This window comes from Electrophorus electricus, chromosome 3 (genome assembly GCF_041902795.1).
Source record: "Electrophorus electricus isolate QZ-2024a chromosome 3, ASM4190279v1, whole genome shotgun sequence".
Lineage (NCBI taxonomy): Eukaryota > Metazoa > Chordata > Actinopteri > Gymnotiformes > Gymnotidae > Electrophorus > Electrophorus electricus.
Window position 1 is genome coordinate 29,445,750 of NC_137499.1, and position 134,122 is coordinate 29,579,871.

Consider the following 134,122-nt stretch of genomic DNA (forward strand, 5'->3'; position numbering starts at 1 on the left):
ATTATTTGTAATATTTCAAGTGTTATAAGGAAATCTGACAATATCTAAATATCCTGTTTCTTTTACATTCCAAGACTCAGTTCAGTGAATAATAAAACACAAAATGCCTCCTTTAACATTCATGTGTTTTTTCATGCATCAACATTTAAGTACGTTTATTACTTTATTAATAAGTTGCTTTTTTATTGTGCTGAAGTAACTGCAATGAAACAATCTGTCATTGTGATGCAACATTACAAAAATAAGTAAATTACCAAATTCTTATAAAGATAGCTCTGTGCTAATGTCAGATCTCCAAAGCTTTTGTACACTCCCACCACTCAGATGATCTTCTGTGGATTCGAGCACAGTAATGCACAGCTGTGTCTTCAGTCTCCAGATTTTGGCCTTGCAGTGTTATTATGCTACTGGAAGTATCTCGTGAAGCAGTAAATTTGTGTTTCAGTGAATCTTTATAGTATAAGCTTCCACCAGTGCTTACATATGCAACCCATTCCAGATCATTCCCTGCAGGCTGCCGAACCCAAGCTGTGCCATAGCTAGAGACTGAGTAAGAGACCTTACAGCTGATGGTCATTGACTGGCCAGGCCGGATGCTCAAAGCACTGGGCTGTGTCAGGTCAACACAGTGAACACCTGGGAAAAAAAGAAAATTAAAAAATGCATTGATGCAATGTTATCAGTCATCCTCAAGACAGTCCCATAATGTAGAATAGCATGTTATGATAATAGTCTTAAACCCAATAGACTCACAGGATATCCAGTTTAGCATCAGCAGCAGTAGTGTGACAGACAGCATGGTTTGTGCTGAAGCTGAACTGGAGGGAGCTGATGGACTGCTGTGGACAGCACTGTCACTCCAGCTCTGTAGTGAGGCTTAAGTGAGGGACCACTGATTTGCATAAAGGCTCATGAGACACCTACAAACAGAAATAAGTAATAATGTCTGTCAGCTGACTATGTGTTTATGTCATGTTTTTGCAGTTTTCCAGTAAATTGTATTCCAGCATGATAGATATGGTGAATATTATTAATATTAATTGATTTATTTATGCATTCTAATTCATTCATTATGAGACAATATATTAAAACATATGACAAATTTTTACTGACCTCCTGAAACCTGAGAGATTCTGCTCAAATGGATCATAGTTGCTTGGTAACTTAGGACAGTCGTACAAATATGAGGACACCAAGTCCACACACATATTATAATTAAAACTCCATGATGAATGACATGATAAACCTCCTTCAGTGAGGTTAATGAAATATATACTGTGTGTGGAAGACATATGTGACATATGCACATGAAGGTAATTTTGGGCAGTCCTGATGGCTGTTTATAGCACTGCAAACTAATTACTTTCCTCCCCTATAGGGTGGAGTATTTAGTTCAGCGCATGCAGTCGCTATAATTCAGATTCAGACAAGAATGTGATATTCATGTTAACATGTATATGGCTTTGTATATGTATAATACACATGAATAAATAATTTTCATGGCCATAACCCACAAAATGTACCTCCTGTGTGCTTTTTTAAAAAATGGTCATTCAGAGTTAAAATCTAAATATTTTTTTGTCTTTTTCTTATTTTATTTATCTGACACTCTTACCAGTGCAACACCCACTACACTGCCACTGCCATTTCAGTGTCACTGCCATGTTGACAATGGTCTAAAACCCAAAGAAGAGCAGTGCACTTGTGTGTGTGTGTGTGTGTGTGTGTGTGTGTGTGTGTGTGTGTGTGTGTGTGCGCGTATGTGCACATATGTGTGAGCATTTTACACTGGGGATTACTCTTGGCACTTTGTGCTATCCCAAGCACAGTAATGCACAACTGTATCCTTAGTGCCAAGGTTTTGGTCTGTAATAATACACTATTGCTGGAGGTGTCTGCAGACAAACTAATCTTGCTCTGTAGTGATTCTTTGGTTCTAGTTAGGCTACGACTGTGAAAAAAGTCAATCCATTTTATTGGTTGTCCTGTTGAGTGTCATATCCAGTTTGTGTATCCCCCTCCTGTGTCTGAGTACCCAGTAATCTTACAGTGAATGGAAAATGATTCCCCTGGTTTAACAACCATAACAGGAGACTGAATGAGATCAATACTTTTAGAACCTGTAAACAGTTAAAATGATTTAAAATAAGTGACAATCAGTTGCTGTCAAAATGCCAAATTGCACTCTTTACTAGTCTGTACTGCACTCTGTACTGTAAAAGAAAATATTTAATTAGTATAGTATAAAACTCACAAGTTACAACTGCTGACAGCAGTAGAAGAAGTGTAGAGAACATGATTTGTGCTCAAGATGACCAGTACACATTTCTTCCCTCAGCAAATATGGGGGTTAGATTTGCATAAAAATGTAACTTGTTTAATTTCACGTCAATCACAGATCAATATTTGTTTTCAGAAAAAAATGGAGCAAAGCAGTTTGCATCCACATTGAAATTTGTATTTACATTTATTGCCAACACAGTAACATTTGAAGGTGTTGTTATTAAACATTGCCTTGGAATATCTGGGACGTTACACGCTCTGTGGATATTCTGCACTCTGTTACCTTCCAGTGAATACTGAATAGTCACAGAGTGCCACCTAATGATTATTAAACAATTAACAACTCATGTGGGTGTGCCACACTAATTTGTCATGCTACTAAGTTATAAATAGCCCTAAGCCTCTTTATTCAATGTTTAGCATTCTCTCTTTTTTATTTCTCTCTCTCACTCACTTAATCTCTGTGGCAGGGTTTTTATACATTTATGTGTTTTACATCAATGGAAAGGTTGAAAATGTTTTGGCACAGACTTCAGAATCCTTTACCATACTTACAGCCCACCCTTACTCAAAACATACAGAAATGGTGCAATAGGTAATTTGCATAACAAGAGTGAATAAATTTAGCAATGCTTTCTTGTCTAAAAACGTTTGTTAAAGGTAAAACACAAATAGTCTGTGTCAACAAGACCATGCTATTTTCTAAAAATGATGGACAAATGGATGGTAAATTTCATCTTAAATGTATAAAATATATTTTTGATTGGAGTAGCATGCTGTGCTGCAATATTGCATTGTCTAGCTCTGTTATAGGCCATTGGTTTTCAACACTCCTCCCCACTGCTTTTCTGTTTCTCTCTTTCACTACTTTATTGCAGTGCTTTTTCAGCTGTCTAGAACTGTCTTTAGGTGCTGTGAACCTGCTCTGTCGGGGCTTTGTTCACTACATGCACAGCTCAGTTTGTGGGATCTACTTGGACTCATTACAACCAACAAGTACTGTTCACCTTTTCCAGCGATGGAGGTGGAGGAGTTGCCACAGGAGGATCCTCTCTCTCTTTGACACTGTAACCTCTGAGGAGGAGGAGCCTCCAGCTCCCAAGGCTCCGCCCAGGGTGAGCCACTCCGGGGCAAGTAGCCCCGGGCACCTGGCCGAGAGGCAGAGGAGGAAACTCCTCCCCCTAAGACGAGAAGCACCAGAGCACATGCGCCCACGCCCAAGCCTCAGGGAGGCAAAAAGGCAGCAGCACCAGGACCTGCTCCGCCACCAGGCAAACCGACCGGTGCGCTTCCCGACGTGCATGCGCCAGGGTTCGGGCAGCCTCCGACACCAAGAGGGCAAGAGACACTCCTCCCCAGGCTGGTTGGTCTCCGACGCAGCCGACAGTCAGAGGACTGGCTGGGGTTTCCCCACACTCTTCCCTGGACTGTTTAATTTGTGTGGTGTTGTGCCTGTTCCCGTTTTCATGTCTCTCCCTGTTACCATAAATGTGCCTGTCCCTTTGTTCTCCTCTGTGTCTGTCAGTCCCCATCAGTGTGTGCATTCCTGTGTCTGTCATTGTTAGTCCCGGTGTTCCTCCCCACGCTCCTGCTCGCGCTAGGCCGGGGCAGACTGCCCGGTCCTCTGGCCTCGCCGTTTGGCGTTGGTCTCGGGTCCGCAGCCCATTAGGCTGGCGCGTCGGAAATCGCACCCTTGGGGAGGAGTTCTGTCACGTTATGGCCCTGCCCCCTCCTCAAACGTCTTGGTGTGTGTTCGTCCGTGTTGCCACGCCCTCGTGTCGTCCACCTGTTTGGCATTATGTGTAATCGTCTTTAGTATATGTCTCCTGTGTCGTAGTGTGTTTGGTTGGTGTTTGAGGTGTGCACAGTGTACGTGCAATGATAGATGTGTTTTCTGTGCATAAAAATCGTATTTTTAATCGTGCCCCTTCGCCGCATCCTGAGTGCCTCGTCACGTCATAACTACAACACACTTTGTTTTGTGTTCTTTGTTTACCACACTTTTGTTAATAAATGTCCACACAACAGTCCTATGTCTCCTGCTGTGATTTCTGACATCAGGATGTGATCAACATAATAGCTCACCACTGCAATTCGATTCAAGACTAAGATTCATGGCATAACCATTAAAACGGTGTATAAGAAACCTGACATTTTCCATTACTCTTCTGAAAGAATAAAAGTCTAAGTAGTCTAAATATTTCTTGCCTACATGCTCTGACAGGAAACCACTGTTTGTGTTCCACATGCATACATGCAAAAACGACACAAGTTAATTAATGTTTTAGTGTAAACAATGACACATTTTGAGAAGCCTGACTTTTTTAGTGGCCTTGAGATTATATCGTTATCATTTTTAGATGTGGAGCACCTCATGGAAGTGGATTATAACTCACTCACAAACACATGGTTAACAAGCAAAAAAATCTCCACAAAGTGGCAATGTCACAATGGTGCTTCACATCTATTACACTGTGTCACTAAATCACTCATTTTAATTACTGTGTCTTGTATGTACTACAGAGAAAAGACTGTTTATGAAAAAAAAAACCTTATCTGCAAGCTAATTCATTGATATCATATCAGTGTTTGTGTGCATGTGTCAGTGGGTGTGTATGAGTATACATGTGTACAGATCCAGAAATAAAAGGAATAACAAAATTGTACATATTAATGATTGTTATTATTTCAACTTGGCAGGCAGAAAAGCAAGACATTCAAAATAATTGTAGCAATAGCCTGTTTAAAAGCTAATGACATGGTTCTCCTTAATGAGGTCAGAACTGACACAAAAGAGTTTTTCTCTTTAGTCTACTGCTGTCACTATTTCCCTCTGGTCAATGCAGTTTCCATGATTACCATGAACTTTTGTTTACATGTTTGTGTATAATCTCCAGCCTGACTAATGTGTTCCACCTGTTCAGTGTTTCCCTTGATTTAAATAGCTATTTGTACATTGTCTTCCCTAATGGTTATTACTGAACATTATTTCATTTTTGTGAGTATGAATGTGTTTTGCCCTTCATTAGGATTTCCTGTCAGAATTCAGCTAAGTGGAGTATTACTTAACTGGAGAATTACAGCTGCTTTAATAGTAATTAGAGCCAATATTATTTTATAAAAAAAGGAGAGAACAATAGAACAATATAATGGAATTCAACTCTAATGAATGAATTCATCATTTCCTTAATAATGGACAATTGTTTCTTGTTAGTGAAATCTTGAGAAAGTGAGATTTGTATGTCAAATTTTACAACAATTTTATTTCACTAGAATGTTTTACATCATAAATTGGAAAAGAGAGTGGCATATTTTACTCTGTCTGATGAGGACGGATGAGGAAGTGTTTTTGTACAGCTTTCCCTCTGTCTGCTCTCAATGTGAGTCTCTAGCACAGTAATGCACAGCAGAGTCTTCTGGCGTCAGTTGACTCGTATGCAGGTAGAAATTAGAGCTGTCCTTAGATGCTGTGAACCTGCCCTGTACTGCCTGGGCTGTGCTCTTGTAAGAATCAGAGTAATAGTAAATGATCCATTCCAGTCCTTTTCCAGGAGCCTGACGGATCCAGTGCATGTAAGCACCCCCCACACTGAATCCACTGCAGGCACAGGTCAGTTTGTGGGATCCACCTGGAAAGGCTACTACTGACTGCTCAGACTGGGTGAGGACAACCTGAGAGTGGACACCTAAACAGATAGACAAAGAAACATTGGCACAGTGGATTAAATTCCTTACCAATTTTCTCTTTTAATGTAGTTTGTCACTGAGACAGATGAAAGACTACATGTAGTAACCAGCAACAGCAGCAGTGTAGATGTGACAATCATGGTTGGTTTAGAACTGGATGTTGTTGGAGTAGAAAGCTACCTGGAGATCCTCTTCAAACTTTCTACCTGTTCCTCTAAATATAGGAAAAGGGTTCAATGAGAAATTTGCATAACAAGTCAGTGTCATGAAACAACACAGGATGGATGTTAAGTATGTTTTCAGTGAGGGGCAGAGTCTACTGGTGGTATATGACTGAACATGAGTAAAGGTGATTGATTTTACTGTTGGAGATACACTGAAAATGAATGACTCAGAAAAACTGAAGGAATCATTTTTCTGCCCTGATACTAATATTTCATAAATTGGAGCTGTCCTAATATGCTGTGTTGCATGAAGAGTATGTACAAATCAGAGTGATAATAGATGACCTATTCAACTTTCCCAGGAGACTGACATATTGAGCACATGGTAGTGCCCCACACACTGAATCCACTACAGGCACAGGTCAGTTTGTGGGATCCACCTGGTATGACTGCTACTGACTGCTCAGACTGGGTGAAGACAATCTGGCATTGGACTCCTAAAAAAACATTATTATAGAACATAAAATTAATTGCTATTGTGCTGTAAAACTGATGGTCTACAGTCCTCAATTAAAGAAAGCTAAGCCTGGTTGTCACCAGCATCAGTGTAAATGTGAGGAACATGGTTTTTGTGCAGTGGAAACTGGTCAGTTAGCTAGAACTGAAAACCTCACCAATCCTTTTACCTGTTCTATATATTAAGTTATTCTATATACAAATTAGTTTTTCATTTGACTTCAAATTTGCATAACATGGCAATCTAAGATGAGATGAATCCATAAGCATTTATTAAATGGTTGCCTTGGTAGTGCATCACAAACCAAGCTCACAAGGTTTTTGTAATGCGTAACCACTAGCTCTTCTTACTGTGAGTCTCTTGCACAGTAATACACAGCTGTGTCTTCAGTTTGCAGATTCTGTCCTTGTAATGTTATCGTGTTACTGCCAGTGTCTCTAGAGATGCTGAACTTGTTTTTTAGTTTATCACTATAAGCTGTACCCCCATCACTGGAGATACGACCAATCCACTCTAGGGCTTTTCCTGCAGGTTGTCGGATCCAAGCTGTGTACCAGCTAGTAACTGAATAAGAGACCTTGCAGTTGATGGACAGTCTCTGGCCTGGCTGCACTGTCATGGAAGCAGGCTGAGTCAGTTCTTCACCATGCACATCTGTAAATAAAAATAATATGATGTAATTAACTACAAATAAAAATATTACACTTCAGTCTTGAACTTAATAAGTCATCAAAACAGGATTGTGTTTGCAGCAAATTAAATTGTTTAATAACTCACAGGATGCAGCTGCCAGCAGGATTAGAAGAGCTGTGGAGAACATGGCTGTGTTGTTGTACTGGAGTGATCTCTACTCTCCAGAGCTTAACTGCCTCAACACCTAAATAGAGAGAAATTGAGGTGGGAAATATGTATTTGCATATCTGGATACCCATGAAAGAAAAGGGTATTTAAGACATGGATTATGGACAAGTACAATATCACTGCAAGATGCATTTTGAGAATAAACATAAAGAAACATAAGCAGCCATTATTTTAAAAAGTACAAAGAAAACAGTGGCTATACAAATACAATCTCATGATGTCTGATATTCAACTATTTATTTGTTTCTGTGTTTATTTTTGGTCTTTTCCTTTTAGGAAAGGAAGCATCTATGATCCTACAAGGTTGCAAAGGAAACATAATCTTCAACATTTTAAATCATAAACTTCATCACAATCAAGTTTGTAATATAGTTTCAGTAGATGCTGGTAACCTGCCCTGTACTGCATGAGCTGAGCTCTTGCTACACTCTTGCTACACTACAATAACAATCCACTTGAGTCTTTTCCCAGGAACCTGGCAGATTGTTGGAATCTCCAACACTGAACCCTCTGTAGGCAAAGATCAGTGTGTGGGCTCCATCAGGAGCCACTACAATGCCTGCACAGACTGTGTGAGGACAAACTGGTATGGGACACCTAAACAGGAGCCAAAATCACTGACTGTTAAAATTTGTGGTCTATTTAACGCATTTATATTTTCACTTACATGTCAACAGATCTGCTCTTTTAGTGTTTCATAAGTATAAAACAATTGTTGAAAAAAATGTTCTTATATTAGAACTTTAAAAAGTAAGCCTATGACTAACAGATAGCAGATTATCTCCACATGTTGGAAAAACAGCCCATTTCCACTAGTCCTAAAATAAATCATCTTTAAGTATGTCGTGTAAAAGGGGAGCCTGACAAATCCAGTGCACATCAGCACCCCCCACACTGAATCCACTGCAGGCACAGGTCAGTTTGTGGGATCCACCTGGAGCCACTACTACTGACTCCTCAGGCTATGTGAGGACAATCTGAGAGTGGACACCTAACAGAGACATAAAGAAAACATTATTAGAGATTTCATTTTGATAGTCCATTTAAGGATTTATTGTGGTTTCTCAGTACAAGAGTAATATCCTTGTGACACAGTGTCAGAGATCCTCTCCAGAATGTCTTTCTTATTATTTTTGTATAGAAAAGTTCAATGAAAACTTTAAATTAAGATCTCCAGAGCTTAACTGCCTCAACACCTAAATAGAGAGTGACTGATGTGGGAAGCTTGTACTTGCATATCTGGATACCCATGAAAGAAAAGGATATTTAAGACATGGATTGTAGACAAGTACAAGGTCACTGCAAGATGCTTTATGAGAGAAAAACAATCAGACATTCTTTTAAAAAGTACAAAGCAAACATAAACACAACCTCACAATTTCACACTTTCACACATTTGCTTGTTTGTTTATTTTTGGTTTCTGAATCTCTTTCTTGAAAGGAAACATTTATGATCCTAGAGGGTTGCAGGTCAACATTTGAACTTCAAAGTTGGAAACCATAAACTTCATCACAATCAGGTTTGTAATATAATTTTACTAGATGCTGTGAACCTGCCCTGTATTGCTTGGACTGAGCTCTTGATACTCTCAGAATAATAGAAAATAATCCAGTCAAGAACATTTCCAGGAGCCTGGCAGATCCAGCACATGTTGATTGTTGGAGTATCCCACACTGAACCATATATATGCAAAGATCAGTATGGGCATACCAACAGGAGCCACTACAAAGACTGTTCTCAGTCAAATTCCATGACAATGGGTTTGATGGGATCAGGTTGCTGCAGTACAGAGTCACTGGCAAAAGCAGCTTTGAGGTTTTCAAGAGCTACGTTAGTCTCCAGCTTCCACTTCAGATGGGTAGCCTGCCCGCAAAACAGGTTGGTCAGAGTTTAAATAGTGTGTTGAGTTTCTTAATGGGCCAAACCCTGGTGTGATACATTTCAAGATTTTAACATGCTAATGTTTAGGAGCAAAGAATACATCTTTAATGAGCCTATTATACATCATATAGCAGAGTATTCATAACTCAAGAAACCTTTAGGCAATGAGTGCACTCTGTATGCTTTCAATGGGAGTTTTTGTACTGGTCTCAAGGTGACCTGTGTTACTGTGCTGGTATACCAAGCACAGTAATACACAGCTGTGTCTTCAGGCTGCAGATTATCTCCTTTTAGAAACACTGTGCTGCTAGAGGTGTCTATAGAGATGCTGAATTTCATCTTCAGTGAATCCTTGTAGTCTGTGCTCCCGCTTGCATGGATCATGCCTATGAATTCAAGAGTCTTCCCCTGAGCTTGTCTCATCCATGAAGGTTCCTTGGAGCTGTCACTGGGGGAATAGCCCAAAATCTTACAGGGAATGGTCAAAGACCGCCTAGTCCTCGTGGCCATTGAACTGGGCTGGTCATGATCTGTATTGCAGTACACACCTGGAAATTAAGTTTTAGATTTAGGTTGGATTTTTATGTACTAAAATAATTTCTTATATATAGTTATACTTACAGGATAAAACTAAGGCGAACAGAGATATGTGGAACATGGCTTCTAGGAGTGACACTGCTAATCCAAACCTGGTAAGTGCTGGGCCCTTTCAGTATGTTTATATCCACACAGGGTTGGGGATTTGCAATCAGCATTGGTTCAGCGTTACCAGCTAACCACTGCTAGAGGTTAAACACCAAACCCTAACCCTAGTCAGTTACACAACCTGAACCCAACTAAGCCCGCATTCCAATCAGTGAAGAAAAGACTTGAGACAATCACTGATTGCAAAGTCCAGTATCAATTTAATTAACATTTACACATTTGGCAAATGCATTTAGCCAAAACAACTTACAAATGAGGCAAAAGTACAATTGAAACACACAGATGATTCCCTAAAAGTGTTGTAAGATCTGGTTTCCAATAAGGCACTAGATAAGGCACTAGCAAGTGCTTCACTTCAAGAGTATGGCTTGAGCTCTAATGGCGGTTAAATGCTACAAACAGCAATCAAATTAAGATGTAACAAATGCTACACTAAAAGGCAAATGTCACACAACCCTCTGGTCCTGAGGCTCTAAACAACAGTTCTAGTACTCCAGTCCCACACTCCACTTCCCAGAATTCCCAGGGGATTCAGGTTAACATCCCCATTCAGCAGTAATCCAATCGGATGTATTATCAAGATCATGATCCCCTGATTATGTCCACCTGTTCCTCATTTCACTTCCTTATAAAAACACAGTGTATGTTTTATGATGTTGTGAAGAATTGCCTGTGTTTTCTAGATCTTACTGAGCGATTTCATTGTATAATTAGTGTTTCTTTGTGTTGAGTGGTTTTTACATACATTGACTCTATTTTTGGATTTCCCCTGTTTGGATTTGTTTGCCTGGTGGATTTCTTTCTCTGGCTTTGACTCAGACTGTTTTTGGGACCTCTACTGATGCTTGGTTTTGATCTTGGCCTGCTATCAGACTTCACTTTTTAACTATCAGTCTATCAGTAAAAGCACTTTATTATCCGCAAGTGTCTGACTGATCCTGTCACATTACAACACAACCTTCAATGAATACAATTAATAGCAATAGAACAGATAGTATAGTAAGTACAGGCAAGTAATAAAGATGACATTAATAATAATTATTATTTTCATTCTTCCAAATAATTGTGTCCACCTAAAATAGAGGACAATACAAAAAAGCTGATTGCTTACGAAATATGTCATCCTGAGGTGTTTCTAGCCTGTCTGTTGTACTAGAGCACACACAGAATTAAGTGGGGCACAGACAGTGGTGAAGCACAAAATTGTGGCACCTCACAAAAGGCATTGTGTTATTAACTTTTCTTATTACATAGTTTTTACACTGTGTTATTATTTTGTGCCTTTCCCCTACAGCAATGGGCACAGACCACACCATCTCTATGGATTTGTTTATGTTTTGGACCAATGATTTGTGTGAACACTCAAGCTTTTCCTCTACACATAAATTTCTGAATTTTGTCTTTGTTTTACTGTTTCATGTTTACTAATAAAAACATGTATACTATGCTGTTTATATTATGGTTATTATGAATATGTATTTGTTTTATTCATCCAGATTCCATCTTTCATCCATTATATGGCAATATTCGACATGTTGCCTAATTTTACTCATCTGATAGATTCACCTTAAATGTGTCATTAGGTAACTTAGAATGGTTGAGCTAGCTAGAGTAAAAGTGAAACATGGGTTTCTAAAATACAAAAAAGTTCATCAGACCAGTCTACACACCCACACACCTTTCTGTCATTTGTCAAAGGCTCCTGGTTAAAAAAAATAATAATCTTGTTATTGATTTTCAGTTGTACATGGATCTTGATGGATAATTTATGCCGAATAGCAGGATGAAGAGTGATACAATATACTGAAATGTCAATTTAATTAAACATACTGTGAGTGTGAGATGCCTTGTAATAAACAAAGGAAGCATGTGTAAACGAACAGCAATTTTATTAAACATGCAGTATGACAAGCTGAAGGGTAGTCAGGCTGAACATTATCAGCCTGTAAGCTGGTTAGTCAAAAGGCAGAGTCAAATAGTAATCCAAAGTCACCAGGGCAAGCAGAAGTAACAAACAGGAATGAAACAAGGCCCAAAAACAGTCCAAGAAATTAAACAACAAACAGCCAATCTAACTTACAGATGAGTGGCTTAGAAACTCAGCAACAGCTCAAGAGAGCTGGCATACAGGTGTTCATGAATGTGGCTTTTAAAAAGTTTGGCAGGGGTGTGGCCAGTAACCATCAAGGCTGATGGACAGAGTGTGCTGGAGGGTGTAGCAGGGGGTTATGACACATGCGTGTCATATAAACATGAAGGGAACTTTCCTAGTCTTTATAGCAGTTTATGACACTGTGTATTGCGAGCACAGTAATACACAGCCATGTCCATAGTCTCAAAGTTTTGTTCCTGTAACAATACAGTGTTGCTGGACGTGTCTGCAGAGAAACTGATTTTGCTTTTTAATGAGCCTGCGGTCCCAGTATTACCAGTAGAACAAAACCAGCCAATTAATTCCATTGTTTGCCCTGATGAGTGTCGTATCCAATAAGTACAATCACTTGTGGCTGAGTGTCCAGTAATCTTACAGGGAACAGAAAATATTCCCCTGGTTTAACAACCATGGCAGCTGGCTGTACCAGTTCGATGCTTTCAATATCTGTGAACAACAACAATCATGCATTGAATTCAAATCCTAAAAGAAATAATATTTTAAATGGTTAGAAATTTCAGGGCAGTGCATTGCCACATTTACTAGATGCAGCCGATAACAGCAGCAGTAGGCATGTGGAGAACATGGCTTGAATGGAATCTGAGAGCTGCCGAGAGTTGCTGTTTGCTTCTCCTTACACAGCCTCAAAGCTACTTTTATAGAGGCTTAGACTTGAATGTAAGTGTTTGCAATATTACAAAGGTACAGTAGACCTACATTTGTTAAAGGTAACTAAGATGTATATGTGCTGATCCATATGTATAACTCATTGTATATATGGAAAGATGCATTATTTGTATGGCCTTAACCTACAAAATGAAGACGTACTACGTATGTTTGCTTCCTTAAGTAATTTAGTTGGTACGATCATGTGTACATCTGTACATTAAGTCCAGTGTGTATTGACGAGATGTGTACCTGCCTGTGCTCAATATAACATAAATAGAAATTATCACTTTGATTTAAATCAGAAGAGAAAAACATTTAGAGCTGACATTGTAGACATTATGTTAGTCCCTCCCAGCTTCCAAGTTTTCTGTCATTCCGTAGTTCCGTTTTCTCCGTGCCTCGTTTGATTTTCCACACCTGTCCCACGTTTCTAGCCTAGTTACGTTGGTTGTATTGCGGTTCATAGTATTGTTTGGGTGTATGTAAGCACGTCTTTGTTTCGAAGCCTCCGTTTACGTTAGCCTGTTTGATTCTAGCCGTTTTGTCTTTCCTTTCACGTACTAGTTTCTGTTATAGCCTGCTTCCCGTGTTTGTCTTCGTGTTTTTGTTTGTTTAATCATGTATCCTCGTATTCTCCGTGTTGGCTCTATCACCCTGGACTACTCCAACGACTACGACTCTGGATTTGCCCTAATAAATTTCGCTCTTCTCCGCACTTGCGTCCGCCTCCTCCTGTCCGCTCAACTTTATACAGTACCAGTTTTCTACTCATTTTTAGTTTGGTAGGTGAAAAATAAAGAAAGCGTGCCCCCCAGAGGGCTTAAAAATTACTGAAATTATTTGTGTTTTTAATTTCCAGATGCAAAATCTTATTTTTAATAATTCCAGATGCAAAATCTTATTAAAATCTTATTAAAATTTTATATTTTTAAGTAAAAATGAAAATATTTTTCATTTTATTTTTACATTTACATTTTACATTTATGGCATTTAGCAGATGCTCTCATCCAGAGCAACTTACAAAAGATAAAATACATTCTAGTACAGTACAGTAGGTTAGAGTCCAACATACCAATGAACTAGAATACTGTAGAAATACAGGGATCAATGCTGATACCTAGAAATGCAAAATACATAAGGTCTATCTTAAACAATGATAAATGCAATAAACAATAAGTGCTAGAGTTTGTGAAACAACATCAGTGTAATAAACAATACCCTGCAATAAGTACTAATTTAGTCAGTCAATATGGGAGCAGGGTCAGTTGTCCTTTAGACATTCTGCAAATAGATGGGTCTTCAGTCTGTGTTTGAAGAGTGCAAGGGACTCTGCTGTCTGGACAGCAAGTGGGAGTTCATTCCACCATCTTGGAGCCAGGACAGAAAATAGTCTTGATGCTTGTCTTCCATGACGCCTGAAGCAAGGTATTTCAAGCCGGGCCATACTTGAGGTTCGAAGTACTCGAAGTATGGATCGGGCTTTGACCGTTGACCTCATGTAGGAAGGGACTGGTCCATTTTTAGCTTTGTAGGCAAGAATCAAGGTTTTAAATCTGATGCGTGCAGTTACTGGAAGCCAATGAAGGGAGCACAGCAGTGGAGTAACATGTGAACTTCAGAAGATTGAAGACCACTCATGCTGCTGCATGCTGGACACGTTGTAGAGGTTTGATGACTCTTAGAGGAAGACCAGCACGTTGCAGAAGTCTAGCTTTGAGGTCACAAGAGACTGCACAAGCACCTCGGTACCTACCTGCAAGAGAAAGGGCCAAATCCTTTGTATGTTACAAAGGAGAAACCTGCAAGACTGGGTTAGATTTTAAACATGCACTGAGAACAACAACTGGTTGTCCAAAGTTATGCCTAGGCTACGGGCATACGGGATGGTGACACCAGGTAGTTCTCGAAGGAAACTGTGAGGTCATGGTAAGGGTTGGGAGTACCTGGAATCTACAGAAGCTTGGTTTTACTGGGGTTGAGCTTCAAGTGGTGGGCTGTCATCCATGACGCAGTCAAGCATGCTGAGATATGTCTGGAGACCTGTTTGTCAGAGGATGGAAATGAAAGAATTAATTGAGTGTCATCGGCATAGGAGTGGTAGGAGAAACCATGAGAAGACATTACATCACAAAGAGAACGAGTATACAAAGAGAAGGAGGCCTAATACTGAGCCTTGTGGAACACCAGTGGAGAGTCTACATGGTTTGGAAGTGGATTCTCTCGATGTCACCTGTAAGGGTTGGCACCAGACCGAGACCCCCATCGGCCACCAGAGGGAGGCCTCGAGTCAACAACACTACTAATCAGGCTTGATGCCCAACAGCTGGGCTAGATCTATAAAAGCCCAGTGACCCAGTCATTCAGTGCTGGGTCTTTGCTAAAGTTTTGAGCCAAGCTCCTAGCTAGTAACTTCAGGTATTGAGGTCTGTGAGCCCTTGTGCTACACCTCATTTCTTCCCTGCGAAGGTGTCTGTGTTTTTACACGTCCTCTCCCCTCTCCAGTTTTCCCATCTCGAGTCTGTCTCTCTCCTGAGGCTTCCATTAACCATTAAAGTTCTTCCCCGTTTTCTGGTTTTGTTTGGGAAGTTTTAGTTTGGTTTTCCCCAGTGCATCGGGGTTGCCATTCTTCCCATGGCGTCCTTTGTTCTTCCGTTTTCCAGGCTCGGTGTGGTGTTTAGTTTTTCCTTTTGTTTTAACTGATCCAAGATCTAACTGTTCTGCACACAGGCCCACCATCATTAGAGTGTGGTTGCTCTAATGTGGGGAAAGACACTGTAATGGCATGAAATTCAAAAGAGGAGATGGAAAGAGTAGAGAAGGAAAGTAGAGTGAAACGTCACTTTACTTTGATGAGAAACGTTTTTCCTTTTGTTTGCCTTTAAAAGTTACCTGCTGCCTGAATTCACGTTTCACTCCTTTGTAGTCATCTCACAGTTACAAGTGCTTTGACATATAATATTCTGCAATCCTAGCATGTCTTAAAGTCTTCTAATGCTCTTTAATCTCATTCGTTTATTTATTTAGTCTTTTTTTTTTTACATAGAATCAAGTCAGAACAGAGACATGACAAGACAGTGATTATTATTGTTACTTAAGCCTTTGTCTAATATTTATGGAGAAAATCACTCATTAGTTCTAAAAAGACTTAAACTGAATAATGCAACTCTGGTGTTTGTGCAGCTGCCCCACCAAGTTGTACAACTCCTGTACACAGTAAAGCAAAGCCATGTCCGCCTCAGTTTAGGGCCGAATTGTCTAAAAGGGAAACCCAGACTAACTAATCTCCTGAAATAGATAATACAATAGCGAAGCCTAACTTCCTAACAAGAGAAAATAAGCTCTAACAGCAATCTGATCTAAGCAATACCCTAACAAGTACAGAAGGGAGGGATGCTGTTCACCAAAAAGTAGTTATATGAAAAATGAAACTAGCACATCTATATTTTTTGTTTAGTCAGTAATGCAGTGGAGCATTACACTGGAGTATACTGTTGACCCCTCCCATATAGTCCCCTTATATACATTAGGTGAGGCTAGAACTAGTTATGACTAAAGTGGTATAAACCTCCACTTAAATAGATTACAGCTCTAGTCATCATATTTTTTTACTATCATAGCTATGTTTATTGAAGATATTATTCCATAACATGCTGTAATTGTACATTTATGAAAATAACAGGTTGTCCTGAGTTTTAAGCATTGCACTGAATATTTGACATGGTGTTTGAATATCTACTGAGGCATTCAACTGCATTTATTCACAATCATCAAATTTACCACATTTACCAACCCTCCTAACCTGCCACCCATGTGCAGGGCATTGGATTACTCATTGACTGCTAATACTTGTGTTGAACATAACAGTATGTCATAGTATCAATGTGACAGTATTTGTATTTGCATAAACATCAGACCCTAAAAGTTCAGTCAACTGATAAGTAATCATAATTTTTCTTATAGTAAAATGCCAGGCTAAAAGGGGGCAAATCCAAAGGACAAGGGACTTTAGCAGGAGGTGATCAAATCCATCATAATGCATTGTGCTGTAATGGTACCATCCCTGTCCTGAAGAACAAGGTTCCAACACAGCAATAACATTAATTATAACTGTAATATTTCCAGGAAGAATTATTGCCAGTAACTGCTGTTTCACCTGCCACTTTAAAATAATAAAAGTTTTGAAACATTAAATCATCATTTATAAAAAGAAATAATTAACAAAATGCCTGTATAGTTTTGTTTTTTTTTTACCTTTTTACTATTCTTCTTCTTTTTATGAGAACTAATTGGTCTAATTGGAATGACTCTCCACTCATTCAGCGTTGATTCAACATTGCTTATCAATACATTAAATCAATGTAATCAGTGCAAATCAGTGTTTAATTTCTGATATAATAAAGTTAGATTTGCAAAATATCATCAATATACTTTTCAGGTCATTTCATAATTTTTTTTTTAATTGTGAGCTAGTTGAGTTGAATTGTGAACTAATTTATTAACTAAACTTGATCATATTAACCAAATACATTGAAATGAGGGGGTGTTTTATTCTAAATTTGTCTTAAACTTTAATTGTTAAGATTGATGGTATAACAGAATATATGCAAATCTGTATATTTGCTTCAGTATTTTGGTTCATAGAACACAGATGTTTCCTGAAAGTCATGCATCAGCAATTGTGATTAGTATTTTTGTTAGAATGAGACTGTGGTGTTATAGTGTGTTGAAGATCTGATATGATAGATTTGAATGTCAGACTTTCTGCCGATTATTCAGTGAAGGAAGGTGGTTACATTTAGAAATAACTAGATTGTCATACTATTGTCATTAACATTGTAATGAGTGTTTTAATAAATTTAACCTCACTATATTTTATCAAAAATACATCTATTATTTCAAAGAGTATTGCATGTCTTATAAATGTAAAAGCAAAACTGCTTTTTATTTTGGGGAAAGATTTTAGACAGTAGTAGTAATAGTACAGTAGTAATATTGTATTGTGCAGCAATTGTACTGGAAAAATTAATATAATATAATCAATTTGTAGGTCTATAGTTTTTTTTATAATCTGGTACCAGCCGCAATTAGCGTTAGCGATGCTCCAACTCTTCATCAAATGACATTTTCTTGCCATGGGGACTCTGTTAGCAAACAACTCTTAACCCTGCAATGACACTGATTCATTGTTCTCAGGTATCACTCAATACCTTACACTGTCATACCAGTATGACCCCCAATACCACACCACTACTGTGTCAGTGCCCCTGCTGTACTGGGAATAGTCCCCCTCCTGAATAATATCCACTCAGCACAAATTTTATGGTAAGAAACAGACCAGTGAAAAAGGGAGCTGAGAAATGTTGCATGACAAAACAAGGGCTACAGTTTGTAACTGTACTCTTATAAAACTACCTATCAGGTAGGTGGACCTAATGAAACAGCCATTGTATTTAGGTGCAATGTAGTTATTTTTAATAAAGGGTGGGGTAATAGTAATTGTATCATTTGTGGTGGTCGTATTATTTGTGCATGCATCGGTGGGTATTTTTGTACAGACATTTTGGCAGTTTCTGATCTTCTGCTCCCTGCACACAGTAATACACAGCTGTGTCCTCAGTCTGGAAGTTTCTGCCCAGTAAAGATAATGTGTGAGAAACTGATCTTGCTTTTTACTGATTCTATTTGAATTCTACTCTATTCTATTCTATTCTATTCTATTCTATTCTATTTCCTCCAACATTGTTGGAGTTACAGAACCAGCCAATCCATTCTAGTGCTCGTCCTGATGAGTGTCATAACCAGTTAGTGCAGTAAGCTGTCATATACCCCATAAGCTTACAGAGGATGGAAAACGATTCTCCAGGTTTAACAACCATAGCTGGAGGCTGAAACAGCTCAATACTTTTAGAACCTGTGAACAACAATGAGATTTTTAAAATAGGTTTACAATGAATTACTATCTAAAATATCGCATGTGCATGTCACTGGAAAATCTTGTAATAATTACAGTGTACCACTCACAAGATACAGCTGCTACCAGAAGTAGAAGGAAGGTGGGGAATAGGAGCATATGGCTTGTGTTTGAGCTGCTTTAGTCAGAAGTTATACAGGGCTACATTTGCATAAAAAATGTTTTTCTTTTAATAGCAGGTCAAACACATATATTAACATCTATTTTGGTTCCATTACTGTAATGTGATTTTCATTAATTTCCATCTTTATATATTTGCGTAGTCATAAAAGTAGTAAAATATTCAACTGGGCAACCAAAGTGCTTCAGAGATTTTATTTTACTTAATCAATATTAGTATATTATTAGGCTATGTCTTTCACACACACACACACACACACACACACACACACACACACACACACACACACATACACATACACACACACAATTGCATGGGGCCTAGTTTAAAAGTATAGTGGTCAGTTCATTGTTATTGGTAGGGTGCTTTTCACATCACAGTCACAAAGCAGCTTTAATGAAATCTGGCTCTGCCATACAAGCCTACGGTGGCAATGGCAAATCAACATTTTCTAAGAAGACTTGAACGGAGAACACATCCTCCTGACTGACAATGCATAGTGCTACATAGATCTGCAGGAATAAGTAGCGTTGCAGGAATTAGGTTAGAATCGGCGAAAGAGCCCTGAAGAGTCTGCCGAGCCCTGAGGAGTCTGCAGAGATGACTGAATATGACACACTGTCATGGAAGGTTTCGCCCCCCACGAGTCACATGGTACAGTCCGCCGCAAGCAGGGGGACTCACATGCGTATTATTTGTAACCAGGCCCCCCTGGGATAGCATACACTTGCACAGAGTTAAGTGTTAAGTGTTTGTCTATAATAAAACCCCTGTCAGTGTGTGCTCCCTTGTTGGTCATTGTCGCTACGTGTGTGTTAATTTCGATCGTTGTAGCCATAACATTGGTTTGTGTGGTCCCGTATTAATGTATATGTGTTCTTCGTTTAATGTTAAGTGTAGAGTCACGTTTTCCGGCAGTGTTATGTGTGCGTGCCACCTGTGTCGTATATGTTTTATGTCAATAAATGTCCTTCATAGTCAAGGGAGTCTGTGCGTCCTGCCCTTCACTGAATCTGAATTGTTCTCTAATCTGGGAGTTTAAATGTTGCACTTATAATATTCCATGTGTATGCACCATGTGGTTATTTTAATATTTGTTTAAATTACTATTTTAATTGTACTGTTTTAATATTTTAATTGTACTTAAATTGTGTAAGTTACCGTTTGTAGCATTTTTAACATTTTTAATAAATTGTCAATTACAGTAGATAAAATTAATTGGGGCACCACCCTGATTAACAGGTAAAAGTTTTATTAATAATATATGTATTATTAATTGTATTAATTCATTAGCGATTAATAATTCAGTCTTAACTCGTGAAAGCCTCCAGTTCTGTAGTTGATTATTTCTCATCAACCAAACATTAGAATATCACTCTTGGCTCACAGAGGTAATATCTAAGGAATGTCTATTAATTAAGTACAGAGGGAAAAAAAACATGCATAACAATAATTGACTAGGCTTCTACTAATATCCAGGAGTATCAAGTTTACTAGCATCACTATAATAACAAGTGGTTCATATAGGATTTCTAGAAAACACAATTTTGTTATATGATAGTTTCAGGTACCTTGGTGTTCACATCTCGCAGGGCCTGTCCTGGTCCCTCCATACCAACTCCCTGGCAAAGAAGTCTCGTCAGCGTCTTTACCACCTCAGACGCCTAAGAGACTTCAGACTGCCCTCCAAAGTACTGCGGAACTTCTACACCTGCACTATTGAGAGCATCCTCACGGGGAACATCACAGTCTGGTTTGGGAATAGCACCAAGCAGGACAGACAAGCACTCCAAAGGGTAGTGCATTCAGCAGAGTGCATCACTCACACGGAACTTCCTGACCTGCAGACCATCTACTACAAGCGGTGCCAGACCAAGGCCAGGAGAATTGTAAAGGACCCCACCCATCCCAACAATAGACTCTTCACTCAGTTGAGGTCAGGGAGGCGCTTTCGCTCCCTGAAGACCAAGACAGAGAGGCTGAAGAGGAGCTTCTTCCCACAGGCCATTCGGGCCCTGAATCAGGGAAACTGATAAACTGTGGGGACCACCACCACCATGTAATATAACTGTATATCTGTATATATATATTTATATTCAATTACCTTGTTACACAACAACTGTAGATATATTATTATACGAAATGGATCTGTACATTCTGTAGATTGTGTACATATATACACAACCATATACATTGGACATTGTGTATATAATCATAATATACATATATTGTACATACATTGTTAATATATTTTGTACATACATAGAATATATATATTTATCTTGCATATATATATTTCACATATAGAGAATATCTATATTTCTCTATGCACCCGTTTTCTTTTCCTCAGTTTGGACAGAGCACTCTCCACCATTTCACTGCGAGTTATACTGTGTATGACTATGTATATGACAAATAAACCAAACTTGGACTTGAACTTGAACTTGAACTTGATGTAATAATTACATATTAAAATAACCATACTGGCTGGTCAAACTTTCATCTGGGTAATAATTTGTAGTATATCTTTACTACAGGGTCACCAACCTCAGTATGGAACTGAAAGAGGTCCCTGTTGGTGAGTTTCCATGTTAATGAGGTTTCTGATGGTAAAGGTCAACAGTTATTTAGCCACTAGCAGACAGAGGAGTACAAGGGACAAAGGAGGAACCAAAAATTGCCCAGTTCATACTATATGTTTTTACACTGGATTGACAATAGGCAACAGGTTTTGGAGATCACATAAGGCAGACAAACTACCAACTCTAAGATCTCTGGGTATCCACTTGCTGCCAGTTAGCATTAGTGTTAACTTATACAGCATGTCACTCAAGCTGGAGAAGCATGGAATGCCTTTCACAGAGCTGAACAGTGTGCGGTAGATTGTGCAAATTCAGAACATGCTATGAGACTTTGAAAAGCACTTTCAAGATTTTAGATCCCAACATTCATGTTGTTTCCATTTAGTGATGGAGCTGAAGCTGATATGCTTGCTTCAAAAACTGCAACATTGTTTTCCCCTCATGAAAGCAGTAAAGTCCAATGATCACTCAGAAGCCTGCGTGTGAACTAGTATCAGCAGCTACTATCTAGAGTGCACAAACCTGATGGACTCCATTCAGTACAAATCATGAGAATAAGGTAATTTTTCTGTTATAATGCTGATATCATTTAAACATTTGATATTTTAGAGTTTTGGCGGGGTGGCTGATTTCCATTCAATACAACTCAATTCATGTTCTCCAGTCCAAGGTCCTGTCACGGTAGGCCGGTCATCCAGCAGCACTAACGCTCAGAACTGCACCACACACCTGCCACGGTCCCAATCACCCACATATTAATCAAATCCACTTGTTCCTTATTTTCCTCTCTCACTATTTAAGCCCACAGGTTCCTGAAGTCAGCGCTGCACATTAGCAGAAGAGCCACGCTCCTTGCCAGAGCTCCACGACACTGACCCAAGCCAAACGCCTGTTTACTTTACCTTTGTTGCTGCATTGCCGCTAACCGCTTCTGATGGAAAATAAAGAGGATTTTACTCCAGTCTCACCTCTCGCTCCTTCTGTGCCACCACAGTCACAGGTACATGGTTAAAGTTTTGTTTTTCTGTTGGAATTGAAGTATACATACAATATATGGGTTTTTTTTGGGGGGGGGGGGTTTATTATTGTGTTTAAAAATCTATCAGATGTTACAGATGAATTGGATATGAATACATGTTCAAGCTTCTGTAGTATAAGTTGAATGTGTGAGGAGAATCATTATCAAACAACAATTTTACATTGTGGTAAGTTGCAAATTTTTTTCCGTACACAGAGCCTTTCAGGCTACTAATGGAAAGTAATTTGCTGAATTCAGATTCAAATCAGATTGAGTAATTGCAGAGAAGAAGTTGATCATCAGTCTTGTTCTGCAGAATAGTGATTAAAGGCTTCTTTGCTGTTAAAATACAGAAACCTTACAATTGCTATGTCACCACATGTATGAGAGAACTTTCAAAAAACAAGGTTTCACTGTGTAAATGTATGAGAAAGTGTTTTTGTATGACTGTATCATCAATCTTGTTTTGCAGACTTGTTGTTAAAGGTTTGTTTGCTGCTGGTATTTAAATTTCCAAAAAAACTTACAATTAATACATGACTATTGGTTTCACTGTGTAAATGTATGAGAAAGTGTTTTTGTATGACTGTACCACTGCCTCTCATCGCTGTGTCTCTCTAGCACAGTAATACACAGCAGTGTCTTCACTCTTCAAGCTGTTCATCTGTAAGTACAGCTGACTGCTGGAGTCGTCTCTGGAGATTGTGAACCTTCCCTGGACTGACTTGGAATAGTAGATGTGACTGCTAGATGTGTGGATAAATGCAATCCACTCTAGTCCTTTCCCAGGTGCCTGTCTGACCCAGTTCATATGATAGCTACTGAATGTAAATCCAGAAGCTTTACAGGTCAGTTTATGAGAGTCTCCAGGTCTTTTAACCACAGCGTCAGACTGAGTCAGACTCTGACAATGAAAACCTGTGAAACCAAATAATCAGAGTTATGAATTAAACTTTATTCCTGATTTTTTTCATCTACTTAATGACCTTGTTTATGTGATGACACTTACATGGTAGATTTGCCAGCATCAGTAGTAGGAGAGATGAAAGGTACATGCTGCACATTGTAGCTGAGCAGAAAGGATCTCCTCTCTACAGTCTCACTGACACACAGGTGGGTTATAGATGGAGGGAGGCTGATTTGCATAGTGGCAAAATCAGAGGCCTTAATTAAAATTGTACAAGGACACTTTTCCAAAGTGTAAATGGGAATGATTATGATTTCTACTGAGGTCTGGGTTGGATTTGTACTTTTATTAGTTTTACTCTTTGGCCTTTATCCAAGCAAATAGCAAGACTGCTGCCTTTATGGAACAATAGATTGGAGTTTATTCAGGTTCCTAACTTATATTTGGTGACAAATTTTATTACACATTAAACCATAAGAACTATGATGATTCTTCTAGATTTTGACTATTTTCCTCGATTAGGATAATGATTCTAAAATATTTATTTGTATTTAGAAAAACACTTATAGAATTGTTTTACACAGTGATTTTTACAGACATTCGGCTAATTTATCTCTCTGTGTGGTTGAGTCTGCAGAGTTTGTTAAACACTGTCACTGTCCTGCCAGAAGTGGCTGTGCAACTTTAAAACTTGTTTGACAGTTTGTCACTGTAAGTGTTACCATCACCATGGATTTCATTTAAAAATTTAAAAGCTCAGATGACACAACTGCCAGCAGCACCAGTAAGTGTGTGCAGGTTGGGGTGTGTTGAAGCTGAACAAGTGTAACGTGTCTTTAACCTCAATTGCTTCAAAATATAAAAGAGTGTGTTTGCATGGAGCAGCAGCGAATAATCTTAAATGTGTTACTTAAATGAGAAATCACAAAATCTGTGTATATACTACTGAATGATTAGTTACTACATCTAGATTTAATTTAGAGTATATTTTGAATTAAGACATCTTTTGATCAAATGCATTTTAATGAATCTAGTCTGCATCACAGGATGCAGCTGCGGGGGGAGAATGTGCTGATAACAGCTTTGCGTCATCCTGCTGATAGCAATTTTGAGTGAACATTGCCCCCTGTTGCCTTTGTGTATATAAAGAACATGTGGCCCTGGTTCCAGGGAAACAAGCACAGCTGCCTATGAACAAGTCACATCAGGAGTATGTCGGCTCACACTGGATCATTTATCTGCTGTGGATCAATGTAATGAATTCCCTTAGGAACAGGTGAGAGGCTGAATGCATGCACAGGGAAGCAGTTTATTAAGTGAGGGAAACAATCGCAGAGGGCAAAATCAACAGAGGTGAAAGGGGAAAACACAGAGGCGAGGTAACACATGAACGAGGCAATTTGACAAGGCAAGGGTGACGACAATAATACCAGGCGTAATGCTAGGAGGGCAGCCATTTCTGACAATCAAATACACCTTGTGTTTAATAAACTCACATTGCTCCTTAGAACTTATGAGAATGTTTTCATTCATGCAAACAGCTCAAAGACAAAAGATGAACAATGAACATCATGGAATCATATGAACCACAGTATGGACATAGTATACTTGTAACGTTGGCCCGAGTGCCGCAGGTCGCGGAAGAGGAGGCACAGACTCCCTCGATCTAGTGAAACATTTATTAACATGAAACACGAGTGACAACGGTGGCACTTGCACAAATAGACAACGGTTTTACACAACATGAACATTCAACAAGGGTTAACATACACTAACATTAACATTTACAATTACATTTACATTTACATTGACCAACCCCGAGACATGCACTGACGGGGGTTTAAATAGATGAACAAACACTCAACAATAAACCCCATGCGGGTGCGTGCCATCACGGGGGTGTGGCTATAGACAAGGGATAACCCCCTTGCACAGAGCAGATCGTACCACGTGACTCGTCGGGGGGGGGGGGGTCTCGTGACAGTACTGTGGCAGACAGCATGTTATTTTGATCTTGTGCTGTCCTTCAGTTCTGCCCTGTCCAGCCATTGATTGTCTTACGTCCTGCAATCACACCTCATCTGCTTCCATGATGACCATGTCCCCTATCTGTATGAGATACACTCTCATCAGTTCATTGCATATTCCATTGCATATGCAGCAAATATTGTCTGTGGTTTTATTTGCTAGAGTTTAAATGGCAGAAAGCATATTCGGACCTTATGGGTAAGAGAGGAGTCTGCTTGTGCCCTTGGATGGAAAGTGTTTTGGATGGAAGCAATAAATTGACAATAAAAAATTAGAAGGGGTGGAGGGCAAATATGAGCATACCTGAAGATGAAACCAAAAAAGTCTTGTGTGAACTATTTAAAAGGAATATATTTTAAGTCATGGCGTACATTTCTGCTTGAGGAGATATTTCATATGGAGAGTTTTTGCGCAGGCTTGTAGTTTGTTTGTTTCACTGTGGTTCACGTGCACAGTAATACAGAGCTGTGTCGTCAGTCTGCATATTTTGCCCTTTTAAGGTTACTGTGCTACTGGAAGAGTCTCTGGAAACTTGAAATCTGCTTTTCAGTTTATCACTGTAGTAGGTGTTACCACTACCACATATTTCTCCAACCCACTCCAGAGCTTTTCCTGCAGGCTGCCGTATCCAGTGTGTACAGTAGCTGCTATCAGTCACTGAATACCCAGACACTTTACAGGTGAGTGTCATTTGATTCCCAGGATTTAGAACCATTGATCCAGGCTGAGTCAGTTCAACACAGTGAACACCTGTTGAAAATGGTTCAAAATCATTATAAAAAGATGTATACTACATATACAGGATTTAAAGTCGAATCTAAAAACACTCACAGGTTCTTGCTGCCACAAGCAGCAGCAGTAGGCATGTAGAAAACATGGTGTGTTTTGAAGCTGATAAGTAAAAGCAGTTGGTCTTTAGTGCTTCAATAAATAGGAGTGGGAGGAACATTTGCATAGAGCCTCTCTTAAGGTAAATTTGATGAAATGTGTTTCATGTCAGTTTTTTTACATTCTTTCCTACTATCTCCTTGTATTTATTAATGTTACACAGAGCATATCTACTGGTTTGACTTTATATTAAACTATATATGCAATCATTTAGGTGCTTAATTACATTTTGTACTGGTACTAAATTTTAAAAAAAATGTTTAAGGGATGTCACATTTAAGCAATGTGCACTTTTACATTTATGAATTTGACATTTGGCATACATACACATACACTACATGTATATTTTCTGTGTAATGGTGTTTAAAGTCTATCATTGGGAGACTTTTTTTTCCAAAATGTTACAGATGAATTGGATCTAAATAAATTTTCAAGTTTCTACAGTAGAAATCAATTGTTAGGAGAATCTTTACCAAACAATATTACATTTTAAGAGATTTTGCACATATTTCAATGCTCAATAGATTATTTTTCAGATTTCTTTCTATCAGGCTACTAATGGATCATAATTAGCTAAATTTCGATTTTAATCAGATTATGTAACTTTGCAGAGAAGAGAAAGGTTCATCATCAATCTTGTTTTGCAGACTTGTTGGTTTGTTTGCTGTTGGTATTTAAATTTAAAAAAAACCTTACAATTAATACATGACTATTGGTTTCACTGTTTAAATGTATGAGAAAGTGTTTTTGTATGACTGTACCACTGCCTGTCATCACTGTGTCTCTCTAGCACAGTAATACATGGCAGCATCTTTACTCTTCAGGTTGTTAATCTGTACAGGACAGCTGACTGCTGGAGTCATCTCTGGAGAAACCAAATAATCAGAGTTATGAATTAAACTTTATTCCTTATTTTTTTTTAATCTACTTAATTATCTTATTATATCGTGACACTTACATGGTAGATTTGCCAGCATCAGCAGTAGGAGAGATGAAAAGTACATAGTGCACATTGTAGCTAAGCAGAAAGGATCTCCTCTCTACAGTTTCGCTGACACACAGAGGTTGGTTATAGATGAAGGAAGGCTGATTTGCAGAGGGACAAAATCAAAGGGCATAGAAAAGAAAGTGCAAAGACACTTGTAAAGTCTAGATGGGACGGATTATGTTGTCTAATCTGGTATGGGTTGGATTTCTACTTTTATTCATTCTTTGGCCTTTATCTGAGCAAATAGCAAGAATAGTTACAAAATCAGAGAGCTTAATTAAGAAAGTACAAGGACACTTGTCCAAAGTCTAGATGGGACTAATTATGAGTTCTGCTCAGGTCTGGGATGGATTTATACTTTTATTCAGATGAAATTGAAACAAACTACACAGTGAGGAAGGGCAATCTTTGGTCTTTATCTAAGTAATTAGCAAGCAGTAACTTTAGATTCCTGCCATTATGAAATAGTACATTGGAGTTTTTCAAGTTCCTAACCTAAATTTGGGGTCCATTTTTATTACTGTGTAGTAATACTATTATTATTACTTTTATTTTATTACTATGTCAATTCTTCTGCAGTTTAACTGTTTTTTATTTCCTTTATAAGGATATTGATTATGGATATACAATATTGTGGTGTCCTCGACTTAAGAACCAGACGAACATCTGCATTAGATGAGCTAATACACCTTTAAAGTAACTCGGCACTAAACAACCAGCAAGCTAACTTCCACCTTCCTCTGGCTTGTTCAGCATCACCAGGTGGAACCTCTCCACCCCTACCATAGATGTATCTCCCTCTAGAGGTTCTCTACAGACACCACAAATATATATATTCTTTATAGAAAAACATTTCTAATAAAATGATTTTCCACGGAGTGTGATTTTTTATGGCCATTCTGCTAATTTATTTCTCTGTGTGGTTGGGTCTGCAGAGTTTGCTAAAATCTAGAAATACTTTACTGCTGGAATTGTTTCTGGAAACTTCAAACTTGGTTTACAGTTCATCACTAAATAGGTGTTACCATCATCACAAATTTTTATACTCCACTCGAGATTTTTCCTGAAGACTATCATATCGTATGTGTTCAGAAGCTGCTATTAGAGAGTGAATGAAAGACACCTTACAGGTCTGTGTCACTGACTGCCCAAGATTGACACCCATAAATCCAGTCTGAGTCAGTTTATCACAGTGAACACCTGCTGAAAAAGATATCTTCAGATTGTGAATTGAAAATTTGTACAAAATAGACTTAAAACATCACATGACACAGCTGAACGCAGCACCAGTAAGCGTGTGGGGGTCGGGGTGTCTTTTGAAGCTGAAAAGGTGTAATCTGTCTTTAACCTCAAATTATTTCATATATAAAGGAGTGCTTTTGTATGGAGCAGTAGCTAATAATTTTAAATGTTCTGCTCCACTGAGAAAACGAATGCATAGTTATACATACAAAATGTGTGTATATATATATATATATATATATATATATATATATATATATATATATATATATATATATATATATATATATATAAAATTTCTTTAGAGTATAATTTGTGTTAAGGTGGTTTTGATCGAATCAAATTTTAAACTAACCAAAACTGCCTCACAGGATGCAACTGCTGGGGAGAATGTACTAGTACCAACTTTAGATCTTCCTGCTGCTTACATATTTGAGTAAATGTTGCCCCCTACTGCCTGTACATATTTAAAGAACATGATGTTGTCCTGGTTCCAGGCACATAGGCACAGCTGTCTATATCAACTCACATCAGGACTATGTTAGCTCATGCTGAAGAATTTATGGGAATATTTTCATTCATGCATACAGATCGAAGATAAAAGATGAACAATGAACAGCATAGAAGCATAGGAACCAGAATACTTCCATAGTGTACTGTGGCAGACAGTATGTTATTTATATGATAACTGTACTCATTATGTAGCTTAATACATCAACTTCTCTGAAATACTTAGGGAATTCAATAACTATGTCCCATAGGATACATATGCCTTACCTATGTTCCTGTTCTATGATCCCTGCAACTTGGTTGTGTCACTCAGTATATGTTTTCCCTGCCAGTACTATGCATCCTGCTTCGAGGTGCTGGATTGTCTCAGAACCTTCTCTACACAGTCTCATCTTGGGTCATCAGATCATCTAGTGCTTATGTTCAATCTGGTGCTGTCCTTCAGTTCTGCATGTCCAGCCATTGATTGTCTTATGTCCTGCAATCGAACCTCATCTGCTTTAATGATGACCATGTCCCCCATCTGTATGAGATACTCTCTCATCAGTTCATCCTACCATTGCATATACAGCATATATTTTCTGTGGTCTTATTTGCTTTAAATGAACATACTTGAAGATCAAACCAAAGAAGATTAATGTGAACTGTTTAAAAGGAATTAATTTTAAATCATGGCATACATTTCTGTATGAGGAGATATGTCGCATGTAGAGTTTTTGATCCGGCTTGTCATTTGTTTGTTTCATTGTGGTTCACGTGCACAGTAATACACAGCTGTGTCGTCAGTCTGCATATTTTGCCCTTTTAAGGTTACTGTGCTACTGGAAGAGTCTCTGGAAACTTGAAATCTGCTTTTCAGTTTATCACTGTAGTAGGTGTTACCACTACCACATATGCTTCCAACCCACTCCAGAGCTTTTGCAGGCTGCCGTATCCAGTCTGTACAGTAGCTGCTATCAGTCACTGAATACCCAGACACTTTACAGGTGAGTGTCAACGATTGTCCAGGATTTACAACCATGGATCCAGGCTGAGTCAGTTCAACACAGTGAACACCTGTTGAAAATGGTTCAAAATCATTATAAAAAGATGTATACTACACATACAGGATTTAAAGTCAAATCTAAAAACACTCACAGGTTCTTGCTGCCACAAGCAGCAGCAGTAGGCATGTAGAAAACATGGTTTGTTTTGAAGCTGATAAGTAAAAGCAGTTGGTCTTTATTGCGTCAGTATATAGGAGAGGGAGGAACATTTGCATAGAGCCTCTCTTAAGGTAAATTTGATTAAATGTTTTACATGTCAATTTTTTTTTTTTTACAATCAGACTTTCCTACTATTTATTAGTATCTATTAAGCTTGAAATAGTTATGTTGTCATTGCAAAATGTGGTCTATACAGAGCATATCTTCTAGTTTTACTTTATATTAAAAATCTGTATGCATACATTTATGCACTTAAATACGTTTTTGTACTGGTACTGAATTAAAAAAGAAAAAGATTTACTGGATGGCATGTCACGGTTGGCCGGTCATCCAGCAGGAGGGATGTGCACCATTTGTGATTTCCCTATGGATATTAAAGAACACTTCCTCACTACCCTGTCCCTTGCTTCCTCTGTGCCTTCAGCGTCACAGAATGGGCAGCCACCTGGAAGCGAGGCGAGTAGCCCTGACTGGGCTCACCTGCTTGCTGCACAGATGGAGGCACTGGAGCAGCAGAGGCAGGAAATTGGAGAGATTCTCTGTCTCGTTCAGAGTCTCGGGCTCTGCGTGGACCGCCTTACCACGAGCCCTGAGAATCAAAGTCCCTCTCCTGCTACTCCCCCGGTCTCAGAAGGGGTAAGGTGTTTGAACGCCATGCCAGAGACTTACGGAGTAGACCTGGAGAGCTGTGAGGGGTTGGTAGTGCAGTGCGAGCTGTTTTTTGGTTACCAACCTCATCTGCCCAATCACACGAAGGTGTCCTTTGTGATTTCCAGGCTAACCAGGAAAGCTCGTACTTGGGGAACCACTCTCATCATGAACTCTTCCCCACTGCTGAACGACTACCACACTTTTGTGCAAGAACTGAAAGCCGTGTTTTATCATCCCTGTCAGGGGAGACTCTGTGAACAGACTTTGCTTCGCGCGAAACAGGGATCACGGTCAGCAGCAAAGTTCTCCATTGAGTTCCGAACGCTCGCCACGGGGTCGTCCTTTTTCTGCCACAGACCTGGTCAACTCTGGAGCCACAGGCAAAGTAATGGACTGGGACTTCGCTAAGAAGCTGGGGATAAGAGAAATTCCCCTGCCTTCGCCTCTAAGTGTGCAAGTGCTTGATGGGGGACCTGTGGGTTCGGGCTACGGCACACGTCACTCCCCATGTATGCCTCGAAACAAATGGGGAACACGTTAAACACATCTCCTTTTACCTCCTTTCCTCTCTTTCTCACCCCCTCACTTTAGGTTTGCTATGGCTACATCAACACAACCCTCACCTGCAGTGGATCAATAATCATATCCTTGAGTGGGTGACCTCCTGCGAAGGGAGATGCCTTCCTACCCGGGCTGTGCCTCTGCAGTCAACGTCTACAGATCGCCCCGACGATGACGAAGAACTCAACACCTTCGGAGTATAGCGGCCTGGTGCTGCTGTTTGGTCCCATGAGGGCCACATAGCTACACCCCCCCCTCCCACCATAATTGGGACTGTGCAATTTCTCTTAAGGAGGGTGCTGTTCCTCCCAGATGTAGGGTTTATCCTCTATCGCAGGAGGAAGAACGAACAATGGGGCAATATATCAAAGAGGTATTACTGCAAGGAAATATTCGTCCCTCCACCTCACCGGCCTCTGCAAGTGTATTTTTTGTAAAGAAAAATGATGGAGGATTGAGGCCTTGTGTAGACTACAGAGGGCTCAATGAACTGCAATATCCGTACCCTCTACCCTTAGTTCCAGCCACGCTTGAACAGTTAAGGGGAGCCAGGTTTTTTATCAAGTTAGACTTACGCAGTGCTTATAACCTGATAAGGATTAGGGAGGGCGATGAATTGAGAACGGCCTTCAGTACGTCCTCTGGGCATTATGAGTACGTACTTCTGCCTTATGGTCTAGCCACGGCTCCCTCTATCTTTCAAGCCTACATAAATGAGGTCCTATGGGAGTTTCTGGGTAGATCCGTCGTCGCTTACATCATCAATATCTTGATCTATTCGTCCTCCTGGGATCAATATGTTTGGGACATTCGAGCTGTCCTCCGTGTCCTATTGCAGAACCACCTCTACTGTAAGCTGGGGAAATGTGAGTTCCACCGCAGGGAGGTGAGTTTTCTAGGTTACATTACGTTAACTGTGTTGCTTGAAGTGTCTCTGGAAACTTGAAACCTGCTTTTCAGTTTATCACTGTAGTAGGTGTCACCACCACTACATATTTCTCCAACCCATTCCAGAGCTTTTCCTGCAGGCTGCCGTATCCTGTGTGTACAGTAGCTGCTATCAGTCAATGAATACCCAGACACTTTACCGGTGAATGTCAATGGTTGTCCAGGATTTACAACCTGTTGCCTGTATGTATAATAAAGAATGTGGATGGTGTTCCATGGATACACAGGCACAACTGATTACGTCAAGTCACATCAGGAGTATATTGGCTTACAATGTATCATTTATCTGCTGTGGATCAATCACACCTTGTGTTTGATAAATTCACTGATCACCTTTTAGTTTTAATCTCAGAATAATATTAGGACTCATGATAATGTTTTCATTCTGGAATATAGCGCAATGATGAATAATGAAAATTCTGGAATCATATGAACCCCAATATGGCCATAGTGTACTGTGGCAAAGCATGTTATTTATATGAAAAATTAACTCATTACGTCGCCTAATATATCGGTTTCTCTGAATTGTTTACAAAATTCATTAACCATGTCATATCGGGGATTAAACACATAGTAAAATCTTGCTTAAATCCTTGGAATAAAGAAGTACAAATAAACAGCTACTCTGATTCATAATATGGACATTTTATGAACATCTGTTAGCTTATCTTCAGAGAATACTGAGTGGTAAGACTTCCTTCAGGATATTTAGTCAATTTAACTTTGCATAAATTTCAGCAATGTATAGAAATGGCTGTAACGATTATCTCTGATAAGATCCATGCAGAATCTGGGAGGCATCCTACTGAAATGGTGTATTAGACTACTGGATGGAGAAATATAACTGTGTCACACTGGATCAGGAGGGTGCCACCTCTGGCTACCAGAGGTCAGGATCACTGGAGTAGTGAACTCCCTCCTTCTTGCCTGTCACCTCACTGTTATCACATGTCCCTTGTGATCAGTGTCAGTGCAATTAAGATTGCCCAATAGCATAGTTTAATTGTGAAGATTTGCTGCTACTTGTACTCTGCATCTCTGAGTGTTATCCCTGTCTGTATTTGATCTCTGCTTTATATAATTCTCACACATTTGGATTGTCGTCTTTGTTTTGTTTTCCTGTCTGTCTATTGACCTCTGAGCCACTTCCTTGGTATATTGTTATTGGATTTGTGTTGTAGATTTTTGTGCTACCCTTTAACTCTGCAGCTGGTTCTGCTCAAGTTGTCTGGTCCCGTGAGTATTATAAGCTGAGGAGTGATGCCAGCTGTCCTGCCTATGAAAGCTGGTATTTGAAAGTAGCATAAGGGCTTCCTTCTATGAAATGTCTTCTCCAAATGACTACAGCTCCACCTTTGTCAGCTGGTTTAAGAATGTCACATCTTTTGTGTAAATCTTAAAGTGCAGACTATTCTGCATATTGACCTCTGCGCCACTTCCTTGGTATATTGTTGTTGGATTTGTGTTCTGGACTTTTGTGTTACCCTTTAACTGCAGCTGGTTCTGCTCAGGTTGTCTGGTCCCATGAGTATATAAGAAAAAATATAAGGAAAAATCCAGAAATGGTTTCTGTTCAGCCTTACTTAATCAGCAGGGACGAAGCGAAAGAGCAAGGACCACGACAGAGATAGCGAGAGCAAACTGAACAACGGCGGACCAAACCAAACTTACCACAATAACATATGAACAGAGAAAATCAAAACAAGGACTGGAATTGAGGAACAGACACGGGGTGGAAAAAACGAAACCAAAGAACGGAACAAGGAAGTATAGGAAAACAGACACGACAGGGAAACTATGGAAACAGGGCTGTCAGGAGGGTGGTCAAATGTTACAGCTTGTGGCAGTTAGAAAGACACAGAAGAACTCCAGGAACTACGCTCATCCCCGCACTACCACACCTACCTCTTATCACCAACATCTCCAATCAGGTTCGCCAGAGTACTAATCACGCACCTGAAAACTATTCTCATTACTACCCCTCTATTTAAGATCCCGTCCCTTACACTCACTTCGAGAAGTATTGCCATTCCCATGTTGCATACCAAGCATTCCAGATATGTGTTTGTCTTCCTGGTTTTCAAATCCTGCCTGTGTTTTAGACCTCGTCTCCTGCATGACCTGCATGACCCCTGGACACCTTCCGGACTCAGCCCCGATGAGTGGAACATAGCCTTCACGCAGACATTACATGGTCATTATGAGTACCTAGTCATGCCTTATGGTCTGTCTCTCTCTTTTCCAGCTATTTATGGACAAAATCATTTGTAACATGATAGGCAAGTTCATGTTACAAACTCCTTATATTTCACCAGTCTGAAGGAGAACATGTGGAAAACGTTATGGCCCTCCTGACACATTTTAGAAAACATCAACTGAAAAGCAGAGGTGTGAATTTCACAGTGACCGCGTCACCTTTCTCTGTAATGAAAAAAGTGTTTATTTCAACACAAACAAAACCTAAACAAAAAACACGATGAACAGAACAAAACACACTAAACAGCAACAACGTAGAAAACTAGCAACACCAGCCAATGCATAGTGTGTAGTGTAACATGTAATGAACATGGGGTCAAACACTGACAATAGACAACAGAACAACAGGGGTTTACAACCATTGGGATTTACAACCATTGATCCAGGTTGAGACAGTTCAGCACAGAGAACACCTGTTGAAAATGTTTCAAAATCATTATAAAAAGGAAGTATATAACTACACAATATTATTCAAAGTCAAATCTAAAAACAGTCACAGGTTCTTGCTGCCACAAGCAGCAGCAGTAAGCATGTAGAAAACATGGTTTGTGTTGAAGCTGATAAGTAAAAGCAGTTGGTCTGTAGTGCGTCAATAAATCGGAGAGGGAGGATCATTTGCATAGAGCCTCTCTTAAAGTAAATTTGATTAGATGTTTTACATGTCAGCTTTTTTTACAGTCTCTCTCTCCTACTGTCTACTAGCATTTATTAATGTGGAAATAATTATGCTGTCATTCCAGAATGTTGTCTACACAGAGCATATCTACTAGTTTTCCTTTATATTAAAAATCAGTATGCATTTATTTAGGTGCTTAAATACATTTTGTACTGGTACTGATTGAAAAAAAAAAAGAAACATGCTTAGTGGATTTCATATTTAAGCAATGTGCACTTTTACCTTTAGAATTTGTCAATGAGCACACACACACACACACACAACCAGCCGGCCATCCAGCAGGAAGGACACGGCCACTTTGGCTCAGGATCACAGCACACACCTGCCCCGCTCCCAATCACCTTCATGTTAATCTTATGCACCTGTTTCACATTCCAATCCCTCATTACTTAAACCCACAGGTCCCGGGAAGGCAGCGCTGTACATTGATGGTCTTAAGACTGATGTATACGACGGAGCTCGATGGAATACATTCTTGTTTTTTGTTCTACACTATGTGTGTACACTATGGACAATAAAGAGCACTTCCTAACACCCTTGTCTCACTCCCTCTGTGTCACCACCATCACATTATTATTATTATTATTATTATTATTATTATTATTATTATTATTATTATTTTGTGTGTGTAATGGCGATTAAAGTCTATCAGGGTGAAACTTTTTTTCCAAACTGTTACAAATCTAAATACATGGATCTATAAATGTTTGATAAAGTGTTTTTGCATGACTGTACCACTGCCTATCATCATTGTGTCTCTCTGTGTCGTTTAACGGGTTAAGGAGGATGCGGGGACGAGGCACGTTGAACAGAACATACGTTTTAATCACAAGCACAACTCAACACACACAGACACACTACATGGGTCAAACACCGACAACCTTGACGATACGACATGAGACTTATATACACTCATGACAATTACTGACCACAAGGATCAGGTGCACAACACAAGAGGGCGTGGTAATACGGACAGGCACAGACACGCACGCACAGACACGCATGCACACACAGACACATACAGACAGACACACACAGACACGCACACATTTGAGCGGGGAGGGGCCATACCGTGACACTCTCTAGCAAAGTAATACACAGCAGTGTCTTCGCTCATCAGGCTGTTCATCTATAAGTACATCTGACTACTAGAGTTATCTCTGGAGACTGTGAAACGTCCCTGGACTGACTGGGAATAGTAGATGTGACTGCTAGATGTGTGGATAAATGCAAGCCACAAGCAGCAGCAGTAGGCATGTAGAAAACATGGTGTGTTTGGAAGCTGATAAGTAAAAGCAGTTGGTCTGTAGTGCGTCAATATATAGTAGAGGGAGGAACATTTGCATAGAGCCTCTCAAGGGAAATTTGATTAAAAATTTTAAGTTAGCTTTTTTTACAGTCAGTCTCTACTAATATCTATTAGCATCTTTTAATCCTGAAATAGTTATGTTGTCATTGCAAAATGTGATCTACACAGAGCATATCTACTAGTTTTACATTATATTAAAAATCTGTATGCATACATTTTACCAAAAGGTTTTTATGGTTGTCACATATAAGCAATGTGCACTTCATTTATGAATTAAACAATGAGTATACATGCCAATACAGTAAGAATTTTTTTTGTATATATATTGCGTAATGGTCTTTAAAGTCTTAGTGGTTGATTTTCTCCAAAATGTTAAATATGAATGTTAAATATGAGAATCTTTAGCAAATAATTTTACAATGTAAGAGTTTTGCACATATTTCAGTGCTTTATAGATTCTTTTTCAGATTTTTTTCTATCGAGTTATTAATGGATCGTAATTTGCTGAATTCAGATTTAAATTTGATTGAGTAACTGTGCAGAGAAGAGAAAAGTTCATCATCAATCTTGTTCTGCAGATTTGTTGTTAAAGGCTTGTTTGCTGCTGGTATTGAAATTTCCAAAAAACTTATATCACAAAAGGTTTCACTGTGTAAATGTATGAAAAAGTGTTTTTGTATGACTGTACCACTGTCATCGCTGTGTCTCTCTAGCACAGTAATACACAGCAGTGTCTTTGCTCATCAGGCTGTTCATCTGTAAGTACATCTGACTACTAGAGTTATCTCTGGAGACTGTGAAACGTCCCTGGACTGACTGGGAATAGTAGATGTGACTGGTAGATGTGTGGATAAATGCAATCCACTCTAGTTCTTTCCCAGATGCCTGTCTGACCCAGTTCATAGCATAGCTACTGAATGTGAATCCAGAAGCTTTACAGGTCAGTTCATGAATCTCCAGATCTTTTAACCACAGCGTCAGACTGAGTCAGACTCGGACAAAGAAAACCTGTGAAACCGAATAATCAAAGTTGTAAATTAAACTTTTTCCCTGATTTTTTTTTTTTAGCTACTTAATTATCTTATTATATCGTGACACTTACATGGTAGATTTGCCAGCATCAGCAATAGGAGAGATGAAAAGTACATGGTGCACACTGTAGCTGAACAGAAAAGATCTCCTCTCTACAGTCTCACTGACACATAGATGGGTTATAGATGGAGGGAAGCTGATTTGCATAGAGACAAGTATCAGAGGCCTTAATTAAAATTGTACAAGGACACTTTTCCAAAGTGCACATGGGAATGATTATCATTTCTAGTGAGGTCTGGGTTGGATTTGTACTTTTATTAGTTTTACTCTTTGGCCTTTATCCAAGCAAATAGCAAGAAGCAATTTTAGACTCCTGCCTTTTTGGAACAATAGATTGGAGTTTTTCCAGGTTCCTAACCTATATTTGGTGAAAACTATGACGATTCTTCTAGATTTTGACTGTTTTTTTCTCTATTAGGATAATGATTCTAAAATATTTATTTCTATACAGAATAACACTTATAGAGTTGTTTTACACAGAGTAATTTTTATGGACATTCTGCTAATTTATCTCTGTGTTGTTGGGTCTGCAGTTTGTTAAAATATAGAAACACTGTCCTGCTGGAAGTAACTGTGCAACTTTAAAACTTGTTTGACAGTTTGTCACTGTAGTGAGTGTTACCATCACCATGGATTTCATTTAAAAAATTTAAAAGCTCAGATGACACAACTGCCAGCAGCACCAGTAAGTGTGTGCAGGTTGGGGTGTGTTGAAGCTGAACAAGTGTAACCTGTCTTTAACCTCAAATGCTTCAAAATATAAAAGAGTGTGTTTGCATGGAGCAGCAGCGAATAATCTTAAATGTGTTACTTAATTGAGAAATCACAAAATCTGTGTATATACTACTGAATGATTAATTACTACATCTAGATTTAATTTAGAGTATTTTTGAATTAAGACATCTTTTGATCAAATGCATTTTAATGAATCTAGTCTACATCACAGGATGCAGCTGTGGGGGAGAATGTGCAGGTAACAGCTTTGCATCCCCCTACTGATAGCATTTTTGAGTGAATGTTGCCCCGTTGCCTTTATGTATATAAAGAACATGGGAACATGGATGGGAGCAATAAACTGACAATAAAAAATGTGAAGGAGTGGAGTGCAAATATGACAATACTTGAAGATCAAACCAAAAAAATTAATGTGAACTATTTAAATGGAGTGCATTTTTAGGCATGGCATACATTTCTGTATGAGGATTTATTTCATGTGGACAGTTTTTGAGCAGGCTAGTAATTTTATTGTTTCACTGCGGTTCACTTGCATAGTAATACACAGCTGTGTCGTCAGTCTAAAGATTCTGCCCTTGTAAGGTTACTGTGTTGCTTGAAGTGTCTCTGGAAACTTGAAACCTGCTTTTCAGTTTATCACTGTAGTAGGTGCCACTGCTACCACATATTTCTTCAACCCACTCCAGAGATTTTCCTGCAGGCTGCCGTATCCAGTTTGTACAGTAGCTGCTATCAGACACTGAATACCCAGACACTTTACAGCTGAGTGTCACTGGATTGCCAGGATTTACAACTAGAGATCCAGATTGACACAGTTCAACACAGTGAACACCTGCTGAAAATGGTTCAAAATAATTATGAAATAGAAGTATAATACACAATTAGGAGTTAATACTACACCATAGTATTTAAAGTCAAATCTTAAAACACTCACAGGTTGTTGCTGCCGCAAGCAGCAGCAGTAGGCATGTAGAAAACATGGTTTGTGTTGAAGCTGATAAGTAAAAGCAGTTGCTCTTTAGTGCTTCAATAAATAGGAGAGGGAGGAACATTTGCATAGAGACTCTCAGGTAAATTTTATGAAATGTTTTACGTCAGTTGTTTTTTAGAGTCTGTCTCTCCTACTATCTAATAGTATCTTTTTTGTACTGGTACTGAATGAAAAAACAAAAAGGTTTAATGGATGTCACATATAAGCAATGTGCAATTGTCACGGGACCCCCCACCCCGAGTCATTTTTTAATGAATCTAGTCCGCATCACATGATGCAGCTGTGGGGGGCAGAATGTGCTGGTAACAGCTTTGCGTCATCCTGCTGATAGCATTTTTGAGTGAATGTTGCCCCCCATTGCCTTTGTGTATATAAAGAACACGTGGACCTGGTTACAGGCAAATTAGCAAATCTGCCTATGAACAAGTCGCATCAGGAGTATGTCGGCTCAAACTGTATCATTTATCTGCTGTGGATCAATGTAACAAATTCCCTTAGTAACAGGCGAGAGGCAGAATGCATGCATAGGGAGACAGTTTATGAAATGAGGGAAACAATCACGGAGGGCAAAATCAACAGAGGCAAAAGGGGAAAACACAGAGGCGAGGTAACTCATGAACAAGGCAATTTGACAAGGCAAGGGTGAGGACAATAATAGCAGGCGTAATACAGACACGACGGTCAGACCAGACTTACCTAAATAATCAACAAACTATAAGACAAAGCACAGGGTACAAATAACCAGGACAATTAGGCAGTAAACAGACTCAGGTGGTTGGTTATAGATGAAGGAAGGCTGATTTGCAGAGGGACAAAATCAAAGGGCATAGAAAAGAAAGTGCAAAGACACTTATAAAGTCTTGGGACGGATTATGATTTTTAATCTGGTATGGGTTGGATTTGTACTTTTATTCATTCTTTGGCCTTTATCTGAGCAAATAGCAAGAATAGTTACAAAATCAGATAGTTTAATTAAGAAAGTGCAAGGACACTTGTCCAAAGTCTAGATGGGACTAATTATGAGTTCTGCTCAGGTCTGGGATGGATTTGTACTTTTATTCAGATGAAATGGAAACAAACTACACAGTGAGGAAGGGCAATCTTTGTTTTTTTATCAAAGTAATTAGCAAGCAGTAACTTTAGATAGCTGCCTTTATGAAACAGTAAATTTGATTTTTTTCAAGTTCCTAACCTAAATTTGGGGTACATTTTTATTACTGTGTAGTAATACTATTATTATTACTTTTATTTTATTACTATGTCAATTCTTCTACAGTTTAATTGGTTTTTTTTTCCTTTATAAGGATATTGATTATGGATATACAATATTGTGGTGTCACAGACTTAAGAACCAGAAGAACATCTGCACCACAAATATTTGTTCTATAAAGAAAACATTTCTAATAGAATTATTTTCCACAGAGTGTGAATTTTTATGGCCATTCTGCTAATTTATTTCTCTGTGTGGTTGGGTCTGCAGAGTTTGCTAAAATCTAGAAATACTTTACTGCTGGAATTGTTTCTGGAAACTTCAAACTTGGTTTACAGTTCATCACTGAATCAGTAGTACAAATTTCTATACTCCACTCGAGATTTTGCCTGAAGACTGTCATATCGTATGTGCTCAGAAGCTGCTATTAGAGAGTGAATGAAAGACACCCATGAATCCAGTCTGAGTCAGTTTATCACAGTGAACGCCTGCTGAAAAAGATATCTTCAGATTATGAATTGAAAATTTGTACAAAATAGAACTAAAACATCACATGACACAGCTGAACACAGCACCAGTAAGCGTGTGGAGGTCGGGGTGTGTGTTGAAGCTGAAAAAGTAACACCTGTTTTTAACCTTTAACCTTCCATATGTAAAGGAGTGCTTTTGTATGGCGCACTAGCTAATAATTTTAAATGTTCTGCTCCACTGAGAAAACGTATGCATAGTTTTACATACAAAATGTATATATATATATATATATATATATATATATATATATATATATATATATATATATATATATATATATACTACTGAATGATTAGTTACCACATCTAATTTTTCTTTAGAGTATAATTTGTGTTAAGGTGGTTTTGATTGAATAACATTTTAAACTAACCAAAACTGCCTCACAGGATGCTGCTGCTGGGGAGAATGTACTAGTACCACCTTTACATCTTCCTGCTGCTTACATATTTGAGTAAATGTTGCCCCCTGCTGCCTGTACATATTTAAAGAACATGATGTGGTCCTGGTTCCAGGCACATAGGCACAGCTGTCTATATCAAGTCACATCAGGACTATGTCAGCTCATGCTGAAGAATTTATGGGAATGTTTTCATTCATGCATACAGATCGAAGATAAAAGATGAACAATGAACAGCATAGAAGCATATGAACCAGAGTACTTCCATAGTGTACTGTGGCAGACAGTATTTTATTTATATGATAACTGTACTCATTATGTAGCTTAATACACCAACTTCTCTGAAATACTTAGGGAATTCAATCTGCATTAGATAAGCTAATACACCTTTAAAGTAACTCAGCACTAAACAACCAGCAAGCTAACTTCTACCTTCCTCTGGCTTGTTCAGCATGACCAGGTGGAACCTCTCCACCCCTAGATGTATCTCCCTCTAGAGGTTCTCTACAGACACCACAAATATATATTCTATATAGGGAATTCAATAACTATGTCCCATAGGATACATATGCCTTACCTATGTTCCTGTTCTACGATCCCTGCAACTTGGTTGTGTCACTCAGTATATGTTTCCCTGCCAGTACTATGCATCCTGCTTCAAAGTGCTGGATTGTCTCAGAACCTTCTCTACACAGTCTCATCTTGGGTCATCAGATCATCTAGTGCTTATGTTCAATCTTGTGCTGTCCTTCAGTTCTGCATGTCCAGCCATTGATTGTCTTATGTCCTGCAATCGAACCTCATCTGCTTTAATGATGACCATGTCCCCCATCTGTATGAGATACTCTCTCATCAGTTCATCCTACCATTGCATATACAGCATATATTGTCGATGGTTTTATTTGCTAAAGTTTAAATGAACATACTTGAAGATCAAACCAAAGAAGATTAATGTGAACTGTTTAAAAGGAATGAATTTTAAGTCATGGCATACATTTCTGTATGAGGAGATATCTCGTATGCAGAGTTTTTGATCCGGCTTGTCATTTGTTTGTTTCATTGTGGTTCACGTGCACAGTAATACACAGCTGTGTCTTCAGTCTGCAGATTCTGCCCTTGTAAGGTTACTGTGCTACTGGAAGTGTCTCTGGAAACTTGAAATCTGCTTTTCAGTTTATCACTGTAGCTGGTGCCACCGCTACTACATATTCTTCCAACCCACTCCAGAGCTTTTCCTGCAGGCTGCCGTATCCAGTGTGTACAGTAGCTGCTGTCAGTCAGTGAATACCCAGACACTTTACAGGTGAGTGTCAACGATTGTCCAGGATTTACAACCATGGATCCAGATTGAGACAGTTCAATACAGTGAACACCTGTTGAAAATGGTTCAAAATCATTATAAAAAGGAAGTATATAACTACACAATATTATTCAAAGTCAAATCTTAAAACACTCACAGGTTCTTGCTGCCACAAGCAGCAACAGTAGGCATGTAGAAAACATGGTTTGTGTTGATGCTGATAAGTAAAAGCAGTTGGTCTTTTGTGCTTCAATAAATAGGAGTGGGAGGACCATTTGCATAGAGCCTCTCTTAAGGTAAATTTGATTAAATGTTTTACATGTCAGCTTTTTTTACAGTCTCTCTCTCCTACTGTCTACTAGCATTTATTAATGTGGAAATAATTATGCTGTCATTCCAGAATGTTGTCTACAGAGAGCATATCTACTAGTTTTACTTTATATTAAAAATCTGTATGCATACATTTTAGCAAAACATTTTTATGGTTGTCACATATAAGCAATGTGCACTTCATTTATGAATTAAACAATGCGTATACATACCAATACAGTAAGAATTTTTTTTTGTATATATATTGCATAATGGTCTTTAAAGTCTGTTAGTGGCTGATTTTCTCCAAAATTATATATATGAATTGGATTTAAATACATTTTCAAGCTTCTGCAGTTGAATGTGTTAGGAGAATCTTTAGCCAACAATTTTACAATTTAAGAGTTTTGCACATATTTCAGTGCTTTATAGATTCTTTTTTAGATTTTTTTCTATCGATTTTAATGGATCGTAATTTGCTGAATTCAGATTCAAATTTGATTGAGTAACTTTGCAGAGAAGAGAAAAGTTTATCATCAATCTTGTTCTGCAGATTTGTAGTTAAAGGCTTATTTTTTGCTGGTATTGAAATTTCCAAAAAACTTACAATTAATACGTCACCAAAGGTTTCTCCTATCTACAGTCTCACAGACACACAGGTGGGTTATAGATGGAGGGAGGTTGATTTGCATAGGGACAAAGGGGCAATCTTTGGTCTTTATCAAAGTAAATAGCAAACAGTAACTTTAGACTGCTGCCTTTATGAAACAGTAAATTAGAGTTTTTCAAGTTCCTAACCTAAATTTGAAGTCCATTTTTATTACTGTGTAGTAAAACTATTACTATTACTTTTATTTTATTACTATGTCAATTCTTCTACAGTTTAACTGTTTTTATTTCCTTTATAAGGATATTGATTATGGATATACAATACTGTGGTGTCCTCGACTTAAGAACCAGACGAACATCTGCATTAGATAAGCTAATACACCTTTAAAGTAACTCAGCACTAAACAACCAGCAAGCTAACTTCTACCTTCCTCTGGCTTGTTCAGCATGACCAGGTGGAACCTCTCCACCCCTAGATGTATCTCCCTCTAGAGGTTCTCTACAGATACCACAAATATATATTCTATATAGGGAATTCAATAACTATGTCCCATAGGATACATATGCCTTACCTATGTTCCTGTTCTATGATCCCTTCAACTTGGTTGTGTCACTCAGGATATGTTTTCCCTGCCAGTACTATGCATCCTGCTTCTAGGTGCTGGATTTTTCTCAGAAGCTTCTTTGCACAGTCTCATCTTGGGTCTTGTCTGGTGTGAGACACCACTTCTTAAGTCCATCTAGTGCTTATGTTCAATCTTGTGCTGTCCTTCAGATTATTTCTTAGGTACATTAAGTTGTTTTGGTGCTTTCTTTCTAATTTCTCTTTCATAGGTATTGTTACATGCTGTGTCTGCCTGTATTTTGCTACATGCTGTGTCTGCCTGTATCTTGTAGCTTGCTACAAGATTCAAGTGTATTTAGTACAACTCAACCATTGCATAAAAAAACTGTGTCCTGGCTGTATATAAGAAAACTCCAAAAATGATTTTTGTTCAGCCTCTGGCAGTTAGAAAGACATCAACTAACTGTTATGAACTCCAGGAACCATGCTCATCCCTGCACTGCCACGTCTACCTTTTCTCACTGACATCTCCGATCTGTTCGCCAGAGTACTAATGACACACCTGAAAACTATACTCATTACAACCAACCCCCACCTCCCCATTTAAGCTCCCCTCCCTCACACTGTCAAGTGTCACAGGACACTTGCCATTCCCATTTTGCATTCCAGATACATGTTTGTCTTCCTGGTTTTCAAATCCTGCCTGTGTTTTAGACCTCATCTCCTGCATGACCCCTGGACGCCTTCCAGACTTGGCCCCACATTTTTGACCACAGACCAACCTGACTACGAGTACCCACCTGACTCCTCTAACCTGCCCTGTTTCTTCAATAAAACCTCTAGCATTTGGATTATCTTCCTCATGTGCATGTGTGTACATTCATAACAAAATACCTACCCATGAATCCAGCAGAGGTTCAGGCCAGACTGGCCCAACAAGAAGCCACTTTCACTGAACTATGTGAAACAGTTCAGAGACTCTCCCACCTTGGCCTAGGTATTTCCTCACCATCCCCAGCTGCTTCTCACTGTATCCCTGCAGCCGTTCCAGAGAGGTATGATGGCTCACAGACTATTGCAAGAACCTCCTAATGCAATGTCCCATGATCCTAGTATTTCTTGGTTCACTGCTGAACTGCTGTCATGGTGTAAGCATTGTTTCCAGAACTGTGTCTTTGCTGGTTTTCTCCACTACTGTAAAATGCCCTGAATCCCTATTTCCAAAGTCTATACCTCCACCCTATCAGAACTTCTCAAATGTGTTCAGTAGGGTTAAGGCCACTTAATGTCTGCCCCATCGATCTTGGGGCTGTGCAGTGGAACTCCTTCCTGGGGCTCCCTTACCATGGAGAGCTAAGCCCTACACACTTTCCCAGCCAGAGGAAGCTGCTATGGAGGCTTATGTTGCAGAGGCACTACAACACAGCTTTATTCAACCCTCTACCTCTTCAGTAGCTGCTGGATTCTTCTTTTGGAGAAAAAAGGGAGGGGGTGGGATTAAGGCCCTGCATCTATTACCGGGCTCTCAACAAAGTGACTGTGAAGTACTCCTATCCACTTCCCTTCATTTCTTTGACCCATGAGCATCTGCTGGGAGCCACAATCTTCACTAAATTATACTTGCGTAGTGTTTACAATCTCACATGCATACATGAGGGAGATGAGTGGAACACAGCCTTCACGAGGACATTACATGGTCACTATGAGTACCTAGTCATGTCTTATGGTCTGTCCAATAGCCTCTCTGTTTTCCAGGCATTTAAGGATGAAATCTTTCATGACAAGATAGGCAAGTTCCTGATTGTTTATATTGACGACCTCCTTATATTTTCCAAGTCTGAAGGAGAACACGTGGAAAACATCATGGCTTTCCTGACATGTCTTAGAAAACATCAACTGTACACCAAAGGATAGAAGTGTGAATTTTACAGTGACTGTGTCACCTTTCTTGGTTGCACTCTGAAGCCAGGCATCCTCTCCATGGGCTCAGATAAAGTGTCTGCCATCTTGAATTGGCCACAACTCTCCACTGTTAAGGAATTGCACCGATTCTTGGGTTTTGCCAACTTTTATAGGAAGTTCATATGGGGGTTTGGTACCACCTCTGCTCCCCTTACTGATCTCATAAACCAGGGCAGTAGGAGGTTTCAGTGGACTACAGCTGCTAATCAGGCTTTCCAGACATTAAAGGAAGCCTTTACTGTGGCACCTATTCTCCACAAGCCTGACCCTTCACGTCCCATCATTATAGAGTTTGACACATCAGAAGTCGGGGTAGGGGCTGTCTTGTTACAAAGACAAGGCACTCCACCACCTTTGTACCCTTGTGCATTCTACTCCAGGAAATTGCAACTTACCAAGAGGAATTATGATGTAGGGGACCAGGAGCATCTGGCCATCAAACTAGCCCTAGAGCAATGGAGACACTGGTTGGAAGGAGCTGAGCATCCCTACTTGGTATACATGGATCGCAGATATCTAGAGTACCTCAAGTCAGCTCAGTGATTCAACAAAAGACAAGCCAGGTGGTCATTGTTCTTCACCCGGTTTCGTTTCACAGTCACTTACCTGGTTTCAAGAATCAGAAGGCTGATGTCTTATCATGTGTCCACGATAAAGGAGCGACTAACCAGGATCCAGAGTCTATCCTGCCAAACAGCTGCTTCCCAGCCCCTATACAGTGGGGTTTTCAAGAGGACTTGGAGGAGGCTCTCAAGGATGACCCTAACCAAGAGAAGTGCCCCCCAGGTTAAACATATGTTCCAGCTTCTCTTAGAGGACCACTCCTGGAATGGGCTCAGTGGAACTTGTGTAATGGGCATCCAGGCATCACTCATACTATGCACATGCTATCCTGAAAATTTTGGTGGCCTTCCCTTCCTGTCGATATGCAGGATTATATCATCATGGACCTACCTGCTTTCGAGGGTTACAATGTCATAATGGTAGTGGTGGACAGATTTTCTAAGATGGGTCACCTCATTCCTTTTCCCCACCTACATACTGCCCTGAAAACAACTGAAGCTATATTTGCCCATGTGTTTCGCATCGTTAGCCTACCTGAAAAAATAGTGTTTAATCATGGTTCCCAATTCACATCACAGGTATGGAGGCAGATTTGTAGGAAATTGGCCATAACCATTAATCTCTCCTCATGTCACCATCCTCAGTCTAATGGTGAGATTGAACAGGTCAACCAGGATGTAGGAAGGTTCCTCTGCCAGTATTGTGCCTCATAAACTGGCACAAATACCTCCCACAACTCACTCACTAGCTCTTCTACTTGGCTTATTCCTTTCCAGTGTGTCGTCGATTATCAACTGGCGCTTTTGTTATGGAATGATTTTCCCACTGACATACAGGTGTTGGATCAGTAGCACCAACAAAGGTCTCAAATGTGGGAGGTTGCCCACATCCACTTACAGAGAGCATTGCACACACGACAGGAATTCACTAATCGCCGCCAATGTCCCACTCTGTGTGTTACTCCACTGAGACATAAAAAAAAATGCATATTGTAATGTGACATGATGAGGGAGTAAGATGCCGAGGCAAGTCTCTGTAATGAAGAAAGTGTTTATTTACAACACAAACAAATGTCCTGATTAAAGATGGGCATTAGTGGGCAGTCTGTTTACAAGTTGTGTTAAATACAATGGCTCCTTATTGAGCTCATGTTCACAAGGGGTAGTTTTTACTGTATAATGTTTCATTCAGCGATTGTGGGAGTGTGATGTGAAGTAAGAAGTGTCACGGGACGCTCTCCCCCCCCACAAGTCACGTGGTACGGCCTGCCGCATGCAGGGGGGTTCACCCATGTTTGTAGCCACACCACCGTGAAGGCACGTACCTGGTTAGGTGTTAATGTGTGTTTGTCTATTTAAACCCCTGTCAGTGCGTGCCTCACCACTGGTCATTGTTTGTCTGCTGATGTATGTAAAATGCATAAGTGGTCATTTGTTAGATGTGATTGTATCCTGTGTTTAGTTAAATGTATAAGTCATGTCTGTTGTTAATGTTGTGCGTGAGTGCCACTGTTCTACATGTTTTATGTCAATAAATATTTCACATCGAGGGAGTCTGTGCGTCCTGCTCCATGCCCATCAGCACAGACATTGAGAACTTCATCTTGCATTGTTATAGTCTTGGTTAAATAACCAAGGTTAAATAACCTTGGTTTATTAATCAGGTGCTTTGTTATTTTATCGAGGAACTATGCACAAAGCAGCAGCAACCTGGCTTAATATAAGATGGTTCTGATTGAAATTTTATTTTATTTAGATGTTTACTTTCAATAGTTTGTCTAAAATTCACTTAATTCATAGGATATATTGTGTACTAGGTCAGGTTGATATTTGGTGCTTTTTGTTATTTTTGTAAATCCCAGGTTCCAGCTTCGGTGGTTTCCCTGTCTTGTGTGTTTTGGCTCCATGCCTTAGTTTCATTTTTTCTACCCCTCGTTTGATAGCTTGCACCTGTTCATTGAATGTGTTTGATGGTTGTGTATGTTTATTCTAATGGTTGTTTCTTTGTACTCCATGCATTTGTGTTATCCTAGCCTTCTTGTTCTGTATCCTCTGTGTTTCCTAGTCTCTGTTATAGCCTGCTTAACCTGTGTGCTTCCGTGCGTTTTGTTCTTGTCGCTGTTTGTGTTTAGTTATTTGTGTATCCTAGCCCTTGTCTGGTTGTCATGTATCCCCATGCTAAGATAGAAGTCAGAAGCAAAAAAAAATGGGAACCATAAGTAGCAGAAGAAAAAAGAGAAAACATTCAGTATGCACAATAGAATACCGGCAATATTTTGCAAAGAGAAAAAGCAAATAGACATGTATATATAGACTATAATAAGACACAGCTGTAGTAAATAGTCTGGTGACAAAGATCCTGTGAATCCATGCTTGGAATTCTGGGAGTTGTAGCTGCATTTGTGATCACTGGGAGTAGGAGAGACAGGCTGCGTGAGAGCAGGACATTGCCCAGTAGTCTAAATTACATCTTGTGGACTTATGAACAATACATCTCTTGGATCCTACACAAGTGTCTCTGCATTGTGGAAATGCCCATAACATATATGTCATAACATATTTGTCATGACTGTTTTAAACCACTGTGTACTGTTTATGGTCACCCAGTCAATAGCAGGGCTCCAACCAATGCATCTTGAATTTGTGTATTGACATCATTGACAACACCAGGGGGACAAAAGTTAATTGAGCAATTAATGCAACTAATTAGGCATTCTGAAGTCATAGCTGACTCCAAGGTAAATGGACAGTAAAGAAAAATTGGTAATGCCTGTACCTCAAGGACCCTGACTTGAATACCTCATTATATAATTTATTATATAAATTTAATTCCAGTGATAAAACTTCAAATTTAAGATCTGGACCTAGAGACATCTGTATGGTACATTATGCCTTATGTTTGTTTTATATAAATTCATTATTAACAGGGTTAGTTTTCCAGGCATTAAGCCTAATGTTAGAAAACAAAAGTAAAATGTAGATTGTGGTGGAAATTCAGCAAACAAGGAGTCAGATGTGGATAAGAAGATTTTATTGAGTTATTAGTTTCAAAAAATGAGCGTGCCTATTTGCTTCGCTCCCCTTTGGGTGATTTCCCTCCCCTTATATAATAGCCGTAGCGTTCAAGAGAACGAGGGAGGGTTTGCTTCTGCTGAGACCAGATAACTCCTTGGAAGGAGTGTATTTCTTCAAGGACGTTCTCTAGGGAATGTCCTGCTCTTCTAATCTTATGCTAAGCTTTCTCACGCTTTACAATGATAGAGAAAGAAAAACAACAATATTTCCTTCACAAGATCAACACTACACTCAAAGTAAGCTAGATCTGCTTTCAGACAGGATTTATCTGTGGCCAGAAATGTGACCCTAACAATTGTCTATATACTACCTTTCTCATATTATTTCATTGTGTTGTATTATCTATAATAGCTCAAAATACTTATAACACTATTATAACCCTGATAGCTTTTCTATCTATTACTTCATACAGTGTTTTCTTTACTATTTGGCTCCCTGTATTTACTACCACTGGAAATCATTAAAAACATATTGTGCTCTTTTAGCAAGAAGCTCTTCATGAGACTTTTTGCTTACACTTCCACGTGCCCTATCAGCTTAGCTAGATGAAGACAAATTCACTGGCTTGGTGCCTCTGTAATGGATTCTCTTCAGGTAGATCCTGCAGGTACCAAGAGCAGAAAAGCAACATCTGTAAATGGCAGCAGTGGTGCCAGCAGGTGATATATAATATTTTGGCTTCCTGTAATCGTTCTTGGGTTGCTATGGTTTAGGTGAGCACTCTGTTGATGCTTTTTAGCTTTTTAGTTCCATGTTTTTGCACAAGTGTATATGCTCACTGACATTTGCAGTGCTCCAGTGTGACAAAATAGGGTGGCCTCCTATTCTGTCACCCTGGGCCATGGAGTCCTGCTGGGCAGAGCAATGGGGAAATCATTTTGAATCATGGTTGTTCTCACTCCCACAACCAGCTTTCACATACGTTTGGGACATCACACCCAAGCAGCAATAAAATCAGAACATTACCACAAGGCAGGAGTGTTTCCAGGCTACCTGTTGTATTGGGGTACAAACAGAATTAAAGGAAGCACCAACAGTGGTGTGGTGCAAAATCATTAAGCACCAGCTCAAGAGGCAGAGTGGAGGCCCTTCTTAAAATGTACTATTATATGTTATTCAAATTTACAATCCCCTCTTGGGAGCCCCCGTAACTCAAGCCCTACCCTGCAGAATGTGCTGTGCGTGCCCTTTCCCATAGCAGTGGGCACAGAACAAATCCTAGTTTTTGCAATGTTATTACATCATTACATTATATGTTATTACATATTGTTATTTTGCTGTATTATTACAATATTGTTACAGTTTGTTTTTAGACAGTGTTATTACAGTGGTATTACACTGCGTCATTGCAATATGTTGTTGCAATGTTATTACATGATGTAATTACACTTTGTTATTGCAATGTTATTACAGTTTGTTATTACATTGTTATGTGCCCAAAGAATGAGGTCAGTTGACTACCTGAATATACTGAATGACCAGGTTATTCCATCAATGGATTTTTTCTTCCCTGATGGCACGGGCATATTCCAAGATGACAATGCCATGATTCATCGGGCTTAGATTATGAAAGAGTGGTTCAGGGAGCGTGAGACATCATTTTCACACATGGATTGGCCACAAAAGAGTCCAGACCTGAATCCCATTGAGAATTTTTGAGATGTGCTGGAGAACAGTGGTCCAAATCTCCCATCATCAATGCAAGATCTTGGGGAAAAATTAATACAACTCTGGACAGAAATAGATGTGACATTGCAGACACTTGTGGAAATGATGCCACAGCAAGTGTATGCTGTAAACAAAGCTAAAGGTGGTCCAACAAAATATTGAAGTGTGTGACCTTTTTTTTTTTTTTTGGCCAGGCAGTGTATTTGAAGCAATGGTATTCGGTCACTGCAAAAGATATGGACTAATTTAAGAATTAGACTGATATAACGTTAATGAACCTTTGGTACTTCACCATTGTTAGCTGTCGTATTTTCCCTATATTTAAGGGTGGTGCACCTTTTCAATAATTCATAGAAGTATGTGCTTTTTCTACAATGTATTGAAAATCACTAACACCTGGTGTAAAGTATACAGAGTTAAAGATGTGATAAAACAATTCTTTCTGCATCTGTGCCATATAAGAGCTGCTGGCACTGCTTGTAAACGGGCAGGTAAGCCTTGCACTATCGCATCTAGGGTTTTGGACAGGCATGCCCCATATGCCCCCCATGTCACTGAGCAAGCACACCACTAGCAGATAAAGATTCCGCCATCTCGGCAGTCCATGTGATAGTGTCGGAAGAGTCTGACTTCTAACACGGTATCTGGATCTTGTCATGGAACGAACAGCCCGGTATCCACGAACGATAGTAAATACACAGTGGATGGGCACATACTATTCTGGATTTGCCTGGTAATGTCATGGCTAAAGATGGATGTTAGTGGGCTGTCTGTTTTAGCATGTATGTCATTTACAATCTATAGATTGTAGCCCTCAGTAAAGCTTTATCAAAACTCTTGGGTTGTCTATAAATTATTTTTCATCTCAAAATGAAATATGAAATCTGCCATTATGAGAGCGGTGGCAAAAAAGAAATCTGCCAAAGGTGAATATTTCAGGTTCAAAATGTAAAAGATTTGCCAAGTAGCTCAAATCTGCAAGTGGAATTAATTAGTGCAGTGCAAGTTGTGGCTGTGACTGTGCGAGTTCCGCAGAGCAAGGAGAAGCACTCAAAACCTCTCCACAGAGACGGACACTTATTACACAAAACATGAACGATAAACACAACAGCACTCACAAAACAAGCAGGGTGAATACGAGCAACTGCTAACATGTCCACAACTATGATTACAACTAGAATGAATGACCGACAACGTGCAACTGCCATACAAGGGTTTAAATACACACACAAATGACAATAAACCAGGTCCAGCTGTGTGCTAATAGGGGCGTGGTTACAAAGAAGACATTTTGTGAACTCCCACTGCATGTGGCGAGCCGTATCACGTGATCAGTGGGAAGGGGCGCATTCCGTAACAGTGGAATTGCATAATTTTGAAGCGCTGCATGATTTCGGCCCCTTTAAGAAATGTTTGAGATACATTTGTTACCTATTATTTAATAAACAATGGCACCATCTGTTAACCATGGGAAAGCATTCGCTGTGTTTAATACAGCATCCATGAAAAGATTTTGCACAGCTGGATCACATGTTTCTGTCATAGTGGTTTCGTGTGCAGTAATACACAGCTGATTCGTGTGCTGTGAAATCTTTCAGCTGTAGATGCACCATGTTTTTGGAGTTGTCTCTAGTAATTTTTATTCGTCCCTTAATAGGTTTGTTATATACAGTTTTACTGGCATCATATCAGATAACCCCAATCCGGTGTGGTCCTTCTCCAGGTTTTTGTCTGATCCAGTGCATGCCATGTCTCCCAAAGTTAAGTGCAGATCCTTTACAGGAAAGACTCGGAGTTTCTCCAGGTTGCTTCACCACTGTAGTAGTAGCAGTAATAGGTTGAGAGTGATCTTCATGATGAGAGTCTTCTGCTCCACTCAGCTCAGCAGCACATAAGTACTGGATAAACGCTCAGCCCTCTGAATTTTGCATGGTGATGTTGTTACAATTGCATACACAAACAAGGAAGAGGATCCAATCACAAGAGGTTTTATTAGGGAAATAAAACAGATCAGAGGGGTCAGGCAGATATTCATAGTCAGGTTGGTTCGAGGTCGATAACACGGGGCAGAGTCCGGGGGGTGTCCAGGGGTCAGGCAGGAGACAAGGTCTGAAACACAGGCAGGAGTCGAAAACCAGGAAGACAAAACCGTAACTGAACTGTTTGGCACGCAACATAAGGTTGGCAATACTTCGCGACATGAGTATGAAGGAGGGGAGTTTAAATAAGGGAGCAGTGATGAGAGAAACAATGTGTGTGTGTGCTAGTATTCCGGTGAACCAGATCGGAAGCATGTGTGTGGAGAGGTAGGCGTGGCAGTGCAGGGTTGAGCGTGATTCCTGGTGTTCATAACAGATGTCATATAGTGTGAGATACATGTCAGTTATGGTGTTGCAGAGCAGGTCAGTGGAGAATAAAAAGGTTGAACCCCACAGAAATACTGAATTATATCACAGACTACAAATCATAGCAGTCTTATTCACTGTTACAGACTGGTAATGGAGAATAGACACTATTACCTGATATTGTTCATTTATCAAGTAATGATCATGACATAGTCTAGATTGTTTTTTAATAATGATTTTTGAAAACATTTTGGGCTGTCTTAGTTCAGAATGTTATAGTTTTAATGAAGCATCAATGAGATCTATAGTGAGTGTGTAAGTTGATATTTGCCTGACATTATGTTAATTCATGTAAAAATTAACTAAGCACTTATCTTATCTTTATATAGTATTAGGGCAGGCTTTGGTGATTTACTGATTATATGGCAGAAGTAGAAATCTATTTAAGAGCTGCAACAAAATGAGGTACTTTCACAACCATTTCAGGTAATACAGCTACATAAGCATCTCAGTGGTCTGTAATATGTTAGTTAAACCAAATTAGTTACTGTAAAGTAGCTGTAAAAGAGGCTCATGGACATGTACATGCTGGTTTATGTCTGTGTAGTTTTGGGGTTGATCTTTCATGACCCCAACTGCTGAAACCTACACTCTCCAAATCTTACTATCTAAAAGCTGCCCCATGTTTTTGTATTGTGTATCCTCATACTCTGTCATTGTGCTTCACGTGCACAGTAATATACAGCTGAGTCCTCAGCTGTCAGTCCAGACAGTTTCAGATACACCATGCTCTTGGAATTGTCTCTGGTGATTTCTATTCGCCCTTGAAAACTTTTACTATAGCTGGTTCCACTGGCATCATACCACATAGCTCCCATCCACACCAGTGGTTTCCCAGCCTGTTGCCTGATCCAGTGCATGTTGTAGCTTCCAAAAGTAAATCCAGATCCTCTGCAGGAGAGACTCAGAGTTTCTCCAGGTTTTTTCTGAACTACAGTTTGTAATGATTCAAGACTCTCACATTTCACACCTGCTGAAGAAATTTAAATGTTTGATTATAAATTATACTTTTACACCAGAATACAGGTAAATGTCAAAATAAAAAGTGTCACAGAGGAACTCACTGATGATGTGGAGTAGTAGCAGGAATAGGGAGAGAGTGATCTTCATGGTGAGTGTTGATGAGCCTCTACTGCTCCACTCAGATGAACAGCATATAAGTACTGGATGAACACACAGCACATTGGATTTGCATGGTGATGTCATGGTTAAAGTAAGCCATTATTATTGACGGTCATTACAGTTCCACTGTATTTGTAGTCATCCTGAACCTATGTTCAGTTATATACTGTGTAACATTTGTATAAACACTGAACCACAGACTTCAGATCATACCAGTCCCATTCACTACATCACAGTAGTGGTCATTTATTAAGCAGTGATCATGAAATAGTCTAGATTGTTTTGTTTTGGGGTTTTTTATAATGATCGTTTTTAATGTTTGGGTTGTTTTATTTCACAGTATTACATGTCCTAGAAATGGTTAATGAAGCCAGAATATGTATTCTACAGTTAGTGCTCTAAGTATAGAGCTCTAAGTATAAACAAAATGTTTGTCTGAGAGCATTAAATCTCCAGAGATGGCAGGTTGTGAGAATTTTTTTTTCATTTCTATTACTCTACTGCCCCCTATAGTTGCTATGTTCTTGTCCTTTAAAATCTCTCAGACATGCATTTCATACATGGTAACTACAACTGATTCTCTGTTTTCTCAACTAAGTGGAAAACAGAAAGTTACACTTAAGACATTACAGAATACATGGTGGAATCTTGAAAACAAATAACAAGTCTGTGATAGGCTGAATTGAATTAGCTGGTGATTTTTGTTTCTCACATTGAATGAATCATTTTGTGCATCGATAAACAGCCAGAGTCACAGGCACCTTTTTTTGCATTTGATAACCTTACTATTAACTTGCCTATCACTTTTTCTACACAGTACGCAGTACACAGTAGTGGTTAAAGATGGATGTTTGGGGTATGTCTATTTTAGCATGTGTGTTAATTACAATCTACAGATTGTAGCCCTCCTTAAAGTTTAATCAAACTGTTATATTATCTTTGGCAAATACTTTTACATTTCAAAATTAAATATATCTGTCATTATAAGAGTGGTGGCAAAGATATCTGGCAAAGGTGGATAGTTCAGGCTCAAAATGTAAACGCCCATTCTAGGATTTTGTTCCATTTGCTTGGATTTGTCAATTAGCTCAAACCTGCAAGTGGATCAAAATTGTGGCCTAAAAGAATTGCATGACATTTTTGGCCCCTTTAATTTAAGAAATGTTTGAGACACATTTGATAAATGTTACATTTTATTTAATAAACTATGGCACCATATGTTGGGAAAGCATCAGCTGTGTTTAAAGCATCCATGAAAGGTTTTTATACAGCTCATCACATGTTTCTGCCACTGAGGTTTCCCTCACAGTAATACACAGCTGAGTCATGTGCTGTCAAATCATTCAGCTGTAGATGCACCATGTTTTTGGAGTTGTCGCTAGTCATTTTTGTTCGTCCCTCAACACGTTTGTCATATATAGTTTTTCTGGCATCATACCAGATAGCACCAATGTGCACCAGGCCTTTTCCAGCTTGTCTGATCCAGTGTGTGCCATGTCTCCCAAAGTCAAATTCAGATCCTTTACAGTGTAATGTATGGCCCAGGTGCTGAAGGGCGTGGAGCAGGACGCACAGACTCCCTCAACTTTGTTTGACATTTAATGACATTCAACGGGGCACTCACACATAACAAAACAGTTAACTGTAAACACACATCAACGGTATTACACAAAGTGAATGTTTAACACAGACTACCTACCCATCGACCAAGACTAACTTGCATAAGCATGCTACCTCAACAATGATCAATACACTGCACACTTTGACAAGGGTTTATATACATATAGACAAGACGAGGTGCAGGTGTGTGCAGGCGTGGCCCCAAACAAAAGATCCTCCCACTGCACGTGGCAGGCCAAACCATGTGACTCGCAAGAGGTGAGCACTCTGTGACATACAGGAAAGACGCAGAGTTTCTCCAGGCTATTTCACCATTGAACCAGTGGGAATAGACTCAAGACTTTGACATTTAATACCTGCCACAAAGCAACAAATGTCATTAACACCTTATATACAGTGTGATATGATTTTTTTTAATGAGCTAGAAAACTTACTGATGATGTGGAGTAGTAGCAGTAATAGTTTGAGAGTGATCTTCATGGTGAGAGTCTTCTGCTCCACTCAGCTCAGCAGCACATAAGTACTGGATAAACGCTCAGCCCTCTGAATTTTGCATTGTGATGTTGTTACAATTGCATACACAAACAAGGAAGAGGATCCAATCACAAGAGGTTTTATTAGGGAAATAAAACAGATCAGAGGGGTCAGGCAGATATTCATAGTCAGGTTGGTTCGAGGTCGATAACACGGGGCAGAGTCCGGGGGGTGTCCAGGGGTCAGGCAGGAGACAAGGTCTGAAACACAGGCAGGAGTCGAAAACCAGGAAGACAAAACCGTAACTGAACTGTTTGGCACGCAACATAAGGTTGGCAATACTTCGCGACATGAGTATGAAGGAGGGGAGTTTAAATAAGGGAGCAGTGATGAGAGAAACAATGTGTGTGTGTGCTAGTATTCCGGTGAACCAGATCGGAAGCATGTGTGTGGAGAGGTAGGCGTGGCAGTGCAGGGTTGAGCGTGATTCCTGGTGTTCATAACAGATGTCATATAGTGTGAGATACATGTCAGTTATGGTGTTGCAGAGCAGGTCAGTGGAGAATAAAAAGGTTGAACCCCACAGAAATACTGAATTATATCACAGACTACAAATCATAGCAGTCCTATTCACTGTTACAGACTGGTAATGGAGAATAGACACTATTACCTGATATTGTTCATTTATCAAGTAATGATCATGACATAGTCTAGATTGTTTTTTAATAATGATTTTTGAAAACATTTTGGGCTGTCTTAGTTCAGAATGTTATAGTTGTAATGAAGCATCAATGAGATCTATAGTGAGTGTGTAAGTTGATATTTGCCTGACATTATGTTAATTCATGTAAAAATTAACTAAGCACTTATCTTATCTTTATATAGTATTAGGGCAGGCTTTGGTGACTTGCTGATTATATGGCCGAAGTAGAAATCTATTTAAGAGCTGCAACAAAATGAGGTACTTTCACAACCATTTCAGGTAATACAGCTAAATAAGCATCTCAGTGGTCTGTAATATGTTAGTTAAACCAAATTAGTTACTGTAAAGTAGCTGTAAAAGAGGCTCATGGACATGTACATGCTGGTTTATGTCTGTGTAGTTTTGGGGTTGATCTTTCATGACCCCAACTGCTGAAACCTACACTCTCCAAATCTTACTATCTAAAAGCTGCCCCATGTTTTTGTATTGTGTATCCTCATACTCTGTCATTGTGCTTCACGTGCACAGTAATATACAGCTGAGTCCTCAGCTGTCAGTCCAGACAGTTTCAGATACACCATGCTCTTGGAATTGTCTCTGGTGATTTCTGTTCGCCCTTCAAAACTTTTAGTATAGCTGGTTCCACTGGCATCATTCCACATAATTCCCATCCACACCAGTGGTTTCCCAGCCTTTTGTCTGATCCAGTGCATGTGGTAGTTCCGAAAAGTAAATCCAGATCCTCTGCAGGAGAGACTCAGAGTTTCTCCAGGTTTTTTCTGAACTACAGTTTGTAATGATTCAAGACTCTCACATTTCACACCTGCTGAAGAAATGTAAATGTTTGATTATAAATTATACTTTTACACCAGAATACAGGTAAATGTCTAAATAAAAAGTGTCATTGAGGAACTCACTGATGATGTGGAGTAGTAGCAGGAATAGGGAGAGAGTGATCTTCATGGTGAGTGTTGATGAGCCTCTACTGCTCCACTCAGATGAACAGCATATAAATACTGGATGAACACACAGCACATTGGATTTGCATGGTGATGTCATGGTTAAAGTAAGCCATTATTATTGACGGTCATTACAGTTCCACTGTATTTGTAGTCATCCTGAACCTATGTTCAGTTATATACTGTGTAACATTTGTATAAACACTGAACCACAGACTTCAGATCATACCAGTCCCATTCACTACATCACAGTAGTGGTCATTTATTAAGCAGTGATCATGAAATAGTCTAGATTGTTTTGTTTTGGGGTTTTTTATAATGATCGTTTTTAATGTTTGGGTTGTTTTATTTCACAGTATTACATGTCCTAGAAATGGTTAATGAAGCCAGAATATGTATTCTACAGTTAGTGCTCTAAGTATAGAGCTCTAAGTATAAACAAAATGTTTGTCTGAGAGCATTAAATCTCCAGAGATGGCAGGTTGTGAGAATTTTTTTTTCATTTCTATTACTCTACTGCCCCCTATAGTTGCTATGTTCTTGTCCTTTAAAATCTCTCAAACATGCATTTCATACATGGTAACTACAACTGATTCTCTGTTTTCTCAACTAAGTGGAAAACAGAAAGTTACACTTAAGACATTACAGAATACATGGTGGAATCTTGAAAACAAATAACAAGTCTGTGATATGCTGAAGTGAATTAGCTGGTGATTTTTGTTTTTCACATTGAATGAATCATTTTGTGCATCGATAAACAGCCAGAGTCACAGGCACCTCTTTTTGTATTTGATAACCTTACTATTAACTTGCCTATCACTTTTTCTACACAGTACGCAGTACACAGTAATGGTTAAAGATGGATGTTTGGGGTATGTCTATTTTAGCATGTGTGTTAATTACAATCTACAGATTGTAGCCCTCCTTAAAGTTTAATCAAACTGTTATTTTATCTTTGGCAAATACTTTTACATTTCAAAATTAAATATATCTGTCATTATAAGAGTGGTGGCAAAGATATCTGGCAAAGGTGGATAGTTCAGTCTCAAAATGTAAACGCCCATTCTAGGATTTTGTTCCATTTGCTTGGATTTGTCAATTAGCTCAAACCTGCAAGTGGATCAAAATTGTGGCCTAAAAGAATTGCATGACATTTTTGGCCCCTTTAATTTAAGAAATGTTTGAGACACATTTGATAAATGTTACATTTTATTTAATAAACTATGGCACCATTAGCTAACCTTGGGAAAGCATCAACTATGTTTAATACAACATCCATGAAAAGATTTCGCACAGCTGGTTCACATGTTTCTGCCACTGTGGTAGCGTGCGCAGTAATACACAGCTGAGTCGTGTGCTGTCAAATCATTCAGCTGTAGATACACCATGTTTTTGGAGTTGTCTCTAGTAATTTTTATTCATCCCTCAATAGGTTTGTCATATACAGTTTTACTGGCATCATACCAGATAGCACCAATCCAGTCCAATCCTTCTCCAGGTTTTTGTCTGATCCAGTGCATGCCATAGCTCCCAAAGCTAAATCCAGATCCTTTACAGGAAAGACTCAGAGTTTCTCCAGGTTGTTTCACCACTGAACCAGTGGGAATAGACTCAAGACTTTCACATTTAATACCTGCCATAAAACAACGAATGTCATTGACACCATCTATACAATGTGATATAATTTTTTTAAATGAGCTGGTTAACTCACTGATGATGTGAAGTAGTAGCAGTAATACGGAGAGAGTGATCTTCATGGTGAGTGTTGATGAGACTCTACTGCTCCACTCAGATCAGCAGCACATAAGTACTGGATGAACACACAACCCTCTGTATTTGCATGGCGATGTCATGGAGGGGTCAGAAAAAGGTCAGTTATGGGGTGGGAGGCTGGTTTTGATGTGCTGTGAGACCAGCCTCTCAAAGCACTTCATAATGAGTGGAGTGAGTGCAACCAGATGGTAATCATTGAGGCTAGTGATAGCTGCCTTTTTTGGAAGTGGAATGATCATGGGAGACTTCAGGCAGGGTGGGATGTTTTCGACAGGGACAGGTTAAAGATCTTTATGAAGACCTCTGAGAGCTGGTCTGCACATTCCTTCAGCACCCTTCCTGTTACACCATCAGTGTTGGCAGCTTACTCATGTGGTTGCTAGTTTTGTAGTTGGTGAGGTGTTGGTTACCTGCCACACCCGGCGTGAGTCATTGGTGGCGAAGAGGTCCTCAATCTTTTGTCTCCCTGATGCCCTTCTTCAGCTTGGCTCTCGCAGTGCTGTATAGGACTCTGTTACCATACCTGAATGCAGTATTTCAAGCCTTGAGGAGGGTTTCACCTTCTTTGTTATCCAGGGCTTCTGACTGGGATACACCCAGATGTGCCTGTCGATGGTGACATCGTCAACACAGTTCTGTTTGAAGCTGAGCACACCTCCAAGTCCTCATAATCAAAAATTTGCCCCAGTTTGTCTTTTCTGAGCAATTCTGCAAGCCGTGCTTTAAAAGTCTTTGTAGGGGGTTGGGATTTTCTCCTGTGTAGAGTGTATGCAGGTATTAAAGAATGGATCTATGATCCCACAGGCCCAGGGGTTGTAGTGGCATTGGCCTAAAAAGGTTTGTTCTACAGTAAGTGCTCTGAAAAAAAAACATCGGGAGGACCATTAAATATAAATATGTTTGTATCATAGCTATGAGCAGCACCGAGTATTTGTATTAATACTAAATAATATTACAGTCTGCAGATCATACCAGTCCCATTCACTACATCACATCTACTTTTTAAAAATAATAATCATTTATAATATTTTGGGTTTATTTCACATTGTTACATGTTCTTACAACTTTAATTATGCAAACATACTACAGTGAGCAAGTTTTGAAAAAAAGGATCTGAGGAGCACTTAATATAAACAATATAAACAAATGACGCCTCTGAATCTCCAGAGAAGACAGCGTGTTTGATATTTTTTACATTTTTTTTCTTGTACTTTACTGCCCCCTATAGTTGGTATGTTTTTCTTGGCACCTAACATCTCTCAGGCATACATCTGACCTTGACCTGGCACACATACATATATGGGAATCACAGCAGTTTCTGAGTTTGCTCAACTAAACAGAAAAGAAGTATTAATGAAACAGACTCAGCTATTGACTGTTCATCAATGGACTGTTTCTGATCATAAAAAAGGACCACTTCAAAAAGGATTAAGGTCAAAAGGATCACTGATTAAGGGAACGGATAAACTGTACAAACTATAAAAGTAACAGATAAAGTTGGATATCAGGTCCAACTCATAACTATGATGTATGAGAAAAAGTAATTTATGTAAGAATACACACAGTGGAAGCACAGGATCTGGGGAGCATTACCTGTAATTTCAGATTTGGTTTTATAATTTCACTCCCTGGCTGTAATAGATTTGATAAAGATATAATTTGTGTTGCTTGTTTTCGAACCTGATTTGCTGTAATTGACTGTCCTCTCGGTTGTTGTCAGTCACAGTAAAGCATATGTGGTTAGATAAGGCTGTGTCAGGTATACTGTGCCATTACCTTTCTTGCTCATTAAGCATAAAATATTTAGCAAAATACTTTCAACTTGCAGCATCAGTCCAGAATACTCCCATCCACCATCATGCTTTCTCTGCCTAACTTTATGCTAGCACTCAACTCCAAAATTACATCCAGATTCATGTACAGTATCTTAAAGCAGTCAGAGTAATTCAGACAAATATAAAATGGAATGTCAATCAATTTCAACAATTAGAGTCAGTTTGCTTACTATTGATAAGTTTGCCAAAACTTTCATAGCACAAAATTATAAATAGCAAACTGAGCACTACACTGTAAATGCCCTCTTGTGGTTCAAATAATGTTATGACTGTGCAAGATAGATATTAAAAATTGTAGTTATCAGTCTGTCTGTCTGTCTGTCTGTCTGTCTCTCTCTGTGTGTGCAGTGTTATAATAGTTTCAGTGTGAGACCGCTTCAGGAAAAGAAAGACAGGTGGCAGTGTCACTAGATTACAACAGATGCATCCTGTTTTTTTCAGAACCATTAACCGTAACCATAAGCAGTGCTCCAGTAATTAAGGTATATTGTTAGGTTAGTGTATTAGCTAAGTAATTTAATGTGTTAATCTACTAAATCCACTTCTATTTGATATACTAAATTAACTTCTATTTGATTTTTTTTTTTGTGTCTATTATTTTAGCAAAGTGTTGTTAGATGTATAATGATTCAGAATAAATATTTTCAAATATAAATGCATGTGAGATTTATTTATTTGGTGGTTTATTTATTTATTTTTCTATTTTTTTATTGTTGATTTATTTATTATTTCCTTTATTATTTATCCCCGATCTCTGTGGAAATGTCTTAGTACTGCTGTTGAACTGTTCATATTCACTTGAATTTGCAGATCAATTTTAATAATACATTTTTCACAACAAATAGCACACTGTTCACACTACAGAGCACATTTCATAGCACTTGCAGAATCATGATATAATGAGCCATGCATGTAATGTGTCACAATAACACTTGTCAGTGAAACTAAAATACTTACCTCTCTATAAAAATGGTAATATTTTATCATTCTTGTGTATATTGTGGTAATGAGACAACAACCAGGTGCCCTGTGCAAATGAGTTTCATACTGCCTGAAAACAGATTACAGCCAAAATGCAAATCCTCATAGGTAACTTCCATACTCGTACTTTCTAATCTATTCTTACCCAAGCAGAAATTATCAGAGCAGAAAGCATGCCTCTCAAGCAATTAACATTTTTGTTTTGTTAATCAAATCTGTTACAGCTGGCCACTATATTCCCATGTGAATGAATGAATTTAAATACGATTACTAGGCCAAATAAAGGGCAAATAGTTATTTTATGCATTTGAGTGCTGATTACATTTTAATTGGAACTTAATTAATATTATTAGAGTAGAGTATTCACATGAGTACCTTTTACTGCACTACTCTTCTTCATAGTCCAGCAATGTGGTAGCATACTTTTTTGAATTTCAAATGAATCATAAATCTGTTTATATACATCAATATACAGCACAGCGGAATAAATAACGAGCAATGTAAAACTTTTGCACACATTTTATAAAGTAAGAAAGGATATCACATAAGCTTTCTCATTGCCAATAACATGATAAATTCTGTCTAGTCGCGTGCCTGTAGACGGTAGATATAAATGGTTATTTTCACAGACGTAAACCCGGACGCATCAGCGGTAGAGATATACTTAGAAAACACAACCTGAAAGAGCAGGTCAGTCCAAACGGCAATTTCAATAAACGTTGTTTTATATAGGTAATCTGTAGTGACTCTTTAGAGCAGACATTACATGTAAATTCAGCATGCTTGAAAACAAGTGTAACTTATGTGCTAGAAAGAACTGCATCAGACTGATAGAAGCTTTCCTCTACGAAAAACATGCTATTGATTGAAGAGCAAGCGTGGGACAAATTCCTCAACATGAAAAGTGTATCATATTAAAGCATATTACACCAACAGTCACATTATCAAAGTGCCTTAAGATTTAGCATCTGAAGAGCAACTGTTTTGCTCCACATACCAGCAGTGGGGTTCAATGAACGATGAGCAACGTTTTATTGTGACGTGTGTGGTGTGATGCTTTCTGTTAGACATCACTTTGGACGTTTGCAGGATAAAATACCTAAGATATCCGGTTCACCGAGATTATCTCGGTTTTTTGTTTGTTTGTTTGTTTGTTTGTTTGATTGATTGATTGATTGTTTGTTTTTTATTATGCTCCCGTTCCTCAAGGCCTAGCATGTACGTGTTGGGAAACACATCAAACTCGTTTTAATTTGCCTTAAATGTTTTACAGTTTGTTTGTTTGTTTGTTTTGTACAATAGACATGAAAAGCTTTTCCCTTGAGGTGCATCGCTAAACTCGACAAACTTGATTTTTTAGCCTACTGCTGAACTAACACCCGGAACTACCTCTAATCTTTGCCATTGGACAATCGGTGACATAGGAGAACAGATTTCCTGAAGTCTTCACTAAAAACTAGGTAAAATATTATCATCATTATTGTCCCGTATCATGAATTGTTTTTACTTACTGACGTGATTTCATTGTCGGAGTTTAGCTGAAGTTGATTAGTTAGCTACCTGTATATTTGATTTACAACTATTTATTTAATCTAGAGTCTAAATGCAATCCTTATTTTCGCTTGCTTTATTTTAAGGCATGTTTATTGTTGGTTACATAGCTAACATTAGCGTGGTGTGGCGGGGAAGTACTTTATGAAGTCGCTTCTTTTTTTAAACTGAGGACGGAGTTAAGGACGGAAATAATTTGGGCGTGACTTATAATCCTTATAAATACGTCGTATTGTATTACAAGAATGTACATGATGTAGACATTGCAGACCTTTGCAATGGTGTGAATATACAAAAAAGAAAAACGAGTAAAGATCTCAGTGTTAAGCACATCCTTTCCTTTATTAGAGGAGAAAATATTAATTTAATGCCTTCTGTACACTATGCCAGACTTAAATACTGTAAGTAGGTGCAAGTCTTGGTGAGTAAAACATAACTACATTATATATTTCTATCGTCAGCTCTTTTAGGCTATAACTAAGGTATGTTGCAGCTATGTTCCTAATTTAGAGTGTTGTAGTGTCATATCCCCATTTCCTATATGTCCTCCTTTGGGGGTTATTAGAGTGGCCACTCATAGAATGCACTCAAATTACAAAACAGTGCTGGAATATCTCTCTCTCTCTCTCTCTCTCTCTCTCTCTCTCTCTCTCTCTCTCTCTCTCTCTCTCTCTCTCTCTCTCTCTCTCTCTCTCTCTCTCTCTCTCTCTCTCTCTCTCTCTCTCTGCTCTCTCTCTCTCTCTCTCTCTGCCTCTCTTCTTTGTCAAAAGTGTTTGAAATGGAAAGCCAGAGGCAGATAATCGAGAGACTTCGGGCTGCATTCCAGTCAGGTGTGACAGCACCCCTTCAGTTCCGTCTGACTCAGCTGAAGTCTCTTCTTTCCCTGCTTGAGGACAATGAGCCACAGATCTTGGAGGCATTGCAGAAAGACCTCGCCAAGGTGCACACACAAACGCACCTGAAAGTGCCAGATGTTGTCTTGGTCCACAAATGACCCTCTTCCTTTCTTCCTTCCTATCTTTCCTATAGCCCAAGTTTGAAGCAGTGCTGTCCGAGATTGACATGGTGGTAAATGATCTTTGCTATACCATCAATAGCTTGCCCACCTGGATACAACCCAGCTATGTGGGCAAAAACTTGGTAAGGCTCACGTAGAATGTTTTTATCTGTCAGATTTTCATTTTATTTCAATATTTGTCTATTTTGGACTGTGAGCTTAACCTCAAAAACAATACGAGAAATGATTCAAACTGCAGTGGTGAGCAAATTGCGAAACACTTTTCTTCTGACCAAATTGGAGACATGCCAACTGCTGCAGTACTGCAGAGAAGTAGTGACAAATTTTTGGAAACGTTTGTGTTTCTTCCTCTTGCATCACATTTAGGCCACAAAGCTTGATGACTGCTTTGTCCGTAGAGAGCCGTTAGGAGTCGTTTTGATCATTGGAGCATGGAATTATCCGCTGCAGCTCATTCTGGCACCACTAATTGGTGCTATTGCTGCAGGTAAGTCTGACTGCCTTCACACCACCTCTCAAAGTCCAACATGAGCACTTGCATATATACAGCCCAGGTCTGTGATAGATACTTTTGCAAAGCACTGTATTTGGACCTGATCCTATATCATTGCACAGGCAACTGTGCCATTCTGAAGCCATCTGAGATAAGCCGGGCGACAGAGAGACTTCTCGCACAGCTCATACCGAAGTACCTGTCTCAGGTAATATATGGCTAGTCTCTAAGACTTCTTATGACTATGTTCCTTTTTATGTTTGTTTTTTGTTTGCTTCCTTTAAACCACAAGTGAGGAATTGCTGAAACAGTCCCTAGCACTTCCTAACAGGGAGCAGTCTTCTGTTATTTGAAAGCTTTTCATAGTGCAGGCTATAGTGACTCCAGAGAGTGGCCTCAAGGTTCTTTAGCTTTCCCAAAACCTGTCACCCATTTTTAGAATGCATCAACTACTAAGGTTTAAGATTTAATAAAGCTTTAATAAAGTACACAAAAAGTAATTAATTTAATTTTTTCTTCTAGAATGGTTAAACCTACTTGGACCCTTTTTATGCATATATGGCAAAACAAAGTTTTTTCATTTCATTTTGAAACACTATTATATGTGCACTAATTCAATAAATCTCTTTATTGCATGTTACTGCTTGTTTTGCTTATTGCTTAAATCTCAGTCAGGTTCTGTGATTGGAATTACAGGAGTGCTTTGCTGTTATTTGTGGAGGAGCAGAAGAAACCAAATCATTATTAGAGAACAGATTTGATCATATCTTTTACACAGGTAGGTTTCCCCAAGTGTGTTAGCCATAGCACAACAGATAATGTTCAGACTGCGTTCATGCATAATTATTTAATTGTTAGCATTGTGCACTGTGCCTGAATCCTCCATTGTATCTCCTGTCAGGCTCCCAAGCTGTGGCACGCTCCATCCTCCAGGCGGCAGCAGTGCACCTCACCCCTGTCACTCTAGAGCTGGGCGGCAAGTGTCCATGCCTGATCTACGGCCGGCTGGACATGTTGGCCGCAGCCAAAAGGCTGGTGTGGTCCAAGTTCTTCAATGCTGGACAGAGCTGCGTGGCCCCAGACTATGTTCTGTGCACACCGGAGATGCGGGAAGAGCTGCTTCCTGCTATTGCCAAGGCTTTGTCCATCTTCTACGGGTCTCAGCCGAAGCAGAGTGAGGATTTTAGCCGTATCGTGACGGACAGGCACTGGGACAGGCTCATGGCCCTCCTGGGCAAGACCCAAGGGAGAGTGGTTATGGGAGGAGAGGGTTCGAAAGAGGACAAGTACTTTGGTGAGTGAAAATGGGGGGCATTTAATTTATTCTGTACAGTCGCATGGAAATGACAGTGAAGGCAAAATCCTGTATCATCTTGTTATAATTCTGTCTGCTGTTCTTTCTAACGGGTCCAGCTCCTACTGTGGTCGTTGATTTGGATGGATCAGATGCCCTGATGCAGGAGGAGATTTTTGGCCCCATTATGCCTATTCTCACCATAGAGTCTCTAGAGCAGGGTATTACCTTCATCAACCAGAGGGAAAAGCCCTTGGCTCTTTACGTCTTTTCTGACGAATCTCAGGTAGGAGGCCATGGTGTGCCAGTCGAGGAAAGAGCTGCCCTCCATTCTTCCCGTAGCCTTCTATCTGCTGACAACATAAGGTGATGGAGTGTGTTTCTTCTTCAGGTTGTGAATATGGTGCTGGAGAGAACCAGCAGTGGAGGGTTCTGCTCTAATGATGGAATAGTTCACATGACGCTTCCCGGTTTGCCTTTTGGAGGAGTGGGTGAGTGCATTATTGAGTGCCATGGGATGTCCCCACGTTTTAACAAAGCTGTACTTACCACAAGAATCACATGCTGAATAAGTTTGTGAGAAGGCAAGTCACGTGTTGAAAGCTGCCCCTGCATTCTGACCAGGGGCCAGCGGAATGGGCAGTTACCACGGCCGCTGGACCTTCGAGACGTTCAGCCACAGGCGTGGCTGTATGCTGCGGGGCTGGGGGCTCGAGCGCATTAGCATGTTGCGCTACCCGCCCTACACGGAAAGCAACCTCAGCTGGCTACGGTGGGCCACCTCAGCCAAAAAGAAGAGCTGGGGAGTATGCAGTGTGATGTGAGGGCTGACTTATGTTTGGCTTTGGTGAAGAGTTTTCATAACAAGGGCTCACTTAACAGTTGGTCAAGAGAAGGAAACTAGCCATGCAAAAAAGAAAAACAAACAAATAAAAAACCCATCCAAACACAAAAGCATGCAAGAAATAAAAGCCACACGTGCTCAATTACAGTGTTTTTGAATGGCATTGTAAAAGGGGCCATCTTGTTTGTGTTCATTAGACAATGGTTGTAATGAGGAATTGCTTCTCTTCCCCCTCCCCCCCACCCCCACCCCCACACTACTCCACTAGATTTCACTGCTTCGAAAGGACATTAGTTTGAAAGGTTTTTTTATATTAACATAATTACATCATTATGGTTGTTGTTAGAGAACTATTGCATTTTTTTTTTGCTGTGATATATTTATATACATACACTGAATACATAAGTATCTGAACTTTTTTCCTGAAATGACCCCTAAAAAAATGTATAAAATATTTTATGTACTTATTTGTGCTTCATATTTCATGTTGGGGACAATATTGGTATTGATTGTATACATTTATGTACATTTAATCTCAAAACATTTCCTTGGTTTACAGTGTTTCAATGGATAAAAATAAATAGGCACATTTGTAGAATTTAGTTACCTAACCCAGCAAGATATATAAAAAAAATTGTCTATGTAATAATCAAACATAATTATGCTGCCTTATACTGTGGGTGAGACTGGTAAAATATTTATAAATTAAATTTTGAAAAAAATGAAATACTGTAAACATCAATATTTATTTTTTTTTCAGATTATGATAAGGAACTTAATTAGTTTATAGAACACAAATAAGGTTGATACAGTCACTTTTTCTGTTAGTTGTTCACTTCACATTGCCAGTCTTCACTGTCCCATAACCAGATTTGCTCTGCATGGACTTTCATTACAAGTGTGAAAAACAAAAGCCCAGATTGGAATATAAAAGGAAAGCGGTAGTCTTCCTCTTGAACATCCCCCCTAAGAGTAGCTAGGGTTGTTATTGACCCTCCTTCCATGTGTCCAGCTCAGGGTTCTGGTTTACAAGAGGAGGGAGGGCTAGCCCCAGATTGTGCTAACTCCGAGGCTCCTGGTTCAGAGGTAGTTGATGGGTTGGCAGAAGCTGCAGGCTCCTTCTGGACCAGCTCTGGCTCATCCTGGCCAGCCTGGGGAGGGTGGACCAGCACCTTGTCTATAATCCCAAAGTCTTGAGCTTCCATGGGGCTCATGTATCTGTCCCGCTCCATTACACTCTCTGGGGAAGGAACAAATACCAAACACTATCCGATAAATCTAACATGCCCATACACCCCAAATTCTAAATTTAACCTTGGTGAGGTTAATTAATAATGCTGTTTTTTAGGTCTTCAATATACAATAATGCCAATGGCAAAAGTAATTAGAACGTTAGTGAGACTAATTTTAAAAACTCTACCTATGGTTTCCAGAGGCTGGCCTGTATGTTTACAATAGATGTTGTTAATCTGTCTTTTCAGTTTGAGAATCTCCTCGGCCTGGATAGCGATGTCCGTCGCCTGGCCCTGCAAAGACAGATATGGTAAATTCCGCATCCAAGAAGTTGCAATACATACACTGCAGCATGGCCCCTCTCCAATGCCACTCTTACCCTGGCGCCTCCCGAAAGCTGGTGCACCATGATGCGTGCATTGGGGAGGGAGTGCCTCATACCAGCTGTGCCAGCAGCTAACAGCAAACTGCCCATGCTGGCTGCCTGGCCCACACACCATGTAGAGATTGGGTTGAGGATATATTGCATAGTGTCATAGATAGCCAGCCCAGCAGTAACCACGCCACCTACAGGAAAGCAACAAGAGATGAGAGGCAGAGAGAGTGAGTCATGCCTTCAGAATTCTGTTGTAGAGAAGCTAAAAGAAATGGGGACAAATGTGGCACTGAAACCTAGTTTTGATTACAGCCAGATATTCAGTTCACCAGGTCCACTTTTTTGGCTCTCTCTTTCACCAACAGGTCATTTGGCAATGATGTGATTTATTCCATGCACACTGGCACAATAGGGAAGGAAATGTGGCATACTCTCCAAAAAACCCTATTTTTGAGACTCTCTCACCAGGACTGTTGATGTACATGTGAATGGGTTTGTTGTTGCTCTCTGACTGCAGGAACAGAAGTTGGGCAATCACCAGACTTGCCACGGAGTCATCAATCTAAATACAGAAAGAACCAGGGGTAATGTGAATTTTCCGCACATTTGCTACAGCACCCTCAGTCTATTGTTGACATACTTACAGGACCCATAACACAGATGATTCTCTCCCTCAATAGCCTGGAGTAAATGTCATAAGCTCGCTCCCCACGTCCCTGAGAAACAAAGAATCATCTTCTTGAATTTTCTAAGAGAAAACATTAGTAGTACATAGCAAAAGGACTGTAACAGGTAATCTTTAATCATCTACAGTCGATCCGTGCTATGCAACCTGAACACGTTTACACGAGCTATTATCATCAGAAACAAGGTAACGTTAAATCTCTGAACTTCAGTCTTACCGTCTGTTCAACAACGATGGGTATGAGAGGGTGTCTCCATGCCGCGCTCTGATGAATACGTTTGCCCTTCAGTGCAGACACACCACTCTGTAACACTCTCTGGAAAAAGACAGCAATTTAGGAATTAAGAAACTAAATTTAAATATATTATATAACGATATTTTAGAGCCATTTCTTCGAGTAGCTTTGCAAATTAGCAACTCAACCAATTTCCAACACCGATGTTTGTGGTCTTTTCAATGCAGGATACGTCTTACATAAACTAGATAGCACCTAGCTAAGCTTGACAACTGATTACTGTGGATTTTAACAAATTCAAAATTCATCGCCAAAAGTATCGGCGGGGGTAAAAGCATTTTACTTACTCGTAATAACATGTTACTGATCCTGACTATAAAGTATGATCCACGCTGACCTAACTACTTACCCCGGATGTAATTTTCCCTTGACCTATAGTTGTATTATCATGTGAACGAAATATTTTGGCCGCTAGATGGTATCATGGAGCAATTAAGTTGTTGTTGAAACTACGATATGAAAAGTAACTTATATTAGCTGCTTGTCAGACGACACGCTACAAAACTATATACCCTTAATTTCTGCCATGGATTACTTTACTTATAGTGATGAAGTGTCTGCTTTAGAATTTCCTACCATTTTGTTAACATTTGTAAAACCAGTTTCATAACCACGTATTGAATAGCAATTGTTGAACGTAGTGTAATGTTGTAAAGCCTTGTGTGAGACGTGTGTGGAGTCATGAGATGCTATAAATGTACAGAGCAGTCTTCATGTAAACGTCTTTTTTTAACTGATGTTAACTTTAGTTTTACTTGTTATCTAAATAAAATTATCTTTCGTACTACATGCCAACCTTTAACACGAGCAAAAAGACTGCAATGTTAGATTGTGAACGTTAATCCTGCTACCGTGATATTGCTTTAATCTGGGAATCAAAACTGAAAAGAAACAGTTTCCTGCCAATGAGAAAAGCATTAAGTCACTGACGGACATCTAACTTTAGTCATATATTTGTTCGAGACTATTTACAATCACTATTACTGATTATTTTATTGTGTTGCTTTAATACAAATAGCTAAAAAAAATGCTTAGTAAGAATCCGTGCAACTCGTGTATGTATTTATTTATTATTCTATAATTTAGATATTTTTGTACATTCAGAGGATGGAAATCGTAGTGTTACGTGGCTGTTCAAAGGGGGCGCACTTGCGTCACTTTATTGCCCAAGTCCGTTTCTTTTTTTAATCACTGTTTAACTCGGAACTCTGTCTCCCTCGCTGTCGGATGACATGTCAAACAACAGTGCCAACAGCAGTAACCTGGTTATTGCCCAAAAAGCCGTAAAACAACTACGGCTTGAGGCGAGCATTCGCCGGGTAAAGGTAGGCGCGAAAAATGTAACTTACTTATCTAGCTAAGAATGGGAATCATCAGGAATGCGCTACAAGGGTGTGACTTGACAAACTTGTTTCTCGGCTAGCTAGCTAGAGCTAGTTTAACGGTACCAGCCTTGGCGATATTTAAGATATTTTATATCTGTTTATGTCGTTCTGTTGATTTAGAACTATTTTTTCTAGAAGCGGATATTCTTGAAGTCAACATACTTCAATTACATACATAAATTAATGTTTGGTTGTAGCTGTGTTACTGATGGTCGAAACGGGATTAAAGCGAAACGTAGGTTAACCTAGGTTCTTCTAGTCTAACATTACGTATCTTGTTAGCTACACCTGTTAAATTACATTCACTAGCGTTAGGTTAGCTAGCTATATTGTTTTATTAACCGTAAAGATTACCGGCCCCCTGATAAATTAACTTTTAAACTAGTGAATTCGCGTTTACACCAGTTTTAGGGAGGCCCTGTGTTTTCCTGTGACACCACAATTTTCCATCACCAAACGCACATACAGCTACATTGAGAATTGTTTCCATTCAGTGTGTCTGCTATGCGCTGTTGCCGCACACACTCATAACATTTAGATGTTACTGACAGGCGAAAGCGGAACATCCGGGTATTTCCCTGCGCCGGTAGGGAACAGAGCGCCTTTTTGTTGATTGTAACCATGTGACAGTAGGACGGTTGTCGGCTGCTACAGACCAAACCCTAATTGCGAACCATGGACCACACTCATAGTTTTGCTAACTGAGTGTGTTAAGTTATAGTTTTATAAAGTCTTTAAAAATTGCTCTTTTGACGTTTTAATTGTTAGGTTTCCCAAGCTGCTGCTGATCTGAAGACCTTTTGCTTGCAAAATGCCTCTAAGGACCCACTGCTTGTAGGCGTTCCATCTAGTGATAACCCCTTTCGACCCCCAAAATCCTGTGCGCTCTTCTGAGGTATATAGGAACATATTGTTCAGTGCTGTATTTGAAAATAACCCTCTTTTGTTTAACCATAACTTGGATATTATTCAGCTGTTTCCACGTAATGCTTTCCCCACATTTTCTCTCTAATCACTATGTTTGTCTCTGTCTAAAGGACTGAGGAAGAAGAAATGAAGGACTTAAAAACACTTTTTTCATTTGCGCTTCCTACACCCTCACAGCTGGATCAACACTATGCTTAGATTTACAATGGCCTATTGTGTGAGAACCTACTTCAGGTTTGGTTTTAACTTCATGATATTCTCATATTGTCTGCATTCATTTAAACCTTAAGGAGATATGGCTTTGAATACAGTAATTTACTGAAGAAATGAGGGTGCATGCAGGCATAAAAGATTCAACAGCCTGCACGGAGTCTCATTAGTGCCAGGAAAAAAGACACTGATGATATTCCATGTAAGAATTCTCAGACCCTCAATGTAAACACCTAACTTTCTTGCCTCCTTTTTTCTTAAATGTTGTTACTCTCTTGTTTTATATTTACTTTGCAAAACATTCAAAATCATTGGATAGATGGCAACCAATTGGACACTATTACACTGTATGTAAATTTTTAAAGAGTTTTCCAAGTCATCTTAAATCAATGTCAGATGGTTAAATGGGTTTTAGTAGATCAAATTTGGATCTTTAACTGGCATAGTTCACCATTGCTAGTTGGTTGTAAACAGATTGCAGGAAAGCCAGTTTTATGCCATATTCATCAAGGTGCAACAAACCTGTAGTGGATTTTGTGACAATTATGGACAGCACACTGACCACATGAGCAGAGTCAATAATTTAAATTATCAATAATATAACATTTATTGGAATGTCATACTTGTTGATAAAACAGAATGAATTATATATTCTGTTGCAATGGCAGAGGAGATCTTTAATCTTAGGTCCTTTGAGATCAAGTTCACTGCCTTTTATTGTATTCAATTACTCTGAATACTGAAGGAGGTACAGTTTTGAATCATATTACTGTTGTTGGTTCATATTACTGTATTATTTGGTGTTTGCTACATGTAGTGCCAAGCTTGGAAGGGAAAAAACACTCAGATAAAAGTACATGAATCTGTGCTAAAAAGTGTAATATGCTATTGAAACATAGCACTTACTTAATTACATAATTTATGTAATTCCTGAAAAACAATACCTCTCTAAAGGTTTTTTGTGACATTTAATACATGAATACTGCACACCTACTTGAAATGTTAGTCAGCCACATCATACACTCACATACTGTACACTAAAGCCTTTACTGGTGTGTAAACATTTTATTGAATATTAGGTCATTTTTATTGAATATTATTAACAATATGGCAATGTGGCTTTTGCAGTGTGGCTTTTTAAAAGACAGCAGTATAACACATTCCCAGTGGAATCATTCCAGAAGGACTGTTGCATCAAAGTCACGCATTCCTAGCCTAAAGAGCCCTGCTAAGCCAAAAAAAAACAACAACTCCCAAATGTATCTAAAGACTGAGTTTTCAGGAGAACCACAAAAAGTAACATGGCCTAGTAATTATATATTGTGCAGGTCTTTATGAAGTTTGTGCCCATGTAATTCTTACATTCAGAAGTATTTATATGAAGTATGAACATTATTACTCCTGTTATCATATTTGATTATTGAACAGATTTTATACAGTTCTTTCTTCTTTTTTTAATGTAATAAATTGCCATCCTTTTAATCCTTTTTGGTACTTTATAATATTCTCTCAACTGTTATGTGCATTGTGGATGCACATGCACAATAAAGTTATTTCACAATTAAATTTTCGTGCATTGTTATTTCATTGTTATTATCTTTAGCACAGGGAGGTGTTAAGTACTCAATGTGGACTGGGGGTACAACGTAGAACATATGGGGGCAGTAATAAGTCGGGCCTGTGTTATCCACTGAGTCCACGTTAGTTCCGAGCGACTGGATGTGCGCGTCGCTGCGAGCTGTCTCTCCTCAAGACCGAAGATGGCGGTGTCCGTGTTCTCCGGCGTGCGGCTCCTCTCCATCGGGGACGCGAACGGAGACATACAGCGACATTCCGAGCAGCAACCTTTGCGTCTAGAGGTGAAAACCACCCAAGATGCGGCCCTCATAAGCCTTTCGAACAGTGAGTACAGAGTAGCTTTTAATCTTTTGTATTCGTACCGGCCTTAGCTGCACTGAGTTGGTAGCTAGCATGGCTAGTTAGCTATGCATGCTTCTTATCACCAAGCTAAGCTAGTTACATGTGTATTTGGTGACCTGACTAGACGCCGACAAATGAAGAGTTTTATCTTTAAACCGATATTGACCTATTATTTGGAGTATATAGTGCAAATGTAAACGATCTATATGCACAAAAGTAATCAGGCGCAGTTCTGTTTGTTTTGTATGCAGTGAAAGTGGCGTCTTAGCTCGTCCCCCACGATGCATTTGTATTGTAGATACTGGAGTGAGCTGATGGTAGTTAGCGAAGTTATCTTAGCTAACCTCGCTTGATACGCTTATAGTTCGCTTTTAGCAAATGCTTAGCTATTTGTGTATAGTTAGCTAGCTAGCAGGCAAAGTAGCTGCAGTTTAATTATAGTTTACTAATAAAGTCTCCGTTTATTTTCAAATCAAAATTAATCATGTATTTAGAAGAACAATACCCAGGATCACTTGTGTCTAACCGATAATCACGCATGTTGGCTAAAGTGGTAGTTAGCTAACACTAGCTAACTAGCTTTTTGATGTTGGTTGGCGCCTAGACGGAAAGTTATCTAGCTAGCTAGCTTGTGGTTCTTTTGGTATTGTATAATCTCATATTCAGTTAACCAGAAAACGTAACTCCCCTTCTAAAGAGTCAGACTTTGCGTTTACATTGGGCTTTGTATTTGTATTGAGTAAAACCGCACTAGCTAATCCTTCCGTTTGCCATCTGGCATGGGGAGATGAAGTGTTTTTGTTTTTAAGATCACTGTGAGCTGACTTGATTGATTGCGCGCAGTCCCAGCACAGCATTGGGCGCTAGTTGTTGTCTGATTCTCGTTTATAGATTTTTTTTTTTTGCCAAATATTCACACAGTTAGCCTTATAACTTGGAATGAGTTGTGTCCATAACGCCTTGTAATTTTTTTAAACCAGCACTGCTTAGGCATTCATCTTTGTTCGGCATGAAACAATAGCGAGTTCCCCCTCCTCTCTCTAGTTGCCCGCCTGTTCAGTGGTCCCGGGTTTTGTTAGAGCAGGGATAAATCTTAAAATAAAACAACGTGAAACATGTTATTTTTCTATGTTAGCGATATCTGTGGAACACTATCTGGTTTACTATCCGCGTCGTAAGATGAATAAAGTATTGGCGAATTACGCACTAATGTTTGTTGTTTAAAGAGGAATTTGTCATGCTATTACTGACCAAAGTGTTAGCATCGATTCTGCATTTCCTAAAAAGGATGAAGGCCAGGTTAGGTTCCTTCCCAGTATTAAGAGAAAGTGTTCCAATTGCCCGAACCAGTGATGTAATGACTAACTTTTGCTGGTTCTGTGTGATGAATGTTTTAATAATACCTTTTGAATCTTCATAAAACCAGTGCGCAATTATGGGTACCAAATCTGGTAATCCTGGCTGTGAAGCCAGTACTTACGTTCTTGAAGATGTTTGTATGTAGTCAAAATGTTTTGTTTTGGGTTTTTTTGCTGATTGGCAAGGCACCAATTACCATTGACAATAGTGCAACTCCCACTGTGCCTAAAGTTATTGTTTGGCTTTTTAATATGTAATAGAACAGAAGCCTTATTCTGGGCATTTTGGAAAAAGATTATGGCATTGAATGTATTTCACCAATTTAGCCAGTAGACATTTTAATATCTGAAGGCAGTGATTGATTTTCAATTAACTTCATTGTTAATTTAGCTAATATTTGACACAAGCAAAAAAAATTCTCATAACTAATATTAGCTGGTTTACAAGATGATATCAAAACAAAAAGCATACATCTCCTAACGCTCTGTACCAGCATATAGGAGTTTAAAGTTGTCAGTCTTGTAGACAGCTAAGGCATTTAGGGAAGGAAAAAAGCATGCTTTATAGACAGATTGACTTGAAAAATATAGACACTGTTCATAATGCTTAGTTTTTGGAAAATGTATAATATAAGATGTTGGAAGCTATAACTATATTTTTATTTTTGTTGTTGTTGATAGTTATTTGTGTATCTAGACCCCATGTCACTTTATTGCGCCTGTTTTGAGTTACGTAGTAGTGATTTGCTTTTTGGAAGCAGCTTTTCAGTATAAATAGCGTAATGGGGGCTTTTGTAAGGCGCTAATCTTTGTTTCACTGCAGAATAACATAAACTTAATTCTAAGAGTGGCTTTGCTCTCAGTACTTTGCAGTCTAAGGCATGCATACATGTGTTTGTTATTCCATGAATGAATTGTCTGCTGCTGGTAGTGTGGAGAAATGATATACATTCTGTCATTTTCGAACTCTGCCAAATGTGGAAGTGGCAGAAAAAGGTGTTGCTATGTGTAATTTGTTTCTCATGCTTCTTTTTTTTTTTTTTTTTTTTTTACTTTCATGTTTTGTACTCTTAATAAATGTGCAGTATTGACTTGTCTATTAAGCATAACCTCTCCAAAACTCATTTGAATGTGGGAGTGTGTGGGGGTGTGTTTCTCAAGTATCAGTAAAGCCTGTCATGAGGGAAGATGGAAACAGGTGGACACAATTATTTAATATGGAGGACTTTTTGTAAGGAACAAAAAGATTTTAAAAAGCTGTTAGAAAATGCATCCACCCATAGCTGTTGGGATGCCCAGACTAACATGCATCCACTTGGAGCTTTTAGAGTCCAGTACTTTTAAAAAATAACTATTTTTTAGGCATAGTATGAGTGGCATCATTTATATGAACTTATCTTGCCTTGATAATCCTTATTGGCGTTTACTTAGCCTGCAACAACTGAATGAATGAATCAGCGAAATTTTCACGATTCCTATACATACAGAAATGAATGGATTGTGAAAAAAATAAATTAAAAGGTGCTTGATGCTTTCAGCTCTATTCATACTGAATAATCTAGTGGAACTGAGCAATACTGGAGCTCATCATTGGCAATGACAGGTGTTCTGGCAGTGTTAGTTCAAGTATAGCTTTCCAGTTAGCAACTATGGCATGAACTAAGGCCACATAATCGGTCATTTGTCAACTATTGTTGCAGTATTGGTCTCTGCACTAAAAATAGTTATTAAAACCACTATTTGCGCAGGCGCACTATTTTTGTGGGGTTGTTTGTCATCCTGTGGGTACTCTGACCAACCTCAGGTGTTTTTCTGAAGTATTTATTCGCTGTTTAGGTTTCACAAATGCCATGATTCACCAAAAGTGTATAAAGAGATTTTGGTCCCGGTATTGGCAGCCAATTTTTATGCATGTCAAAATGCCAACCATGTGTATTTCTAAAAATATTTAAAGGTGTAATATCAATCACAACCTTTTTGTCTCTGTTGTGCAGGTCTGGTTTGCAGGCAGTGTCCCTGAGCTAACTTGTGTTCCTCCTACAGATGAGCAGGCGTGTGTGTTTAAGTGTTCGTTGTCGCGGGAGACGGAGTGCAGTCGCGTGGGGAAGCAGTCCTTCATCATCACATTGGGCTGTAACAGTGTGCTCTTGCAGTTTGCCTCCCCCACAGGTAACCGCACCTCTCACCTCTCAGCCCACATCCACCACACGTCGCCTGTTTGTAAAGCCTTTCAAGAGAAAACGGCTCATTAGAAACTCCTGTGCAGAAAGTGAACAGCATGTTGGTCACACAGTGAAAGCATCCATAGCTGCAGAGTATCTACTTCATAAAGCCATCAGGAATGGTCTGTCTACCTGATGCATGCTAACCTGCTGCTGGGTGCCGCTTCTCCTCCCTCCCCCCCCCCCCCAGACTTTTCCTCCTTCTACAACCTCCTGAAGAACTGCCGTGGCCACCTAAATGAGCACTCAGTGTTCAGTGAGCGGACAGAGGAGTCGTCGGCCGTGCAGTACTTTCAGGTGTGTCTAGTTGGGAATCTACACTCTCCCCCCTGCCTCCCAGGCATTGCATGTGGCCTGTGACTCCTGATATAATGACTTTTCCATTACTGTCTCACACAGCTCAAGTTTGACTGATAAAGATATGCACCACTCTACTAATAGGAATATTTTTCATTTGTTTATGGCCTTTTTTCAGTAGGTAACTGTTTTTTAAAAACAAAGACTCATTCAGTATTCTTTTCTTTCTCTCTGTTCCTTACTGTTGTATACCTCAGTTTTATGGTTACCTCTCTCAGCAACAAAACATGATGCAGGATTACGTTCGAACTGGAACTTATCAACGTGCCATTCTCCAGAACCACACTGACTTCAAAGACAAGGTATTGACCTATGTTCTTCATGCCTCCCTGTGTGTGCTACATGTAGCCTTTGCTTGACATACCCCCACTCACCCACTTTGTGGAGTAGCAGCCATGTTTCTACTTGGGAATTGCTGACTGACTTAGGTGTGTTGGTGAGGTGCAGCAGAATTTCCCCATCATAGCTCAGGTGATGTTATTTTTGTGCTCGGATGCCAATACTGTGAATATGTGGTGATGAATGAGCTTTCTGTGTAGTATTTGATGTGGTGGCCATAAATTATGGGACTTGAGTCCTCACAGCATGTGACACTAGTCCCTAAATTGCTAACTTGACTCAGATTTATTCATTTTATTTACTTCTGAGTCAAGTAATGTAAATGGCAGACCAAAAAAAAAAAAAGTCCTGTAGGACAGACATGTCTGTTGTGTCTGCAGAGGTGGTGAAATATGTTCTGAGCAGGGCCCTGTCAGAAGGGTGAACATGGCCTCTCCTCACCCTCTGTCTCCTCACTCTTCAGGTGGTGTTGGACGTGGGCTGTGGCTCGGGGATCCTCTCATTCTTTGCAGCTCAGGCTGGTGCGAGGAAGGTATATGCTGTGGAGGCCAGCACCATGGCTCAGCATGCAGAGGTAAGCCTCCTGACCCCAACCCGCCCGCTCCTTGCTGTGCCCTTTACCACCGCACAGCATCAGGCACTCGTGGACTGCTTTTATCCAACCTAATGGGCAAAAGTGGCAGAGACCTCCATAAACGCACACCCACAACCCATACCTTCTAGCTTCCTGTGAGAGCTATGTTCCAGGATTTACATTCAGCTCAGTAACTTCCTGTTCGGCTGTGGCTTGGTAAAAGAGAGTCATTATCTGTTGCGTGTGTGTGTGCAGGTTCTGGTGAACAGCAACAGGCTGACCGATCGTGTGGTAGTGATTCCTGGGAAGGTGGAGGAGGTCACCGTCCCTGAGCAGGTGGACATCATCATCTCAGAGCCCATGGGCTATATGCTGTTTAATGAAAGAATGCTGGAGAGTTACCTGCATGCCAAGAAGTTCCTAAAACCTAATGGTGAGTGTTGGAGACACTCACTCACTCACTCACTCACTCACTCACTCACTCAGCATGTCTTGCTGTTTACTATAAACTGGTGGTTTTTCATGGTTTGTGTTTGTAGGTAAAATGTTCCCCACCATCGGCGACGTCCATCTTGCACCCTTCACAGATGAGCAGCTCTACATGGAGCAGTTTACCAAGGCCAACTTCTGGTGAGGGTCTTCAGCATAGGGCTTGGTGTTGATGGGAGAGGATGAGAAGAGGTTGGTGTGTCGATTTTAACACACTTATGCCTGCTTATTGTGTGCATGCTTCAGGTACCAGCCTTCTTTCCATGGGGTGGATCTGTCTGCGCTAAGGGGAGCTGCTGTGGATGAGTATTTCAGACAGCCTATTGTGGTAAGAAAACAGTGTTGGGTCAGTGGGGGTGTGTAGGCACTCATGGTTACTAGCCGTTGTGTGCATGTCTTGGCTCTAAACATGGCTTGAGGTGTGTGCGTGTGCGTGCAAAAGCTTGTTACATGGTTGTAGAATGTGTGAGCGGAACTGGAGTGCTGAGTGGAGGCCCTGTTACTGCCCGTCATGTATGGGTGCTGAGGGTGAGACAGCAGTTTAGACAGGATTGTTACATTGGCTTTATAGTATGTTAGTACTCCACATAACCATGCGAGAACAGCGAGAGGTTCTTGGCTTTTAGATGATAGACTATGTAGGGACTTATTTGTTTGAGTTTATTTAGCATGTGGAAAGTGGTTTAGAGAGAATCTGTATTGATTTGCATTAATGTGAATTATACTATGTCCATGAAAAATGCCTGTTTCTGATAGCACTGTTTGTATTAATGGTAGCATGTGAATATGTGGGGGATGAGAAATGAAACAATTTCATTGAGTTATGATTGATATATTATAATATACCTATAACAAGTTATTCACTTTAACTTAGATTTGAAGTGGCATGGTTTTTACCTGAATTAAAATATGAAGTCGTGGGTGGCTGTGTCTGCATGCATGCCAGTGAATGTGTGCACGTGTGTGTGTCCAGCAGTAGTCAGCTGTGCAGGTCTTCGTCATACCTGAGGCAGTGTTACACTGCTGGGACAGTGATGCACTTGCGCTGCTGTGGTGCTTCTTCACTTCTCATGAAGTGCTGATGCAGAGTCCCTCTGAGCGAGAGCTGGATCGCTCCTCACTTGGGCTCAGCACTCGACAGGAGGCCTTACACAACCTCCCAAATATTTACTTTGATTTTCATATCCCTGCATTACCATCCCTTATTTATTCATGTTATTGGACAAAGTAAAGCTTTGGCCGTTTCCTAATTTACTGTTCAAATTTTCATGGTTTCTTAATCCTGTTTTTCAGGACACATTTGATATCCGAATCCTGATGGCCAAATCGGTAAAATACACAGTCAACTTTCTAGAAGCTAAAGAGGAAGACCTTTATAAGTAGGCTGTTCTTTTTCATTGACTTTCAGAATTTTCATCCTTGTTGTAAATTCCGTGGCTGTACTACAGTACATTTATTAGCTTGCATGTCCTTTGTTTAGCAAACTTGTCGACCATTGGTTGTTTTTTTTAATTATTTTTTCTCTCTCTCTCTCTCAGGTTAGAGATCCCCTTCAAGTTCCACATGATGCACTCCGGCCTGGTGCACGGCCTGGCTTTCTGGTTTGACGTGGCATTCATGGGATCTGTGTAAGTGCAGAGAGTTGGCTCATAATGCTCTGTCATGGTGCTCTGCAATGATCCAGTTTAAGAGTTTTTTTATCTTTGTGAGTCATGAGTCTTATTTGATCTCACATTTGAAGACATGGAACTCGTGAGAGAAATGCTGTGCCAACGTCGAGAAATCTCTGCATCTCATCCTGTCAGTGCACAGTGATTTAGTTGTTCATTAGACATCGAGGTGCAGGAACGCCTCTGAAACCTGCTGGTCTGTAGCGTCTTGAAGGATCTGTGTAGTCTGTAAAAGCTTTCGCTCCTCACAGATGCACAGCATGCACTGGTGTTCTGTCATGCCAGTGGCCTCCAGGACTTTTTGTTTAGGGGAATTTAAAACCCACAGCTGTTTAAGGCTCTTGAATAAGCATGAACCTGGAAGCGCTTTCACATAGTCTGTCCACTGTGTGATTCCTACAGCAATGCTGAACTAACCCTTCTCTGTTGCACTCTCTCCATCCACCCACGTGTCTCTGTAAAGGATGACTGTGTGGCTCTCCACAGCCCCTACAGAGCCCCTGACTCACTGGTACCAGGTGCGCTGTCTGCTGCAGTCACCCCTCTTCGCCAAGGCAGGAGACACCATGTCAGGCACCGCCCTACTCATCGCCAACAAGAGGTGTGCTCCGCACACCCTCAACTCTTCCTGGCCCTCTCCCCTATGCACCTCATCCCGGATCATTTTGTTTTAATGTTTCATTAACCGTTATGTCTTCTGAAATGTCGGCATCTTTCAGGCAAAGCTATGACATAAGTATTGTTGCTCAAGTGGATCAGACAGGCTCCAAGTCTAGCAACCTCCTGGATCTGAAGAACCCCTTTTTCAGGTAACTTTGTGTTGCACTCTGCTGTTGGTGTAATGATGATGGGACTTATGGGAAGCCCCTCTCATCCTTGCATGTTTCTGCAGGTACACAGGCACCACCCCTAACCCTCCTCCAGGCTCACACTACACCTCCCCTTCTGAGAACATGTGGAACTCTGGGGGAGCCTATAGTATGAGCCAAGGCATGGCTGTGTCAGGTACACTCTCTCACACTCACTCACTCACTCACACACCCACACCCCTACACCTTTTTTACCAGTAAATACTGAAATATTCCACGGAGATCTCAAATAGCCCTTTTCGACCAATGTGGGGCATGTTCTGTTCCATTTTGCGCACTTAATTTTCAAGCATTTGAAGCATTTTCACAAAAAATAAATTGGTTCTGGAGCCCAAAAAGTTCATGTCCAGCTGGAACCAAAGAATATTAGGTTTTTAAGTGTGAGCCGTGATGGATTTATTTAAATAACTATTTAATATTGTTATATACATTATATTCACGTTTATTATTTGTAGAACATTTTAATAATTTAGTATAATTCGTTTTATAATTTGTTCATTAAACTCTTCAGTTAGAGACTTGAGTTTCTTTCTCCTTTTTTTTTTTTTTTTGCACAATCTTTGCCCATGATTAAATTATATTTATCACCAATAGTTGATCCATGCTTGGATTTTGGATTAAAAAAAACGTTTGAAACAGCACAAATGCTCACAGGTAAACTGTGGGCTCTGCCACCTTTTGTTACTACTGTTCTTCCGCTGTGCAACATCCTCCATTGATGACGCATCCTTGGTTCCAGTAAAAACTGGTGCAAATTCAGGCTTGTTCTCTGAATAACACTAAGGTTGTAAGAAGCCTGAACGGAAGCCGTTTAAGAACTAGTTATTTTGGTCAAAAGGGGCTATGAGAGCTCTTCGCGAGCTGGAGGCAAGGTTCTTGCGTGGGGTTTGAATCCCATATTACAACGGTGCCAGCTACTGATGGCAGCAGTCGGCGTCTGTAAACCAGCCACGTTGTCCGCACTCAGCTTCTTTCTGGGAGGAGAAGCGAGGTGAGTTTTGGATGGCTAGTCCTTCACCTGCTCTCGTTCCTGTCTCTTCTCTCCCCCTCTCCCTCTCTCTCCCTTGCTTTTTGGCAGGGATGCCAGCAGCTTATGACCTCAGCACTGTCATTGGTGGCAGTGGCTCTACAGTTTCCCACAACAACCTCATTCCCCTTGGTACAGACACGCATGCACGTACGCATATGGATGCAGACATACACGCGCGTACACTGAAATGTAGAAGAAAAATGTTGGGGTTTTTTTTGTGTTTTTAATATTAAATATTTCTATGGTAAATGATATAAATGTAGTATTAGTTATGGTAAGGTATTGGCATAGGAGTTTGACAGTAGTTCTTTATTTTAAATAAACATAAGCTTTTTCCATTGGTAGTGAAATGGAGAACATTACCATTACCTGTGTCTCTTTCCAGTGAACACGGGGATTGTGAATCATACTCACTCCAGAATGGGCTCCATCATGAGCACGGGAATTGTCCAGGGTACGTTTGGACCCACCTCCTTCCCTTCTCTCTGTGTGGTCTGTCTCTCTGCTCTGTCTCCCTGGGTCAGATCTGATAGCGATAGCCATTTTAAACAGGGCCTCTGTTGTTTGCCCAGCTCCATGTATATCTATGCAAATGCTTGTGGCTACTAGGTTGTCTAGGCATCGGTGTTGTGTATGCAAATCTTCTACTCGTGTGTCATGGAATGTCACGCGTCTGTTTTTGGTGTGCTTTTATTGCCTCTGTTTGCTGATCTAGCCCGTGCTGTGTGAACTGGATCTGATGGGAGGCATATAGTGCAACTCCTGCTTTAATTACAATTTGTTAGAAACAAAAAAATCATACATGGAATGCATTGCCTTAATTTAAATAGTAGTGTCACAATGTAGTGTGAACATTGCATGACCCAAGTTTAGTACAGTGGTTCATACCAGATTTAGGAAAAGACCCAAACGAGAGGATTTAGCATTGGACAAGAGAATGAGTGGAATAAGGGTATTGCAGTACATGTACTTAATACTATAACAATTAATTGCTGGCTCTTCTATTCATGAGAACTTGTGGCTATTTTTGTAATTCAAACCACAGCACTCTCCTGCCAAACTGAAATTGCACAAATTTTAGTTATGTATTCTCTCTCTTTCTCCCCCCACCCTCTCCCCTTTGTCCTGGTTGTTGACTTGTCTTGTCTGTCCTGTGTCTCATTCTCCTGCCAGGAGCCACTACGGGTCAGCAGGGTCCCAGCAGCAGCAGCACACACTACCCTGTCACCAACCAGTTCACCATGGGTGGCCCTGCGATCTCCATGGCCTCCCCCATGGCTATCCCCAGCAACACCATGCATTACGGGAGCTAAGGCCCCTCCTAGGCCCCCTGCATGTTCAGCCTCCCAAACTGACCACAGCCAAAACCAGAATACCAAATCCAGTGCTGCAGTCTCTGGGCTTCATCTCTCCTCTATCATCTTGATATGTTATATAGTAGTATATATATATATTTTCTCTCTCACTATCTTTCTGTGGTGTTTGTTCTCACATGTCCATCCCTCACAACCTGCAATGCCAGCATTCACTCTTTCTCTCAATCAGCCAGCCAGCCAGTCTGAGGTATGCCGCTGTTGCTGTCCTCCACAGCAGTGCGGTGTGGCTGCCGAACAGTTCCAGGACGAGCCACAGGGAGGCAGCACTTGGTTGTCTATAGACTGAAGAGCACAAACTGACATGATCGTTGAGATCCATCGGACAAGGACTCAATTGTACGGGATGTTGACTGCGGGACAGTTCCCAAAAAAAAAAAAAAATTATATATATGCAGACAGGCATTCACACTAGACATGATGGATCGTTGATGAGATTAGGATGAAGCTGTTTTCTCTCTCTCTCTCTCTCTCTCTCTCTCTCTCTCTCTCTCCACACTTAACTCTTGGTATGAAATCTTCACCTTTACCTGTCTAAACATCTGCAACACATCTGGATTCCCTATGCCTCCCAGGATCATGAACTCATGTACAGTTTATGCTGTAGGCACCCAGCCTATCAAGGCAACTAGTGCACCGACCGTCAAACCTTCCTGTAGAGAACCATGTGTAGATAAGTTCCTCCTTGTAGTTCTTTCCGTATCAGTGTGTGCTCATCCCGTCTCTTCTTAATGTCGTGCTGTCCCAGATGTGTGTGGCTACATGTTCACTTGAGAGATTCACAAGCAGGGTCAGCAAGACCGCGTCAGTCAAGCCCCGCCCAACACCACCGGTAACACACAACCTGCCTCCTTTCTGGATTTTATTGATGGCCTGTTTAGTTACTGAGCGTTGGAGGACCTGGCTGTTCCAGAGACCTGCCCTCCACTCCCCCACCAGCTCCACTCACCCAACCCCTAACTGCAGATTGCCATGTGGGATGATGAGCCTTGCAGTCTGCGCAGAAGTGAGGAATTAGTTTAATCAGACAGATGGATGAGCCAGGCGGTGGTGTCTGTGGACATATTCGTTGGCCACTGCAGCAGGATAATAGTTTGAATCAGCTGTGTCCTAGTTTACATCCCCACACCCTTCCTTTTGACCTGTGTGTGTGTGTGTGTGTGTTGAGACTGTTGTTTAGGTAACTGGAGGATTGAGGCCCTTGTCAGCCCTCCCTTATCGAGATCTGAGCATCCCTTGGCCCTTCTGCTCCTGCCTCTCCTACCTTCTCCACTCTGGGCGCGTCAGAGCCCACACACGGACTTTGAAAGTGTATGAATTGCTTCCAGTCTTTTTTTTTTTTTTTTCATTTGTTTTGATTTAGAAACTTTCAGTGAAGAAACCGCTTGCTAGTTTGTAGAATTAACTTTTTTTCCCCCTTTCTTTCACAAAAATCAACAGACAAAAAAAAACATGCAAATTAAATGTTGGTGGAGACGTCCCTATAAAGTCTGGCTTCATCTGACCTCTCATTTCAGAGGTTCAGCTGCTGATGTAATGGAAGCCACAAGTTGAATGTTTGTTTTAAATTTGTGTAATCACTGTGCAGTTTCACACACAGATTAAAGTGTAGCTGCACCTTCCAGTTTCAGTTGTTTCTCCCTCCTGCATGCCCCCCCCTTTTTTTTGTTTGTTTGTTTGTTTTTGAATGCTCAGAAAACCAGTAATGTTTATGGGTTTTGTTAATGCTACTCTTAGGATGTAAGGAATGTGATCTGGTATAGATCATTCACAGCAATAATTCCCAGCAATAATTAGTTGAACCTTGCCTTGTGAAAGACCACCCTACATCTTGGGATTTCTGTTTTTCTCCAAGGAGTCGGCTTGGCATGGCACTTGCCGTGAGGGGTGGTGGGTGACTAGAAAAAGAAGACAAAACAGCCTGTTCAGACAGACTATGTAGCCAGCTCTGTTAGTGATGCTATTTTAAATGAGAAATCATGATGGGTCCTATTTTATTATAGGTTATTGTGCAATTGGCATGGAAAAACCTATCTTCATAAAGGCTTTTTCGGTAGAAGAAAACGTATGCTTTTGCATTTTCTGTGCTCCATCTGCATGCAGCAAGACTTCAAGTTCAATTCCCATTCTATAAATTGGATACTATAAATTGCTGTAGTGTTGGCAAGAAAGTTGCACGGTAGCCTGTTAACCTCTGGTCTATTGTGCTGATGTAAGAGCAGCTTGCTCTGCTACCATCAACACTACAACATTCAACACTAACATGAGTGAGTCACTGGCTCCACCCCATTATGGTGCATTTTTAACGTGAAGTTGACAGTGAAAGTGGCTAACCACTAGAGGTCAGAAATTAGCCCTGCATTTTTACATGGCATGCATGCTAATACATCTAAGTTTTGCATTAAGTGGCTAGAGCTTCCATTCGTTTAAGACACACTTGTGGGTGCTGTAATTAAGACTCTAAAACCCAATCCTTGGGTGAAAATATGCTGTCAGTAGGGCTGCCCTGTTGCAATACAACTTGAAATTTATGAACACAAACCGTTGATGTGGTTCGATTTGCCTACATTGTTTCGATCATAGTCATGCATGTGTATTGTATCGCTGCAATGCCAGCCTTTGTAGAAACGTCTGGTGAATTCTCATCTGGAGCACCTGTGAGTGTTCAAGATCAGCGCAGCAGCCTTCCGCTGATACTGCAGCTTTCTGTAGTTTCAGTATTGGAAGGGCAAGTATGAGAACACTTACCAGTGTACTGTTCAGCCTGACTGTCAATCATGTGTCCACTGAAAGTCTTGGTTCATGACTCACTTTTTATTCAGTTCTAAATCGAACATGGAGTCAAGCAAGGTCAGATCATTCCTTTCTGGTTATGGAAGGAAAAAAATGTTCTGTCTCCAACATGTTTTAATGTACATTTCATGACACAGTAGAAAGTTTTAATATTTCCCCCCCTTATCAATATTTAATGTTACTGGGTGAAAAAACTCTGCAAAGAAAATTAATTTTCTAATTATCCACACAGCCTGACTGAAATGACTTAACAGCGAGCAGTCAAAACAAACCTGGCCAGAACAAACGCAAATAAATAGCTTTAGCACTTTCTCTTAGTTTCAAGAAAAGAGGAAATGGCAAAAAGAAAAACTTCGTCTAAGAGTGACATTTTCTGGTTTGGCGGAAATGATTAGAAATTGCTAAGCAAGTCTCACGTCATACACCACCTCACCCTTAAGAAACTGCAATTGGCATTAATACAAGGACTGGTTTCTGCCAACCATGTGCAAAATAAAGGGACTCATTTGTCTAGAAACATCCAATAAATTTTCAGAGTATGTCAGAAGACCAGCTAATGCCCTGGAGAAAGCCAAACTTTTTATTTCTTTAAGGGCATAGAATATTTTCCAGTGTTTGTTAATTTGACAGTTTGGATATACTAAGGTCATTGACACCCCAACATATATATATATATAAATTACTTTACTCTGCAGCATGCAATTTCATCAACTCAGACTGGTAACTCAAGTCTACAGCAGATGAAGTGACCGCCTTCTTCAAATGTGTGTGCACAGCTAAACCAGTAGCATACTAATCAGGGTACAATATGGCTATTCGGTTATATCTACATTTTCCCTTATTCAAACCCCAAAGCATCTTTTGCTGCTTGTCACTGAGGTTTGCTTATTCTAGTCAATGCTGTGTGATTTAAGGGAGCAGCAGTCAGTGGAGAGCCTGGTGACACGGTTTGCACTGCAGATTGGAAGAAGTAGAGCTGAAATAGAGGAGAACAGATCTGTTATAAAACGAAGACAGGTACCTACAAGCATTTATATTTTAATGACGAGCTGAACCAGATCTGATGTGCTAAAACCTGAGTTAGGAAAGAATACACATTTGACTGGTTTGTGTCATGTGAAGCTATTGTTACAGTGAGTCACCTTGCAGCCAATGGCCAGCAGGGCGTGGAGCAGCACTATGACCACCATGGTGACGAAAGCAGCTGTTTTGGTGTCGTCACGGACAGCTGGCCAGAAAGTGATGACCAGCACTGAGCCAGAGATCACCATAGCGACCAGAATCAAGAGCCACTGGAGCCATTCAAAGGGAATGAGCCATAATATCTTGAAAAGAAAAGGGCCTGTGAGTTGCAGTCCTGTATGCTGTAATGTGTGTCCAGAGATGCACGCAGCCACTGATCTTAGGAAACTCACCGAGGTAGGAATATAAATGAAAAGGGAGTAGCCATAGAGACACACTGTCTCTAGAAAGGAGTAGGCACTTGTCTGTCTCTCGGTGCTCCGCCGCCATGTCATAAAGCCCCACACTCCCAGTGGTACTAGCCATGCGTAGAGGAACACAGCAAGTGCTGCAATGGTCACTGTCAGAACAAACCAAGGACAAAAACTGCCACTTTAGGTACAGATAGTACTATACTATTAGTCTATTTTGTCCCAAATTGTTCTAGATATTTAGCATCTCATTTTTAGACCTCGATTGTGAGCTAATAAAAGTATATTATTTGGACAAATATGCCACGAATAAGATAAGTGGGGAAACATCTACTTTGTATCTGATAGCCTTCTGACCTCTGTGGAACTGTGGTCTGTAGTGGTAGTGAGGGTCACCCATCTGACTCAGAAACGTAGAGAGGTTTCCACTGATAGCCACCGAAAACACCAGTGTCACACATATCCAAAATGGCCCTAGAATCAAAGGAAAGATGCCACATGTGCAATAAACACCTACACATTAGAATAAAATGTCCAGAAATTATTGAATGAGTGATACTGGAAGGGGGGGGGGGGTTCCTTACCATATAAATCTGGGTTACTTCGAATGTGATGCTTGATGAAGTTCCTTCCTGGTATAGGCATAACTGATCCTTTGATCCTATCCAACACCTGAAGTTGAGAAAGGGCATGTCTGATTGCTTCTTCAACTTTAGTAAATCAGTGTTCCACTATGCTGAGACACACAGTTCCAGGGAACTACCCAAAGTCTCTGCCATCTATCTTAAGAGCCATAGTGTAGTTGGTGTTCTACAGATATGTTTGGGGTCCATCTCACTATATCAGGACTGCAAATTCCATACCTGCACTGTATCCACGTTGAAAAAAGACTGATAGTATTCAAATGTCCAGAAGCCAATGCTTTGCTTTTCACCTCCCAGCAACTGTAATTGAAAGATGACACAGTGAAGTTCATCCACATTGTTGTGGATAAAGCTTAAGGTTTGATCAGTGATTCAGGATTTCCATAACAACAATACAGGGGTGTACTGTGCTTGGACATGGCACCTCAGAACGCTCCTGCTGGTTGTCCTCATCATCTGACAGGTCCAATTTGATGTCTCCCGTGGACGCAGAAGCAGTGGCAACACTGGGGTGGGAGATGCTCAGTGTGGAAGCCCCAGGGTCAGCAGACAGCAGATCTGCAGCCTCCTCAAACTCTGCAGAGGTTTACAAAATAAACTGAACCAGGGATAGATGGGCAAGAGCATATGGACACTGCTCTGCAATTAACAGATAACCCACCTTGAAACTTTAAATCATCGGGACTTGCCATGCTTTGAGATGACAGGGGAACTCGTGCAAGGACTAGAGAAAAAGCATGGGAAAATGAACAAATAAACAGAATGAAATACTAGCAAGCTAGCGTTGTTTAGCCTCCCTGTTGTTTTCTAAATGTGAATGAAAGAAATCTACCATAACTTTATCATAACCTCAAATTTAATTACTGAGTAATCTGAACGAGTCAAACGTCCTACCAACCTGACAAACGGAGCACACGATCAGCCCTCTTGTAAGCACACCATAAAGCTGGCTTAGCTGGCCAGCTCGTTAGCTAGCTAGTTGCTATTATAACTATCGTGTACAACCGTGAATAATGGGGGGAAAAAAATACGCTCTATATGGTACAAACTGGCTTTAGAAACTGAATACAACTAATGACACAGAATTCTAAATTGATCTTGCCCATGCTCCACGTCACCTATTGAGCGAGACAGTTCCTGTTCATGTCAATATAAGGTCACGTGACCGGACCAAAGTCGGGAAAAATATAGTAAGGGCTCTTATTTGAAAATTGTTTGAACTTCACGTAAACTATCTTTAAACAGGATAAAGTAAAATGAAAACTTTTGTAGTGTTTTTAACTAATTAATTTATGAATATACACGTCTTAAGGGGAGACCTTAAACTACAAATTTCTTGCATTCTTATTAAGCAACATAGCCAGAGAATATCTATTTGTTAAATACATTTAACACTTGGTCGAATAACGTGTATACAATAAAATAAATTTTCATAGTGGAACCTAAAAAATAAATGCTTGTTTCCCTATCGGAACAATAACACTTAACAGTACCGAGGCATTCGCCATTACGGCTCTTCAGTATCATACTTTGGCTTGTTTTATCGGCGGGCCAATTGGAAAATCGGTGTGCTGTTGTTTGGTTTTCCGGTTGCTTTTAAACGATGAACCGTGAAGCATTTGTGTCATGTGGTCCGGTTCTTAACATGGCTACCTCGTTGGTACTTTGGAGGGGGTGCGCCACAGCAGCTATGGCATCTAGCAAGGGCACGAGGTGGGAAAGATTGCTGAATACTCGTGCAGGTGCGTAGTTTTTAATGTGTTTTTTCTTTTGTACATCTTGGTGCCCCGTATTTTTCCACTTCCCATTGGACTGGTTATTACCACGCGCCATACTATCAGCGGCCCCTTCAATAGAAATACTTTCACATGTACACAAAAAATATGCAGCCAGCAATGGCATTGTGGTCAATAACAGATCGTTCATGAGGATGAATAACACAAATTGTGTCTAGATAAAAGATGGTCTATAATCTACCCTTTCACTTTCCAAAGTGAAATGTTCGTCTTTTTTAACCGTCCTCAAAAGTTCCGATTACAGGATACCAGAACAGAGCGTGTAATTGTTATCCCCAAACTTGCACCCTAATTTGTTTTCTGACATTGGAAAATTCGCCATTGTCTTTGATGCAACTAAAAGCTATTGAAATTAACTGTTTGGCAGGAGCGTGGTGCCGCAGTCTTCTGAGCGACTACAAGGAGGCATGTCGTGAGGTGGTTGTTGGAACACGGGAGCGTCCTCTCAAAGCAACTATTTATGTGGCCCTGCTGGGAGGAGCATATGCCTGCTACCGCACTAATCCAGACAGTGCCTCTTTCCAGGCTAACATACTAGAGACTTCCAACAAGCTAGCACTGCTGTCTCCATGGATACGCAGTGGCACATCGGATGGGCACGTTCAGAGCCTAGTAAAGCTGCACAATGAGGGCCGCTTGCGCCACATCAGTCTGGGCATCGCCTCGCTGGCCTACGTGGTGGACTATGACCCTGCCTGTAACCTGTATGAGGCTCGCTGCACTGCCCTGTCCGTGCCCTGGGTGGAGTTTCCCAAACGCTTGTTGGACGTGGGCTTCGCCAGCCGCTGGTGGCTGATGGATCAGAAGATGAAGGACTACGACATCAATGAGGAGGAGTTCAAGCATCTCACCCCTGCCTTGGTCGCCACAGCACCCCCCTCGGCACAGGAGACAGAGAGAAACGAGAGTCTGCATGAAAAATCGTGGAAGCCACTAGTGATGATGGATGCTGTGGATGTTATAGGGAAAGAGGGAGCAGAAACAAGGGAAATGAAGGAGAACAGTGCATAAGACGAGAAATGCACTAGCAATTATATGATGTTATAAAAGACTGTGCAGCCACTGACGTGAAATGGAGACTTGTCGTTTATGATCAGATAAATTTGTGCTCCAGCCTGAAAGGGTACAGTGTGTTTCTGCACAATAACTCATTTATTAATAGTTATTAAAGTACTAGGACAAAACAGTAAGTCGTCTCAAATATTTTTATGATCTTTGATGAAATATGGAATGGAATGCACTATTTGTTTTGAAGCATGGGCATGAAGCTGAGATGTTTCTTTTAGTCATTTTAAGATCATAGCATCGTAACTTTCTTTAAATGCAGGGCTTCTTTTAGATTTTCTGCATTACACTGTTGCTGTCAAGTGACAAAATTACACAGGTAACTAGATCTTAACAACAGATGAATGGAAATTGTCTCCAGCTGAAACAGACATAGGTGTGGTCTTGTCCTCAGAGGGAAAGACTGTTTTCTTTCTGCGCCTTCATAATGGTGGTCACCACTTTTTTTTTCTTTGGCTAAAGACACAGGTTAATTATATTTTTAATCAGATACCATTTGAGTGACATGTTTCATTTCCAGGAGAAATCTTCATGCTGCAAATTTCGGTTTTCTCTGCTCCACACATGCGCACATGCACGTTCTGAGATCGTTGGTATTGATCTTGTGGTTCTCCAAGCTCCATAGGCTCTTGTTTGTGATCAGTATCCGATCTCCTGGAGAGGGTCGTTCATCCTGACCCTGCAGTAAAGAATGCGAGGGTAGGGAGGGTGGGGGAGAAGTGTGCCATCTTAAACAGTATTCAGTGTGTGAATACTAATACTTCGAAGGTCCATGGAAGGAAACAGACAACCACTGCATTAAACCATGGGGGTGCAATGGAAGCAAAATGAAAGACTCATGAAAATGTATTTGAATAGTCTAGTAACCTTAGCTAAAGTGTTAATTGAAGTAGGCACACTAAACATGGTATTCTTTAATGATGCTGTTTGCTGTGTGTGATGTCGTTGAAGCCCTATGGAGCCTCCATTACTGCCTCTGAGGTTTCCTTTCTTGGCAGAGCACCCCCTCTGCATGCTGCACAACCCTAAAGGTTTTTCCTTATCTGCTTGTAACTATACCCCACTTGGGAATGGGGGAAAAAACTTGCTGTAATGGGGTCAAAGGTGAATCAGTGATGTCATTAAATACACATTTTCAAACTGTCCTTCTGAACTATCATATGTCACCTAGAGAACATTAAGTGTTGAAATCTGTAACTTGCTTTAGTCAAAGGAATGAGTTGGATGTGTTATTAAATTATTGCACCCTTCCCAAATTACTCTGCAATACTGGACATTAGAATGGTCATTCAGTCTGATCACACAGCTATTATTCAATCACAAAAAATTTTTTAGCATGGCACAGGAAGTCACTAGCCTCTGGCAGTGGTATCTGATGCCCCTTCATCCTCGTAATGCACTTAAACACTTGCCCTGTCCATCAGATGGTCCACAGGGACACAGAAATGGACAGGCCTGTTCACACTGTCTGCACCTCCCTGTACAGCACACTGCACTGACCCCAGCTCTTTACTGCTGTCCCTAACACCTTAATTTCCTATAAGATGACTGATGTCAGATGAGCAATAGCAATGGGAAAGAAACCCAACCTGAAGCTTCCTGATAGCCATACTCATGTGAAAAGTTTTCGGTGCACTTTTTTCTTTTTTTAGCATCACTTTATCTTCTTACATGTGTGAGAAATGTGGTGTGTGTATGTATGTGTGTGTGTGTGTGTGTGTGTGTGTGTGTGTATATATATATATATCCCCAAATGTTTTTTATTTAGACTTTTAGTAAAATTTTCCATTCAAAATAACTCCAGGGCTGTCTGTGACTTCCAGCTTCATTTGTTTTTTGTTTGTATTCTCTATCCTCTGTTCATTCTTCCATTCTGCTTTATTTTACCACACTGTGTCCCCCACCCTGTACACTCTTTCTCCTTTCTCCTGTTGACCACCACCCTGTCAAATATGTTGCTGTGACCAGTGTCAGATGGATGTGGTAACTGCAGCAGAGGTAGAATCTAAGAACTGGTCAGCATAGCCCAGACGCTGGGGCTGGGGGTGGACATGGGAGTGGGGTGTGCCGGGGGGGGGATGGAGCCAAGGGTCATCGGGTATAAAGTGGAGTGAGTGAGGGGGTTTCTGGCCATGCGTCTGACCTCAGTGACCATAACTCTACATCCATATATAGCATGTCTCATCAGTATGGGTTAAGGGTAGAGAACAGTCTAAATGAGGATGAAAATATTGTATGTTTTCTTTTTACAGCTGTCTTGAAACGCAAGCCCTCAAACCAACATTGCATCCCTGAAAACATTCCTAGTGTTAAACAAGGACTGTTTAGTGTAGCATTCGGTGCACCATTGGCATTAAACAAAGGCCTCTTCAAAGAAAAAATGGTTACCAAGTGACAGAGAAAAGTAGTTTTAACAAGCAAACCTGATTGTTACATTGTTAACAAGCCACTTTGCAGTAGCCATTTTTATCTACATTTAGGGTAGTGGCTCCCAGAAATGAAAGGGTTAAATGTCGAGCACACTGTGGGAGTAAAGCGTGTATGTCTGTAAGAGCAGAAGGGACAGTTAGTAAGAACTGAAGGTATAAATAAAAATGTCTGTCTGGTGTGTGAAAATTTTTGACGATGGGAGAGGAGGCAGAGCTTACACACAAGGCAGAGAGCGAGAGAGGGAGAGAGAGAGAGAGAGAGAGAGAGAGACAGAAGGAAGGGTGGGGATAAGGGTGTCGAAGAAGGGGGAGGGAAGAAACCAAAGAGAGGGGGAGGAGGGAGAAACAGAGCATTCACAATTTTCATTCAAACTGACACAGCCTGCGTGTCCTGGTTTGCACTTCCCTCTCTCTCTTTTACACACAGTCGTTCCACACACACAGTCGTTCCGCACACGTACGGAAACACCAGACAGTCTGCAGCTAAGTTTACAGCAGGAGGACGGATTCGGAAAAATGGAGGGGGGGAGACAGAGAGGTCAAAAACGAGAAGCGACTGCGAGAGGCACGCGGTTGGGAAAACGCTGTGACCTGGGCAAAAGTGAGGACAGAAGAAAAGAGGGGGGAGCATTTGAAAATAGGTGAAAGAGGGAGTAGGGGAGAGAGGGCAAAGGGAGGAATATGCTGAGATGGAGGAATGCAGGGTTGGAACAGCACAGCTCCACATATAGAGGGGGCAGAGAAAGACGGAGTAGGAGTCAGACTGGGTGTATACATCTGAGCTCTCTCACCGGGGCTGGGGTAAGTGCATTCTACCTGCTACATTTTTCTTGATGTCTTCTTTTTGTGTTTCTTCTTCTCACTGCTTTCCTGAAATTTATATGCCTGACATGTATTTGGTACATAATGCCTGTACTAAGGGTTGCAAAAGATTTTGTATTCGGAGCCATTGTCATGCCAAGAGACAGCTTTCCCAACATGATTCAAATTTGATTTGACATTTGTGGCAAGTGTTGCTTATGTGGTTGGACATGAGTGCAGGAGGAAGCTAATGTGATGTTATCCATGAAGGCATGCATGAGCCTTCTATCTGCATGTGTTCCTATGATAGTTAACGCCTGGGAAGTATATAGGACTTAGCTTTACTCTCTGTAGTTCTCCATGAATTATAACATTCAGTTTACATTTCTGAGGTGTAATTACAAATACAGAGGTTCCCTCACTATGAATTAGGCACGTGCGTATTGTGTGCATGTTTGTGTATGTGTTCTTATATATATGTGGGATTACCAGGTGGTATCAATCTCTATGGGAGTGAATAGCAATTAGATTAAAGTATTGATCCAGTCTGGACCAGGTAGACATAGACCCAGTTGCCCAGACAGGGGGGAGGGCCATCACCACTCACATGACCATAGACAGCTTCATCAATAACTGTCTCTCACCCAGAGCTAAAGGACCAGCAAAGACCAGCAATTGGAGGCCTCTGCCCTCATTAGAAATGACCAAATATTTTAAATTAAATATTTGGTTTAAAATGACCAAATATAACACACACAAGGCTTTGTTTTATCCTCCATATTCACAGTACATCGGTGCAGACCTGCTTCTTTCAGTGGCAATGAAATGCAAGTTTAGAATTTATTCATAGGTATGGTAGTAATTGCGAGTTAATTAATGTTATATAGCTTTGATATGTAAAGGTATAGTGATACATATAGAAAATCATTTGTAACACTATCAGATCTCTAGGTTATCCTTGGGAAAAAATTGCATATATGAACACACATATACAAATGTATGTGTGCGTAGCACAAAAGACACTTTTATAAAAATGCGCATTCTGGATGTTTCTAGGGCCGAAATACATGCACAGACAAAACTGCACTCTGTTAGAGCAGCAGTCCTCCAAAACGACTGTGTCTCCCTTGAACTTATTCACCAGAGGGTCATGAGTTCAAGTCCCAGGTGGAGGGGGAGGACTGTCTCGGTAGTCTTATTCTTCCTGAGAGACCCTTCCCCCGTCCCCCTGTCCCTCTTATGCTCAGCCACTACAGCAACGGCTGGAGATATACATGCACATTGAGCAGCTCAAACATGTCTACTCCAGGCCAAAGGATGAGAACAGAAATTCCATGTTACTTCTCTCCCTTAGCCCACAACTCACACTGGCATTTAAAGCAAAGGTGTCAGGAGTAACTTATCAGCCTCATGCAGATCGACTGCATGCATAATAAGTGACAATATAATCGTCAGCAATACCTGTTCTTGCTTTGGGTGTATACATGCTAAATGATTCAGGTTTCTTATAAACAATATGTGTGTCCACGTGTGTGTGTGTGTGTGTGTGCGTGCGCGTGCGTGTGCGCATTTTGATCCTGCAGACAGACAAACGGACAAGCGTCACTGCCAGACAGCCCCTCTTTCATAGGAAATGAGGCCCTTTGACCTTTGCCATTCAGTCTGTCTGGAAATGCAGAGCCTGGAATCGATCAACACCACCCTGTACCCCCACCCCCACACCCGCCCAGACATGCACTCTCCACCTCCACTCCTTTGGACTCACTCATTCCCGCCCTCCTTCCCTCCACCCCCTTCCATTTTTCTCTTTCTCCGCAGAGAGCAGCATGCCCCCTTCCCATTCCTGCTCACCCTTGCCCCCACGCTCCCATCCCCCACTATCAGATAATAGGCCCCACAGTGCTTATGCTACATTTTCGTGCTCGGGCCCCTTTACATACGACCATGCGGCGACAGCTTCCAGCCTCAAGGCAGGATCGGGTGTACAGCACTGGAAAAAACATTGAGTAAATACTCGATATGCTATGAAAGAATAGTGCCATGGACCCTGTGTTTAGTGCACAAGAGTTAAGCATCATCTACTGAATTTTGCACAACATCAATTTTGTGACAATGTTAGTCCTAGGTGACGTGACAATATGGACATTTAATTTAATTGCACATCTTGAAGATGAGCTTGAGTGAGTAATTGTATTTAAACCTGCGTTTTGTTGGGTTACCCATGCTTGTTTGAGTTTCTATATTTAAAAAAAAAACAGCCACAGGCGAGTCACAGTGAACATTCAACGCTGTCGGTGAGTTTTGAAGTGAGAGAAACCATCGAGTGTTGAGTGTACCCTGCCTCTCGAGCTCACGCCTACCACCCCAGCTTCACGTGCTGTAGCAATTACATGTGCAAAATCCCTTAGCCGCTGAGCTGGCCAAGATGGCCGCTGGAATGCCTCCAATGGCATCACCACTGCCAGTGGAGCCAAAGACACTTCATCCATTCCCATAGCTCAGAGTCCCGATTCACATTCATTGCTGTCGGTGGGTTTTATCAGGCTGACTCGCCGAACAATGAATGAGAAATGTGGTCTTCTGTTATGGCTCATCGCCTGCTGTAATAGCCCATGTGCTTGGGAATTACAATTCATTTGTATTCTTTCATTATTTGAAATGTGTTTCAATCTATATGCATCAAAGTAGGTCAATAAATGAGAAATCTAAATTAGAACTTTGAATGCTTTTCGTTGTCTTTTTTTTTTTTCACTGCGTATGTTGTGGTTTCTGCAAACAAGGCTCAGTTCCTTGTGCACAGAGATATTGTTCATATATATTACATTTGATTCTGTAGTTCCACAAGCTGACCCCGGGAACCAACAATACCAATCGATCTGTCATACCGATCTGTCTGATCTTCAGAGACAGAGAGCAGGAGAGTAAACATTAGTTACAAGAATGTGTCCCTTCCTCAGGCTGTATGTGTATGTATGTGTGCATATTCGTGGGGAGTTGAGGAGGTGCAAGCACTGCTAAACAAGATCCAGCAAGTGTTGCGTGTAACTAGAACAGGACCTTAAGACGCATTCAGTAACACCCGATTGAGCGAATAAGCAATGAATGCTGGAACTAATTAGAGGAACACTTGAGGGTCCCCTTGGTGTGGAGAGGATGAGCTGCAAGCAGGCCTACAGATATGGAGCACGTTTAATGAATGAAGAGGCATGTCTTGGGGCTCTGTGACAGGGGCTGTTCCCACACTGCAAACAAGCTGCTTGCAATGTCTTCAACATGGTGAGTAGGTGCAAGCCACTAGAGAATGGCAAGAACAAAAGGAAGAAATCAGAACCCTCAGCCAATTACCAACACAATGGCTATATTAATAGAATAACCACATTCATAGTGCTCATTGCAGTATCACAATATCTACAGTTGTTTAGCAGTGTGCATGAATTGAGCTAAAATAGACCTAGAGTCTGTCCTGCCTTCGAGAGGGTAAAGTCTTTAACCAACTTCATTATCTTCCATGTGCCATAACAGCCAGTGGGGTCATCAGCCAATTACAGGCTGACTTAAACAAATGGATTGACCTGATTGGAGCTAAGGTGGGGCAAAACATGCTAAAAGAGACTGATTTAGGGGAAGGGGATATGTGCCCTGACTGAAGACTGCTCCATAATTTGTGGTGAGAGACGGACACAGAGCTTTTTTCAGTAACCCTGTTCATCATTAGACCGAGACAAGGTCTATGCTACAAACACATAATAACCTCACTCTTATAGAGCTTAAGCTACATATCTTGCCACAACTCTTGCATTGCCTTTTAAGACCCCACATTCCAATGTTCTTGTTATTTTCATTTCTCAAGTTTATCTTCATTTCCTTAATCTCTGTTACTGATTTATGTTACTTCTCACTCAATTTGTCTCTCCATTTTCCAGAGATTCTCTCTTTCTCTTTCTATATGTCTGCCTCTCAAAGACAATCCCCCCATCTCTGAAAGTTTCTCTCTTTTCTCACATTTAGTCAGCTCACTCCATTCATTTGCATCATACATAAATCATTCAGACCTCCACTCCATCCATTTTTTCTCTCCTTCATGAAGACTCTGGGAAAAACCTACAGAAATGTTGTAGGGTCTCCACAATGAGCAACTAGGGCATGTAAGGATGAAGTTCTTTAAAGATTTTTTTTATTATGGCCCATTTTATTCCACAATTCAAACAAGGTAACATTTTTATATATTGTCCCTTTCACACAACTTACACATTTAAACTGATTTAGAACATCTATTTTTAATATGAAGTACCATGTATACTCTAAACAGTGGTGTTGGTTTTATTTCAACTATGGGGGGGACACTGATCACATCACTCAAAATAACACATTATAAGAGTAGCATGAGCACGAATGTAAGTGCCAGTTTTATACCATAATTTGTTTGCAAATGGCTGATGTGATTCTTGCAGATTTTACAGGCCACTTTTGTAAACACAGCAGTTTACAAAGAATCAAAGAATCCCAAGGTCTCTTTCCGTCCACCCCTTACCTTTAAACCTAACAAAGTTCCTAGACCAATCATTAGAGCAACATAATCTGTGAAAACAAACTGATAAATATCTAAGGTTTTTTTTAGCTGCAGCACAAAGCATTCATGCTACCTCCGGTCAGTAGTGTGTTGTGTTGGGTCTTTGCCAGCTTGAGTGAACCACCAAGCAGAGCAGTGAGGAAACCATACTCTTGGAATGTAAGCCTCCTGCATATTCTAACCACTAATCCTCCCTACTACCCCATATAGACACATATGTCAGTGACCGCCTAAAATTAGAACCATTCCTTCTACTCCAGGCAGCAGCAGAAAAGCTTGAAAACAATAAACAAAGATGACAAGATTTAACAGGGACTGAGCAGCACACAAGCCTAGAGACTCCGAGAGAGACAGCAGATAAAAGTTAAGCTTGTCACTCTACAGACATTACTATCCAAGTAGCAGAGTTTTTTTTAAATGAAATGGAGATGCAGGAAATGTTTAGAGGTCCTGGGCTCCATTTTTACAAGGGTTTTATAACACATCAAAATCTTGAACATATAGCACACAAACCACTCATTAGCATGTACATTAAAAGTCAGCAAATGATTGGCAGTTTTTATTGACCAATGAGACAGAAAGGAAAGGCTTTGAACACACACAAGGAAGCAGGACCTTTGGCATGGCAGGCACACAGTCATAACTCTTCCCATAGCCATACTACTAGAGGTCATCTGAACATAAAACAATGCTGACAGAGAGTGAACAAAGGGGGGAAAAAAACACATGGCTGGAAAGTACATATCAACAACAGTTCTCTCCATTTGTTTCTGATACTACAGGCTAATGTAAACTCCATAATCAGAAATCAGAAAGGGGGCAGGGGGGGAATCACATTTTCTGAATAGCTGAACATGGAACAGAAATAAAGACCTCAGTTAGGTTATTGGTTGGGGATACATAGCTTAGTGAATTATGAACTAACATTTTAAAAATAGTAAAAAATTAATACATGAATGTTAATTTTATTTTAGTAATTTTCAATTGTAAACATCAGAAATTGGTTTTATATGCAGTTGGTAGTACTATTTTCACTAAAAAATGTCATTTAGTATAATTATTATTGTTTCAAGCTTATTGATTTATTGCTTTGACACCTCTGCCCATATACACAATCTACAAAATGTCATTTTTAGTATTCTGTTTTGACTTGGTTTTCAACGGGATTTTTACACTGTAAAAAAAAAAAATTTTATTAGGCTGAAACTGCTAAAATAAGATAGAGTCCAAGTGTAGTTTTAGAATTAAGAATGGGGTAAAACTCATGTTACTCTGAATGACGGATACGATATCTTCTCAAGGAATGTTGATAAATAGTTGCTTTCACTGCACGCAAAAAGGCACAAAGAGGCTCGAAGAGAACAAGCATAACCGCATTTGAAGGCTATATTTATTTGGTGATTTTTATTTTATCTTAACACGATGTGTATTTAAGCTGGGAATACAATATGGTCAATGTCAAGCGTTCCAGAACAGGCCAAAAAAGATATAGTAGTCTAGGTTATATAGCCTCATGCAATAATGTGCATTGCATCAAAATACTGTATTTTTAATACGTTATTTTGTGTATATATACATATATTATAGGTCTATATTCATATACGGTATACCAGAAAGGTCTTCGGCACCATCAACAAACATAATGAAACCTTTCAATAATAATGTTAATGAGTAGCATATCTCACCTTGGCCTACTTGGCCTCTGGACCACGCAATTTGTCGCGTCATGCGCGCTCAGCTACCGTTACCTTGGGCGACAGAAAGCGGGAATCAGGAAGAGAACATCGACTTGACAGAAGAATAATACCAAAACATAAACGTATGTAAAAATAGATTTTTTTTCCCCCCACAATGCAAACAATTTAGCTATACACGGCGGTGTCTCGTTTATCTTATCTGTTGTTCCATTACTTCACTCACAGAATTTGCCTAATTTTAAGGTCGCTAACAAGCTTCAATTTAAATAATTTACTCATGGCGAATTTCGATTTTTAGTTGGATATATGTAATATGAATGAACTACATGTAAACCTAACTTCTCTTGATTCTAAATCTGAAAATTCTCTGAGGAAAGCTTCATGACAGAGAGTAAAGATTCATCTAGGTGCCCCCTCATCGAGATATCATCTCAAGACAACCAGGTAATATGAGGCATAATGTCTGATAGAAAATACTGCGTAGCTATTGTTATTGTTTTTAAATTCACATCGAATCTAAACCCGTATAATGATCTCCTTTATTTACATAATAGTTTCAGTGTCACCGATAATTTGCCGTGAAGCCTTATGGTTTGGCTTTCTGCACATCCCGATAATGTCTTTGTGTTGTATTCTTCCTCTTCCTGCTTTGAGGTGGCATAGCCAGCTGTAAGATTAAACACTGTTATAAGCAGTACAGGTGTTTACCTGCGGGTGAATCTAACAGAATATCTCTGTTACTGTAAAGCCTTTTTATGTCAAGAGCTCTGCTGTCTATGTCACCTACATCTATCATTATGAGGGAAATTAAACCGTTCACGTCTTTCATAGCAGGGAAGGAAGAGCTGGCATGTTCTCCCCCAGAGAAAATTACATGTTGTGTAAAGCTAACCTTCATCTTGAGATAAAGAATAGAGATTAGAAGTGTGAATCGTGAAGATGCTGAACTTGATTAGCTGTTCAGGCATTGTTTTATTTTTGAACCTGTGACTATTTTTAGACTGTACTGAGGCTGCTGTCTGCACTGCAAAACTTTATAGTTACTCAGATGAGGTAAAGGCACAATAAGAACTGCTGAAACTGCGGCAAAACTATCCTGGGCCACCTCTGAATTTACTATCATACAGCATGGTAATAATAGATATACATTTTATCAGGAGTGAAGATATTGTCTTTGTTACTTCAGTACTAAAAACTGGCCTGCCAGTGGATTTAAGTACTATAAAACTGTGAAAGTGTATATGTTTCGTGTAGAAATGTACTCTGTAATAAATGAATGGCTATTCAAAGCACTAAATCTCCTTATATTTTGAAAAAGGCATTAGTAAATTGATATACATTGATACATATGTCAATGTATGAGTCTTGTATTATAAAACTAAATGAGGTAAGATTAGGGGTACCTTCTTTTTCATGATTTTAATTAAATCACCATTTAAGTATACACTGCCTACACTGAAGGTAATGAGGTCCATGCATTTTTCTTAGGGGCAAACTCTGAATATGGTCAGATGTACGTTTGTCATGTTATAAATTTGTAAATAAACAAATATAAATTTGTTTATTAGTAAATAAACTCTTCACTATGTATATTATGTTATTATCTCTATGTATGGAAGACATTTCAGTTATAGGAGGATGAACGAGACAGCAATGAAATCATATGAAAACCACAATAGATGTCAAAAAATACTATAAGCTATAAGCCTCCTACCTGTTTTGGGGTTGGTTTATTATTCAGAGGTGACTGTACTGTCAGGTAGAAGAGTGTGAGGTTCCAGGAGAGAATGGACTTGATCATCTAAGTGACCCAGCAGAGCTAGTTTTCCTAGCTGTCAGAGAGACTACACCTCCATCACCAGAAGCCTCCTACACAAATGAGCTACATCAGCACAATGTTTTGTCGATTCCTAATTCAGCAACCTCTCAATCAACCTTTGGATGCTCAGGTAGGAGTGCAGGCATTGTGATCAGTTTGTTCAACTCCTGTTTGCCTTCTACCACATTGAATGAATAAACCTTTGCAAAAACAGAATGTCTTATTTTAATCTGTGTATCAGTGTTTACCATTAGAGACAAAGAAAAATTAGATTGAGAGCAGGAAGACCCATTGTGCAGCATGGAAGAGAAAATTCTTTTGTATTTGTAACATGTCCCTCCCTCTTCAAAAGAGTGGGGGAGATCCCTGTGGGAAATCAAGGGGCCTTCTTGGATAAATCCAGTTTATGTCAAAGTGTATGTAACAAAATCCTTACTATAGTGAATGCCACTGTTCATTCCCATAAATGGAAAAGTACAGCTTATAATGATTAATTGTATGTTTGGTAATGAAATGTATTGGGAAGCTCTGTAAATGTGATGTCTTTTGGTCGGTGTTGATTTATAGTTGGCTATAGATTACACATTTCCAAAGGCTGGGAGTGAATTAGCTATTGATCTGCTGGCTGAGTCATATAGTGCAGAGCAAGGTTTGTGAAGTGTGAAGATGATGCTGGTCAAAGTAAATTACAGTTTCTTATTAGTGTTAATGAATGGATGATGTATATGACAGTGTTCTGTGCTCAAGTTCTACCTTTTATTTTGTTGTTACTTATTAGTCTGTAATATAGATTTAATTGTCTTGGCATTTTTAGATTTATGTTAGCAAATCTAGATGAATACTGAGTGGACACTTTTGTATGGTTGTGTTCTTCAGAAACCACACTGATGGTGCTGAGTAGACAGAAGGAATACAAGTTGGCTGATGTCCAAGCCAAACAGACAGGAGACATAGAGCAGGTCAAGCATTACTGCATGATGGCGAAGGTATCACCTGTGTACATCTCTCTTCTTCTTTCTCTCTCAAACACACATGTATTCTTTATCCTTTTCTTTTTCCCACAAACACAAACATGCACACATACAACTTGGCATGAGAACTGAACAGGCGTCTTGGTGCATCTGTCCCCGCCCCAGGCAGTGGGCCATGGATATGGGTCAAAGCCGTTAATCCTGTGAGGTCCATCAGGCCAAACAGCCATCGTAACTTCAGCAGACACAGCAAAGCCAGGCAGCATGCACTGCTGATGGATTACTGTAGTGGCATGCAAAACAATGAAGTCAATAATGAAGGTCATAAGTCAAGTTAATGGTCTGTCTGGTCTTGGTTTCTCTCTTAGCATTCTCAGAAATTAGAGTCCACTGTGGAAGCTTCCAAGCACAGTGAATTTGAAGATGTCCGTTCCTTTCTGCCCCCTCCTGGTAAGACTTAGCAATTACTTATACATACAAAATCAAGTGATTAAAAATGTCTATCAAGGTTTTGATATGATTCACAGAAATCCAGGTGTTTCTTAGATGGCTTGCAAGCTATGCCCTTAGTCCTGCAGTAGGTGGCCTGATCGGCAGTTGTATCTGTATCAACAGCTGTAAAGGTCACACTTGACATTACCAAAGTGTTAAGCTCGAGGGGAAGTTCTATGCAAAGGGACTTTGAGTATGTTTGAAGTTAGAACAGGGTCTCTGTGGGGTGCTCAGAGGAACATGGAGGGCAGAGGGCAGCTAATAAAGAAAGCGGTATGAGGGAAATGCAGCAGCATGGAGACCAGCGGCTCTCCATTTCCTTCCTGATGCTCCACATTGCTCTCTGTCTCCTTCAGGCCTTTTTGATTTTTTCCCTCCTTCAGAGGGTGTGCTGGATGAAGAACAGAATGACTCCCTGCAGTCCACTGATGAGCTCCGTGCTGTGACCAAAAACAGCGGTAAAGAGCAAATGGTTTCTCCTCCCCTCTTTATCTACTAGTCTTCTCCTTATATACTATGGCCATTAAACACTTATGTGCTTTCCATCTCCTGTCCTAATGATTAAGACTCAGTTACATTAACATCTTGTTTTACATACTCCTCTGGCTTTTGCAGATTCATTTGGCGATGAACTTCAAGTAAACCACACCACTGTCTCGGACCAGGAGGCAATACATGCTGATCCTATTATGTTTTGAAGACTGGAAAAACATTAACAATGATAAGCTATCTCCATTGGGAAATAGACAACTGTGAAGACATAAATAGTTTAATTTGGATAGAAAACTAGTCATACTTTTCAAACCCCTCTATAAACTCTAAATTATTTCACAGCATTGTTTTTTAAAAGTGCATTAAGATGGCTGATACATGAATTAGATATCCATATGTCAACATGTACAGTGCTTCTGCACTTGCGTTCTAACAGTTTGTTAATAGGGTCTTATGTTGTTCCAGTTGTCACAAGTTTATTAGGAAGGACAGCTCACTGGTCATGCCTGATTTGTAATTTGGTAGAATAAAATGAGATGAATTTCATTTTTGAATATCAGTTACCTAGAAATAGCATCTGAGATAGCATAAATCTGAACCTCATAGTGCATTCCACTTACAGTCAGTCTATCCTTGCCAATGTTTCTGTGTATTTCTGTCTGTATTCTCAGAACTCCTGCAATCTGGACATGGAATGTGTACTTCCTTCTGAACCCTTACAAAGCTCTTCTCTTTGCCTTGACACCAGTCATCAGTACAAACAGCTGATAGAGTTTCTTCGCCAACAAGAGGAGGTCGCAAGAAGCACATTTCTTAGGCCCATATCACATGGTCGAGATTTAGATTTAAAATGTGTAGACATTTGCAAATTATAGTATTTTCAGGGTCAGGGGTAGTTTAAAAGATTTAAAAATAAATATATTCAAGTATGACAATATCTATGCAGTGCTGTGTCTTTTAAGGTTTTTGAACCGTTTTAAGCTTTTTTAAACTAAAATGATGTTATCTGGTTCTTTCTCTACAGAAGTGCAGACGATACTGCCAGCAGTTTAGCCATATGGGTAACATCACAGAGACAGCCAAGTCAGTAACATTCATCCTGATCTGTAAATGTATATTGCAGGTACATAATTTGATATATTTTTTAAAATATCCAGTATCTAAAAGTGTGTGCCGTTCTCTTTCAGATTTGAGAGTCTTGCAGAAGAGTGTGTCTGTCATGTTGAAGCTTTGAAGTTAGCACTGGTCAAGGGATATCCAGTCCCAAAGTTTCATATGGAAGATCGTGCCTTTAATACCTTCAAGTAAGAAGTTCAACACACAAGCCAACACACCAAAGATACACATAGACTCAGTCTTAAGATAAAAAAAACAAAAAAAAGAAATTCATTACTCATGGTGAAACCAAGCCACTGTACCAGTGTGTTGGCTTCCCCCTTGTGGCCAGATTATCTAGTAACGTTCTGTCTCCATGACAGCTGTCAACACTGTGTTCATATCAGCAGGAAGCATGTGATTTGCTTACCTGTATTGTGGATATGTTGTCTGTAGCTACCTGACAATGGCGATCATAAATTTTTTAGAAACATTACAAAGTTTATAAATTGTATGCAATTAGTGAGATTAAATTAGACAAATTCTCTACATTTAGTTAGGTAATGTTTTAAATACATCATAGTTAAGCTGTATGAAACATAAATAGTTTTGAATAGATTTGTTGTGCCAGTATGTTTGGAGATGATGACTTTCATAAGAAATTACTGGCTATTTATTAGAAATTACTAACGTGTTAATATGAATGGCCAGTTAGAAATGTAAAACTATGAGTCAGTTATCGTGGAGCCTGGTTGACAGAAGTGGACTTTGACTAATGTGCATCTAGGCTACCATCCTGAGACTCATCCTCAGTTCTCTCATCTGCCCTGGATCAAAGACACACACGCATGCGCGCACACACACATACGCACAGACAGACAGACAGACAGACAGATAGATAGATAGATAGAGACAGAGAGTGCAGAATAATACAAAATTAGCTGTGTTCATGAGATGTGGGAACCACCAGACTTGAACTGGTTCTAATTTTCCTTTTCAAAAGGATTATACCAGAGCTGAGTAGAAGTGAAATGCTGTTGACCATAGTGAGAGGGATCAATTTACCTGTTCCTGGAGGTACTAAGGCCAATTACTTGTCTGCTTGCTCAGTTACTTTGGTTTTAATGATTTTTTTTTTCTGACAAGTGTGTCATTTGTAATCAATTTGATTTTAACAGGTATTTCCCTAAATGATTTAGAGACCAGTGTGCGCTTCGAGTTTGCTTTTCCTAGTTTGGTATGTTTTTCCCTTTACTGTTACTGTTCAGTTCATATTCATATGATTTAGTGGATATGATAACTGTTGTGACCTATGCATCAAAAGGAGGAGGCTCAAAGGGATCAGACTCATTCAGTAAAAAGCTCCAGCAGTCCAGGTAATTCCCATAAGAGCCCAAATGAGAATATAATTCATTATAATGCCAAATGACATTTGACTGATGATATGATTGAATGTACCTACTAAAATTAATATTTTGGGTATGATGACACTTATATGTAACATTGTCTTAAGACTGTGTGAAGTAGGGTGTGAAGGACTATGAAATGCCTTTTGCTGCTCATTGTGTACTTTCGTAAGATTTTGGAGAGCAGTTTGTGCTTCAGATTAAGCGTGGCCACCGAGGCTTCAAGAGAGTCCTGTCTAAAGGCATCAAGTTTGAGATCATTCAGAAAGGGTGAGCATCCATCCCATGTTAAATCCATACTCAGGTAGCAAGGAGCTAATTCTTACTGCCAACCTTATCTTTATAGTCCACATTGCCCAAATTCAAACATTAGTGTCACAGATTTATAGTTAAAGATTAAGTCTACTTCAAGTTTTTAAAGAGGGTTCTGCTCTTTTGTCCCTCATTTTTGTATGAGCCTATTAACTTTAGAAATAAATTTACAGTCTTAAATATTTGTTCAAATTGCAATTAAAATGTTCTTTTGAATCACTAAATTAAATTACTAAAACTTGGAATTATCTCTCTCCTTTTATATATAGAACTCTGTTTAGGACTGATAAAGTGGTTGGCTCTGCTGAGCTGAAGTTGGACTCCCTAGAGAGCGAGTGTGCGATCAGACAGCTAGTAGAGGTTATGTCTGATAAAAATTACACCATTATTTTGTTACTCATGCTTTTAATTTAATAGAAAAGGGGAACATAAAGAGATGTCAGGATATAGGAAACATGATTGTTTTTTGTTTCATGTTTTATTCTGTTTTAATTAGGTGTTCAAACGGCGAACTCCTTCAGGAGGACACCTTGAGGTGCGGGTAAGGATTCGGGAGCCGTTGGGTGGACCACAGTCCCACACAGTAACAGAGAAATGGCTGGTTTTGGACCCCCTCACCTTACCACTGGTACCAAATTAGCAATACTGTTCTCAGCATGTTATAGTGTTTATACATGTCTGACCACAGTCCTCTGTATTCATCATTGCCAGGTTGTTGCTTCCAAGCCCCAGATTCAAGACAGCACTGTGAAACGTGTAAGTAGCAGGTAAGCCACTTAAAGTTGCTTGGACTGTTCTATACTTTGCATCATTGCATCTCTGTTGAGGTTCTGGTTCTTTCTTTCTTTCTATCTATCTATCTATCTATCTATCTATCTATCTATCTATCTATCTATCTATCTATCTATCTATCTATCTATCTATCTATCTATCTATCTATCTATCTATATATATATATATATATATATATATATATAATGTTCTATTTTGACTGTATCTATTAATACTCCTTGCTTTGCTCCAGATCTGCTATATGTAGTGTTCTCTGAGAACAACTGCCCCCACAGTCGTCCACTCCACTATTTTGTCAAAATATTGCACAACTCCGAGGCTTGACAATTTCATATGAGACTGCCTGATTTTTTAAACACTGGGATTTTTACACACTTTAACACACTGGGATTTAGTGCAATGAGTATGACTGCAGGCAAACAGGTATGATTTGCAGAAATCAATTCTGCCTCGGTTCTTCTTTGGCCATGTAAGACTGAGTTGTCTTAGTTGTGTTGAAATCACTGAGTTGTGTTTCCCCAAATTGGGAGAGCTGACGGGAGAAAGGAGAGCTGATTTTATCTGCACAGCAATGAACTCAGGGATCTACCAACATGGGTCACAAGAAATCCAGAGTGCCTATTTTTGACATATGATCATGTTTAGGAATACATTTCATTGTGGAATGTACTTAGTGAACAGTTTGATATTTTTCCAGATCACACTGTTATGCCTGTGATATACATTTATGTCAAAAATAAACATCATTTCAAATTGTTCAGTTTTTCTTATTCCATTAACAGGGAAGGTTCTAATCATTTTTCTATGACAGCAATATGAAAAAATGAAATACAGTACTTTGTGTCAGAGGCTGATGAGACTATATGAGCCTTGAGGTGACATTTCTCCACAAGAATTTGTTTTACATTTTTCAAGCTATATGTACTTTAAAGGGTAGTGCAGTTTTGGTCTGCAGTTTACATAATACTAAGTCTTAAGCATAAGAATACCTTACTTGTCTACATTATCCTCATAGCTCAAATACAACCCTAAAGAAACCAGATTTGTACACCAAACATGTCGTAGTTGACTGACTTCATGTGGGTTAAGAGAAATACTATGTAAATCATAGAATTCCTAATGAAAACATAGAATTCATATTAAAAACATAGAATTCAAATAAAAAATGAACTAGGCCAAACTGACCTAAATCTAGGCACAGTTCAACTACATTAAGTCAACATGTTGAAACCATGGACATAAGGCTCATTAATGGAACTGCTCCCCACCAATTACATGGAGAAAGGACATGTTATTGTCATTTTTAAAAACTTGCGAACTTTTTAAGAATACATGTGCAGTGCAATATTTGAAGAATTGCCTGCTTAGCTTCTGAAAAACAAAAAACTTTCTAATAGCAAGTAGTCAGATTTTAAGAATGTTTATACAGACAGTTCTCTGTTCAAGTTTTTTTTTCTTGTCTGCTCAAAATTATTGATATGGTGTGCCAGCCGGGATTGCTTGTGCATACACTGAAGTCAAATACAATGCACTGCATAGTAGTTGGCCACCTCTGTGTAACACCATGGGATGGTTTTACGCCTTGTGTGTCTTGGCATATTAATGCCGACTATGCAGTGCTGCCTTCTGTGCCATGAACAATCTATCAGCAAGTGTTGAGAGTGTAACCATGACAACATCAGACAGCAGTGGTCCAAAAGAGAGATCAAATAGGTGAGAAATTAACAGCACTGAAGACGAAATATGATTTGTTTTAGAGGTTCTTGAGGTTTCTTCAACATGCAAATTGTTAAATCTAAGCTAATTCATATTAACATTAAAAAAAAAAAAAAAGTAAGACTGTAAAGGCTGTTTAGGTGTGAGCTGGTTCTGACAAAGACATAAACATACCGATTAACTCATGTCATCAAAAACTCCCTCCCTTCAATATTCTTGTTGACCCTTCTATTAGAAAATGGCAAAGGATTGTATCTTTACAGTGGTGTTTTCCATTCCTGCAGGTACAACCCACTACATAAAACATGACAGGCTTCTCCAAGCTTGTCTTTCTCACTACTGCCAGCTCCATGTAGCACAATCAATTATCTAACATTGAATGTGACACCCAAAATTACTCTGCTCCAAGTCTTTTGTGATATGCCAAAACCTTCAGTAGATTTGTCTTTCATTGCCTGGCAGCCACTCAAGGTCTCAGCTGTGTCTTTCTGCCCTTTCTCAGAACTGAGCATGCTTACAGTCCTGGCCAAAGTCCTGTAGTAAAATCATGCTTTTATGCTTTTGAGGAGGCTGCATTTTGGAGTGGTGTAATGCTGAGTTGCCTGAGCGATAACTCGACAGAGCTGCAAGACTAGCAGTGGCATTGATCCCCTGCCATTTACTTTGTTCTATTACTATTTATGGCAGGGCTTCAGGGGACTTGACATAAGACATTCTTTGTGCCTTGTTTAACCATTATAGTATAAGTTCTTCCGAGCAGGCTAATAAACCGGCATATCTATATGAGTTTTTTCCCTGTCAAAAATAACAGGAATGTTTGGACAAGAGCATAGGTAAATAATCGAGATAAATGTAGACAATAGAGAGAATGGTAATGATTGACTGTTACAAAACACAATGCTGATGAAGACTTTGATTTGACTTTTAAGAACAGAACTTCAGACTGGGTGTGAATGACAGATTATGATGAAGTCTTTGATTTGTTGGTTCTGTACATGAACATGCTGTACCTGAGACGAAATAAGAAAATTAGGTTAAATTTCAAATTGCTTTAATTTGATGGTATATAAGCCATATTATGATGGCTTATATACCAGCCCTTTTTATATGAAGAGAACCATTTCAGGGAACTAAAATGTCTATATTCCAAAATGATTTTTAAAAAAATATAAATATATATATATAATTTATATACACACATACATACATACATATATAAAATGACTGAAGTCTGCAACCCAAAGGCATCTGCAAGATGCTCTACAAGATCCGTAACACCATCTGTAATGCCATCTTCAATTCATGCTTATTTTCAGTGTTGTCTTCAAAAAGCAAAAAGCAAATGAAATTGACATCTTTCCTGCCTCACTGAGTTCTGTAAAGATTTCTGGGTTGCCAGAATATTGTATTTTATATACAGTGTGTGTGTGTGTGTGTGTGTGTGTGTGTGTGTGTGTGTGTGTGTGTGTGTGTGTGTGTGTATATATATATATATATATATATATATATATATATATATATATATATATATATATATAGCATAGCATAGTAAATCCCACTTGTTAACAAAATAAGGTGCTAACATGCTTACCTTAAAAGTCTTAAACTTACACATCTTAGTCAGATTTTAATTATCTCCGTAAAAATATGATTATTTGACTGCTTTAGATGGGTTGTGAAGGGTCATAGCAAAATCCCTCGTCCTTAATCTTGTCCAATCCTACAAGTGCTGATTCATTAGTTTCCAGTCGTTTCATCACTGCACAGTGGATCTACGTCATATATAGTCCATTCTAATAATAACTAATGCGCTAGTATCAAAGCGGGCATTGTTGCTTTTGATTAACCCATAAATTACCACTCGCCACTTTATTGTGTCTCCTAATTGTGTATTAGGAGACAGAATTAAAGATTTACCTTCAAATACATATTATAAAGTTATAAAGTGTATACAGTTTCTGGAGGCTAGGTGATATTGGGTTAGCTTTCATATATTTGAATACACATTAATGGTGATATGAGAGAAACTTATTCAGTAGGCCTGTAATGCACTTCACTATAACCCAGTGGAAATGCGCCCACCTCGAATTGAATTTGTGATTAGTATAGCCTAATGACAACTCTTTGAGCTTTTTGAAATAATTGGAAATAATCCTCATTTTAAACAAAACGTATTTACAGAATTTATCCAAACTCTCAATTACAGTTATTTCAAGCCGGCATGATGCAGAGCTAAGGGAAATAGAACGCTTACAGGGTAGCGTGTACTCATAGGTGAAGTGTCCAGTCAAACAGGTTCCTGAAATTGTGCATGACTGAGTAGGTTACCCCCCCCCCCCCCACCTCTCCTATAAGCACAGGTGATGATTTATCCATGCACGATACGTGGTAAACGGGGCATAGTCCTTGTGCTCGTTCTGGATACACACGCAAGCAACGACAGGACGAAGATAACTCCTAGGAATTAAAAATAGGATATTAAGCATCTTCGGCAAGAGTCGCTGTAACGGATACAGGCATTAATATTACACATAGAGGCGCACATTTACACTGGCACAGAGTTTTGCCCATGCCAACAGGATTAAAGATCTCAGCAGTGCAATTTCTCTGCGGCAGGTCACTGTACTGGATTTTAGTTGGTGCACTTCCGAGGAATATTATAAGGGAACGCTGACAGGTGAAGTGCGCAATCGTTGGTGACGGAACCCAAACGTAAATCCTCTTGAGGTGAGTTGAGGTGGCATGACACCGTCCCGCTTAGTTTAATAGACTGTACCAGCCTCGATTCGTGAAAAGTGATATTGCCCGTTTGTAGCATAACTTGTGGAACTCCCGTTTTCACATGGGTGAAGCAGGCTCTCGCTTCCCTTTTGAATGGACCCGAGCTCGCTGTCAAGATAACGACGTGTCTGAACCAGAGCGAGAAAAACGATGGGCCGAACTGTTCGATCAACTGGATTTAAATAAAGATGGTAGAATAGACATAAACGAACTTCGTGCTGGACTGGATGCTTGGGGTGTCGTTCAAAGTGACGTAGAGGAGGTAAGCAATGCAGATCCGTAAGAATACTACATTACATAATCCCAGTTATCATTTATACTTGTAGAAAAGGGCTGCATCAATACGTCATTAGAACTCAAGCTCAAAAAGGAAAAGAAGAAGAAAAAAAAAGATCTTTGGTTCGTGATCACCATTATCAGTGTCTAGATCCAATCTCAAAACTGTATTAGTCCATCGAGAACGTCAAATGAAAGTCAAAGGGGGTCTAAAGGTTATCAATGACAAGTAATCCATATGTAATTAGGCCTTTTATTAGTTGACACTAGACGTCCGGTTTTAGGCCGGACAGTCCGGTGGTTCAGCTCGCTGTCCTCCGTTCGATGGAACGCCTGGACTGACACCTGTTTGTCATAACGTTACTTTTGTAGTGAACCAGTAGTTGTTTTCCATTGATTAATATTACTTTACATTGTCAGTATGTTCACATACATGCCGAAACAAATATTTGTATTTCATTGGTTGTCAGTGGTCAGCACATCCTTTCCTTTCAAAGAGTAGAAAATATGAATTTCATGCCTTCTCTACACTGCTAGACTTAAACAATGTAAGTAAGTGGTAAGTTTAGTGAGTAAAATATGAATTTATATGACGGATTTCAAGATCAGATTCGTCAGCAATATTAGCTAGCTAATTAACTTATGGTTTTAATTTTGTGTGTTGTAGTGTTATATCTCCGTACCTCCGTACCTCGTATGTCCTTCTTTTTTTGGGGTGGTGGTGGTGGTGATGATGTCTTCCTTTTAGGGGTTATTAAAGTGGCAACTCTTCTTGACACAGTTTGTGTCGCGATGTAGGCTACCCGCAGCCTTATCATGTGACCCCAGTGCTATTTTAAATGTCACATAGGGAGGAGAGCACATGTTTCAGTATCACGTTAACAAGTTTTACGTCATTTCTGAAAGTGCAACTTCCGTGGGAACGCTACCTGATGTTTTATTCTAAATCAGGTAATTGACCTGTCTTAATAATTCAGAGGTGTCCTAATGTTTTAGAGACTAAAGCTATTCAGGCTTCACCTTATATCCTGTTTTGCAGTTTCACTGACTGCCACTGCCATGCAAATTTTACTGGAGTTTGGAGGCTGTTGATCTGTTTTTAAAATCTTCTGAGGAAGCTACTTATTCCTTAAGCAACCTTTTCTTTTTAAAAAAAAAAGATTTTTGATTTAGCATCTTACACTATAGGGTCACTTCCTAAACACTACGGGCTATTAATAGAATCACTCCAGTCTGACACTGTCTCTACTTTCCTCACATTCACTCTCTTTTCCTTTTTTTAACAATCTCACACTCAAACAGTATAGCGACATATACGGCACAGAACACAGAGACCTTACAGGAATACAGTGAAGAGGCCTTACAGGCACAGAACACAGAGACCTTACAGGAATACAGTGAAGAGGCCTTACAGGCACACAGCACAGAGACCTTACAGGAATACAGTGAAGAGGCCTTACAGGCACACAGCACAGAGACCTTACAGGAATACAGTGAAGAGGCCTTACAGGCACACAGCACAGAGGCTTTCAGGAACCTGAAATTCAGTTATTAAATTCTAAAACTTAAATGCTTAAATTCTAAGCATTGCTAAAATGATTGAGGTAAACATTGACATGACTGTTCCAGGCTATCTGTTATTACAGGTAACATGCAGAAACAGAAGTGTGCACCCTGATAACAAAGACCCGGTTCATTGATTAAAAACTCAAACTGATGAATGAAGAATCTAATGATACATTGATTGTGACGGTTATCATGCATTTGGATACTTTAACCTATAGAAGAAAAATATACTGTGAACACATGCAAAAAAAAATAATTAAAATGAATTTCATATGAAATATGTAATGTCTAATAGAATACACTGTTTCTCCCTCCAGTCTCCCATCCTTCACTGCTTCTCACTCTTGTCTCCAAGCCTTCACTGTTTCTCACTCTTGTCTCACAGTCTTTAATACTTATCCAGGGCTTCACTGCTTATTTCTCCAGTTTCACAGCATTCACTGCTTCTAACTCCTGTCTCACCTGGCTCTCATTTCTTCAGATAGTGCGTGTGAGTGATACCAATCGAGATGGACAGCTGGACTTTGAGGAATTCAGCCGGTATCTGCGCAACCATGAGAAGGAGCTGAGGCACATGTTCTGCAGCTTGGACCGTAACAACGATGGTCTGTGCACTGTCTGCACACATATCAGTCTGCTCTCACTAAATAATGGTACTCTGTGATGAGACTGATAGAACAAGCCATAATTCTAAACCACAGCATAGGTTTATTTAACATTATAAGGCACCCCATATTTAACATTATAAGGCACCCTGTTTTCTGGATTTCTCTCTGAACAAATCAATATCCACCATATATTTTAAAAATGTACTCACATGCATACCTGCAAAATCAATAAAATAATGAATGCTTTCTACTAGCTGTATTTTTGTTATCCACTTATGGAGCAGTTCAAATGCTGGGTTGGGATCTGTATTTTGTTCTTTAGTACTTTGTCAATTTTATCAACTTTTATGCAGAACTTTCAGTATATTTTATGATAATTCAGGTCACATAGATGTGGGGGAAATCCAGCAGTCCTTGTACACCTTAGGTGTGAAGGTATCTTTTGAGGAGGCCTGTAGGATACTGCAAAGGTTAGTCATCAGAGAGAGGAGGCACATAAAGCCTTTTAACTTTTGTTAATTTGGCCTTTTTCTATTTTTTTCATCAAGATAAGGTTTTCATATAAAGTGGGCAAGACATTATTCACCCTTTATTTGCTCTGCTATTATCCAGTATAGACAGGGATGGCACCATGACAATTGACTGGAATGAATGGCGAGACCATTTCCTGTTTAACCCTTTCCACAAAATGGAGGACATCGCCCACTACTGGAAGCACTCATTGGTCAGTTTCTGAAATTCAAGGACAGTCTTGTTATTTGAATCTTCAGGGTGAAGAGAACCCCATTATTATACTGCGATGAATGTTGCTGTAGATGCTTGATATTGGAGAACAGCTGACTGTGCCGGATGAGTTTTCTGAGTGGGAGCGGAGGACAGGGTTGGTCTGGAGGCAGCTGGTTGCTGGAGCAATAGCGGGAGTTGTGTCCAGAACAGGAACTGCCCCGCTAGATAGACTCAAGGTTTTTCTTCAGGTATAGTCAGACCATATGGTCACAGTCCTATCATTTTTACTGATGGTTTGGAGAGTTTGCCAATAAAAATGTTTCACTTGCGCTCGTGTTCAGTCGAGAGAGCGCTATTGTATTTGAATAAAAGAGTATTGAACTGGGCCAGGTTTTCCATTGTAATGCTACAATCATCTTAAATGTGTGTGAGACAGAGAGAGTGTTCAGTCTGATACTTACTCTACCAATTCAGTGACCTTTGTTCCAGTACTTTTGGAAAACCTGGCCCTGCCTTGTTCCTGCAGGTTCATGGCTCGGGTGGTTTTAGCTTATGGACTGGACTGCGTGGAATGGTGCGGGAAGGCGGCGTCAGGTCCTTATGGAGAGGCAATGGCATAAATGTATTAAAAATCGCTCCCGAGTCTGCCATAAAGTTCATGGCCTATGAACAGGTAAGACAACTCACTCTACTCATGTCTGTACCTAGCTCCTTCATTTCACCTGACCTGCACAGCACGCAGTGGTGTGCAGTGAACTCCTCCCCTTTAGGAGTTAGCTTAGCACCTAAAAATTAGGTACACCAGTGGGTGGACATTTCTTTTTGACATAAGGTGCTACTTTCCATCTCCACTACTGTCCTCACCTCCATGTCATATCCATTTCTTGTCCACCTCATGTCTGCAGATAAAGTGGGTGATTCGAGGCTGTAAAGAAGGGGGCACACTGAGGGTGCAGGAGAGGTTTGTTGCTGGCTCACTGGCTGGAGCCACTGCTCAAACCATCATCTACCCCATGGAGGTGAGAGTGAGAATGTAGGGTTAGGTTATTGTTTTTCAATAATGTATTGGTGTATTATGGCGTTTTATACATGGATAAAATACATGGAGCCATGTATTTTAATTGTCCTACAGTGCTCAATCAATACACATGTTAACATACTTTATGCAGCAAGAATAACCAAGACAAATTTGCAGTTTTAAAAAAACTTAATCAAATGTACTTGTGACTAGCAACTGGAATGCCATACCAGAATATAAAAAATGCACATTTGCTTGATTAGGTTTTTATTTTTGCCCCTTTCCCCCTTAAGGGTTTCAGTTAATGGTCTCACACATATGAAACAGATATCATTAGTTTCTAGCTGTGAAAACATCTGCTACCTTCAGGAAGCATCTCATGCTCCCCCAAAGCATGAACTGGTCATCAAACTGCACCTTAGGTTTGAGCTTAGAAAGTCATCTTGGCCACCATGAAAACAACTTAATTTTTAAAATCTATTTTCTATTTCAAGATTTAAGACTTTATTTAAACTTTAACAGTAAGAGCTTACTGTCAGGTACATAGAGCTGTTTGATTAGCAGTTAGTGAAGATCTGGGAGTTTCTGGTAGCTCCTGTGAATCTTGAGGAGTTTTATTTGATTCACAAGGGGCAGACTCACTCTCTGGTACCTGTCAGTCTGTGTGGTGAAAATGAACTTCTTGTGGTGCAGCAGTGGAGCAGTGAGATATAATCACAATCAAGGCCATTCATTTAGAGATGTTAAGAGCAGCAGGACGTTATTTCCTTTGTTCCAAATTAGCATCCTGTTCCACCTTTGCAGTCTCTCATCTGCTTGCTTTCCTCTTCTCTCATTTATTTACTATCCTTCCATTTTCTCCTCTCCTGACTGACTGAAATATTTGCTTTTTTTCCCCCCCACACTCTTTTTGTTCCTTTGCATATTGCTTTTGCTGCCGAACTCTTTCTGCCTGCTATCCGTTCTACTCTCCTAGGTGCTGAAGACGCGTCTTACTCTACGCAAGACAGGGCAGTACTCAGGGACAATAGACTGCGCCAGGCAGATGCTGCGTAAAGAAGGGGTTCTGGCCTTCTATAGAGGCTATGTGCCCAACACACTGGGCATCATTCCTTATGCTGGCATCGATCTAGCTGTCTATGAGGTATCGATCTAGCTGTCTATGTGTGAAAATGTCTTTAAAACATTGTTAGGAGATGTTATCTCATGTTTTTTCTGCTAATTGCCTTTTGGAGTGGGTACTGGGTCAGTGCATGAGTATTTGCGTCTGTGCCATTTAGTCTCTTTCAATTGCCAGCTGATAAGTATCTTTCTATCGCTTTTTTCCTTCCCCTTTCTCTCTCTCTCTCTCTCTCTCTCTCTCTCTCTCTCTCTCTCGCACTCTCTTTCTCTCTCTCTCTTTCTCTGCCCAGACTCTGAAGAATGCATGGTTGCAGCAGTACTGTACAGGTTCAGCTGACCCTGGGGTTTTGGTGCTGCTCGCCTGTGGCACTGTGTCAAGCACCTGTGGTCAGCTAGCCAGTTATCCACTGTCCCTCATCCGCACTCGTATGCAAGCCCAGGGTGAGTAAGGGCCAGAAAGTTGGACAATACTGATGGATGACTGATTTTATGTAATGAAAAATCATTTGTACAATACTGTTATTTTTATCTTCTTGTGTGTTTCAGCATAATATTGACCTGGATTGGATCTTTAAGTATGAAAAATGCATCATTGGTGATTAACCAGGTTCTCATTATGTACTTGATACTCCCCAGCCTCCATAGAGGGTGCTCCACAGCTGTCCATGTTGGGTCAGTTCAAGTATATAGTCTCCCATGAGGGTGTACCAGGTCTCTACCGTGGCATTGCCCCCAACTTCCTTAAGGTCATTCCTGCTGTCAGCATCTCCTATGTAGTCTATGAAAATATGAAGAAAGCTCTGGGAGTGGGCTAACAGACACAGCAGCCAGGAACTGTGAGAAGAAGGAAGAAATGGGGCAGACCTTAGAAACCTACTTCTCATATAAAGAATAAGCCAAGTAGGTTTGGTAAAGCCTTTGGAACAAACAAAGAGGATCCCTGAGCAATGTAGTTATCGAAAAGTACTCAAAGAATGGAAAGCAAATCCACATTGCATACTGTGCTTTTCTGGTTTTATATTACAGTGGAATAGATGGAGTCAGTTTGGTTTTAATGGAAGTGTGGAAGTATTTATTAAGAGAAAATTCCTTTGATATTGGCAGCTACATTAAAAAAAAATTTCCCAATTACCTGCAATATCTGTTTATTAAAACAGTTTTCTCTAACTGTATGTGCATTTCCCCTATGTTGTACATGTACATGTAACCGTGTATTTCTTGTGTGATTATTCTATCATACATCACCCTTACAGAGATTTTTTTTTCATTGGGGGGGGGTGCCCAAAGCCTGCTGAAACCTTATATAAAATGAAACAAACACCCACTGTCCAAACATTTCTGCTGAATGAGACTTAAACTCTTATGTGAAGATTGAAGTTCCTGATTTGTGTTTGTTATGTGAATGTACAAATTGTAACTTGTTTCTGCAAAGTATTTTTCTATGCTTAATATGTGTTTTAAAGATATCTAAAGGAGCCTACAGGAAAAACAAATTCTCTGGGTCAAACAAATAATTGGTTTGCAATTTCAACAAAAAAGTTAACTTTAGTGACCTTAAACATTTTTACCTCCCTGTTTTGTTTGTCTTAAGTTTCATCTTGTGGTTCTCAGTTCTTTTGGAGGTACATTGTTTAGCTTTAAAATGATATGGCATTGAGCAGTTAGCTAATGCTGTTAGGATTGTTTACTAGAGAGTAAATACATTTGCATACATTTATGCTGATTGTGGTTAATGCTGAAAATGTTGCACAAACTTATGTCTGTTCTAATAGTAACTCAAAGGTTACAAACCATTTGAATACACTCAACTAATGTAATTTTAAATGATCAGAGACTTGCTTCTTTAATATCGTATTAAACTTGTCCTTGCCTGACAATTATGTTTTTATGGAAATTTGAATAAGTCTTCTGCACTTTTGCAAACAGACTATACATTTCGTGTTCTCAATCTGCTATTCATATGTGGCATGCTGTGTGAGAATAGAAATGAATAGCCCTTTATGGAGGGTTGTATGAGATTAATGAATGTTATCATTCTGTGTGCTGTGTGCACATTAATCTCTGTGAAAATGAGTTAAAAGTGCTAATGTGACATCAGTAAGGTTCCATAATACCTAGTGGCCTTGTGAAAGAAGGACTATACCACAACGAATGGGTTTCATACATTGGCCTAATACAGTATGTAAAATGTATCATTAAAAATGTCTCATTAAAAAAGTATCAAAGCAAATATTTGGAGGTTACAAATATTCCCTCAGTTAAAGTTAGCAAAAACTTAGAAAATTCAATTACAGCAGCTATAAAATTTTAGATCAGCAATGGAAGCATGTGATTGTCTACATGCCTTGGAACTATGAATATTCATCTGTTTGCTTTATATTTCTGTATCAAACCATAAATGTAGGCAAAAGAGGAACAGACCTGAGAGAAGATAAAATTGTGGAAGATATGATAGAACGTAGAGTAAATTTCATGTAGAGTAGTAGTAAACCCATAATGATGTGTAAAATAAAATTTAGAAAATGTAATTTATACATATTTTATAAATATGTATTTTGCAATATGTAAATATTACTGAATGCAAAAGCTTTGGGTAATTTGTGTTATATCCAACTGTATGTGTGTTTGTCTTCCCTGTGTTCCAGGTTTTGCCTCTGACTTTCTTGTTTTCCCCATTCTGATCCGTACCAGGTTTTCCAGTGAGCTGGGGCCCATGTAAAAGGTAGAGGAAGGGAAGACAGCTCATTTTAGTGTTAATTAGAGAAGAGATTGGTGTTTTGTTTTGTTTTTCGTCCCCTCTTCTTCTTCTTCTTCTTCTTCTTCTTCTTCTTCTTCTTCTCTTCTCTCCCCCTTCGTCTATTGTGATTGCTTGGATTCTCCTCTTGATTTATGGTTTGTTTTGTCCCTTATTGGTTTGGTTGCTGGTTAATTTGTGTCTTGTATATATTGTCCTGTATATAGTAGTTACACATTGGAGGTGGGTAGTGGCTGCGGATTTATCTCTGTTTATACCAGTGTAGTCAGTGTGTGTTTCTTTTTGTTAGCTTAGTCACTTGTCTTTTTGTTACTAGTGTGGTTTTCTTTATTGTGTTGGCCTGGGCCACTCCTGAAGCTATTGCACCAGTTTCTTGTATATTTCTGTATCTGAACACCAAAACTTATAAATACACTTGACCTTGGCTGTCAACCTGTTTGTCTGGTTTGCATCCCATTATTCATTATTACCACTCTTGCACTCAAACCCTACGTTACGACTTCCCAACCTAGACAGGGTCGTAACGTTTGCAAGTTTGTGAAAGCTTGCCTTAATAAAAACAAATAAATAATGTTTTTTTATCTTGTCTGAATTAAGGCACTAAGAGTAGGATGCTTTGTAGTGGTGCTGTATTTAAGAGCCATGTGCTATTAAGAATTTAAGATAGTACTAAGCGCACACACACACATGCACTGACGATGTACATAATATTCAGTTGTGTACCTATCAATGTGGTGGTGATTTAGCATTTTTGAGCTGTAATAAGTTATCAAACCTGCAATTGCATGATATATTAAAATATATATATATATATATATATATATATATATATATATATATATATATATATATATATATATATATATATAATCAGGGTAAAGGGATGGGTGTGAATCACAGAACTATGGTGGCATACATAATCTACCGTTTAGCTTTTTCTGCAAATATGTGTAGGTCCACAGTTTATGGTTAGGCCAAATCCTTGCTGTAAATTTCTTTACACAAATGCTGTTCTACATATTAATCTCCAACCACGACGTAGACAAAATGTAGGAACGTTACAGAAACACGTACTGTAGAAAAGTTAAAAACAACAACAACAATAAAGATCTTAAATATATTTTATATGGAGGTTTCAGATGCTGTTGGTAATTAAAACTTTTTTCCCCGTAAATTCTTCACTACATGCTCCGGTCCTGTTAGAGGCAGTATTGCATCTCTTGGCTAGTTAGCTAGCTATTTCCAGGATGAGCGACGCCAGCGTTTCACATTTACGCCATTTTCTGTTGTCAATGTTTAACTGACCTAGTAGGTTAGTTACTTCTCGGTGATTTTGAGACTTAAACGTACTCTGCTTAATCATGGGAAGGAAAAAGAAGAAGCAAATGAAGCCATGGTGTTGGTATCCTTTAATAATAGAGTACTAATCTTTGTTCCAGTATTTTAAGTGAAAATGTTTGTTTTGTCGTATTAGCGGGCTAACTAGTTAGCTAAGCTAACAATCTTGTCAACAATGGTTAATAACTTGCTAGCTAGCTAGCCACTAATATTCTAATCTAATTCCAGCTGGCTAGATAGTATTATGAATTTATTTACCGTACGAGTTACGCAATAAGATTGCGTGTTATTCTTATTATATAGCTACAATAATGTTATTTTTAGGAGAACTAAAAAGTAAAGCAGTGTTCGCTTTATGAGAGATTATTTACCTTGCTGGACTGACGCTAACTAACGCAAGGCAAGTCGTGCTTTTTCTGTCACGGAAATTAACAGAGTTTATATCTATCAAATGGCTGGCTTGTTTGCTTGCTAGGTACTTCATACGATACCTAACACTCTTGCCACCGCACATTGTAATTAGCTAGCTACAAGATCACATTTTTCCTAATAAATCTCTTATCAGATCTAACTTAAATTAGCCCATCTTGCTTCAAGCGAACGTAACCTTAATTACTATGTACAGGTATTGTAATAGGGATTTTGATGATGAAAAGATTCTCATTCAGCATCAAAAAGCGAAACACTTCAAATGTCACATATGTCATAAGAAGCTGTACACTGGTCCAGGCCTGGCCATCCATTGTATGCAGGTGAGAGATTTGATCATTTTTTATAACCGTGCATTCCATATTGGTTGAGTGACTTGATCTTAAGAGTGTGAGTGTGTGCGTAGGTTCACAAAGAAACTATTGATGGTGTTCCCAACGCAATACCTGGGAGAACAGACATAGAACTGGAAATTTATGGAATGGAGGGTATTCCAGAGAAGGATATGGAAGAAAGGAGACGTGTGCTTGAGCAAAAAACACAGGGTATTTCAGTGTCTGTTGTAGTGACTTCCTCACCTTTTATATTTTGCGCTATTTCTCTGGTTAAGAGAAATTTCCCAACACTGTTCTTTTGTCACAGAAAACCAGAAAAAAAAGCAGAACCAGGATGATTCAGATGAGGAGGAGGATGATGAAGAGGCAGGGCCCTCATTCCAGCAGCCAGCAGCACAACCCCAGGCTGCTTATGCTCCAATGACACAGCCTGGTATGGCCCCAGTTCCAGCACCAGGGATACCACCTGGGACCTACTCGGGTGAGCTGTAATTTAAACTGGTTGACAGAAGTTATGATTCACTGAAGTGATTTTCAAAGTTGAGGAATCACACATGGCTAAATGTAGTTAAACCATTATCTCTTGTATTTATTTGCAACATTTTATCATGTGATGCATTATACAAGTAATTCAGAAAAGTTAATTTTAAATAAACGTTAGAAAGATTTTAATACATGCCTTTGACATGGTTCAGTCTTTTTTTTTCTTTTTTTTTTCCTTTCAGGAATGCCTCCGATGATGCCTGGCGTGCCTCCTATGATGCCAGGGATGCCACCGGTCATGCCTGGAATGCCACCCGGGTGAGAATTTTGAGGCCCTACTATAGTTGCCCATGGCTGTGTCATGTAATGTGAAGTACTGATGCTATTGCTGTTTAAACACAGTATGATGGCAATGGGTGGGATGATGCCGCCTGGACCAGGAATGCCTCCGATGATGCCAGGCATGCCACCAGGTAAAGCAGCCTCACCATTGACCATTGTATAGTGTGTACATGAATTTACCGGTTGTGGAAGATGCAGCTAATCATTTGCTGCCTCTGACAGGCATGCCTCCTCCTATGGGTCATCGTCCGGGGGTGAACCACCTGCCTCAGGCTCCTGCAGCCACAGCCCCAGGCATAATGCCCCGAGCAGCCACACCTGCAGCCACAGTGGCCACCCCACAGCCTGCTGTAACCAAGCCCTTGTTCCCCAGTGCAGGACAGGTGCGCGTGGCCCTTCCTGTCCTTCACGTTAAACCACCCTAGCAATCTGATATTAATGGCACCCACATTAGTCTATCATGGGTTATTGCAAGATTACAGTACGTTATTTTATTAGATGAATTGTTTAGTTAGCTTGTCATCTAAATTTGCGATGAAAACCGCTGAGACTTACAGTGTAAGATTAACGTATTGACTGATCGCTAATATTTCTAGGGCCACTTTTAAAGCGCATAAGGTTATATATTGTAAGCATAACCTGATTTGTAGGAGTGAGCAGCTCAGTGGAGTGTATGATGGAGCTGTGCTGAGGGACTTTGCTCTTTGCTCTCTCTCTCCGTGCTGCAGATGGGGACTCGAGCTCCCAGCACTAGCTCAGCCTCCTCCGGTGTGGACACTTTGTCAGCACCCTCTAAACCGCTGTCGCAAGTACGCAGCAGCCTGCTGACCTAGTGAAACTAGGCTTTTTGCAAAACTATTAATGGCATGCAGCAAATATTCTCAGCTGGTCCATTTGAATTTCAGGGGGAATATATATATATATATATGTATGTATGTATGTATATGTGTATATATATGTGTGTGTGTGTGTGTGTGTGTGTGTGTGTGTGTGTGTGTGTGTGTGTGTGTGTGTGTGTGTGTGTGTGTGTTTGTTTAAAGGCTTTTAAAGCGTTGATCTCATTCCAAATTTAAAATCTTTCAAGCATTTCATTGACCTGATGCATATGCTCCTGAGTTGTTTAAATTTTCTCACATGCCTCTACAGTCATAAGTGAGAAGCACTCATAATGTAGTGCTCATGCCTGTATTTTCTGAAGCTGTTTATTAGTGAATGCCCAGTAAGGCTGTACATCCCAGCTACTGAAGTGCTGTCCTAGAGGGTCACAGCACTGCATAATGAGTGTTATTTCTGCAATGAAACTTGTCAATGAACTAAAGTAATTATCAGTTGGTCAGTGTGACCCTCCAAAGCCAGATTGAGTAACTGGTGTAAATAATTGGCACTGAAAGATGGGCCTATGCTTGCCTTATTTGTGTTGCTTGAGACTGCATGTCTACAGTATATGTTGACTTTCCTAATTTTATTGACAAAAATGCTATAGTATTATAAGTGGGTTAAAACAAAGCCTTTGTGGCTCTGCACACAATGTTTATGGCTCATTTGGAATCCTGCATGTGTCCAGGCTCAGCAGGGTGTGTCGGGGGCAGTAGCGGGCCCTTCTGCCCCGTCCTCTGCTGCTCCCAAAGCCACATTCCCAGCCTACAGCCAGCCCACGGCCCCTGCTGCCAACACTGGCAGCACCGTGGCCAAACCTGCCACCCCTGTCACAAGTAAGCCTGCCACCCTCACCACTACCAGTGCAAGCAGTAAGTTGATGCACCCTGATGAGGATATATCTCTGGTAAGTACACAGATGTAAAAATCTGTTCTTCTGAAGTAAGTAATAAGGCCAGAATGCAATTGTTGGGATAGTTGCTAAGGTGTGTTGTAAGTGTGATGCTGAGCTTATTTTTGTCTACTAAAGTGTTGGTGGAATTTTTTTCTTTGTTGTTTAACGCAAATCAAAGTATATCTGATATTATCTGTAACCAGTCACAAATTGTTACTATCAATATTCAACTTAAATGATAGTGTGTATATACAGTGAGGTAAAATCACTGTTATGTCTAACTGCTCTTTGTGTCTGCGCTGTTGTGTGTGCGTGTGTGCGCGTGTGTGTGTGTTAGGAGGAGCTACGCGCTCAGCTCTCTCGCTATCAGTGTAAGCTAGCGAGTACAGGGCAAGCCCACATCAGCGCCCCTGCCGTCGGAACACTGGGTGCTGTGGTGCCACCTCAGCAAGGCGTTCCATCACAGCAGCCAGCAGTCAGGCATTCCGTGCATGGTACAGTGCCTCAACTTTTTCAGTCCTCATCATTCATTCATCTCATCAGAAAAAAAGATGAATATTGGTCAGCATTTGTTCTATGTGATATACTTGTCTGATTGTGCTCTTTTTCTCAGGGCCATATGGCGCCCCACCACAAGCAGTACCTGGATATGTGCCAGGTGGGATGCCTCCATATGGCCAAGGCCCCCCTATGGTTCCTCCTTACCAGGGAGCCCCTCCAAGGCCACCAATGGCCATGAGACCTCCTGTAATGTCCCAGGGAGGCCGATATTGAAGCTCCACTGCTGGTCTTCAATAGGTTTGGTGATTCAACCATTTTCTCATCTAGTGGTGTTGTTAAAAAAAGCCAAATCATTAAGAATAATTTTATTCAGCTCGTCTAATGAGGAAACGAAAAAAACAACTCGTTTACGCATGGGACTTTCGATTTTGGATAAGGGTTTTTATTTGGACCTGTGAGATGTTGCCGGTTATACAGTGTGGCTTTTTTTCCTCCCCTTATGTTCCGTTTAGGTTTTTAGAAGTGAAGTTTAGTAAGTATGGTTCGTAATAATTTGAAGCGGCTGGAGTAACGTGAACAGTACAGCACCTTTTATCAAGGCAAGTCTTTGTAAATATACTACTGTACTAAACGAGTGAGGCCTTCACAGCACCTTTAGGTGCTGTTGGACTTCATGTCCCCAGCTTTGCTTGGTGAGGGCTTCAGTTAGCAAGCACTGTTTTTGTTTGCCTGCTTATCGTCATCTGCATAGGAAATCTCACAAATAGGTTATGTGAACCATCTCTGTATTGTGATTATGCAAATTGTAATAAACTATGTTGAAAACTTAAGACTGTTTCTTCATGACAGAGGGAAGGACCTCTCTCCAAAAAGGTTTGTACTGAAAACCAGTGCATGATTGCAGTGATCTATGCAGTTTCCAAGGTATATTTTGTCATAGATGTGATACCGTGTTGCAGGAGAGGTTAACAGAAGTTCTGTTACTACCTTCACCTATTCAGCCACATTCGTTATACACTGCCCCCGTGAATGGTTTCTTGTGAAAACAACCTAATTTTAAGGAGGGAGAAATTCAAGGTCAAAGAGGACATTTTGGAATTTTGATGGCTCCTATCACCATTAAAGTCAATGTTACTGTGGTTACTGAAGAGAAATTTCTCTAAACTACTAAAGCTACATTCATTAGAGAAGAGGGGAAAACCCTTGTGCATAATCACAGTGAGATTCCATCTAACAGTGTTGAGTTTGACTTGGCTGTGGAGAAAAATGGGGTGTCATTTGAAACAGCAGTGCTTTGGCTGTAAGTGACTGTGCGTGTTGTGCTAAACTGAGGATCTCTCTTCTCCCTGTAGCGATGCCATGGGACCGGCTGAGGTAGAGTCTCACTGGTGCCCTGTACAGGCTGAGGCAAGTCTCCAATTTTCTCTCTTTAATTCCATACAGGGGGCCCTCACAGCCTTTATGGCTGTTGGATTCCAATGTCCCCAAACTTGTAGCAAGTTTGGTGATGGCCCCTGTTCATATTCACTTTAGGGAAGTTCTATAACTAACCTATTCTGCGTTTGTTTCCAAGGAGTAACAGCACTACAGTGTGCATATTGTCAAATGTACTGTATGGAATTGTCTTTTTCTCAGAGATGGCTGTCGGTTTTAGGCTTCAAGGTTCAAATACACAGTAGCTGTATTTGAAGTAGGTATCTTCTCAGTTGGTCAGAAAACAAAGGCTGCCCAGTGCTGATCTCTGAGCAGGAGTTGCATAATGGTATTCTAGAACAGATTGCATTCATCCGATTTTAGTAAACTGGAATAATTTTGGTGGTCACCTTTTACAAATTCTTTCACCAACAGACACTTAGCTGGTTCGTTAAAACATTCTTGCAGCTTGTTCAGTAACTTAATAGGAAACATTTCATTTTTATTCTGTTTGTTAGCTGTTCTTTCAGCTTCTAATTAAATCAGCATGATGTATTAAGTAGCACTGCTGTCACAGGTTTCACCTTAGTCTTTATTCTCTTTATTCTTTTTTTAATTGCATCAAATGCTTTTGTTAGGTCAGTGCGATAGGTCTTGCTTGAGTGCCATCAGTTACTTTGGTAATGAACATAACTAGTAAAAGTGTATGCTATGAGAGTCACTACACACTTTTTGCTGTAATGTTCCCTCCCTTGCTTATAACGTATTAGCTTTTGGGTTCAAGTCATGTTCAAGAGAACACTTCAGTGCTAAATTACCACTGTAACACATTTGTTTCATACACCCCTGATATGGGCTGCAAATGCTTGGTAACCCAATATTAAACTTTTCGGTTATTTTTGGCAGATAATGTTAGAGGTGGTCTTGAGTTTTGATAGGTTAGTTACACACATACAGTTGTGTTCAAAATAAGAGCAGTGTGTTTAAAAACGTGAGTAAAGCTCAGAATCCTTATAATAGTTTTTATTTCCATGCATTGGGAACACTGCACATTATATTCTAAATCAAAACATGAATAAAAATATAAATTTCTTAATTACTTTACAGAAAATGAAGAAAAATGAATATTGGGCTGTTTAAAACATTTTTTCACAATTTTTCTTAACAAACTCAAATATTTACTGTATAAACTGAAAGATATTTAGGATTTAGCATTGCTGTGAATCACTAAACTAATATTTAGTTGTATAACCACTGTTTGAGAACTGCTTCACATCTGTGTTGCATGGAGTCGACCAACTTCTGGCACCTGTGAACAGGTATTCCAGCCCAGGATGATTTGACAGCTTTCCACAATTCCTCTGCATTTCTTGGTTTTGCCTCAGAAACAGCATTTTGATGTCCCTCCCACAAGCTTTCTCTCGGATTAAGGACCGGGGATTGGTCTGGCCACTCCATAACTTTAATTTTGTTGGTCTGGAACCAAGATGCTGCTCGCTTACTGGTGTTTTTGGGGTCGTTGTTGAAACACCCATTTCAAGGGCATTTCCTCTTCAGCATAAGGAAATGTGACCTGTTCAAGTGTTTTGAGAGATGCAGACTGATCCATGATTCCTGGTATGCGATAAATAGGCCTGACACCATAGTAAGAGAAACATTCCCATATCATGATGCCTGCACCACCATGCTTCACTGTCCTCCGAATGTACTGTGGCTTGAATTCAGTGTTTGGGGTCTGCGGCCCTTGGATCCAAAAAGAACAGTCTTACTTTCATCAGTCCACAAAATGTTTCTCCATTTCTCCATTTCTCTTTAGGCCAGTCCATGTGTTCTTTGGCAAATTGTAACCTCTTCAGCACAAGTCTTTTTTTTTTTTTAAACAGTGGGACTTTGTGGGGGCTTCTTGCTGATGGATTAGCTTCACACAGGTGTCTTCTAATTGTCACAGTACTCACAGGTAACTTCAGACTGTGTGATTCCTCTACCGTCTATTCTTCGTTCCATTCAAATGGTAGTCTTCCATTTTCTCCTTGGTCTCTGGTTTTGCTTATTTTAAAGCATTGGAGATAATTTTATCCCAGCAGCCTATTATTTTCTGCACTTCTTTATACGTTTTCCCCTCTCCAATCAATGTTTTAATCAAAGTACGCTGTTATTCTGAACAATGTCTGGAAGGAGCCATTTTTCTCAGGTTTTCAGAGAGAAATGCATGTACCACAGGTGTTGGCTTCATCCTTAAATAAGGGCCACCTGATTGACATCTGTTTTTTCACAAAATGAATGACCTCACTAATTGAACTCCACACTGCTAATATTTTGAACAAACCTGTTTCAATTAATTATTCAGTTACACAAACCCAGGAGCATGCATGTCATGAATGTTGGGTCTGATGGTTTTCTATGACTCTACTACACCTACTGGTAAATTATTTGCCATGTAGTAATATAATTTCTACCAAAAACAATGATTGATCTGGTTAGTCATATTGGATTGCTATTATTTTGAACACAACTGTAGGTGCAATGGTAAGTACACAAAGGTCTGTGTCAATATTTTGGTGAATAGTTAATTACTTGCACTGGCAAATGTCTGTTATTTTCTTTCTTCATTCTTAAGAAGGTGAAATGATGGACACATGTAAATACATAAGGTACTACTTTGGAGCCCATTAAGTGCATAGAAGTTGTATGTACTGTGTATATATAATTTCATCACAGAGAAATGTATATGCAATATGTCTCTTAGTTTAATTAACACCAAGTTTTTGAGTTGTTATAGGATTACACTCTCCCCTAAGTATTAGGTAAGTACAGCTCCTGTTGGACTCTGCACTTCAGCAGTGTTTGACACATGATTGACTAACGACTGGGGAAGTGGAAAGAAATGGCCATTGTGGTTGCTACATGATGTACCACAGAGTTTCACAAACTATTGAAAGTGCACTGCATTTTTACTCCAACCAGGCTCCCAGTGAGCATGTACCAGGTGTTCAGTATTCTTAATTGCTAAGTTCAAGCATACTAGGAGCGAAGAGGGAGAAGAAATGTGGACTGTTTCGAGGATCCTAAGGACTGGATCCAGAAACAGACATTCAGCATGTTCTAGCGATGGTACAGTGTAGGGCAATTAAACAGTCATATGGAACTGGTTTTGCTACTCCCATTGTGTGCAGACTCTAAATTTGTATTTTCTTTTAAATAAAAACTATTAACTATTTTTCTTGCTATTACATAAGGCCAAAGTTCATGCTCAGAGGAACTCTGGGGACTTTAGACTTGGTTGTTTTTTAATTACCCATCTTAATTTTCATGCAATGTCATCTAGAATTACAAATATTAATTTTAGATTGTCAAGCATTGTCAACATAAAGTAAATATTGATACATAGCTGATTGGAGTACTGCTTAGACAATCACATAATTAGGAATATCTAGAACTGCATAAAGTCTTGATACTGGTTTTGATCTTTCAGAAAGGGCTTAAAATGTTCAAAATATATCCAGTGCGGATGTCAATGTGAACATGTAGCAAACTGATTGGTATTAATGAAGCTATCTTGACTACATTCCATCCTTCTTTCTTTAGTGGTGCCTGAATCACTTTCTTTGGAGTTGGCTATATAACATCTATAGTTAAGCATGAAATAAGTAGTCATATTTTGATGATTGTGAATGCATCACCAGTAGAGGGCACCACAAATTACAGATTTCCTCTACAAATGCAATAAAGTGCACCAAAAAATTACATTGCGTTTGTTTTGTCTGTTTTTGCTTATCTTTATTTCAAATGTACCCACTGTGACTGGAGTTTTCCAAGTTCCACGTAACTGCCAATGCTGTCATGAGTAACTTAACCCAAATATACACATTCCTTGCTCACAGTGAACTTCACTGTGTTAAAAGTTCATTTGGTTTGGCCTCACGGACATTTGACAGCACAATGTTGCTTTACCACCTTATTTGGATTTTACTGGAGCAAACATTAAGGTATGTTAATACTTTCACCAAGAATTTGGAACTTGTCGGTTGCCTACATGTTTGAAAATGACATTTTATGAACTTAGAGTTCTTCAACATATAATTGTCACAGCAGCTTAAAAGTTAAGGTGACTGAGCAGCCTTTTGAGTTCTCTCAACTTTTGAAGGAAAATATTTGCCTGAATG

At 39.8% G+C, this 134,122-nt stretch overlaps 9 protein-coding genes and 6 long non-coding RNA genes across 33 annotated transcripts; 8 read left to right on the forward strand and 7 right to left on the reverse strand.

The window, feature by feature from the left end:
- Positions 1–31,167: 31,167 nt before the first annotated feature.
- aldh3b1 (aldehyde dehydrogenase 3 family, member B1) lies at positions 31,168–69,117 on the forward strand. Of its 6 annotated transcripts, none has more exons than XM_081710964.1 (11): positions 31,168–32,478; positions 65,021–65,120; positions 65,982–66,151; positions 66,241–66,351; positions 66,596–66,716; positions 66,845–66,930; positions 67,419–67,500; positions 67,624–68,016; positions 68,136–68,302; positions 68,408–68,507; positions 68,641–69,117. In XM_081710964.1, the coding sequence occupies exons 3-11, from the start codon at positions 65,990–65,992 to the stop codon at positions 68,838–68,840; spliced, it is 1,422 nt and encodes a 473-aa protein (XP_081567090.1). In that variant the 5' UTR covers positions 31,168–32,478; positions 65,021–65,120; positions 65,982–65,989; the 3' UTR covers positions 68,841–69,117. The 6 variants fall into 6 exon arrangements, with proteins under 6 accessions (XP_081567090.1, XP_081567091.1, XP_026861003.1 ...); XM_081710965.1 differs by lacking the exon at positions 31,168–32,478 and adding an exon at positions 64,332–64,350; XM_027005202.3 differs by lacking the exon at positions 31,168–32,478 and adding an exon at positions 64,696–64,878.
- On the reverse strand, positions 53,756–55,349 carry LOC118241163 (uncharacterized). The gene is made up of 2 exons (XR_014119974.1): positions 55,258–55,349; positions 53,756–53,897 (listed from the first exon to the last, which is right to left on the reverse strand). It is a non-coding gene; the product is annotated as an uncharacterized LOC118241163 (long non-coding RNA).
- LOC118241204 (uncharacterized) lies at positions 57,528–59,121 on the reverse strand. The gene is made up of 2 exons (XR_004775904.2): positions 59,030–59,121; positions 57,528–57,669 (listed from the first exon to the last, which is right to left on the reverse strand). It is a non-coding gene; the product is annotated as an uncharacterized LOC118241204 (long non-coding RNA).
- On the reverse strand, positions 60,263–60,924 carry LOC118241199 (uncharacterized). Its single transcript, XR_004775899.2, has 2 exons — positions 60,783–60,924; positions 60,263–60,704 (listed from the first exon to the last, which is right to left on the reverse strand). It is a non-coding gene; the product is annotated as an uncharacterized LOC118241199 (long non-coding RNA).
- A 470-nt stretch (positions 69,118–69,587) lies between the features above and the next one.
- Positions 69,588–72,126, reverse strand: clpp (caseinolytic mitochondrial matrix peptidase proteolytic subunit). The gene is made up of 7 exons (XM_027005206.3): positions 71,737–72,126; positions 71,372–71,470; positions 71,114–71,185; positions 70,935–71,031; positions 70,473–70,660; positions 70,281–70,386; positions 69,588–70,100 (listed from the first exon to the last, which is right to left on the reverse strand). Exons 1-7 carry the CDS (start codon positions 71,746–71,748, stop codon positions 69,874–69,876), a joined length of 801 nt encoding a protein of 266 aa, XP_026861007.2. The 5' UTR covers positions 71,749–72,126; the 3' UTR covers positions 69,588–69,873.
- Positions 72,127–72,610: 484 nt separating this feature from the next.
- Positions 72,611–75,537, forward strand: si:dkey-204f11.64 (guanine nucleotide-binding protein G(I)/G(S)/G(O) subunit gamma-5). Its single transcript, XM_027005207.3, has 3 exons — positions 72,611–72,774; positions 73,603–73,729; positions 73,872–75,537. The coding sequence occupies exons 1-2, from the start codon at positions 72,682–72,684 to the stop codon at positions 73,726–73,728; spliced, it is 219 nt and encodes a 72-aa protein (XP_026861008.1). The 5' UTR covers positions 72,611–72,681; the 3' UTR covers position 73,729; positions 73,872–75,537.
- Positions 75,538–75,643: 106 nt separating this feature from the next.
- carm1 (coactivator-associated arginine methyltransferase 1) lies at positions 75,644–87,796 on the forward strand. 3 transcript variants are annotated; one of them, XR_014122735.1, is made up of 17 exons: positions 75,645–75,873; positions 79,293–79,418; positions 79,662–79,768; positions 80,026–80,130; positions 80,631–80,741; positions 80,997–81,174; positions 81,281–81,371; positions 81,477–81,558; positions 82,524–82,609; positions 82,769–82,858; positions 83,364–83,501; positions 83,620–83,709; positions 83,793–83,905; positions 84,848–84,946; positions 85,185–85,253; positions 85,973–87,483; positions 87,613–87,796. XR_014122735.1 is itself a non-coding variant. In XM_027005200.3 (16 exons), exons 1-16 carry the CDS (start codon positions 75,732–75,734, stop codon positions 86,110–86,112), a joined length of 1,749 nt encoding a protein of 582 aa, XP_026861001.1. In that variant the 5' UTR covers positions 75,644–75,731; the 3' UTR covers positions 86,113–87,796. The 3 variants fall into 3 exon arrangements, 2 of the variants coding, with proteins under 2 accessions (XP_026861001.1, XP_026861000.1); XM_027005200.3 differs by having other exon boundaries at positions 75,644–75,873; positions 84,848–84,928; positions 85,973–87,796; XM_027005199.3 differs by having other exon boundaries at positions 85,973–87,796.
- Positions 87,797–88,967: 1,171 nt separating this feature from the next.
- yipf2 (Yip1 domain family, member 2) lies at positions 88,968–92,198 on the reverse strand. The gene is made up of 9 exons (XM_035533141.2): positions 91,941–92,198; positions 91,704–91,766; positions 91,467–91,618; positions 91,262–91,342; positions 90,983–91,070; positions 90,756–90,872; positions 90,381–90,547; positions 90,108–90,290; positions 88,968–89,941 (listed from the first exon to the last, which is right to left on the reverse strand). The coding sequence occupies exons 2-9, from the start codon at positions 91,732–91,734 to the stop codon at positions 89,837–89,839; spliced, it is 924 nt and encodes a 307-aa protein (XP_035389034.1). The 5' UTR covers positions 91,735–91,766; positions 91,941–92,198; the 3' UTR covers positions 88,968–89,836.
- A 362-nt stretch (positions 92,199–92,560) lies between these two features.
- Positions 92,561–94,028, forward strand: timm29 (translocase of inner mitochondrial membrane 29). The gene is made up of 2 exons (XM_027005137.3): positions 92,561–92,784; positions 93,206–94,028. Exons 1-2 carry the CDS (start codon positions 92,646–92,648, stop codon positions 93,847–93,849), a joined length of 783 nt encoding a protein of 260 aa, XP_026860938.2. The 5' UTR covers positions 92,561–92,645; the 3' UTR covers positions 93,850–94,028.
- A 2,653-nt stretch (positions 94,029–96,681) lies between these two features.
- LOC118242002 (uncharacterized) lies at positions 96,682–99,856 on the forward strand. The gene is made up of 2 exons (XR_004776486.2): positions 96,682–97,133; positions 98,717–99,856. It is a non-coding gene; the product is annotated as an uncharacterized LOC118242002 (long non-coding RNA).
- A 1,618-nt stretch (positions 99,857–101,474) lies between these two features.
- On the reverse strand, positions 101,475–104,405 carry LOC145656986 (uncharacterized). The gene is made up of 3 exons (XR_014122736.1): positions 103,948–104,405; positions 103,389–103,451; positions 101,475–102,551 (listed from the first exon to the last, which is right to left on the reverse strand). It is a non-coding gene; the product is annotated as an uncharacterized LOC145656986 (long non-coding RNA).
- LOC113574378 (coiled-coil and C2 domain-containing protein 1A-like) lies at positions 103,461–111,529 on the forward strand. 5 transcript variants are annotated; one of them, XM_081710967.1, is made up of 18 exons: positions 103,461–103,522; positions 103,778–103,844; positions 105,160–105,349; positions 106,096–106,205; positions 106,559–106,640; positions 107,039–107,140; positions 107,298–107,350; positions 107,846–107,968; positions 108,199–108,257; positions 108,362–108,478; positions 109,273–109,346; positions 109,448–109,506; positions 109,594–109,645; positions 109,849–109,945; positions 110,257–110,347; positions 110,484–110,615; positions 110,699–110,754; positions 111,012–111,529. In XM_081710967.1, the coding sequence occupies exons 2-18, from the start codon at positions 103,782–103,784 to the stop codon at positions 111,034–111,036; spliced, it is 1,485 nt and encodes a 494-aa protein (XP_081567093.1). In that variant the 5' UTR covers positions 103,461–103,522; positions 103,778–103,781; the 3' UTR covers positions 111,037–111,529. The 5 variants fall into 5 exon arrangements, with proteins under 5 accessions (XP_081567093.1, XP_081567096.1, XP_081567094.1 ...); XM_081710970.1 differs by lacking the exon at positions 105,160–105,349 and having other exon boundaries at positions 103,467–103,522; XM_081710968.1 differs by having other exon boundaries at positions 103,474–103,844; positions 109,469–109,506.
- A 3,498-nt stretch (positions 111,530–115,027) lies between these two features.
- slc25a23b (solute carrier family 25 member 23b) lies at positions 115,028–123,777 on the forward strand. 7 transcript variants are annotated; one of them, XM_081710973.1, is made up of 11 exons: positions 115,028–115,222; positions 115,348–115,538; positions 117,600–117,723; positions 118,109–118,196; positions 118,339–118,450; positions 118,542–118,700; positions 118,979–119,125; positions 119,358–119,471; positions 120,447–120,614; positions 120,883–121,033; positions 121,229–123,777. In XM_081710973.1, the coding sequence occupies exons 3-11, from the start codon at positions 117,693–117,695 to the stop codon at positions 121,405–121,407; spliced, it is 1,149 nt and encodes a 382-aa protein (XP_081567099.1). In that variant the 5' UTR covers positions 115,028–115,222; positions 115,348–115,538; positions 117,600–117,692; the 3' UTR covers positions 121,408–123,777. The 7 variants fall into 7 exon arrangements, with proteins under 7 accessions (XP_081567099.1, XP_081567100.1, XP_026860995.2 ...); XM_081710974.1 differs by having other exon boundaries at positions 115,351–115,538; XM_027005194.3 differs by having other exon boundaries at positions 115,028–115,538.
- On the reverse strand, positions 115,792–117,593 carry LOC145656987 (uncharacterized). The gene is made up of 2 exons (XR_014122737.1): positions 116,236–117,593; positions 115,792–115,897 (listed from the first exon to the last, which is right to left on the reverse strand). It is a non-coding gene; the product is annotated as an uncharacterized LOC145656987 (long non-coding RNA).
- Positions 123,778–124,605: 828 nt separating the features above from the next.
- Positions 124,606–129,376, forward strand: znf207a (zinc finger protein 207, a). 2 transcript variants are annotated; one of them, XM_027005219.3, is made up of 11 exons: positions 124,606–124,749; positions 125,311–125,437; positions 125,521–125,659; positions 125,757–125,930; positions 126,175–126,250; positions 126,335–126,405; positions 126,497–126,657; positions 127,003–127,083; positions 127,839–128,057; positions 128,383–128,539; positions 128,659–129,376. In XM_027005219.3, exons 1-11 carry the CDS (start codon positions 124,709–124,711, stop codon positions 128,817–128,819), a joined length of 1,407 nt encoding a protein of 468 aa, XP_026861020.2. In that variant the 5' UTR covers positions 124,606–124,708; the 3' UTR covers positions 128,820–129,376. The 2 variants fall into 2 exon arrangements, with proteins under 2 accessions (XP_026861020.2, XP_026861023.2); XM_027005222.3 differs by lacking the exon at positions 127,003–127,083.
- The last annotated feature ends 4,746 nt before the right edge of the window (positions 129,377–134,122 follow it).

What these genes read in the sequence shown, in the direction of transcription:
- yipf2 (XM_035533141.2), bottom strand. Translation starts at nt 91,734, where the DNA reads ATGGCAAGTCCCGATGATTTAAAGTTTCAAG. An exon ending in ACCAGCAGGAGCGTTCTGAG is followed by an intron (nt 91,343 to 91,466) that starts GTGCCATGTCCA and finishes TTTCAATTACAG; the next exon opens with TTGCTGGGAGGTGAAAAGCA. An exon ending in TCAACGTGGATACAGTGCAG is followed by an intron (nt 91,071 to 91,261) that starts GTATGGAATTTG and finishes TCTCAACTTCAG; the next exon opens with GTGTTGGATAGGATCAAAGG.
- timm29 (XM_027005137.3), top strand. Translation starts at nt 92,646, where the DNA reads ATGAACCGTGAAGCATTTGTGTCATGTGGTCCGGTTCTTAACATGGCT. An exon ending in ATTGCTGAATACTCGTGCAG is followed by an intron (nt 92,785 to 93,205) that starts GTGCGTAGTTTT and finishes ACTGTTTGGCAG; the next exon opens with GAGCGTGGTGCCGCAGTCTT.
- LOC113574378 (XM_081710967.1), top strand. Translation starts at nt 103,782, where the DNA reads ATGACAGAGAGTAAAGATTCATCTAGGTGCCCCCTCATCGAGATATCA. An exon ending in TTCCTTTCTGCCCCCTCCTG is followed by an intron (nt 106,641 to 107,038) that starts GTAAGACTTAGC and finishes TGTCTCCTTCAG; the next exon opens with GCCTTTTTGATTTTTTCCCT. An exon ending in TTTGAGATCATTCAGAAAGG is followed by an intron (nt 109,946 to 110,256) that starts GTGAGCATCCAT and finishes TTTTATATATAG; the next exon opens with AACTCTGTTTAGGACTGATA.
- slc25a23b (XM_027005194.3), top strand. Translation starts at nt 115,338, where the DNA reads ATGGGTGAAGCAGGCTCTCGCTTCCCTTTTGAATGGACCCGAGCTCGC. An exon ending in CTTGGACCGTAACAACGATG is followed by an intron (nt 117,724 to 118,108) that starts GTCTGTGCACTG and finishes ATGATAATTCAG; the next exon opens with GTCACATAGATGTGGGGGAA. An exon ending in TCGATCTAGCTGTCTATGAG is followed by an intron (nt 120,615 to 120,882) that starts GTATCGATCTAG and finishes TTCTCTGCCCAG; the next exon opens with ACTCTGAAGAATGCATGGTT.
- znf207a (XM_027005219.3), top strand. Translation starts at nt 124,709, where the DNA reads ATGGGAAGGAAAAAGAAGAAGCAAATGAAGCCATGGTGTTG. An exon ending in GCTTGAGCAAAAAACACAGG is followed by an intron (nt 125,660 to 125,756) that starts GTATTTCAGTGT and finishes CTTTTGTCACAG; the next exon opens with AAAACCAGAAAAAAAAGCAG. An exon ending in GATGCCAGGCATGCCACCAG is followed by an intron (nt 126,406 to 126,496) that starts GTAAAGCAGCCT and finishes TGCCTCTGACAG; the next exon opens with GCATGCCTCCTCCTATGGGT.
- clpp (XM_027005206.3), bottom strand. An exon ending in TCATCTGTGTTATGGGTCCT is followed by an intron (nt 71,032 to 71,113) that starts GTAAGTATGTCA and finishes TTCTGTATTTAG; the next exon opens with ATTGATGACTCCGTGGCAAG. An exon ending in CATGTACATCAACAGTCCTG is followed by an intron (nt 70,661 to 70,934) that starts GTGAGAGAGTCT and finishes GCTTTCCTGTAG; the next exon opens with GTGGCGTGGTTACTGCTGGG.
- aldh3b1 (XM_027005201.3), top strand. Translation starts at nt 65,579, where the DNA reads ATGCCTTCTGTACACTATGCCAGACTTAAATACT. An exon ending in TGCAGAAAGACCTCGCCAAG is followed by an intron (nt 66,152 to 66,240) that starts GTGCACACACAA and finishes TCTTTCCTATAG; the next exon opens with CCCAAGTTTGAAGCAGTGCT. An exon ending in TTTGCCTTTTGGAGGAGTGG is followed by an intron (nt 68,508 to 68,640) that starts GTGAGTGCATTA and finishes CATTCTGACCAG; the next exon opens with GGGCCAGCGGAATGGGCAGT.
- si:dkey-204f11.64 (XM_027005207.3), top strand. Translation starts at nt 72,682, where the DNA reads ATGTCAAACAACAGTGCCAACAGCAGTAACCTGGTTATTGCCCAAAAA. An exon ending in CGAGCATTCGCCGGGTAAAG is followed by an intron (nt 72,775 to 73,602) that starts GTAGGCGCGAAA and finishes TTTAATTGTTAG; the next exon opens with GTTTCCCAAGCTGCTGCTGA.
- carm1 (XM_027005199.3), top strand. Translation starts at nt 75,732, where the DNA reads ATGGCGGTGTCCGTGTTCTCCGGCGTGCGGCTCCTCTCCATCGGGGAC. An exon ending in CTACTCATCGCCAACAAGAG is followed by an intron (nt 83,502 to 83,619) that starts GTGTGCTCCGCA and finishes GGCATCTTTCAG; the next exon opens with GCAAAGCTATGACATAAGTA. An exon ending in TGGTACAGACACGCATGCAC is followed by an intron (nt 84,947 to 85,184) that starts GTACGCATATGG and finishes GTCTCTTTCCAG; the next exon opens with TGAACACGGGGATTGTGAAT.